The sequence below is a fragment of the Cnephaeus nilssonii genome (genome assembly GCF_951640355.1).
Source record: "Cnephaeus nilssonii genome assembly, chromosome: 20".
Classification (NCBI taxonomy): domain Eukaryota; kingdom Metazoa; phylum Chordata; class Mammalia; order Chiroptera; family Vespertilionidae; genus Cnephaeus; species Cnephaeus nilssonii.
In genome coordinates, this window is record NC_137091.1 from 35,311,592 (window position 1) to 35,453,044 (window position 141,453).

Consider the following 141,453-nt stretch of genomic DNA (forward strand, 5'->3'; position numbering starts at 1 on the left):
TCTGCTAGGGAAGTTGAGTCTAACTTGCACCTTCCCAGTACAGTGGGGAGCATAGTGCAGTGGTGAACACCATGATTCCAGAAAACCTGGGTCTCGTGTTCAGAGTTCAGCTCTTCCATTTACCAGCTGTGTGACTTCAAGCACATTGCTTAACCTCTCTATACCTCAATTTTCTCATCTGTAAAATGGGAATGAGTGTGCCCACCTCACAGAATGCTTTAAGGATTAAATTAGTTCATCTTTGTAAAGCTCTTTAGCATGGTGCCTGAATGGTATCATAGAATGGGCAGTAAATGTTGGCTGTTGAACTGACTTCCTATGTCTGTTATAACAAATTGCCACAAACGTGGTGGCTTAACACAACAGAGATTTATTTTCTCACAGTTCTGAGGCCAGAAGTCTAAACTCAATGTCACGGGGCTAAAATCAAGGTATGGGCAGGACCATGTTCCTTGTGGAGGTTCCTGCCTCTTCCAGTTCCTGATGGCTATTGACATCCTTGGCTTGTGACCACATCACTCCAGTCTCTGCCTTTGTAATCACATTACCTTCTCCTCTTCTGTCTGAAATGTCCCTCTGCCTCCTTCTTATGAAAACACTAGTGATTCGTGCACATTAAAAGGAAATTAATTAGAAGGTGGCTGGCAGGCGGGACTGTGCAAGATGGGTCAGACACACCCTGGAGCCAACATCCCGTGGTCCCTCCTGGCTCGAAGGGTGTCTGTGGTCACTGCAGCTAGGCAGTAAACCAGATTCAGGGCCGAGAGTGCCCCAGCAACAACATAACCCACAGCCGAAGGTGGAATCCCATGGCGCTGTGAGGAATCAGGCTCCCTCCTCTCTGGTTCCGGGGTGCATCACCAGAGAATTGCCGCTGCCAAGTCACTGCAGCTCAGCAGCGTCTGCATTGAGCGTCTGCCCCCTGTTGGTTAGTGTGCATCATACCTACTGCTGGTCGGATGGTTGGACAGTCACTTTATATATATATATATATATACTAGTGGCCCAGTGCATGAAATTCGTGCACAATAAAAGGGGATTAATTAGAGGAAATATTTTAATATTGCTATTTGCCCTTTCTCTATAATAGAAGTGTCAGAGATGAAAGAAAATTAGTAAAATGTGTATGAAAATCTTCCTCCTGTCAGAGTCTGGGGCGCACCACGGGATCCAGGGTCAAGTCCCTGCCCACCCACGTGCGCCTCAAAATCGTGCGAGACCCAGACCCAGCCACCCCTGCACTGGGCTAGATCCAGACCCAGCCGGTCCCTCCCTTGTCAAGCCCTGCCAGGCGGGTGGCACAGCCTCAGGTCCCCTGACCTGGCGCCAGGGTGGGGGGTGCGGCCTGAGGTCCCCCAGCCTGGTGCTGGGGCTGGGGACACGGCCTGAGGTCCCCTGTCAAGCCCCACAGGGAGTGGGCCGGGGGGCGCAGCCTCAGGTCCCTAGTGATTGCTTGTTAAGGGAACTCGGCCTCCACTGTGGGTGCAGCCATCTTGTGTTACGGAAACCCCTCCTCCACTGTGGGCGCCATCATCTTTGTGGCGGACGTGCAGTCAATTTGCATATTCCCTCTTTATTATATAGGCTAGATTTGTGATTACATTTAGGGCCCACCCAGATAAACCCAGATAATCCTCCCATTGTAAAATTCTTAATTACATCTGCAAAGTCCTTTTTTGCCATGTGAAGAAAGTAACATTCACAGATTTCATAGACTAAGACATGGCTACCTTTTGGGGGAACCATTATCCAGCCACCTCAGCTGGTATTATAGGCCAGGAGTGAAGTTGATGAACAGTAGGCAGGTGGACAGAGTGAAGAATGAGAAGTCTTTGTACAGCAGTGGGTGGCAAAAAATCTACAATGCCCACTGCAGAGGCCAATAGAGACAGGGTCTGAAGAGTACTCCCAAGATGCTAGTCCTGAGCTGCTTCTTATCTCTCTCTTCCCATGTAGTGCACCTGTACTGGGGATGGATATGTAAAGGCTGCAGAATTGGAGGATGCCACCACTGGAATGACAAAAGAAAGGCTGAACAAGTGGCAACTAAAAGAAGAGAAGCAAGCAGGAAAGGGCATACACTATCACCGCACACCTTCATAAGGCCACTGCAAGGGCTCAAAAGGGTAATAAAACAAATGGAAGTAGGGTGAACTGTACTGGCACAGGAGAACAGTGGAATCTCAAAGTCTGTTTGGATATATTGATGTAGAATCATCTGCCCACTTACTTCCCAGGAGAGTGCCATTCCTCTGTTATCTTGCAGTTCTTCAGTTATTATTTATTTAAAGATAGGCACCCCCAAATCCCAACTGATCCTCTTTACCCCCATTGCATATTCTCCCAAACCCATGCCATCATCAGTCCTCCCTGAATGGCTATAATGCACTTTTAGTGAATCTCTCAGCTTTCAACTTATTCCCTCTGGAGACCATTCTTCACAAAGTAGCCAGCATGATCTTGTCAAATCAAAAAAAATCTCATCATGTCATTCTCCTCTTACAGCCCTTAAGTGACTTCCCACTGCTTACAAATGGAATTACAGATCTTTAGTGTAATCAATAAGGCCCTGCCATAGTCTCCTACAGTAATTGTCCTCGTTCACCATACTTTAACCACAGTTGCCTTTCTGTCCCCCCAATGCAAGGTGCTTTCTGCTTTGCACTTCCTTGACAGTTCTTCTGCCTAAACCGCTCCTTTGTGGGAACTTTGCACAGCCTCTTCTCAGAATTCAGCTCAACCACTCCAGTGTCTGCTCAACAGTAACCTCAGTGATGGCTTCTCTGAATCCTCCAACTAAAGAAGCTCCTGCCGCTCCCTGACTACTCTCCCTCTCATCATCCTACTTCATTTCCTCCGTAATGTCTCCATAATTACTCCTGTATTTATATTTACTTGTGATTGTCTATATCCCTCCATTAGAATGCAACAACCCTCTATGAGTGTGAGATTATAGCTATATTTTTCACCCTGATATCCCTGGTTCTTGGTGCAGATGCTACCATACCCTATGGAGTAGATACATATTTGTTGAATGAATGAATGAAACAGGAGCTTTTTTTTTTTTTATTAGTGCTGCTACTGGTGAAATCCTGCATCCTTTCACTTTGAATATTTTATATCTATACCTTCCTCATATCTGCCAAACAGTATCTACATAAGAAGGATATGGTAGCCTGAATTATTAATAGTCAGCCTGAGAAAAGATCCCTGCAACTTCCAGCAAAAATACTGGAGTTCCTTTAATCTACAAGAGAGCGCTTAAGTGATTACTGGCTGGGATTTCTTAGGATGGTCCCAGAAGAAAATAAAATGAGGCATCTGAGGACAAATATCTCTGAGCTTTTGAAGACTGACTATTCTCCATTTCAATTCTTCCACTTATCTATCCACACATCACCCAGGAAATAATTATTGAGTGTCTAATATATGCAGGTTCTATGCCAGACCCTGAGGAAACAATGGGGAGCAAAGTAGCCATGTTCCCTGCCCTCATGGATAGTCTTATAAGGGAGATGGGTATTAAGCAGATTCTCACACAAATAACTGTATTATTATAAACTGAGCTATGTGCTATGAAGAAATAGTCAAAGATGCTGTGAGAGCAACAAATAATGAGAAAACAAAAGTTTTAAAACACACAATTAAGTCTACAGTAGCACCAAAAATAATTAAGAATCAATTTAAGAAAAGATGTGAAGCCTTAGCCAGTTTGGCCCAGTGGATAGAGCGTTGGCCTGTGGACCAAAGGGTCCTGGGTTCGATTCTGGCCAAGGGCCATGTACCTTGGTTGCAGGCTTCTCCCCAGTCCAGGCCCTTGTGGGGCTCATGTAGGAGGCAACCAGTTAATGTGTTTCTCTTACATCAATGTTTCTCTCTGCCTTCCCCTCTCTCTTTCACTCTCCCTAAAAAATTAATGGAAAAATATCCTCAGGTGAGGATTAGCCAAAAAATAAAAATGAAAGATGTGGAAACCTCTATGCTGAACATTAGAAAGCACTGCTGAGAGAAATTAACTCTTAAATAGAGAGACATATTCTGTTCATAGATTGAATGGCTCAATATTGTTCCAATATTGATGGTCTCAAATTGATCTATAGATTCAACATGATCCCAATCAAAATTCTAGCAGGCTTTTTTGTAGAAAATAATTTATGTAAAATGCAAATGACCCAGAAAAACTAAAGCAATTTTTAAAAGAAAGAACAAAGTTGGAGAAATTATACTATATGATTTCAAGATATGTTATAAAACTACAGTAATCAGGACTGTCTAGAAATGGTGAAAGGAAAGACATAAAGATCACTAAAGCAGAAAAGAGATCCAAGAAAAGACCCAGTCAAAACCAATTCATTTTCAGTAAAGGTCCCAAGGCAATTTAACAGGGAAGGTCAAATCTGGAATTGGATAGGTAAGTAAATATTTCTTAGGACATAAAAGCACAAACCATGAATTAGACTTCATAAAAATTCAAAACTTTTGTTCTTCAAGAGACAATTAAGAAAATAAAAGGCAGGTCATGGAAAAGGAGAAAATACTTATAATACATCTAGCTAACAAATGACTAGTATTTAGAACATGATAAAGAACAGTAAAACCTCAATATAATGGATTAATTTGGGTGAGGGGGTGTCTGCTAAAGCTAAAAGTCTATCTATACTAATAACAGACAAATATGTAAATTGACCGTCCCTCCCCTATGCCCACAGCCGATCAGGAGTGAGTATGCAAATTAACCCAACAAAGCTGGCAGGCGCCAAGTGGCTGGGGGTAGGGTGGGCATTCCCCCACCCCACCCCGGCCAGTCCGGGCTTACACGTGCAGGCACTGAGCAGCCAGGGGCGGGGTGTGATGCCAGCCCGCCCGCTGCATAGCTGGCGCTGAGCGGCCGGGGTCCTGGGGATGCCACTGGAGTGTCCAATCCTGTCAGCCCGGCCTGGGGGCAGCTGAAGTTCCCAGTCCTTTTGGTTTCTGCAGTCCCTGGACCAGAAGCGGAAACCAAGAGCATTGGGAGTACCAGGAATTCTGGGAATCATAGTTCTGGTGGCAGTCCCTGGACCGGAAGTGGAAGCCCAGAGCACAGGGAGCACCAGGAATGCTGGGAATTATAGTTCTGGTGGCAGACACATTGTGGGATCTCCTAGACACTAGAGCAAAGTGAGCCTGGACCAAGTTACTGTTGCGGGTGGGGGATGGAGGGAAAACAAAGGTGAAAGACATAAGTAAAGTCAGAGTGTCAAGGAAAAATTAAAAGGAAGATATCCTGCAACTTCTAGGAAATCTCCACCAATGGAGCAAAGAAAAAAAAAAAAGACCTCTATTATTCTGTGAGCACCAAACCAAACTGGGTTGGGGTCTCAGACAATTCACTCATGTGATTGCAAAGACAGACAGAAACTCCCGGCTTGGAGAGGGCTCCCCTGAGGGCTCCCAGATTGGAGAGGGTGCAGGTCAGGCTGAGGGACCCACCCCCTGTGCACAAATTCCATGCACCAGACCCCTAGTTATATAATAAAGTAGGTTTTCTGAATGTGTATGTTAAAAAATTGGCAAATTAGTTTACCTGTTTTTACTTATGTAGATATGTTTATGTAATTAAATTAAGTATGTATGAAAAGTTTAATTTCATGGAAAAATTTTCTATATGTATTACAGTAATTTTAAATTTATACTGAATAGATGTAGAAAATGCATGCATTCGCCAGTCTCCATTAGTAAATAAATGCACACAGTTGGGGCATGGCTTAGCGCATGTAGGAACAACTGCCTGCACATGTTAAAACTGCTACAGAGCCCCAGCCAGTGTGACTCAGTGGCTAGAGCATTGGCCAGTGGACTGAAGGATGGCGGGTTCAATTCCAATTCCAGTCAAGGGCAAGTACCTGGGTGGCACACTCCACCTCAGGGCACATGCGGGAGGCAACCAACAGATGTGTGTGTGTGTGTGTGTGTGTGTGTTTGTGTGTGTGTGTGTGTCTGTCTGTCTGTCTCTTCCCTTCCCTTCTCTAAAAATCAATGGAAAAATTCCCTCAGGTGAGGATTAACAACAACAAAAACTGCTGCAGAAAGTCATACCATGGGACAACAGAATCAATTACCGCACATAATGTGGTGTGATCACATACTAATCATTTGCTGAACATTGGTTAGGAGTGGTGACTCTTGGATTTAAGTATGTAGATTATAGTTGTAGGTATGTAAAATTTATTTATATCAGTGAAATTACTAGTGATTTTTTCCAACATATTGCCTATTTGCTAAAATTCGTTTAAAATAACAGTGAAGCCCTGGCCAGTGTTGCTCAGTGGTTGAGTGTCAGCCCAAACACTGAAGGGTTGAGGGTTCGAACCCCAGTCAAGGGCACATACCTGGGTTGCAGGTTCAATCCTTGGCTCTGGTTTGGAGGAGTGTGGGAGGTAACCGATCGATGTGTCTCTCTCACATTGACGTTTCTCTCTCTCTCTTCTACTCTTTCTAAAAATCAATGGAAAATGCCCTTGGGCGAGGATTAACAAAAATAAATAACAGTGAATTGATAACAAAAATAATCTGTTAATTTAATTATAAGCAAATCTTGATTAAAAGCATTTAAAAATTACCTGGCTGGTGTGGCTCAGTGAATGAGCATCAACCTATGAACTAGGAGATCATGGTTCATTTCAATTCCAGTCAGAGCACATGCCCAGGTTTTGAGCTTGGTCCCCAGTGGCGGGGGGGGGGGGGGGAGATGCAAGAGACAGCCAATCAATGATTCTTTGTCATCACTGATGTTTCTATCTCTCCCTCTCCCTTCCTCTCTGAAATCAATAAAAAATATATATCCTATATAATAAAAGGCTAATATGCAAATAGACCAAATGGTGGAACAACCGAACAACTGGTCGCTATGACGTACACTGGCCACCAGGGAGCATGTGCAGAACATGGCAGGCATGAGCAACAGGTGGCAGAACACTGGAACATGGTGGGCGTCAGCTGCGGCAGGATGGTGGAACAGGTGAGCAGGGGCGCCAGACCAAGACGGGGCATCGGTCACTGTCATCAGGGCGAGTATTTGGTGGTTACTAAAAATTCTTTGCTCCCATGTGCCGGCAATCGCTCGGCACCGTCAGCAGGTATGAGCAGTGGCTGCCAGCCCTGATCACCCCGAGGGCTTCTCCACCTCCCCCTGCTCCTGAGGGACAATCAGGGCAGCAGCTACTGCTCGCACCCACTGCTGGCACCGGCCCCAATTGCTCCGCGCTGTCAGCAGTTGCAAGCAGGGCCGGAGTCATCAGCAGTGGTGGGAGTGGAGCTGCTGGAAGACAGGGAACCCGGAGCTGTGGTGGGAAGGGCTGGGCGGAGGCACAGAGGATGGGCTGAGACCCGCCCCTGTGCTTACCGCAGCCTTGTGGCCCACAGTTTCTTTCAAGGTGCATGAATTCATGCACTGGGCCCCTAATATATATATAAATTAACACAGTGCTAATTCTCACATATGACATATGGACCAGAAATTTTGTCCATTAAATCTGAAGTCTGTTCAATTGAGGTCCATAAAATCAAGGGTTTACTGAACTCTCAATATTAATAGCATGAAATAATCCAATAAAAAATGGGCAAAAGACTTGAAAAGACATTTCACAAAAGAAGATACACAAAAGACCAATAAGTACTTGAAAAGATGCTCAATATCAATAGATCTTAGAGAAATGCTAATTAAAACCACAATGAGATGCCATGACACACTAATTAGAATGCCTAAGACTTAAGACTAACAAATGCCAAGTGTTGATGATGATGTGGAGCAATAAGAATGCTCATACATTGCTGGTGGAAATAAAAACAGTACAGCCTCCTTGGGAAACTGGCAGTTTCTTAAAAAGTTAAACTTTAGCATACAACCTAGTCAATGTATTCCTAGGTATTCCCCCAACAGAACTGAAAACACATATTCACACCTAAACAACAATGTATATAGCAGCCTTGTTAACACAGGCTAAAAGCAGAAGGGGAAAAAATGTCTGTCAGCAGGTAAATGGATAAATAAAATATAAAATATCCATAAAACAGGCCTGGCCGGTTGCTCAGTGGTTAGAGCGTCATCTGTGCACCAAAGGCTCATGTGTTCAATTCCCAGCCAGGGCACATACCTAGGTTGTGGGTTCTATCCTCGGTTGGGATGAGTGCATGAGGCAAGTGATCAATGTTTCTCCCTTTCTCTCCCTCTAGAATCAATGAAAAAGCATATCCTAGAGTGAGGATTAAAATAAATTAATTAATAAAATAAAATATCCATAAAACAATACTATTCAGCAATAGAAAAGATGCTACAAGAACATATAAAAGAGAATCTAGCTGAATCTCAGCATAAGCCACCGCCATCTGTTACCAGGATTTCAACCAGGGCCATGACTAGCTCGCTCACAGCTACTCACTCCTAGTTTGGTAGAGAAGATCTAAAGTTGGCTCTGGACACGCTGGATTTGAGATGCTGGGAGACATCCAAATGACAGTGTCTACTAGGCAGGTGGACGCTCACAGAACCTCAGGATGAAGATTCAAAACTGGGTGTTATGAAAATGGTAACGGATGCTCTGGAAATGGATGAGGATAGTAAAGAACTTAGAACCAAGTCATAAGGAGCTCCAACATTTAGAGGATGTAGAGGCAAAGGGATTCAGATGCGATCAAAGAAAAGGCAAGAAAACCAGAGGAACATAACGTATCAGAATTCGTGGAGAGAATTCAAGATGGGTGTGGAAATTGTTGAATGCTAGTAAAATAATAATAAAATATCGACAAAGAGTAGGTCCTATGGAAAAATAGGGATGCTACCCAGATTAGAGTAGACTAAAGAGTGACAAAGAAACGAAGAAGTGGAGAAAGTGATTATACATTTAGGCAATGGGCTCAACTTCCTAGCATAACTAGCTGGGTTATAACGATGAAGAGAGAAAACTGAACTTGAAGAGATTGCGAAAGATACTGCTTTTGTGAAATCTCAGCCCTTAAAATTCAGCTTGAGAGGTTGCATTTCCTTTTCCTGTGACATAGGTGAGCATCATGAATCATGAGTTCAAAAGTTTCCTTTATTGTGTTACCTTCATAACTACCATAAACATGGAGGAGGGGTTTGATGGGGGCCTTCAGCAGAGTTATACACGAGAGTGATATGAGAAAGGCATGAGGTGGGGAAGAACAGAATAAAGAAGCAGTTCTATTCCTCAACATCAATTTTCCAGTAAATTTTTACTTTGCCATTAAATTCAGACCCTCGTGAATATTTATGGAAAATCGTAAAAGCAAAATGACACAAATACAATAAATTTAGTAGCAAGCAATAGAGAATGGTCTCTTCCTTAGTTCCCCTGTTTATCTGGGAAGTGCATGTCTGTGCTGAGGGAAGGAAATTAATGAAAAGACAGAACTCCTGAGTTCTAGAGGAGAGGAGAGCTGAAGAGAAAGAAAAGTTAAATATGAAGATACCTGGGACCCTGGGGTTCGAGGCCACAAAATGAATGAATGAATGAATGAATGGGCAAGCAATAGGAAATAAGTATGCCCTTGAGAAAGAATTAAGATTCTGTGAGTAGGGATCGGGCCACAGATAGCAAAACAGAGACCCATTCCTTAGGTCAAAAAGGAAACATGTTCTGACTCTTTGTTTCCTCAGGCATGTGTTTCAATGGGAGCTATACAGGTGAATACAGTGGGAAAAGAGCAGGGTGGTTCAGAGGTTGGCCCAGTTCACAGGGAGAGAATGTGGGGGGGGAAGGAATGGAGCCTGACTACCATTCCCCTAGAAAGGCCACACAGGCACCTTGGGCCCACTGAATCCCTGACACTTCCCCAAGTCAGATGGCAGGTCTGTGTCCTCAGCCTCTGGATGTTGTATCCAGTGACTCACTCTCTCCAAAGCTGTCCAACAGGCTTCAAAGGAGGGAGCACTTCCACCTAAGAGCATCTACGAAGGCTAAGCACTGGCCCAAATGCTTTACATATGCTACTTCACTGACTCCTCACGGAAATCCTGGGATATAAGTATTCCTGAACTCACTTGACTGAAATGGAAACCAATGTTCAGAAAATTGATCTGCCCCAAAGTCACAATGAAATGTCCCCTCGGGAGTTCGACTGGGAGACCAGGAGTTTGATCACTCGCTATGACGTGCGCTGACCACCAGGGGGCAGCGCGGAATGAAGAAAGACCCTCGCTGGCAGCTGGCAGCAGGGGAAGGGAGGCCCCGGCCAGCAGCCAGAAGGCCCCCAATCGGCCCTGATCACTGGCCAGGCCAAGGGACACTACCCATGTACGAATTTTGTGCACCAGGCCTCTAGTTGCAGAATAAAAGGAAGCAGAAATCCTCTTTCCTGAGAATGAAAAGAATTATAGAAGAAATTGCTTAGAAAAAAGAAGAGACTCTGGTTTGGGAAATGGGAAAAATGCCTAGGATTGAAAAGAAATTCAGGAATTGGGTTTGGAAGTCTGAGTGAGGGTCTCTAGGGTGAGACGAAAGATGCAGGCACCTTTTCCTTCGGGTTGGAGAGGAGACAGTGCTCAATTACTGACCTTCCTCTCTCTGGTCACATGACTTGTGCTGGTATAAAAGCTTTCTAGCAGCCAGGTTCCTTACAATATTTTCCTGTGTGAAATGGGCGGTAGCAGTGGCTGAAGCTCTGTTTCTCCTTCCCAGCAGCTTTCAGACTTTCTTTTCCAAGAAGCCATCTATCCGGAACGAAGACAAGGCAAGGCAGCTAACTTAGTGCTTGAGCTCTGGGAAGAGATGGCAGGATCAGAATTGGGAGGAGACGGTGTTGAGCTGGAGGAAATCTGTCAGAATTGAATATAAGGAGACGGGAGCCAGTGTGGGGGCAAGGAAGCGAGGCCTGGGACATGAAGCCTGGAGGAGGATGGAGGGGCCAGACTGTGTGGGTGGTGAGGGTCATAACCAAAGTGGAAACTGAATTACCCCGTTAAGAAGAGTTCTTCTATTTACAGTCAAAACTCCAGGCTCAGGAGTCAGTGACTGCCTGCGGGTTTTCCTGAATATTCTCTAACTTTCTGGGGGACAAGTCCCCCAAAATAGTGCTGGTTCACTGATCCTCCTACTGCCCCCACCCCCACGCTTAACTAACTTCCTTTTTTAGTACAGTCCCAGAGTCTGGTATTGGACAGAGGAGGAAACGGTGGAGGAGAATCTGTGTTCTGGCAAAAGGAGAGGAAAACGAGGTAGGGAGATGGGTTGGGGACTGGGCACCTGCTTCCTTGGTGTGTGTGAGTGGTTGTGTGGCAAGTCAGCACTGGGTGGGGGCCTGGTTCTCACAGCGTTCTCTGTGTGAGAAGGCTTGCCTTTTCTCTCTGAAGATCTCTGACTGAGGAAGGGACTGAAGGAAAGTTGGAAACTGATATCAGTAACTTCCTGTATCTGTGAGGAGAGCAGGAGAAAGGCTGGGAAACCAGAGGGGAATTCCCTTGGGAAGCCAAGGGTTGGTCTCCCCCAGAGACACATGATGGCAAACGTAATAACTCGCAGTTAATATCCCGCCCCCGGCAAAGTCAATAATTGCTCTGGGCAGTTCTAGCAGGTGTTGTGAGCAAGCAGTGGTGGCAGCAGAAAGCCTGGGCCTGGGAAGGGGAGCTGCCAGAGAGGATGTCCTCATCCTGAACCGGAGGCAGGTCTGCAGGTTGTGAGTGGGGACTCCTGACCCTGCCCTTCCTCATCCTCTTCCAGAATAGTCATGCCAAACTTGAAGAGCTCCGTGATTCTCTCGGCCTACGTCATCATCTTCCTCACTGGTCTTCCTGCAAACCTCCTGGCCCTGCGGGCCTTCGTGGGCCGGGTCCGCCAGCCCCACCCTGCACCTGTCCACATCCTCCTGCTCAGCCTGACGCTGGCGGACCTTCTGCTGCTGCTGCTGCTGCCCTTCAAGATCATTGAGGCTGCCTCTGACTTCCGCTGGTATCTGCCCGAGATTGTCTGTGCCCTCACAGGATTCGGCTTCTACAGCAGCATCTACTGCAGCACGTGGCTCCTGGCAGGCATCAGCATCGAGCGCTACCTGGGAGTGGCTTTCCCCGTGCAGTACAAGCTGTCCCGCCGGCCTATCTATGGGGTGATTGCTGCTCTGGTCGCCTGGATCATGTCCTTTGGTCACTGCACCATCGTGATCATCGTTCAGTACTTGAACTCGACCGAGAGTGCCACAAATACAAATGAAATTACCTGCTATGAGAACTTCACCAAAAAGCAGCTGGAGGTGGTGATTCCTGTGCGGCTGGAGCTGTGCCTGGTCCTCTTCTTCATCCCCATGGGGGTCACCATCTTCTGCTACTGGCGCTTTGTGTGGATCATGCTCACCCAGCCCCACGTCGGGGTCCAGAGGCGGCGCCGGGCTGTGGGGCTGGCTGTCGTGACACTCCTCAATTTCTTGGTGTGCTTCGGGCCTTATAACGTGTCCCACCTGGTGGGGTTTTACACGAAGAAAAGCCCCACGTGGCGAGCAGAAGCTGTGATATTCAGTTCCCTCAACGCCAGTCTGGACCCCCTGCTTTTCTACTTCTCTTCTTCAGATGTGCGCAGAGCCGTCGGAAAAGGGCTTCAGATGCTGCGGCATCAGGGCTCCTCTCTGTTGGGACGCAGACGCAGAGAGATAACAGAGATGACAGGTGGGGACCGGGGTGTGAGTCAAGCAGAAGGAGGACCGAGTTCTGACTTCACCACAGACTAGGGATGTGCCTGGACCTAATATGGGTTGAGCGGGCTGGGAGAGGGAGAAGATGAGGGTTCTGGATTCAGGAATCCTTAGACCAATCTGTTACTGAGACTATAGGAATCTCTCTCACCAGCTGGATATTTCTTCCTGATTGAATTTTCCTTCCCAATGGAACACAGCCCCCTGACCAAAGAAGACATGGTTAGGAATAGAAGCACTATCAGACCATGCTTTGAAAGCAAGGTGGCTATTACGAATTCAGTCCTTGTGAGGTGGTCGGTAGCTGGGGATGATCAGACTGAAGCAGAGAATCCTAAAGCGATCTTGCTATAAGCTTTGACACCACACCTAGACACTGGCCTAGCTGTGGATGCTATAAAGAAGCCAATGGGAAAGAGATGGGAGAGAAATACTAAATGAGGTCAAAGGAGACTCAGGGAAGTTCTGAGCCAAGGGGACTTGAAGGAGGGGCTGAGGGCTTGGTTGGGTCGCTAATGCTTTAGATTTCTAATGTATCGATCAGAACTGCTGCTTTGTAACTATGCTCCCGCTGTCTTCATGTGTGTATCTTGTCTCGCCCATTAAACTGGGAACTTCTTGAGGTCTGGGTCTTGTATTCTCCCTCCCTGGCACCCCACACGGGTCAGGATACAGTTTGGCACCCATCAGACAGAGTTCAGGACTGACTAGCACAGGAATAGACAGCCTGGTCTGGCAGATTGAAAAATCCTATATAATAAAAGGCTAATATGCAAATAGACCGAATGGGGGAACAACTGAACAACTGGTTGCTATGATCACCAGGGGGCGTGTGTAGAACATGGCAGCTTTTGGCAGCAGCAGAATGGCAGAGCAGGTGAGCAGGGGCACCAGACCAAGGTGGGGCACCTGTTGCTGTCATTGGGGCGAGTCTCTGGTGGTTACTGAAAATTATTTGCTCCTTTGTGCCACAGTCCCACCCGGTGCTCACACCGGCTGCCGGTGCCGGAGCTGCTGCTTGCACCCGCTGCTGGCACCCGGCACCAGCCCCGATCACTCAGTGCCGTCAGCGGGTGTAAACGGCAGCTGCTGGCCCTGATGGCCCCTCAGGGCTCCACCTTGCCCTGCTCCTGAGGGGCCATCAGGGCAGCAGCCACTGCTCGCACCTGCTGCTGGCACCGTCAGCATGTGGGAGAGGCGGCAGGAGCGGGGATGCCAGCATCAGATGGGGGTGGGGCTGAGGCAGGAGGGGCCGGGCTGGGGTGTGGAGGATGGGCCGAGACCAACCCCTGTTCCCACCACAGCCTTGTGGCCCACAGTTCCTTTCAAGGTGCACAAATTCGTGAACTGGGCCCCTAGTAAAAACTCTGAAAGTGAGTGTCCACAGTTTTTGTAACATTTCTGCAAGCAGAGGGAGGGCAAAAATGGGATAAAGAACCAGACTCAGCAGCAAAGGGGGAAGGTGATGAATCTGAAACCACAGAAACATTTTGTTGTTGTTGTTGTTAATGCTTACCCAAGGCTATTTTTTCCATTGCTTTTCATAGAGTAAAAGGAGGGGAGGAGGGAAAGAGAGAGAGAGAGAGAGAGAGAGAGAGAGAGAGAGAGAGATTGATTGGTTGCTTCCCACATACACCCCAAACAGTGGCAGGGAGCAAACCTGCAACCAAGGTACATGCCCTTGACCAGGAATCAACCCCATGACCCTTCAGTGCATGAGCTGACGTTGCAACCACTGAGCCACAGGGGCCACAGCCACAGGAACATTTTAAGGTAAAGATGTAATGAGAGTGACATAATCCTGTTTAATCCTGTTTAGACTGATGAATAGAGACTGGATTTAGAAAGGGAATGTGTCCTGACTCAAAGTTATCAGCATCCACGGGGGGCTTAAAACATCCTACTCTCTTGCTTAGAGACCTGCAGGGTTTCCTTATCATCAAAAGTTTCCTCTCAGGAACTCATATAATACCATTACCTGCTTTGTATCCTCTCCTCCATCCCAATTTCATCTACCTAACTCATTTCTCCACAATAAGGACCCCTAAACCACTCTATCTAGTTAACTGACCCTTCAGACCCTATCCTAGTGGTTCACAACAGAGGCTATACATCAGAATTACATGTAGATATATATAAATAACACAAGTGGGCACCTAAAATCTACTGACTCAGAATCTCGGGGGGTTCGGGGGAGGCAACAGGTGAGCTTTAAAAAGTTCCCCAGGTGATTATGTTAGACAGCTCAGTCAGGAATCACTGGCCTAGCTTGGGGACCCAATATGTCAAAAATAATTACTCTTGGGACCTTTCCTGCTTATAAGGCCCCCTTACCTCAACCCCATCTGCTGATTGCTTCTTATAAAACCCCATATTTACTTTCTTCAAAAAAAACTTCCCTTATTACCTCCATCTAATTGAGAGTTCATTTTCTCTCTTTTCCTTCCTCAAAACAACACTGGACTGGTGTCATAAGAGCCCTGACTTCAGTGTTGGTTCTGCTTACTAGCTGCTTGACCTTAAGCAAGGCACACCTCCAGCCTCTATTTCCAAATCATAATAATGAAGGCAATGTATGCCTCCCAGGGTCATTCTGAGGATTTAAATGAGACTGCATATATAAAATTGTTGAGAAATTATAGAGTACTAGAGGCCTGTTGCACGAAGATTCATGCAATAGGCCTTCCTTCCCCTGGCTGCCCGCACCAGTTTTCCTCCAGCACCCAGGACCCAGGCCTTCACTCCAGCTGTAGCAGAGAAGCCAAGCCTCTTTAGTCTTCAGTCTTTTCTCCACACCTGTGTATGCAAATTAACCCACCATATTTGTTGGGTTAATTTGCATACTCACGCCTGATTGGCTGGCGGGTGTTGTGGAGATACGGTCAATTTGCATATTTCTCTTTTATTAGTGTAGATTAGCGGTAGCTCTAATATAGCAGCTGAAGCACAGATAAGAATTTAAACTCAAGTAGAAATATAAAATGATGAAAACAATATATTAGCCAACTATATAGGATAGTTTGATAGTAATATGTGAGGGGGGAAATCTGGGATTTTCAGATGTATACACCTTCCAAAAAAGCAAATTTGATTTGGGGTAATATTAAAACGGCATCTAAACAAGTTGATTACCTCACTCCACTGAGGTCTATTCAGTAGCATGTTCAGTACTGAGCAACACATTTTATAAAGGACACTAGTGGCCCTGTGCACAAAATTTGTGCATGGGGGGGTTCCCTTAGCCCAGCCTGCACCATCTCCAATTGGGGACCCCTTGGGGGACCCACAGGGATCGGGCCTAAACCGGCAGTCGGACATCCCTCTTGCAATCTGGGACCGCTGGCTCCTAACTGCTCACCTGCCTGCCTGCCTGATCACCCCTAACTGCCTCTGCCTGCCAATCTTATCGCCCCTAACTGCCTCTGTCTGCCTGATTGCCCCTAACTTCCCTCCCCTGCCAGCCTGATATCACCCCCAACTGCCCTTTCTGCCTCAGCCTCCACCACCATGGCTTTATCCGGAAGGAAATCAGATGTCCAGAAGAAGGCCGGTTGACCCAGTCTAATTAGCATATTACCTTTTTGGTAATATAGATTAACTCAAGGAATCAAAGGATAATAACTTGATTATCAGAAAAATTAACCAAAATATTTTGGAGACTTAAAATCTAATAAAAATAAAATAACAGCAACACATTAAATGCCAGACACTGTTCTAGAGAAGGAGCCTAAGATGATGAAGGGAACTTTCCAAGATCAATAAGTAAGAGGGAATTTGAATCCTGGTTTTCCTGACACCAAAATGCCTGCTTTCTTCACTGACACATGAGAAGCAAGTAAGAATGCTGGACATGTGGCTGGAACAAGACAAGTTCCACTGTATTGAAGATGCATTCATATGCAGCCCACAAGGACGAACAAGGGTCATGGGCAAAAGAGGCAGGGAGTTACATCTTAGAGAGTCAGAGCTGTTTAAAATGGAATTGATGCCTAGCCAGTTTGGCTCAGTGGTTGGAGTATCAGCCCACGGATGGAAGGCTCCCAGGTTTTATACCGGTCAAGGGCACGTACCGGTTGGCGTGCATGTGGGAGGCAACCAATCCATGTGTCTCTTTCACATCGATGTTTCTCTCTCTGTGTCTCTCCCCCTCTGTTCCATTCTGTCTAAAAACCAATGGAGAAAATATCCTCAGGTGATAATTAACAAAATAAAATAAAATAAAATTGACTCACTCCATAAGTAACTGCTCCCCAGTCTCCAGGAATATCAAAGTAGAACATAGAAAACACCTGTCTTAGGACTTTGAGGAAGCTCACACATCCAATAAGAACTGAACTAGTACTACCAAACCCTTCCAACTTGAGATTTCCCAGAGTTTTAGGGACATGGCTGCTCCTGCTGATTAGAAAAGTGCAAGAAAATCTCTGGACCTAGTCAGAGATTTTCAAGGTGAAACTACCTACTCACTAACAAGTATTTGATCTTCATTAAGTCACTTGATATATATCCCACGTATTCACTGGGAAATTAGTTATTCAGTTGTTCAACAAATATGAATTAATTATCCTACCTAATAAAAGAGTAATATGCAAATTGACACTAACTCCACTACACCCACAAGCCACGCCCACAAGCCACACCCACCAACCAATCAGGAGCATATCTGCAAATAAACCCAACCAAGATGGCTACAGCCACAGAGAGCAAGGTTTCCCAGGCAACGGAGGAAGCAAAACTTTCCGCACACCCTGGCCTGCCCATGCCTCCGCTTAAGGCTACAAAGTTTCAATTATAGAAGGTGAATTAACCCCAACAGAAATGGCTGCCGGCCACGGAGCGAGCAGGAGGCTTGGCTCCGCTTCAGGCTACAAATTTTCAATTGTAGAAGGTAAATAAATTCCAGATACCAGGGCCTCTGCTTGGGTCACCAGGTGGCATGGCTGGCCTGCAAACCACCACAGGCCCCTTGCTCAGGCCGCCCCACACCCCAAGGGAACCCCCATCCTGATCCGGAACACCCTTCAGGGCAAACCATCTGGCCCCCACCCCTGCACCAGGCCTTTATCCTATCTAATAAAAGAGTAATATGCAGATTGACCATCACTCCAACACACAATATGGCTGCCCCCATGTGGTCAAAGATCCTGCCCCCATGTGGACACAAGATGGCCACCACAAGATGGCCAGCAGGGGAGGGCAGTTGGGAGGCACCAGGCCTGCAAGGGAGGACAGTTGGAGGTGATCAACCCTGCAGGGGAGGGCCGTTAGGGGTGACCAGGCCGGCAGAGGAGGGAAGTTGGGGGCAAACAGGCTGGCAGGGGAGCAGTTAGGCATCAATCAGGCTGGCAGCGGAGTGGTTGGGGGGTGATCAGGCTGGCAGGCAGAAGCGGTTAGGGGCAATCAGGAAGGCAGGCAGGCGAGCAGTTGGGAGCCAGCAGCCTGGATTGTGAGAGGGTCTGAAGGAAAACAAGCAGTCGGACATCCCTCGAGGGGTCCCAGATTGGAGAAGTTGCAGGCTGGGCTGAGGGACACCCCCCCCCCCCCCCGTGCGCGAATTCCGTGCACCGGGCCTCTAGTCTACTATAAGCTGGGATATACAGAAGCTGGGGAGGCAGAGTATATGAGAGACAAGCTGTCTAGTCTTGGGCTTCCATTCTAGTAGGAAAAAATAGTTAGTAAACAAGTAAGCTAATGAACCACCAGCGTAATTTCAGATTCGGCAAATGGTTTTCACAAACAGATACTGGATAGAGGAGAAAGTATAAGGAGGGATTTGAGAGGGTTTATAAGATTCTCTTGAGTCAGTGATGGTCAGCTGAGACCTGAATGAGAAGTTGCCCATTGGAAGAGCATTCTATAAACAGGAACTGCTGGTGCAAAGGCCCTGGGGAGGGGGAAAACCTTAGCATATCAAGGCCAAGGGTGCACCTAGAGTAGTGGTTTGCAAACGTAAGCATGTATTAGAAGCATGTGGAGCGTTTGCTGAAGCATGACTTAATCTTCCCTTCCCCACAGGTTCAGAATCCGTAGGTTTGGGATGGGACCCAAAAGTTTGTATTTCTAACAATCCCAGGTGATACCAATGCTGGTGGTTCAGAGACCACACTTGGAGAACCATTGGGCCAGAATATTGTGAACTTGGGAGGATGAGTGATGGAAGATGATGTTAAGGAGGTCAGCAGACACTAGACCATGCCAAGTTTCTTAGGCCACAGATAGGAGTTTGAATTTATTCTAAGAGGTTTTGAAGTCATTAGAGGGTTTTAAGCAAGAGAGTGGAATGCTGTTTCCATTTTAAGGTGATCATTCTGGTGTCTGTGCCTTACCATTGAAGGAAGATGGTTGTTAGGTTAAGGAGATAATGTGCATGACAGCGTTAAGAAACCATAAAGCACTATATCGAACATGCAGGGTTTTCATCAGGCTGGTGGCTCTGTCAAAGCGGAGCTGTTCCCTCTTTCATTAGAATACAAGTTATGCATCTACCTAATAAACAAATGTCCCCATTGGCATGCTAGAAAATGTTTCACAGCCAGCTCTTCAGATGGAAGGGAGTAGGAAGCAGGGGATTAGAAAAGGCCCTGAGTTGTTGCACTTGCCAATTTCTATGGCAGATACATTCCACCAGAGCCAATTTTTACCAGCATGAAGACACTGAATGTGGGTTTGGCAAGAAATGCTAATAATCAGCTCTTGCAAGCCAACTCAAGCCCATCACTAGATACACTCCCAGCACATATGCTCAACTGGCAGACAGATCACGTCCTACTTTGGAAAACTTTCTCTCTGCCTGGCGACATTTAGTACAAGGCTCTGGCACAATAAACACTAGCTACATGTGGCTGGCTGGGCCTGATCCAAGAGAATCCGGGTGGCTGGTTAGATTGCTGGACTCCTCTGAACCCCTTGCAGACGACATATGGGTAAACAGAAATATTAGTGTCTGGTTAATGAATAACACAGACAGCAGCCATAGAGCCACTGCCAGGAAACGGGGGTGGGGTGGGGGGGGAGGGGGAGAGGGATCTGGCTCAGCCTGACCTAGGAAAGGGGAACCTGCATTAACTATCTCACTTCCTCTTTCTGTTGTGCCCCTTCCTCAGAAATTCTCATCTGACCACAGTCAGAGTTCATGTGTGATGTGGTTTTGTGGTGATCACTGTGGTGAGAAGGCGGAGGCGGGAGGGGGGGGGGGGGGGGCGGAGGAAAACACAGAGCCAAGATTCCAAATCCGCTCCCTTAAACCTTCCCGCCCCTTAGCTCCAGGTTTCTGATCTCTCTCTCTCTCTCTCTCTCTCTCTCTCTCTCTCTCTCTCTCTCTCTCCAGCTTTCTCTACTTCCTGTGGTTAGATACTTTGACCCCCCTTTTTTTTTTTTCTTTTCTTTATTTTTCTCTAGTCACAGGAAATGAGGACATTTCTCACCTACCAATTGCACATTCAACCAGGAAATTGGGCCAAAGATCTCTAAGCTCTCAGAAGCAGTAGTCCAGTAACCTACCTGGCCAAGTTTCAAATGTCTGAAAAGGCAGAAGATGAGGATTTAGCTTTCCCCAATACATAAACACATGCACCCTCCCACTCTGTATCTTCCTGATATACTTACATAATAATTGTGTTAGATGTTTACATTATTGTGACTATGTAAACAGGGAGTCTCTATAGTAAACTACAATTACTTTTTCTACCCTGCACAACTTTACCCCCCACCACCCGAAATTAATCATTGTCTTAGTTTTTATTGACTTAGTTTTCTATATACTTACCACTAATTCCTCCCCAAACTCTTTGCCCGTTGTTTTATTTCCTCTCAAGACCTTCAGAGGTATTAATAGGATACGGATTTCATCTTCCTAAAGAAATCTCTCCCAGAACCTTCTGACCTGCTTCTGGCCTGGTGGTAGCTTATGCCAGGTACACAGCTGGCCCCTGGACACTCATGGGAGGCCTTTTGCTTCTCTGTTCTTGTTTCTCTTCCTTGGTTTATGTCCTCTACCAGCTTCTTTAGAAAGCATTTCAAGACTGTGAATGGCAGAAAATGTCTTTATTCTGCCTTCATGTTTAATTCATATTGGGCTATGTATGGAATTTGGGTTAGAAATCATTTTCCTTCAGAATTTTCAAGGCATTGCCTTCTAGCTTCCAGTCTTGCTGAAAGTTTCCAATATATTCTGATTTTTTATTCCTTGTATGAGGCCTATATTTTTCTCATTGAAAGCTCGAATTGTCCTTACTTTTCTCACAAGTATTCTAAAGTCATCCATTGTGCTAGGCACTCGTAATCTGCAGATTAATTAATATCCTTCAATTTGGAGAAATTTTCTTAAAATATTTTGTAATTATTTTCTTTCCCTCATTTTCTCTTCTCTATTTCTAGAACTCCTATTATTTCGGGCTATTGAACCTCCTGGCCCACTAATCTCCCTTCTCTCCCATTTTCTATCTCTCAATCTTTTTGCTCTACTTTCTGTGAGATTTCCTTAAGCTTATATTCCAGCCCTTCTATTTATTTTTTCCTTTTTGCTATCACCTTTCATTTCTAAGCACTTTCTTTTATTATTGATCTTGTCTTATGGTTGTAATATCCATTTGGATCTCTTTGAAGAATGTTCATCTCCCTGCTCTGAGTTGCCTTTTTTTGGTTTCCATCTTCTATGTTACAAGTTGTCATCAGATATCTGGTATTCCTTGACATCTGCTTATCTTGGTGAGAAGGAAGGGGACTGGGACTAATCTTTTATATATATGTGCAGGGTTTGCTTTAAAGGCAGAAAAGAAAAAGGAAAGGAATGGAAATATGGAACATTTCAATAACTATTGAACCATGGTAATGGATGAATTGGGTTCTATTGTACTATTCCCTCTACTTTTGATGTTGTTTGAAAATATTCACAATAAAAATGTGGTTGATGGATGATTCAATTCCTTGAGGCTGTAGGACTGAGGGCCTCAGTTTCTCACAGGCTGAGGGCTGGAGGCTGTCCTCAGTTCCTTACCATGTGAGCTTCCCTAGGACAGCTGGCTGCCACTAGAACAAGAAAACAAGAGAGGACAAGATGAAGGCAGTCTTTTTATAAACCTAATCTTCAACGTGATCTATTGTTTTTGCTCAGCTCATTCTCAAAGGGAGAGTGACTACAAGGAGGTGGGATTGCTGGGGTCATCTTGGAGGCTGCCCTCCATTGGTACTAAATAATGAATGAAAGCTGTGAGCACATGGATTAGGCTTCACTGAAGGGTGATTCAGCAGGGCCGTTTAGTTGGGGGAACCTCCAATGTCAATGCTTAGGGATTTTCTTCTTGGGCTGATCAAATTTCCCAGAAAAAAAAATTTCTGTTCTCCTGTAGGGTGAAAGTTAGACTGCCATGCCTGGCCGGCGTGGCCCAGGGGGTGAGCATCAGCCTTTTAACCAGGAAGTTACCATTCGATTCCCGGTCAGGGCACATGCCTGCTTTTCAGGCTCCGTCTCCAGTGTAGGGCATGCAGGAGACAGCCAATCGATGATTCTCTCTAATCATTGATGTTTATCTCTCTCTCTCCCTCTCCCTTCCTCTCTGAAATCAATAAAAGCATATTTTTTTAAAAGAAATTTGAACTGCCAGAAATTTAAAAGCCAAATGGAAAAGAGAGCTGGGATGGGGTTTGGGGTGTCTCAAGATCTAACATTCCTTTAAACTCTTATTTATATTACTAGAGGCCCAATGCACGAAGATTTGTGCAAGAATGGGCCTTCCTTCCCCTGGCTGCCAGCAACACCTTCACTCTGGCCCGGAGCCACCTTTCTGCCTTCCCACACTGCCCAGAGGCCCGGAGCAGCATGGCAACGATGCAAGCATCCCGCCCCGCCCCCGGCTGCTCGGCGCCTGTATATGCAAATTAACCCGCCATTTTTGTTGAGTTAATTTGCATACTCACTCCCGATTGCTGGTGGGTGTCGTGAAGGACAGTCAATTTGCATCTTACTCTTTTATTAGTGTAGCTGTTGCTACCTCTTCCAACTGTGCCTGGTATCTCACATACCAAAGACCCTGTGTGTTATCCTCTCTAAAGAATAAAACTCCAGTCTTTCCCTGGATGAGGGGCAGTTGCCTCACATCAGGAAATTGGGGAAGAGATCTGGGAATTCTTTTCAAATAAATTTTCAACCAATCTTCCTTATGTTAGCTTGCCCTTCACCTTCATTTTCCAGAAGAGCTTATTGCCTAACAAACTTTATGTGCATCCTGCAGTAAAACTTGGTTGAATCTTGGCTTTTTCCACTACTGGCATAAGATTCAACTTTCATAGGTCTTCCAAGTCAGTTACCAGTTATCATTCTTTCATCTGCTTTCCAACTCCCAAAATATTGGTGTCATTTCATCCTCTTTTGTTCTTCTTCCTATCCTTATGGGTTTAGTGTCTTTTTACTAGTAAATGATCTCTTTACTGTCATTATAGTGATTTCAGGAAGGAGCCAAAGGAGATGAGTGTATTCAATTCATTAGCCTCAAGTATTTCTTTTTTATTATTATTTGTTAATTTATGTGTTTATTGTCTGTCTTCCTCTCTTGAATATGGCTTCCAAGATAACATGTCTATTTTGTTCACCTATATATCCCCAGCACCCAGAATAATTCAACAAATGACTGAATCGATTTTCTGGCAAAGGAAACTTGCCACTCACTATCAACACGTTGGTGGCAGATTCAGGTCTCCCGAGTTTCCATCCAGTGCCTTTCCTTCCACAGCAGGGGTGGATTTTGCTAACTAATGATGCCTAACAAGTTATTAAGTGCTTTACATGTTACAAAGTGGTTTTAGGATCTTATCTCATTTGATCTTGACAACAGCCCATGGGCCAGGTAGAAAGATAATTATTAGTGGCCAACTCTTGCCAAGAACTATCCTGTGCTAAAGGAATCACCAGCCTTGTTCCTGGCCTTGCATGGCAGGGCACTGCCATTTGTTTTGCCCTTCCCATCACTTCCTCTGCAAATGGGACCTTTAAGTCTTGTCGTTTCTCAAAGAAATAGTCCTCAAGAATCCAAGACCAGCTCTCTCATAAAGAGGAAAATAGATACAGACATGGGTAAGTAATACAAGAGCCTTTGAGCAAAGAGAATGTCTAAGTTTTGCATGGTCGGAGAAGAAAAGTGGGATTGTCCAAATCAGTATAACAGAGAGAAGAGGTTGGTATTGGAAGGGGGCTTAGATCCTGGAAGGAGGGGGAATAGTCCCAGAACTGAAGAGTAGTCTGTGTATAGTGGGGAGAGAGGCAGGATGAAAATAAGCATATACCATAATCAGTAGACTTTCAAAACAAGAACAGCGATAATCCTGTATAATAGAAGTCTAATATGCAAATTGTCCCCTCAACCGGAGTTCTGCTGGGAATTCGACTGCTTGACCAGTCGCGATGATGCGCACTGACCACCAGGGGGCAGACACTCCAACTGATAGGTTAGCTTGCTGTGGGTGCTGGTGGGCTGGACTGGAAAGTGAGGTGTGAGGTGAGAGCCATCAGGAAGCTCCCAGGGTTTGGCCAGAGCCCCAGGCAGAGGCCGGTGGGGCTGCTAAGGTGATCTGAGAGCCGTGGGCTGCACAGCCCTCCGCAGCCTGTGCCGTTCTCAGTGGGCAATTTATAATCTTCAGAGCTGCTTCTTTTCATTTGTTAAGTCTCACTAACTACTCCAGGAGAGTGGGCAGCACATTACAGAGGGACGGGCCAGGTGCGCCTGCCTGAGGCCAAGGGGCAGCCTAGGGCTCCTGGGGACGCAGTAGAGAGGCGGGCGGGGCTGAGTCAGAGAAACCGAGTCAAAAACTTGAAAGGAGGTGGGAGGCAGTGAGGAGTGGAGGGTGACAGCTGCTCAGGGGCCTAGAAAAACTGCTGGGTGGGGGCAGCGGAGGAGCCCGGTGCCTCTCCCACAGGACAGGCTCCACGTTTCTCTTTCCTCCTCCCTGTGACCTGTCACCCCAGCTCTCCTCCAAGGCCAGCCTGGGCTCTCCCCCTCCCTCACACAGCCCTGCCCCACCCCACACAGCCTTTGGGGAGCTCCGCCCCAGAGGAGAAAGGGAGAGGCTGCAGACAGGAGGTTGCAGGAGGAGGGGCAGATTAGGGCCCACCAAGTTAGGTGGAGGGGAGGTAGGGAGAGACCCCACAGGACTGGGGACAGGCGGGAAGGAGGGCTGTGCGGAAGCATCGCCCCTGGTTAAAGTAAAAATCCTGACCCCATTTTACAGACCCCAGCAGAGTGTGTGTGGCGGGGGAAGCGGGGGGCAAAGACAAAAGAGGGTGTGGGAATTGGATGGATGAAGAGCAGCAATGTTTGATTCATGGTCTATTTATTTTTATTTTTATTAATATATTTTTATTGATTTCAGAGAGGAAGGCAGAGGGAGAGAGAGATATAAGCATCAATGATGACAGAGAATCGATCTGCTGCCTCCCACACACCCCCTACTGGGGATTGAGCCCACAACCCAGGAATGTGTCCTTGACCAGAATCGAACCCAGGACCCTTCAGTCTGCAGGCCGTGGCTCTATCCACTGAGCCAAACCATTTAGGGTGAACCATGGCCTATTTAAAACCACTGCAATAGGCTGAGCAGTGGTCTTACCATGATGGTGTTACCTGATAATGAGGGTGTCTCTCCTTATGTTGGGGTAATTGGAACTGCAGCGAAGTAAAGACACACCCATGGAGCCTGCAAAGGGTTTCCATGCACATGATGCAATTTACTTGCTGTGGCAGCTGAAGAGGGTGAGCAGAGCCTTGGAAGGACATGAGGTCTCCAAGACCAGGGGCTGGAAGGAAAGTGCGTGCTGAGCATTCTGCGCCGTGAGTTACCATCTATATATATAAAAGCCTAATATGCTAAGTATTTGGCTGAGCGGTCAACCGACTGGTCGCTATGATGGGCACTGACCACCAGGGGGAAGACGCTCTAACTGATAGGTTAGCTTATTGCTCGGGTCCAGCTGATCGGGGACTGTGCGAGACAGGGCCAGACACACCCTGGAGCCCTCCCATGGTCCCTCACATGGTCCCTCCCCGGCTATTGGCCCCGATCGGCCCCTGGGCAAGATGGCCCTGATCAGCCCTGATTGCTGGTCAGGCGGAGGACCCCACCTGTGCACAAATTTCCTGTACTGGGCCTCTAGTATAATCATAAAGCCAGTTACAAAATACTCTAGACAGCAGGTTCTATAAAACAATGATATCAAGATCTTAGGATCTAAGATGAGCTTGGTCTAAATTCTGCCTGAAGTCCCACCAGTGAAAAGTAAAAGCACTGTACCAGGTGTACCAGTTAATAGTGCAAATTTTTTTCAATAGATGGAGTTACACATATGTTGATATATATGCGATTTGATATGTATGCTATTTTGTAGTATTGACAGCAAGCTTCAAAACTTCATATGTCAAATTTGCTGAAGGTGTTAACATCATAGATATTTTTATGCTTAAAAATGTCAAATTTCATGCCAAAAAAAAGAGCATTTGTGGGAAGTTTTAATTCGTTACTTTATTTTGAAGAAAAAGTTATTGTATACTTCAGGAAGCTTATGGTGAACATGTTTCATCTCAAGATACTTGTGGGCACTGGTTTAAATGCTTTAAAAATGATGATTTCTATGTGAAAGGCAAAGAACTTCTAGGTCAACCGAAAAAGTTTGAAGACCAACAATTAAAAGCATTATTGGATGAAGATGCATGTCAAACTCAAAAACAACTTGCAGAAAGATTAAACGTTGCTCAGCAAACAATTTCCGATCGTTTACAAGCAATGGGAAAGATTTTAAAGGAAGGAAGATGGATGCCACATCAACTGAACGGAAGACAAATGGAAAACCGAAAAGTCATCAGTAAAATGTTGCTTCAGCCGCACGAAAGAAAGTCTTTTTTGTGACTGGCGATGAAAAGTGGATTTATTTTGAGAATCCCAAACACACAAAATCATGGGTTGATCCAGGTCAACCATCAACATCGACTGCAAGGCTAAATTGCTTCAGAAAGAAGACAATGTTCTGCGTTAGGTGGGATCAGTAAGGTGTGGTGTATTATGAGCTTCTAAAACCAGGTGAAACCACTAATACTGATCACTACTGACAACAAATAATCAATGTGAACCATACTTTGATCCTGAAATGACCAGAATGTGCCAGAAGACACAGCAAAGTAATTTTGCTTCATGATGACGCACCATCACACACTTCAAAACCAGTTAAAGACACGTTAAAAGATCTTGCCTGGGAAGTATTAACCCACCCGCTGTATTCACCAGACCTTGCTCCTTCAGATTACCGCTTGTTCCGATTGGTAGCACACGCACTTTCTGAGCAGCACTTCATAACATACGAAGAAGTGGAAAATTTGGCCTCTGAACGGTTTGCCTCAAAACAAGAAAAGTTCTATTGGGACGGTATCCACAAATTACCTGAAAGATGGGGGAAATGTGTAGCTAGTGATGGACATTACTTTGAATAAAGCACTTCTGATGTTTCCCTTGATTTATCATGTTTTCTTTGATTACAAAATCCACCATTATTAACCGGTACACCTAGTACATGGTCCCCTTGAGGAAAACAAGATGCGACCTCAGAAATCACACCAAGTCCCAAGAGCACAGGTCACAAAGATAAAAGGCTATAATGTGCCCCCATGTTTTTTCTTGTTACTTGCTGTCCTCTCTTGGAATCTGCCTGCCACCTGGTGGGTAAATGAGGTTATTGCCTGCATCCAAAGCCTGGGAGACCCAGGCACCACAGAGGCTAAGGCTGTAATTCACATGCAGCCAGGAATCTCAAAAGCAGAAACTTAAAGACTAGGAGTTGGCAAGGGGTCCACCTCCTTAAACTTGCATCAAATAAAGATGAATCTTGATGTGGAAAGAGACTCAAGACATCTTACTAAGCTACAAAAACAGCTGCAGAAGAGCATAAGAGAAAACAGTATTGTCCATAATGTTAAAATAAGTATATAATAATCTATAATAATAAAAGTGTAATATGCTAATTAGACCGGATGACCTTCTGGAGGAAGCCAGGGCTGCGAGGGAAGCCTGAGTCCCAGGCGCCGGAGGGAAGCCCAGGTCCCGGGTGCCAGAATGAAGCCTGGGTCCCGGGTGCCAGAATGAAGCCTGGGTCCCAGGTGCCAGAGGGAAGCCGGTGCTGGCAGCCGGGGAAAGGAAGGCCTACTCTTGCATGAATTTCATGTATTGGGCCTCTAGTAATAATAATAGCACTAAGTGTCCTGAGATCTTCGACATGTGGGCACAGTGCCAAGCCCTCTGCATGCACTCTCTTTTTTTTACTTAAAAAAAATCTTTATTGTTGAAAGCATTACTTATGTTCCCCACCCCCGCCCATTGACCTCTTCTAGACCATAGCTGCCCCCACCCCACAGGCCTTCACCACCCTATTGTCTGTGTCCATGGGTTATGCATACAAGTTCTTTAGTTGCTCTCTTCCCACCCTCCCCATCCTCCCCCACCTACCCTCTGAGATTCCACAGTGTTCCATGCTTCTATGTTTCTGGATCTATTCTGTTCATCCATTTATTTTGTTCATTAGATTCCACATATGAGTGAGATCTTGTGATAGTTGTCTTTCTACCAATTAAGCGATCTCTCCCTTAAAGTCCTCTAGAAGTTCTACATATTTAGACGCTCATATATGGGGTGCATATATGTTTACTGATGTTATATCCTCTTGTTGGATTGATCCCTTTAGTACTATATTGTGACCTTTATTGTCTCTTGTGATGGCCTTCATTTTGAAGTCTATTTTGTCAGATATGAGTATTGCTACTCCAGATTTTTTTTTCCCGTTTGCCTGGAAAATTTTTTTCCATCCCTTCATTCTCATCCTGTGTGAATTTGAGGTCGATCTCTTTTAGACAGTTTTTTTATACTATTCATCTACCATATGTCTTTTAATTGGAGCATTTAATCAATTTACATTTAAGGTTATTATTGATAGGTACTTATTTATTGCCATTTTAATTCTTTATGCCTATGTTTCTCTCTCTATTTCTTCTTCTCATTACAACTGTGTCTTTAGCATTTCTTGGTGCTGGTTTGGTGGTGACAAACTCCTTTAGGCACCACCCCCCCTCCTTTATTTTGTCTGGGAAGCTCTTTATTTCACCATCTATTTTAAATGATAGCCTTGCTGGATATAGTAATTTGGTTTCAGATCCTTGCTTTTCATTACCTTGCCATTCCTTTCTGGCCCTTAGAGTTTCTGATGCGAAATCAGCTGACAGCCTCATGGGAGCTCCTTTGTAGGTAACAAATTGTTTTTCTCTTGCTACCTTTAAGGTTCTCTCCTTGTATTTAATTTTTAGAATTTTAATTATGATGTGTCTGGGCATGGGCCTGTTTGGATTCTTCTTGCTTGGGACTTTCTGTTCCTCTTGAACTTGTGTGATTTTTTTCTTTCCCCAGGTTAGGGAAGTTTTCTGCCACTATTTTTTTCAAACACCTTTTCTATCCCTTGTTCACTTTTTTCTCCTTCTGGTATCCCTATTATGTGGATATTGTTATGTTTCATGTTGTCCCACAACTCCCTTAAGCTCTTCTGTTTTTTAATTGTTTTTCTTTTTGGTTCTCTGCTTGAGTGATTTTTCCTACCCTTCTTCTAATTCACTGATCTTATCCTTGGCTTCCCCTAATCTTTTGTGTATTCCTTCCAATGTATTCCTGCCAATGTGCACCAGGGTATTCTTTATTTGTACTATGTCATTCTTTATTTCCAACTGGTCATTTTTCATAGTTACTATATCTTTACTCATGCTGTTGAGCATCCTTGCCAACATTATTCTAAATTCTATATCAGATAAATTTCTGATTTCCATTTCATTTAACTTTTCTTCTGGAGAATTCTCTTCTTCTTTCATTTGGGGCTTGTTTTTTGTTTGTTTGTTTTTGTCTCCCCATTTTGGCTGCCTATTTGTGTTTGTGTCTGTGTATTAGGTAGATCTGCTACGCCTCCCAATCTCTAGCACAGGCCAATGTCAGATGCTGTTTGTGACTGGCCCAAGTACCCTGTTTGGAGCTATCAGCAATCCACAGCTTGTGGCTCCCTCTTCTGGGGCTGGGTGCCTTTGGAAAGGACCCACTAGTAGATGTGCACCAGGGTCTGCTTTTCCTAGCCTAGGCCCAGAGGGAGATCAGGCAAAGACTCTAAGCCTCCAGAGATCTATCTCTGCCTGCAGTCCAATTGACACTCAGTCTTGACTAGCCTCGGACTATCGACCACAGGGTTGGTTGAGAGATCTTCCAACAGAGTGGAGCAACTGCCTTCCCTCCAGGCATAAATCACCTGGATAACAAAAGTCTGCTGGAGAAAGAAGTCCTTCGCATCACGAGGGAATGACTCAGCACAGAAAACTGGGGTGGCTGCCTTCTGAGCTCCAACCCCAGAGCTCCCAATTCTGGACTCTCCTCATACAGCTCCAGTCCACTCTGCCCTCCCTCTGCCAATGCACAAGGTGAGTGGCTGCACACTTTTGTGTGTTGCCCTTTAATAGGGTGCCTGCATTTCCAGCCATCTCTCACTGGCAGACAGCAACCCTGCTGCTTTTCACAGCCAGATGTTATGGTGGCACCTTTCTCAGTTCTGGTGCGCTGAGTGGGAAGCCCAGCTTGGTGTTTAAACCCCAGAGTTCTCAATGGGAACCCCCAACAGCTGAGATATCCCTCCTGAACTTCAGCTGCTGACTGTGGGTGATTTTTTTTTCTACCCTGCTATTCTACCCTAAACTGAGGCTCAACAGTGAGGAATTCACTTATTTTTCCAGGGTCAGCCAGCAGATTTGGGACTGCAGCTCAATCAAATCACCACACATCCACCCAGTTGTTCATACCAAAAATTCAATAGTGAGGCAGTTGCCCCACTCTGTTGGAAGACCTCTCAACCAACCCTGTGGTTGATAGTCTGAGGCTAGTCAAGACTGAGTGTCAATTGGACTGCAGGCAGAGGTGGACTCTGGAGGCTTTGGGTCTTTGCCTGATCTTCTGGGCCTCAGCTAGGAAAAGGAGAACCTGGTTATTTTGGAATCTCTCTCTGCATGCATTCTTAATGACTCTACCACAGCACAGTGTCAGTACTATCATGACTTTTCTTTTAACAAAAAGGGAAAATGAGACTTAGAGTGCTTGTTAAATAACTTGTCCAATATCTCATAGCAAATAAGTGGCAGTGGTAGGACTAGAACATGTACCTGTATGATTCTGTAGTCTGAACTCTCAGCCATTATCTTATACCTCCTCCTTAGAAAAAGCATAACATGAGTGTATGCAGGCATGTCAACAGTGGTTATTTGGGGAGTTAGGTAAAAGAGAGGTAGCTTCTACTTTACATAATTCTGTACTCTTTATATTTTTCCAATGAGCATGTATTATTTCATAATAAAATACACAGACTTATTTTAAGTACCGTATTTTCCGCTGTGTAAGACGACTGGGCGTATAGAAGATTTTCCTGGGTTAAAAAGTCGTCTTATATGCCGGAAAATACGGTAATAATCACGCTTCCCAAACACACACAGAAGAAAACTCAAATTATTTTAGCATTTGGGTCCTGTTTACTGAGCAATCACTATTACTTTGTTTAGTGCTACACACCATATTCAAGACTTCACTGAATCCTCACAACCATGTCTGGAAGGAGGATAGTCCCATTAACTCTTTTTAGAGAAGAGGAACCTGAGGCTCAGAGATATCAATTGATCTCACCAAGGTCACATAACAATACTGGAATTCAACTCAGGACTGACTGGTTTTACCTACCATGATTTTACCTACTTTAGCATGCTGGTCATGCAGGAATGATCACAATGATAATAATAGAATTTAAGTGCTTGCCATGTCCCAGACCTATGCTTTTCATGCATGCTGTCATTAAATCTCTATGGCAATCCCCATATTACAGATGAGGAAACTGAGGCTCAGCAGTGAGTAATTCACTTATTTTTCCAGGGTCAGCAGCAGATTTGGGACTGCAGCTCAATCAAATCACCATATATGACACTGGCATCCACCCAGTTGCTCATACCAAAAATTCAATAGTTATCCTTGACTCCTTCTCTTTCCTTTTCCTCCTCATGCTTACCCATTGGTCCCATTTGGTTCCAGCTTCCAAAATAAACACTCTTTCTCACTATTCAGCTACTGCATCCCCAGTGGAAGCCACCACCATCTCTTATCTGGGCCACTGTGAAGGATACCTCATCTGTTTTCATTCCTGCCTCTTGGCCCTTATTCCATCCATTCTCTGCACTGCAGTGAGCGTGAGCTATTTCAAATCTCTTGTTAGATATCCTCTCATTCAGCCTTTTTCAGAGTCTTAGGAGAGAATTAAGCCCTACAAAGAATGTTATGCCTGACTATTTTCTCCCTTTTCCTGAGGATGATACTAGCTAATACCATTCTCTAAAACAGTAGAGATTACCTAAGTCATTACATGCAATGGATGCCTTATAGTGTTAGGGCTTAATTCTCCTCCAAGAATTGGGTAGAAATGGCTCTAAAAGTTTCCTGTCACACTTCAACTATCAATTACCATAGTTTACTAGGCCCTTGTGACCTGACAGTCACCTCTGCAGGCGCATTGCTAACCTTTTCTGAACACAAGAGCTCTTTTCTTTTTTTCTTTTTTTTAAAATATATTTTTATTGTTGATAATATTACAGATATTTCTCATTCCCCGTCCCCCCTTTACCTTCCTCCTCCCAGTCCCTACACACCCACCCCTAGGTCTTCACTACCCTATTGCCTGTGTCCATGGGCTATTCATATTTATACTAATAAAAGCCTAGGTGGTCCTCACACCCACATGTGACACCCTCACATCATCACAAGATGGCCACCACAAGATGGCTTCCACAAGATGGCCACCACAAGATGGCTGCCACAAGATGGCTGGCAGGGGAGAGCAGTTGGGGGCAAACAGGCCAGCAGGGGAGGGAAGTTGGGGGAAACCAGGCCTGCAGGGGAGAGCAGTTGGGGTCAAGATCAGGCCGGCAGGGGAGGGCAGTTGGGGATGATTGGGTCAGCTGGGGAGCAGTTAGGTGTCAATCAAGCCAGCAGGGGAGCAATTATGGGGCGATCAGGCTGACAGGCAGAAGTGATTAGGGGCAATCAGGCAGGCAGGCAGGTGAGCGGTTAGGAGACAGTGGCCCCCAACACCCCGATCAGGGGCAGGGCCAGACAGCAAACCTCCTGCGGCCAGCTGGGCCTGATGTGCCCCATAAGGGCAGGCTGGCCAGACCCTCCAACCCCTACCCCCGTACATGAATTTGTGCACCGGGCCTCTAGTAAGTATATAAGTTCTTTGTTTATCTCTTCTCATCCCCCACAACTCCCACATTGGGGTATGTCAGTCTGTTCCATGCCTCCATGCTTCGGGTCATATTTTATTGGTCAATTCTATTTTTTCATTAGATTCCACAAATAAGTGAGATTATGTGATATTTGTCTTTCTCGGGTTGGCTTATTTCACTGAACATGATATTCTCCTGGACCATCCAAGCTGTCCCAAAGGGTAAGAGATACCTCTTTATTATAGCTGCAGAGTATTCCATCGCGTAAATGTCCCAGGCTTTTTTTATCCATTCATCTACTGATGGGCACTTGGGCTGTTTACAAATCTTAGTTATTGTGAATAATGCTGCTATAAACATAGGGGTGCATATATTCTTTCTGATTGGTATTTTGGGCTTTTAGGATATATTCCCAGAAGTGGGATCAAGGGGTCAAACAGAAGTTTCATCTTTAATTTTTTGAGAAATCTGCATACTGTTTTTCATAATGGCTGCACCAATCTGCATTCCCACCAGCAGTGAACTAGTGTTCCCTTCTCTACATATTTTCGCCAGCACTTGTTGTTTGTTGATTTTTTATGATAGCCATTCTGACAGATGTGAGGTGATATTTCATGGCGCTTTTAATTTGCATTTCTCTGATGATTAGTGACTTTGGGCATTTTCCCATATGTCTTTTGGCCATCTGTATCTCCTCTTTGGAGAAATGTCTCTTCAGTTCTTCAGCCTGTTTTTTAATTGGATTGTCTTCCTTTTGTTGAGTTGTATGTGTACTTTATATATTTTGGATATTAACTCCTTATCAGATGTATCATTGGCAAATATGTTCTCCCTTTTTCATTTTGATATTGATATCTCCCTTATTCATTTTGCTGTGCAGAAGCTTTTTATTTTGATGAAGTCCCATTTGTTTATTTTCTCCTTAGTTTCCTTTGCCCTGGGAGATGTATCCGTAAACATATTGCTGTGAGAGATGTCTGAAGAGCTCTTTTCTGTTCCTCATTTATAGAAGCATCTTTCCATCGAGGATTCCTTCTGCCTGGAACCCTTGTCCCCAGGCTTTCAAGGACCAGCTCCCTCTGTTAGTCATTAGATCTTAGTACAAATGCTACTCACTCTGAGAGGCCCTCCCAGACACCTTAATTAAAGATACACTGCCAATACCTGCTGTTCCGCTGCCTGTTTTATTTCTTTTACAGCACTTATTTATTATGATCTGAAAATGCCTTCTATTTCACTTACTTGTTGTGTGTCTTCCCACTCACAGCTGAGTGACACAGGGCAGTTCTATTTTATTCACAGCTGAATTCCCAATAACCAGCAGAAAGCTTTTCAGAGGGAAGCCATCTGTAAAAGTGTATTTGCAGAATTTATCAGACATTTATTGTGTGCCAATCACTGGGCTAAAAGCTTTGTAATGTATCTTTCTATCACCCCCAGTGCTGTCCAATGGAAATATAAACCATTTTTAATGTTTTAATAGCCACATTAAAATAAGTAAAAAGAGGTAGATTAAATTCACTTTAGTAATATATTTTATTTATCTCCAACATGTTCAAAGTACTACCTTCTCATTAATTGATTTAAAAAGAGATATTTTTTTAATTTTTATTTACTTATTTACTTATTTATTTGAGAGAGAGAGAGAGAGAGAGAGAGATCAATTTGTTGTTCCATTTATTTATGCATTCATTGTTTCAATTTTTTTTTAAATATGTTTTTATTGATTTTTAGAGAGACAGAGAAAGGGAGAGGGAGAGAGAGAAACATCCATCGGCTGCTTCCTGCACAAACTCAAAATCCGGGCATGTGCCCTGACTGGAATCAACCAGTGACCTTTCTGTGCAGGGGAAGACACTCAACCAACTGAACCATTGGTTGATTCCTGTATGTGCCGTGACCAGGGATTGAACCTTGGCATATCGGTACAATGCTCTAACCAACTGAGCTCCCTGACAGTTTTTTTGTCTGTCTGTCTGCTGTCTGTTTTGGTACTCCTCTTCAATCCCGCCCGTCTGCCTTCTGGGTCCTGAGCTCACTGCTGCCTCCAAGCTTAGGATTTGCAGGCTTTCACTTTAGGCCCAGGCCCCAATGTCCCCCGAACTGAACCTCAGCTTTCCTGCCATTTCTGTATGTTTCTCAGTGTGCATGTGCCTGTCAGGGGCTGCGTCGCAAGAAAACGGGAGGCAGTCCTCCAGTGAGGCCTTAAAAGGCCTTCCGGTGTAGATGCCCAGTGAAAACAGATGTGATAAATGGCCCGTTGCAGGGGTCTTAACCAAAGAGGGTACGAGACAACCAAGAAGGGACTCCAGAGCCGGGGGCATGCACAGGTCAGCGCTGACCGGAAGTGTGTGAGAAAAGGTGCTGAGTGAGATGCGCAGCCTTCGGAGGCAGAGGTGACCCCCCTGAAGAGAAGCCGGTGGAGCCCGATCACGGAGCTCCGCGCTCCACATTCTGCCCTGGCCATCACGTTGAGGGAGCTACCAGAGGAGTTAGCGCTAGTGTTGGCAGCCGCGTTGGAACTGGCAATTGACTTACCCACTGAGGAGATCAGATCTGTACGTTTGGGCTTCTAGGGGCGGAGGATTGATGCCTGGGCCAGGCCTTTGCGGGGAGGGAGCGGGACAGGGCTTCCCTGAGGTCAGGAGAGATCGTGGGAGGCTTCTCTGAAGTATATTGAGGGTGGCCAATGCTAAAATAAAATGTGTTTACAAATATTGTGCCATGTTTTAAAGGTTTCCATTGAATGAACGATACAAAAAAACATACCCAGGGCCTATGGTTTTGCAGACAGTTTGATTCACAAGAAATGACGAGGTGGCCTGGAAATGGGACACGGTTTTTAAGGTGTACAACGAATGAGACCCAGATCTCTCAATCCAGTCAGACTGCCCGTGTAACGCTCTGAAAAATCCCCGTTGGAGCCAAAACCGGTTTGGCTCAGTGGATAGAGCGTCGGTCTGCGGACTGAAAGGTCCCAGGTTCGATTCCGGTCAAGGGCATGTACCTTGGTTGCGGGCACATCCCCAGTAGGGGGTGTGCAGGAGGCAGCTGATTGATGTTTTTCATCGATGTTTCTGGCTCTCTATCCCTCTCCCTTCCTCTCTGTAAAAAATCAATAAAATATATATTTTTTAAAAAATCCCAATTGGAGGTAATTTAAGGAGTTAAACGTTATGTTTCCTGGCTCCTGCTTCCACAGGGAATTAGTGAGGAGGGTCATCTGAGAGCAAGCTGTGCGAAACGGAGGTCTTAGGTCTCTCACCAGGTGGCCAATGCTGGAGGGACATTGCTCCCTGATGCTGCATTGGGAAAGCGTAAAGAAGGGGGCTGTGTAAGAGTGAGGTTTGTCATGGTGGGAGAGGGCTGCTAGCTGAGGCTTACCCAGTGATCCTGGGGCCACACATCATACCAGGCATGCAGAGCATCCGATGGGAGGTCCTGGGAGATTTTTAAGGCAGAGTCCCTTGTCCATTGGAGAATAATATGAAAGGAGGTTCATGCTATGGGCAATGTTGGAGCTGTTGTTGTGGGGCCAGGATGGTGTGGTATGTTGGGTAGGGCGCTCTCTGAAGGGAAGTTACTGTTTGGCAGTATCTGACAGGGGCTTGATTGTGCTTGCCCAGGTGTAAGCTCGGGCGTGGACAAGGGGCCTGGTCCTTCGTTCAGTTCACAACTGTTTATTGAGTGCCTGCTTGTGTCAGGCACTATGTACTAGGGGTATAGTGGGAACCAAAAGAGTTTCCATCTTCATAGGACTCACCATCTAGACTGGCCGTAGCTAATAGAAATAGAAATAGAATGGGAGTCCCATATGTAATTGAAGATTTTTTAAATAGCCAAGTTTTGAAAAAGAAGAAACAGGTGAAATTAACTTAAAATTTTTAAAAATTTATCTTTAGGTTTGAAAGTACTACAGATGTCCTCTTTGTTGTTTTTTCCCCCATTGACCCCCTCCACCCCGCACGCGTCCCTCCCAGGCCTTCACCACACTATTGTCTGTGTCCATGGGCTATGCATATATGTATATATGTTCCCAACCCAACCCATCCCCACCTTCCCTCTGAGACTCGTCAGTCTGTTCCATGCTTCTAAGTCTCTGGATCTATTTTGTTCATTAGTTTCTTTTGTTCATTAGATTCCACATATGAGTGAGATCATGTTTTATTTAACCCAATATATTCAAAGTATTATTTCAACATGTAATGTGAAGATATTAGTGAGATGTTTATATGCTCTTTTGCTTTTATTTCAATGTCTTTAAAAGGTGGTATGCGAGTTTTACACTTGCTCCATATCTCAGTTAGGATTAGTCACATTTCAGGTGCCCAATAGCCACATGTGGCTCCTGGCTACTGTATTGGACAGTGCAGCTCTAGAGTGCAATAAAGAGAACAGATTAATAGAGATGTTTCTGGTAGCGATAAATGCTATGACAAAGCATAAAGCAGGGTTAGAAGACCAAAAGGGCAGGTGATGCTTTAGGTGGGGGGGTCAGACTGGGAAGGCCTCACTGAGGAGGTGTCATTTCAAAAGACCTGGAGGAAGTGAGGGAGCAAGGGAAGGAGGGAAGGCGTCATGCAGGCAAGCTTGCCTGTTCGAGGAGCCCCAAGTTGGCGGGGTGGCTGAACCAAAGTGGGCAAGGTAGTTGAGGGAGGTAGGAGATGAGGCCGATGGTAAAGTCTACAGGGCTTTATTCTGGAAGTAATTGGAAATCACTGAAGGTTCAAGAGTAGAAAGATGGCATGATCTGGCTTAACATAAAAGGGGGCTTTCAGGACTCCTGGGAACTGACGAGGTATCCATGGGTAATGGAAGGTCTGATAGGAACGTAGATGGGAAAGAGGCCAATTGCAGCAGGGTGCACTGAGGAACATTACCTCAAGTCCCAGATGGTGGAGAGACTCAGAGTTTCCGTGAGGAATGCAGGAGCGTGAGGGGCCTCTTCGTGGGAGCGGCCTGGGGGCTTTTTAATGGTGTGGGTTGTCACTGGTTTGGGGAGGAGCACCCAGGAATGCTGTTGTCTAGGTTCATCGGCTGGATGTCCGGAAATGCTGGGGGAGGTTTTAATAGGAGGATAGTCATCCAGGGCAGTATGCTGTGCTCACAGGAGCATCTGGGGATAGTTCATTGCCAAGTTCTTGGGCTGCCTCCGCGGTGCTCGTGTTTGTCCGAAGTGGGCCGGGCCCTCAGGAAGGACCGTGCTGAGGAGGCAGCACGAGGAGGAGCGCCGTGTCAGCAACAGAATTCCCTCACGGCTGAATGGCTTTGGGCTCAAGGCTAAAATTCAGGTGTCTTTGTTATTGTTGCTTTAAAATGTTTTACTATGAAATACTTCAAACACACATGAAAATATGAGAAACCATACTAACACAGCCTAGTGTATACATCTCCCAACTTTATTCATCTTAACACTTTGACCTATTTATTTCAGACTTGATTTGAGAACCAAAAACATTACAGACAGAGCTGAAGCCCTAGTCATCCCTTTCTTGGTCCTATTTCCTTCCCTGTCCAGAGGTAACACAATCCTCACGTTGTGAAGGACTTTTTTCCCATCCATATTTTTACACTTTCACTGCAAATGGATGTACCCACAAACATACATACATTGCTTTGCATGTTTTTAAGCTTTACATAAATGGTTTCACACTATAGGTATCATCTTGTGACTTAGATTTTTTTACTTAACATTGTGTTGTTCAGACTCAGTCCAGTTGATGCATGTAAGTAACTCTATTTCATTTTCACTGCTAGATACCTACTATCCACTGGATGGATATACCATATTTTATTTTCTCATTCTTTGATTGATGGACATTTAGATGGTTTCCATTTTTGAGCCATTGCAAGCACTGCTGCTGTAAAACCATTATATCTACCTCTTTGTGTATGTATGTAAGAATTTCTAGTGTATTCCTAGGACAGTAGCTGCTGGGGTGCACATACCCACAACTTTGCACTTCAGTCCTGGTTTTATCATTCAGGAATCTGATGAGAAATTTAAGTGACAGAAAGTTAAACCCAGCCGTACTTTGTCTCTTTAAGTTTTGTTTTCCTTTCTGTAAAATGAACCTGATACTAGTACCTACTTCATGAAGTTGTACAAGTTAAATAGAGCGTGATTGTAAAGTACTTGCTACAAGGGGCTCAAAGCCTGGGAACTCTTATGCCTTATAGAGATAGGAAAGTAAAATGGTTAGAAGCTCGGGCTTTGGAGCATAACAGAACCTGGTGCAAAGCCTGGCCTGCTACTCCCTCTCCGGGTGCCCTTGGGAAAGCACTTCCCTTGGCTGAGCTGTCTCCTCATCCTACATAATAAAAGGGGACAATATATGCAAATTGTCCCCTTGATCGGGAGTTCGACCAGGAGTCCAATGGGGGCCGGGGGCCTCCCACATCCCCACCCCCCGGCTGGCCGGGCCTGATCGGCCTGACCATGGTGGCCAGCTGGACCCCACCCAGCATGAATTTGTGCACCGGGCCTCTGGTCCATTATAAAAGAGCAAATGAGTGCAATTGTGACTATCTGTTCTCCAAGTAAGAATCTGTCTGGGTCATGATCTGACTGGAGTTATATAGCATAGTCAATAACAGCTCCTGTTTGTGAATATGAATAAAAGTAGGCTAACATTTACTGTTTCCTAACTCCTAGGAAGAATTGATATTATTCTCACTTTACAAATGACGAAACTGAGGCCTTAACAGAGTGGCCATCCAGACGTCACATAGTTAAAAAGCGGTAGGAACAGCCTTTGAAACCAAGTCTGACTGATTTAAAACTTGTGTTCTAACCACCAGGATATACCACCTTAAGTGACTTCAGAGCTGCCCATCATTCTCAACGACGGTTTCCAAACATTTCTTAAGGAATGGAAACATATTGTCCAGCAAAATCTTATATGGAACCCCAGCTTATAAAGCAAATGAAGTTAGAATTACTCCAGTTAAAGCTGGGGTAATGGCATAGGTGCGTGCAAGTTTAATCCTGGCTCTGCCAAGTACTAGCTCTGTGAGCCTAAACAAATTGCTTCATCTCTCTTTGGTTTCTTCATTGGTAAGATGGAGATAATGATTCCAACCTAATAGGATTGTTATGTGGATCAACTGAGATAATATATGCAAAGCGCTTGGCGTAAAGCCTGGCTTGTGATAAGAACCAAACAAGAGTAGCTGTTGTCGCAATTGTGGCTGTGGTTGCTAGCACCTTCAGGACTCTCTTCACTGACCACAGGATGGAGTGGGAATTTCTCCACCTTGTATTCATGGCCCTCCATCATCTGACCAAACCTGCATTTCTGGCCTTCACCACCTACATTGTCGCCAAGCTGAATTAGGTCCCCAATCCAGTATCCTTGCACTACCAGTCCTGCATCTATGCTCTGGCCACTGAGGGGACACCCTTTGTCCTCTCTCTTGCTCCAAAAGTATGAAAATATCTTTTTTTTAAATATTATTTAAAGCTTTCATTATGGAAATTTGCAAAATATACAAAATAAAAAGCTATTATAAAGAACCCTCGTGTATTTCTTACGTAGCTTTAGTAATTACCAACCACTCTGAGGTTCCATGTCAGTGTTTTACCTGACAGTTTTAGTTGTCATTCATGCTAGCCTAGATCCATCATTTTATTAAGTTGTGCAAAATGCTAATGTTATAATTATATTATTCCATCTGCATTTATTAGCTGCAAATCCTTATATAAAGAAAAACTTTTTGTTTGCCCTGACGTACAACTGGGTCATGATCTGACTGGAGTTATATAGCATCATAACAGGAAAGAGAATAAATGCTTGATCCCTTCCATTTATTTATCAATTTTCAAAATAATGAATTGGTTTCCAGCAGCCTCTAAAAGTAACAAATGAGTTTGTTGTTTTGAGTACCATATGATTTCTTCAGTGCCCATGTCAAAAACTACTCCTAGTTTTCTTACCTGACTCAAAAGGAATTTCTCCCTTCTGTTGAATTTAACTTAAACACAGCAATTTCTACCTGTGCACTTCATCTTCAGCTGGGTCATTAGCTCCCAGAAGGCAGTCTGCACAGTACTTAATGTATCAGGCAGTGTTTCTCAAACTTCATTGTGCATATGAACTCTGGCGAGATGTGTGTGTCGGGGGGAGGGGGGAACGGGTTGTCTAATTAAAATGCATATTCTGATTCACTGTCTCTAGGGTAGGCTGAGATTCTGTATTTCTCACAACCCACATGAGGCTGACGCTGCTAGTGCAAGGACCACACTTTAAATATGAGAAATATATTTCTTTCATTCAGTAAGACGTGCCTAATCTCAGCCAGTTCGTGGGTTAGGCCCTGCTACCTTAAAATGCAAAGGGGTGTGTGTGTGTGTGTGTGTGTGTGTGTGTGTGTGTGTGTGATAAGAGTTTTATTGTATTTTATGTTTTTAAAGAATAGTTTATTGATTTTTAGAGAGAGAAGAAGGGAGAGGGAGATAGAGAGAAACATCGATGTGAAAGTGTAACATTGATCGGCTGCCTCCTGCACACACACACACCACCACCACCACCCCCGGGGGAGATTGAACCCGAAACCGGGTGTGTGCCCTTGACCAGGAATTGAACCAGCAACCCTGGGTGCTCAGGACAACACCCAACCAACTGAGCCACACTGGCCAGGGTGAGAGTTCTATTTTTTATTTTTATTCTTTTAAGTATAGTTGGTATACAATATTATATTAGTTTCAGGTGTAGAGTTTTACTTTTTAAATTTATTCTTTTCAATATGTAATAGTATACATGGTAAAAAATATATATATATTTTCCCCCATAAAAATCCAAAAAAAGCACCCAGTGTATATCAGCCCCCAGAGGTGATCACTATTACTTCTTGAGTTTTATTCTAGAGACATTTTATACAGATAAGAGCGTATATTTGTGCCATCTCTCTTCTTTCAACATATTATTCACATTGTTCTGCCGTTTTCTTTTTTTATTTTACTATCTTAGAGATTGTTCTATATCTCATCATACATCTCTACACCTTGCTCAATGGGTGGCACAGTGTCCACACAAGATCTATTGGTTGTTTTAATGAAGTATACAGTGAAGTGTGACTACTTCGTGGGTTCACCCTCATCCTGCACGTTCTCCAGAGAGACCAGGTGTCTTGTCTCCCATTCTTCCAGTTCTCTGAATTACCTGGCTCATGGTGGCGCACTAATCTAGAACACATCTATCACTTATTTATGCAAGCATGTCTACACTTTTTCCCCAGGTTCTAGTCTCTCTAAACTCAAATTGTTTCTTTTACTCAAAGACATTCTCTTGTTTTGTTAATATATTATTGGGAATATACATAAGCGTGTATAACATGTATATTGATGGGGTACAGGACACACTACCCAAAAATATGATGCTTTGGAATATTGAATATTTTAAGCCAAAGGAGTTTGAGAAAATAGATGCAGAAATGACTCTGTGTCCTTCCCCTGAAGCAGGTCCTAAGACCCTCGTGTGAGAGGTGCCCTCTCTACACCCAGAGGAAACAATCATCTTGTCTCCAAGGCCGAGGGCTCCCAAGAGGAATCTGAAAGAACAGGCCTTGCTAAGTTTCTCACCATTTACCACACTGAGCTCCTACCCCTTTGGTCCTATCACATTTTTGCATGACTTCCCACTCTTCATCAAATCCAGCACGGAAGATACAGGTTCAACCTCTTCTTTAGGTCTTCGCTTCCTTATAAGGCTCCCATGTTCCATAAAATTTATATTAAACTAGAGGCCTGGTGTATGAATTTGTGCCTGGGTGGGGTCTGGCCAGTCCACCCCAATTGGGGCTGATTGGGGCCGGGCTGGCTGGGGGGAGGGGCTGTGGGAGGTTGGCTGGCCAGCCCCACCCTTGATTGAGGTCGGAGGTGCCTATTGGGGGCCAGGCCAGCCAGGGGGAGGGGGCACAGGAGATTTGGGGGGCCCAGATCGGGCCGGTTGGCCATCACAGTGCGTGTCATAGCTACCGGTCTTTCCAGTCGTTCTGGTTGTTCCATTGTTCTGGTCGCTGAGCTTTTATATATAGAGATACGTTTGTATGCTTTTTTTCTTGTTAATCTGTCCTTTGTTGCAGAGAACCAGCCAAAAACCTAGAAGCGTAGAAAGAAAAAGATACTCTTTCCTCTCCTACAATATATTTAAGGAAAAAATAAAACCACTAATAGCAGAAGCCTTGTCACCCACTTGCTCCTCCATTTGCCCCAGGAGGGTAACCACCATCCTGAATTTTCCATTAGTCATTCTCTGGCTTTCCTTTTCTCAGTGGTTCTCGGGCTCTCATGCATCAGAATCACCTAGAGAGCTTGTTGAAACACAGATTGTTGGGCCCCCCGCCATTTCTGATTCAGTGTCTTGTAAGTTCCCATGCGATGCTGCTGCTGATCCCGGGACTACACTTGGAGGGCTGCTTTACCTCAGAGATAGTCTTGACTTCTGTATGATGACCCTTGTCCTTCCCTAAAACCTAGACATTGAGTAAATGTGTCTTAAGGACCTGCCCTCAGTTTTCCTCTACTCCATTTTCTATCACCCAATTTATGAGCATTCAATCTTTGCTAAATATTTTTTAAATTTTTTAATATATTTTTATGGTTGATAGTATTACAGATATCTCCCATTCCCCCTCATCCCCCACTCGCATCCCCCACCTACCCCCTAGGACTTCACCACTCTATTGCCTGTATTAAATATTTTAATTGATTGTAGCATTTGACCAGCATCTATTTATAAGTTTCTCGTGTGTGTGTGTGTGTGTGTGTGTGTGTGTGTGTGTGTGTGTGTTATTGTTAGTTAACCAAAAGGAAGGGTATGAGCAACATTTATGTGTCTTTGTCATCTAATCTGTAAGCCATTTGAAAGCCGGAACCAAGTGAAAGGGTTCAGAATAGGCCACCCTCAGGTATGCCACTTTGGCACATTGCTGATTTGGGGCTGACGGCATTGAGACACGGAGGGTGCAGGAAGTGTTCTCTGTTCTTCCCCTTTCTGCCTAAAAGCAGGTCATAACCTTTTCCTCGAGAAAAGTACCTTCCCTGTACCAAGAAGAGAAAAGCAATATTTATCACCAGAGTCTGGGAGTTGACTCCAGTCTGTATAAACAAACCTTCTCAAATCACCCTGATCTTTCATTCGTTTCCCCCATATATTTCTTACTCACTATCCCGCAGTTTAATGTTCCTAATCCAAGCCGCTTTGTGTTGTCACATCCCCATAATTTATTGTTCTTTGTATAAATAGGTATGTAAGCTTTTGAGCCTAACATCTCCTTGGAGATTTTATTTTCCTTCTGAAGATCCCAATGTACACGTAAAAAATATATTAAGTAAGTTTGTAGGCCTTTCTCCTGTTAATCTGTCTTATGTCAGTTTAATTCTTAAGCCAAGCACAGAATTTAAGAGAGTAAGAGAAAGTTTTTCCTGCCTCTGCACAAATTTAATTTCCCTCTGTTTGCAGTCCACTTTACAGTTTGCACACTCAGTTGCTTATAGAGGCCAAAAGGCAAAGTAGATAAATGAAACTTGCCAGGTGGAAATTTACTTACCTGGAAACCATGTTCTGTGCAAGGAGGGCAGCTATTACTTATACTTAAGCCAATCACAGGTTCATTGTCCTCTGATTTTTCCCAGTTTTCAAGAGAAACCAAGAATAACTCCAACATTTTAAGACACAGAGTAGACACACAGAGTACACAGAGATTCCATGCAGAATACATCTGCAGGAACTGGCTCTGAATCCATTTCATGTTTCAAGACCTTTGCAATGGATGAATGGATGGATGGATGGATGGATGGATGGATGGATGGATGGATGCATGGATGCATGGATGCATGGATGCATGGATGGATGGATGGACAATTGAATGCGTGAGTGAGTGAGTGAGTGAGTGAGTGAGAAGTGAGTAAGGTCACTGTGGCAACTCTTTGGGGGAGTGAAGAGAGCAGGCTATTGTGGAGTACCTACTACATACCTGGCCTTATGCAAGGGGCTTCACATACCTTATCTCATTTTGACCTTCATAAAAACGCCACAAGATCATTGTTATAATTCTCATTTATTTCCACAGATAAATAAATGGTTGCTTACAAAGGCCTAGGGTCACACCACTAGTTTTCTTATTTATAACCTACCCAATTTAGAGAAAACCAAAAGGATTTCAGGTGAACTAATGATTTAAGCTGGGTCCTCAGCCTTGGATTCAGATAGCTTTGTTATACCAAATTGCCACCACCAAAGGAGTTAGGTTCTCAAAAAGCAGGAGGGGGGAGGTGTCAGTAGTTTTGAAGCAGGTTTGATTCCTTAGGCATCTTACCATGCAACTCACAGCTTCATGCTCCTCAAGGATGTCAGCCAATACTAAGGAACTAAGATGTAGGTGGTCTCTTCCCATCTTGATATGTCCTCCCCACTTCCCCCTATCTTACTATTAACTACTCAGAATTCAAGATTTTTTCCTACCAGCCTTGGAGCCCACTCCATCTTAATTCCTTTCTAGAGGATAAGGACAGAGCCACAGATACAGGTGCTATTTAGTTGGGAAACATTTTATTGGAGTTATTGAGCCAAGAAAGAGAGATTGCAGGATGGTGACCAGTTCCCACATTAGCCCCCTCTTCCAGCAGGTGTCAGTAGTGCTGGGTCTTGAAGGGAACGGTCACTGGGCATCAGGAGTGGCACTCCTCAATCCCTTCAGCTAGAGGGAGAAAGGGTATGATCAGATTAGGGACCCTCCGGTGCAGGAAGCTGGAGTCCTCCATAATGAAGCCACTGATGGAAAGGAGTCTCTTTCCCAGTCTAAGTTCCCAATCTCTATTGTAGCTGAGATTTCCCTTAACTTTGGTGAAGAGGTTTATTCTCCTTTCACCGCCCCGCTCTCTCTCCCAGATCCTCTACTATCCCCACCCCCAACCTCCTTATCCTCCTAATGCTCGCTTCCTCTTACCTTAGGAAAGGCATCCCAGTTGAGGAAAGGAAGCTTCTTTTTGATCATCTAAAATAGAAAAAGAGAATGAGAGACATGTCACAGGTCAGGTGAGCATGGATCAGTAAGCACCCACTCTACGTAGTGGTGATGGTGTTATTGTTCTATAATTAGTAAAAAATAATATTTTCTGTGCCCTTGCTCTGTATCTGCCTTGTCCTAAATGCAGTACAGCCATGATATCATTTGGTCTTCACAGCAACCTTTTGAGGTAGGTACTGTCAACGTCCTCACATCACAAGTGAGGAAACTGAGGCTCAGAGAACTGAAGACATTTGCATGAGGGCACATAGCAAGTACGTGCAGAGTTGTGCGATGCAAGCTCTAGTTCCAGCGTAGTCACTGATGTGACTATGAAGTTTGGGTAGGCCACCTAACCTAGGACCTTAGTTTCTTCATTGAGGATGAGGGCATTCAAATAAACGCTTGACTGATTCAGTTCTTCCTTTTCTGGAATTGTCTTTGTGGCCTTGTTCTACTGCCATGTTAGAAATATAAGGTATAGCCATGACAGCCTCCTGGGGAAACTTTCTTTGCTAGACAGCATCCAAGCATGGCAGCTACTTCCTCCTAGAACTCAGGAAAGAACCCAGAGGGCTAGAACTAGCACGTGTTGCCACTACCCTGGATAGACTGCAAACAATCTAGGCGAATAAGGAGTACACAGGCACTTACCTCAAAGAGGGCATGCCAGTTCAGGAATTCTTCAGTCTTAAAAGCCTGTGGGGAAAGAGAGACCCAAAGAGGGTTGTTCCAGGGGAGGACAAAGCTTAGCCCCTAGCCCTCCAGAAAAGATGAAGGGACCCTGGCAGCTTGGCAAGCTCACTACCAAGGTGTTGATCCCCTTTCTGATGTGGATATTTGTGGGGGCAGCACTAGAGGTTGTACTTACAGATCGAAACTTTTCGATGTTCAGGAACTGAGGGCTAACGGCCTAGGCAAAGAAGCGGGGTGTCAGGAAAAATGTCCCCATCTATTCATGAAGATGAATAGATGGGGACAAACTCATGGCTGGAGTGTGGGAAAATGGGCGTTTACCTCAGGTCCTGCTGCATAATTACCAATGGTGGTTTCTTCCTGGAAAGTAAAGGGGAGAAAGGAGACAAATGATCATGTGACAGCAAATCCCTTTTCCCAAAAATCTCTCAACCAGCTCTGCCTTCTTCCACAGGCCAGTTCACAAGCAAATAGCCTATTCTCCACCATAGGGCCTCCTTAACCCAGTCTGTTCCAGCAAGACAGATGCCTGACAGACACGGTGAAGAGAAGGGCATGTGTAAGATAGAGAAGTAAAAAACCCAGACCTGCGTCAGGTGGGAAGGGTGGAGAAAGAGGACTCCTCCCAAGAAAAACGAGCTCGTGTTGTTCTGCAGTCCTTGCAGTTCCTGGGACACCCACACTTAGCCCAGCGAGCTGGGTGGGGGAGACTAACATGCCAGTGGAAGCCAAGCTGCCGAAGTGCCCTGTCTGCCTTGAATTTATTGAGGTTGGTTTGCTTTGCGACTTTATTGCTACCCAAGTCCCAGTCTCTATTTCCATCGTCCATTTGGTAAGTCACCTCAGACCTTAGCACAGCCCATCTTGATGCTCTCCCAACTTGCCCGGCTTCATGTTTCTTATTCCTTCCTTCCCACAACAGAGGCTAGACCCAAATGTTTAGATCTCATAGTAGGTTGGCTGTGTTTTATTTTATTTTAAATTAAACATTTTTAATTACTAAAAATTCATAAATCCGATTTCCAGTTTCTCCTGAAAAAAAATTAAAAACTCTGGCCACACTAGGTACATTTCCCTCTTAACAGCAGTCAGAATACAGACCGTCCCTTTCAGATTGGGCAAATTTGCCCCACCTCCCCTGAGGCCCCACCAGCCCTTTGGCTCATCGACATCACTTGCTTGGATCCTTAAGCAATTGAGTTTGTGACCCCTATCTTAGACTTTTCAATCCAGCATACACATTCTCCCCTCACCTTGGAGTAAGGTGGGGATAGAGAGGCCTCAGGTTTCCTCCCGGCTAGAAACTGGCACGTAAGGATTTTTGCTATGGCCTGGGCTCCAGAGGTAGGGAGCGTCCAGGCACCTGGAAGCCATTCCCAGGGATACGAATGAAACAAAGATGAAGCTGAACCCCGACAGCCAGCCTCAGCCCCTGTCTCCTCCCAGGGTTTAGTTGTCCAGCCTCCACCCCATACTTCACCATCCCTTCCAGAAATAGCATCTCCTTTCCTACAGGTCTTCCCCGGAATGCTTTGCTTCCTTCCTCCTTTCCTCCCTTCCTCAGAGCCCAAGCTTCTCGTCCAGCCCCTGATAATACTCAAAAATAAGAACCACTTATCCAGTAATGGACAGAAAGTACAGAAACTGAAGAGTAAGTGAGGGAATAGGCATAAGAAAAAGAGAGCCCAGGTGATGTGCTCACCTCAGACCTACCCAGGGTAGCCCCCTGAGCAGAGTGGAGCGCCAAAATAGAGAGAAGAACCACAGCAGGAAGAACTGGGATCCTCATGGTGTCAAGTTTAGGGTGCTCTGAGGCGGGGCTTCCCTGCTTGCTCTTTATATTCCCAGGGAGGCAGATGTGAGCAGAAATGGGGCCCCCACCCCACTGACTCACCCCCAGATCCTGTCACTCACCCCTGGGGCTCTGGGAGGGAAGGTATGGACTGTCCCCCACTTACCTTGGATTTCTCAATTCACATGCTGCCCTAGGCAATAGGAAGGTGAGATGGCGAGGAGGTTCCTCATGCAAATGGAGCCGGGATGGAGACAAGTTGGACCTGTCCTTCCGAGGGCTTGGCAGTGGCACCCAAGCACCTCTCCTTTTGTCTGTCTCTTTTCCTCACATCCTTCATTCCTCGCATTTCCTTCAGGCTTTTTCCCACCCTGCCCAGTTTGGTCTAAACTCCTTAGACTGGCATTGAAGACCTTCCATGTTCTGGTCTCAATCTGCCTTCCCTCTTTCTTCTTATACTGCCTTTGCATGTTTCTTACATTATGGCCAAACTGGACTCCATACCAAATATACTCTTCTTTTTCCTCCTCCAAGTATCTTCCCATGCTGCTCCTTATTCCTAAAATGCCCTTCTCTCATCTCCAATTCTCAGAATCCAACAGCCATCTTGGATGAAGCTTCCCTGATTACTCCCATCATCCCTCACCTGCCTTCCTCACACATTTTGCCTTTCTCAGAATTGCCATAACAATTCAGTTGTATCTCTCTGACATTGCACCTAGAGTAACGTATGTTCTTCTCTTATTTCCCTCTTAGAATATTAAGTTCCTTGAGGTCAGGAACTATACCTTAATCACCTTTATATCCCTCAAACACGGCACCTTACACAGAGTATAGGTGGAGCCAACATTTGTTAGATTGGATATGTTAGAATTCAAGCATCCTTCCACCAAGTTGTAGACTTTCCTCCTTTGGGGATGGACCCCTCGCATTATCCAACTGCTCATCTTTTACTCTTGGGTCTTCAGAGAGATTACTGTTTTGCCCTAAGACAAGGAATAGAGGAAAAAACGCAAAACAGGTCTTAGAGCTAATCAATTGGAGATGGGATCTAGGTCCTGAACTTTGAGTGCCTACTCCATTCCATTGATTTATCCCACCCCCTACTTCACTCCCCCAGTTTAGGAGTTGATCACCTCAAAGTGACAAAACATCCCAATCAAACAACCTTCTCCACAATGAGGTTCAGGTGGCCCAACCAGTTCCTGGTATAATAGGGAGGTGCTGGAACATGGACTAGTGCTACCAGGAAACAGCAAGACCTTATTTAAGAGTGGGCCTCTTTACCCAACCTGATGCAATGCACACAGGTGGCAGGCCTAGAGTGGGAAGGCTACAGTCATTCATGAACAATGTTTATGAACCCCAGAAGCACTTCAGTTCAATTATCATGCTGCCCCACACTCCAATCCCCGACATCCTATCCCTCTTTAGCCTTAGGAAGCCTCCTCTGTTTTCATAGAGCTACCTGAGTAGACAATCCTTCAGGGACACTCACTAAGCACAGATGACCTGTGACAGTGGATGCCATGTACAGTTGGTGCTACTGGAGGGGACAGGTGAAAAAATTACTGCAGTGGGTGGAGCACCTCCCCAAAATGTTTTCTGGAGGACACAAGTTTTTATGTGTAATGAATTCTTACTAATTAATTAGCAGTGACTGGAGGAGCTCATTAAGCGCCATTCTGTCAGCATAAAGTCAACTCCAGGAGTAAAAGGAATAAAGAATCAACAAAAGAGAACTGCTGTTGTAAAATCAACTCCACTTAGATATGCTAATGTGGGAACACTTTGGCATCTAAAGCAACAGGTGATCCAAACACCTCCAAACGCCATTATCTATTTGGCTCTAGAGTTCTTTAGCAACAAATTGACTTCCCCATTTTCCTCTCCACCTAATACTAGTGCTACTAATAATAATGTTAGCCAATTTATTGATATCTCACTTGAGCCAAGTGCTCTAAATGCCTGATCTCATTGAAATGTCACAGTGATTCGGTGAGGGAGGCACTATAATTATCCAAATTCTTTAGGTAGGGAAACCACAGCATATACAGACTAAGTAATTTACCCAAGGTCACACAGACAGTGTGGCAAGGCCATGTTCAAAACCCAGGATTCCAGAGCCTACACCTGTATTGGCTTTTTGCTATGCTGTGGAGTAGTGTCCTAGAAAGGGCCTTGGCCAGCCCACATACCACCTTGTGTGATTAGACCCATGCCCTGCGAGCTGGGGACAGGCTGCATTTAGTCCGCTCTAGCCCACTCGACCAGGTGTCCTTTGTGGTGTGCAGCCTGCACAGCCATAGGCGGCAGCTCTGAGCACATGTGTATTAATTTCAATAAATACAACTGTAAACTCCTGGCAAAATGAAAACAGAGAACTAAGAGATTAGCCCCAGAATGAACCTGCAATTGCCTCAGTTTCCAGATGCCTCACACAGTGTGAGCATTTTGCCACACCAAGTATGTATTTAATGATATTTCTAGTTTTGTTCTGGTGTTTAAAGTTCTAGTGTTTAAAGATAGGTACTTTTTAATAATGTCTCTAAACACAAGCTAGCTACTTCATTTGCACAACCCAAGAAATTCTGTTCTTGTACTGGAGAAAAAACTGGGTGTGCTAGACTTACAATTTGTTTCAATTTGGTACCTTCCTGATGGAATTTCAAGGACAAGTTTGGCTTACGTGACTTATGCTGTAAGTGCTAACTAATGTCTCTCTGCAAGCTCCTTGCCATTCCTCCATCTATACTGCCTCAGTGAGTTTGTTTCCTGAATGTCCTGTGTCCAGTGATCAAGCAGATGGGGGGATTCTCACTGAGAGAGGGTCCCAGAAGTTCAGCTAATGGCTGTTAGGATAATGGGCCTAGGGTTTACCATTGCTTTGGATACATCACATCGGATTAATGGTCAGGCAGAGCCACAGCTGGCTCTGCACCAACCCATTTCCAAGTCTGGTTTATCTCCTAGCTCCCTCTCTGAGCATACCAGTAAACCTCTGTTTTCCCACACGCCAGCCCCCACCCTACCTCAGATCTGCCAGAACTTGAATGTGGGTAGGAGGTGAGGCCGAGCCCTGATTGCTACATTACAGACACACCTAGGAGCTGGGAGCTGGCCTCCTGGGTTCAGGGAACGAATGGGGGATTTGAAGGGATGCACCCTGGGGCCTCAGGGCCTTGGTGAACACCCAGATGATAAGCCTTGGAGAGAAAGGGGGCCTGGGTAAGGGTATTGGGGTATGTGGTGTATTGGGAGGCATCCCTGTCCCATCCTTTTCTCCCTCTGCCAGTGTTATTATCATGCCCAAGAAAGCAGCCACTTTGCTCAGCAGGTCTAGTTTTTCCCCACCCTCTGCTCCTGTGTATCCTTTGCTTAAACATCTTTCAGAAATACTTCCTGGACTGGTCCAACTTAATTCTGATCCCTCTAGTTCATAAATATTTATTGAGCAGCCACTTGGGCTCTTGGTGCTAGGAATTGAAGATGGACATGATACCTGTCCTGTGGAGCCTATTTCTGGTGGAGGAAACAGATCATAATCTAACAAAAAATTAGGAAACAAGATAATGTCAGAGAATGACAAATTCTGTGAGTAAGTTAAAATGATAGTGATCATATATGTATCCTTGGCTGAGCTGGCTTGGGGAAGGCCATGTGAATTTAGATCTAAAGCTCCAAGCCTCTGAAGATCCCGGGTTCCAGAGCCAGATAACAGCAGTGTTCCCCAAGGGCCTTTCCCAGGAGGTCCGTAAGGACACTGGAGAGGGAGGCCAGAGCCAGGTCACCCCAAGCCTTGCTGAGGAGTTGGGATTTAATTGTAGGGCTAATGAAAAGCTTGCAGAGAATTCTGAGCAGGGGGTCTTTCCTGGCTGTCACGAGAGAATGGGTTATAGGGAAAATCTGAAAGAACATAGGAAAGTTGCTTCAGAGGTCCAGACAGGAGAAAGGGGTGGCCTGCCCTTTTGTTAAAGTCCTTTACACAAGAGGGCCTTTGCCTGCTTCAGATGGTACTTTAAACTTTAAAGGGATGCTTTCAGCCACGTTGACCACCTCAGCTTCTCCCTTGATCCCTCAGGGACTGGCTCCAGCTGTTTCTGAAATCTCACCTACACTCCGGGAAGCTGGCTGTCAGTCAGCAGGAAGGATTGAGTGTTGGCCCTGGGACAGCTGTGTTCTCCCCCCTGTGGCTGCAAGGAGGTACTGCAAGGATATCTCTATAGAGTTAAAACCCAAGACAAATACAAAGCAGTAGCTCCAATTCAGGGACACACGGGAGGAGAGGATGCAGAGCTAAGGAGTAGTCCTCCTCTCCCTTCCAGTCAGGTGGATTTAATCAAGTTGGTTCCCTCAGGTCCATTTTGGGCGTGGTTTCTATCATTTACTCATCAATATTTGAGGCCGACCCTGCCTGTGCCAGTCCCTGTGCTAAGCACTGAGGTTGGCACAGTGACCAAGGAAGACCGCCATGCCCTCAGAAAACTTGCACTCTCAGAGGGAGTCACTTGGGTTAGCAGAGTGTCTCATGTCGTGCTTTTGCTTCCTGGGTTCCTGCAGGGAGGTCGGAGGTGATGATGGGGGCTCCTTAATTTGACACACAGTGTGGCCTTGATGGGACTTTGCCTCAGAGACTCTAACTGGAGACTCTCCAGCCCTGTCTTCAGGGCTCCTGGGCTTATGAGCCTGGGCTCAGCCATGCCCTCTGCCGGTCTCATTGGTACATTGCTGGAGTAGAAGTGTCTGCTGCCCCTCTGTGTTCTGGAGACACAGTGCTGCTGCGTATGAGATGCTGGATATGAGCTGTCCCCACCCCCATCTTCCTAAAATGTCAAGCCAATGGTCCCCTCACTCACCCCTCACTGCATTTAGAGGCCAAGGCATATTCTGTACCTGCCCCTTGCTCTTGTTCCTGCCCTCTCCCTGACCCTCTGGGACTGGTCTTCTCCGAATTGGTTCTTTACTCCCACTTTCTGATTTGAATAGCCCCCTTGTTGCTTTTTCAGGCTAGCGAAACACCCATGGCCACTTCGAGAGCAGTAAGTATTCAGATACAGGTTGGGCAAAGATCATTTTTTTACAGATGGGGAAACTGAGGCCCAGTGAGGTCAGCTAGCTACTTCCTGTCAGGACTCCCCAGGTCTTATCTCCCTCAGCCCACCATTTTATATTATCAGTCTCAGGAGGGAGGCAGATTATCTGCCCCTAATTCAGTCTTCCATCTCCCTGACCCGGGCCCTCAGTATAGTGTTAAAGAATAAAATTCACGGAAGTCTTAGAGAAAAAAAGATTCATGTTTTATTGCCACAGAGAAACTCAAATTGGGAAGCTCCCCCCCCCCCCCCGCCCCCAAAGACGGCCCGTGACTTCAGGTCACACGTGGAGCAGGTAGAGAAAGTGGCTGGTTTATTCGATGAGGCTGGTGGTCAAGGAATCACCACATGGGTGGGAGGAAACAAAGGACAGACAGACCAGGTCCCCAACCTAGAAAGAGCAGGTGTCAACACCCAGACCAGGCCTGGCCCGGAGGGAGAGCTGGGGGAGGGGCGCGGTTGGGCTCCTTGATGACTGATGTTTCTCAGGGTCTCGGGCATAGTTGAGAGTAATTTTCTAGGAGAAAAGAGAAAATGGTAGAATGTGACCACTTCCAATCTGTTGAAACCAGACATCCTTTTCTTCTTGTGTGTGTTTTTCATTATTAAAATATATTTATAGAACAAAATAGAAGTGTCCCTGCCCCTTCATTCCCCTCTCATTCTCCCTGTCTGGGTGGGGGTGGGGTGGGACACCCTTGTGAACAGGTTAGTGGCACCCAGAACTGAATGTCATATTCTTGCAGCAGGAGTGAGACTTCCTCTCTGAGGCTCAGTTTCTTCATCTAAAACAGGTAAACAATTATAGCACCTTTTCCAGGGATTAAGAGTATGACACAAATAAAGGGCCAGTCACAATGCCTGTCACATTTAACTGTTTGCTAAGTGGTTGTTCTTTATATGTGTTTTTTTTTTAATCTTTATTGTTGAAAGTCCCCTCCACTACAGATGCCCCCCTTTTTTCCCACTGACCCGCCCCCCACCACCATCACCACCACCACGCACCCATCCCTCCCAGGTCTTCCCTGCACTAGTGTCTGTGTCCGTGGGCTAGGCATACATGTAGTAAATTCCCCAGTTAATCTCGCCCTACCCTCCATCCCCGCCTTCCCTCTGAGATTCCATGTTTCTATGTCTCTGGGTCTATTTTGTCCATCAGTTTATTTTGTTCATTAGATTCCACATATGAGTGAGGTCATGTGATATTTATCTTTCTCTGACTGGCTTATGAAACCAGGCATCCCTTCATCGAGCTTCTGCACTCCCACAGTTCCTTAGTGTCTTACCTAGTTCACCTGCCATCCCCTCACTTTTGCTGTCCCCTAAAACAGGTTATGTGGTTCTGCCAAGTTAATCTATCACCTCTCCCCCACTGGGGACTCACTTCTTCCTCCTGCCTCTGACCCTTTACACCTGAAAGGCTCACCTCTCTACAGCTGCCCTGAACAATTCCTATCCCAGGCCCTCTCCTTAACCTAGTCTGCCATTCTTCTTCTCATATCTGTTCCTGCATGGTCCCACCTCCAACAGGCCTTCACTCAGCACTCAGAGGTGCCTTCTGAGTAGATCATATCTTGCAAGTTTTTCTTCACACCCTCACATTGGACTCACCTTCTCAGTACCTTTAGAGTACCCACCCAGAGCAAAGCAAGGGCCATGATCCCAGCCCTGCCCCTGGGCAATGGTGCCCCAGCTCCTGGATGAAGCCGAGCATGGCTCACTCTAATACTCACCTACCAGAACTTCACCCACTGCAGCAGGCCAGGTCGTGCCCGGGAAGCCTGTGGGACAGGAAGAATGTCTGAGTGGACATCGCACTTTCCCCTGCACAACCTCTGCCCTCAGACCCCTTCTCTCACACGCCAATTTTCTTTGCCCCAGTACTTACCGAGGAAGAAAGCGTGGCTCCCCCCTGTAAAGAGAAGATCAGAGTAGGTGATATGGGGGCTACAGTGACCTCTCTGGACTCTGCCATGACCTTGGTGCTCAGAAAGGGCTCAGTGGAAGGGGCAAGATCAAACCAGTTTATCTCAAAGCTCCTTTGGTCTGACTGTAGACATTCAGCCCATGGAAGTTTTTTCACAGCGGAATTTATCATCCAAAGTACACGTTACCCAAGATGATACTGAATGGGCTCCCTTAGCACACTCTGCCCACAGGAAGTGGATGAGAATAGGTAGGTCTCCCTCTGCCTGCAAGGCGGATGGAAATTGGCCACGAATAATTGGCGAAGTGGACACCCAGAGGCAGTATGGACTGCCGCTTCACCTGTCAGCAGAGAGTTTCTGATCTCTCTTCTCCTTGAGGACAGGGCTTTACTGTTCTGAGAGGGGGAGGGAAATACCACCTGTTTTTGCTTCACCAGCCCAATTAGTATTTAGCACATTCATTTACTGACTTTATAAGACTGCTTTCTTTGCAACTGAATGCAACAAAATTCTCAAATGTTCTTCATTTTAGTTCTTTTGTGGAATGAAACATTTATTCCCACCAACCAAGAGTTCCTGGGCAAACCCTGCTTCGCCTATCCTCCTCCCCCTCTACCCCCACCATGCCCATAAGGTCAGCAGTTAAAGAGGTAGAGAGTGGATACTACAAAGGAAGGCGGCTTGTGCTGCCATGTTTCGTGTGATTTTTCTAAGGAGCATATACTGGTATTTCTCTTGGAGAGGATAGTGGTTCCCAGTTTTCTCCAGGATGTAGCCGCTGCTCCCTTGTAACCTTCTCTGAATGTGGCTGTAAAGAGCCTTGAACCTGCTTCCTTTCTCTAAGAGCAGTTTGGAAGTGCAGGATAGAAGGGGTGGAAAGAGATGACTTTCAGAGTGAACAGGATTTGGCCTCAGCTAACCCCCATAGAAGACCCTGGCAGCGAAAGCCTCCCTCCCTCACCTCCACGCAGAGACCCCAATGGGAAAACAGGGCAGTTGTAAGTCTTACCTTAGCGGGGACCTTGGCGGAGTACTGCCCACTAGAGACAGTAGGATATGCCTGCTGGTTATAATTGTAGTTCTGCGGAAGAAAGCAAGGGCGGTGGGTAGTGGGGGGTTGGGGGGCAGCGCAGAAAGGATGAAACCATTTTTTCCTCCGGAATAAACTTGGTTTTTTATTCCCTGCCCTGGCTGGACCTGTCTCAAAGCCCCTGCCTTCTCCCCCTGCTGGTGTCAGGTGTTTTCTTTCCCAGAATCCCCTTCAGCCATCCACAGCCCACACGCTCACCGCCTTATGGTCCCAGCCCAAATGACCCTGCCTTCTTCCCTCTCCTAATCCAAGTGTTACTCGGGAGGTGAGGAGAGGAGACCAAGAACAGAAGTGAGGTCTAACTCAGATGGTCCTGTGGCAGATGTCTTACCTTAGAAGTCACAGCTGCTACCTCTGGCCATCCTGCACCAGGCTGAGAAATGTACAGAGCAGAGGAGTGAAGGAGGAGGATATGAGGTTGGCCAGACTGAGGAACAAGACTGAGAGAGACCGAGGGCCTCCAAGGTCAGTCTGAGGGCAGAGGCTTACCTGACCAGCATTGCCTGCCCTCTTCTGAAGTGATGATGAGGAATAGTCATCCTGCAAGAAAGGGGGCCGCAGTTAGAGTGTCTCCACGGTCCTCAGGCCTTGCCAGACTTGTGGGACTCCAACATCCTGCTGCCTGGGCGCTGCCCTCCTTTCGGAGCACCAGCATCCCACCTACCCCGCCCCGCCCCTCTCAGGAACCCGTGAGTGCTGTCCACAGAGAGGGCAGTGAGCCTGGAGGACACTGATGGTCCAGATAGATACAGGGAGATAGATTGCCACACTCAGAGTTGAGAAGTGAGGGTAGCGAACTGGGTTTAGCAACACCATCCCCACCCAGGCACCTGGAATGTTGGCAGGCTGGCCTGAGACTGAGCTAGAAGGACAAACGTGAGGTGCCCACACAGGCTCCCATGGGGGCAGGCCCAGGCCCCTAAGCCCCAGCCCACCTTTCGCTGATGCCAAACCCTGCTCCCCACATAGGCCCTTTTATCCCTGTTCGCAATGTTGTTTGTGAGGCAAAGTGGAGTATATAACGTTAGCTCTGGGTCAAAGAGAAAGGGGAGAAACACAAGGACATAGATGAAGACACTGCAGATGCACTACCCTCTCCCTCCCCCAGGGGAGGCAGGGGAAGTTCCTAAGCAGTGGGAGAGAAGTTCAGTTCCTTCCATCATCACTTTTCTACTCACACACACACACACACACACACACAGCCACCTCACACACACACAGGGTTAGGATGTTCTTCTTAACTCTGGCTGACGTTGAGTTTCAGCCCTAACACTGAGGTCACAAACTGGCTACCACAGGCCTCCAGACATTTTTTGCTTGGCTTGCATTTTTAAAATTGATTTCGTTGTAAGCAATTCCATGTCGGATTTCTAACTTTCCTTGAAGAATCAGGAGGTGTGGTCACACTGGGACGGCCTGGGTACATGACAACACTCAGCTGGAAGGCCCTGGCCCCTCCTTTGCACGGCCCCACCTGTCCGACTTCCGGTTCCTGGCCCACGTCGATGAGTGAACAGGCAGCCCTTGCCTTAGTGCCTAAGAGATCTGATTCCTGAAGGCCTCTGGCCATGCAGAATCGAGGTGTGGCTTTCTGGAAGACCCAGGGGTCCTGCCCACCCTCCTCAGAATGCAGAAATTCAGACCCTGTGCACCTGCCTGCGGTTAACAATGACTTGATCCCTCCCCCCACCCCCACCCCCACCGCCAACACCTGCTGTTTCCCTTCAGCTTTCCTCCTAGTTCCCCCTCTTTCCAGTTCTGAGGTCCTTCCCTCTTCCCACCCTCCTAGTCCCCGTCACCTGTTCACCCTGAAGTACCCACCCAGCTGTGGCTTCGCCCCCCCCACACATACACCCCCACGCCAGGCCAGGCTCAGCAGGAGCAGCAGCAGAGCAGAGACAGTGGCCAACTTCATATCCCCGTGCCTGTGAGGGCCCCCACCCTGGGCCTTGGGCTTTAATCCTCAGGAGGACCTGCCACCCTGCTCTTTCTTCAGTGACTCACAGCTTCTCTCTCCCACCCCACCCCCACTCAGCGTTGCATAAAGGAAAGTGGGAAGGGAGGGAGGCACCCGCCCTCAGCAGAGAGGGTAAGGAACCGGCACAGAATCTGCAAGCTATTGCCAAGGACCCAGCACCCCACATCCCCAGAGATGAGCTTCCTGACCCCAAAACAAGAGGTTCTGCTGCCCTTACCTCAATAATGGCTTTCCAGTTCAAAAAAGGAGTATTGTGTTTGAAATCCTGGAGGAAGAAGGAGAGATTGAGTGGACCACAGGGAGATAGAGGGTGGACTGTGGCAGCTCATTGGGCAAGTTTCAGGACCACGCACAAGAATGGGTTTTGGAGCCCGGGTGTGGTTGGGGTTAGATGAAGATACGCTTATTAAGGGTGTTTTAGAATTTCTGATGGTATTCGTGATAAGATTTGGATGAGATTGCCCATCTCCAAAATAAACAGAGGGGGGATTTTTGTGACAGGAGCTGGGGTTTGGCTGCCTTGAGGGAGATAGAGAGAGGGATAGGATGACCAGGGTCCTAGTTCTTCAAAAAGTGAGAATTGTCCTACCTCCCAGAGTCGACTGAAGTAGAGGAGGGCTCGAGTGCTGGGGGATGGGACTTGGCCCTGTGGATGAAAGGTGGGGAGCAGGTTAGCAGAGAGCTTGACCCCCCTGATCATCTAAGCCCCTACTCTTGCTCCCACCATTTCTCGGTCTTCATAATTGCACCATGACCAAGATTTAGGGGGAAGCTGGGTGTCTTTAGGGGCCAGGAAACTATTTTTGCAAGCAGAGAGAGAGAGAAGCTAGATCTCTGGAGCCATTAACTGTCCTTCCCGCCCCTTGCACACAGAGTGTTCTTCTCTATCCCATTGTCCCCTTCCCTGGCTGAACATAACTGTAGCAAAACCTCAGGACTAAGACCTGCCCACAGAGCTTCCTGCCTTTTCCCCTGCCATGCCTCCTCCAGCCCATTTCCCAAAGCTGTGGGGCTTAAGTTACCCCTTCCACGCCCGCCCTGGGGTAACAGTTGAGACGTAAGAAAGGAGCAGACACCAGGAGTGTGGGGCAGCTAAGGTTTATTTCAAGGGCAAAGGTTGAGATTAGTGGTGAATAGTGTTTTTTTAAGAAGGGGTGGGGGGGCTCCCATCCATCTGGTAGCTCCTTGTCTGGAGGTCACGGGGTGTGAAAGCTCCTGTCGTCCTGGGCAAAGAAATGGGTTCTAAGAGGGAGCTTGAGGAATAGGACTTCAGGGAGTAATGGAAAGTCAAGGTTATATTAGTCCCCTGCTCCAGAAATCTGCAGGGACCTTTTTGAACCACGGCTGTCATCCAGTCAACCCCAGATATTCCAGCTTGGGCTTGAAAACTCTCATACCTTGCCAGGAATGTTATGTACAGCCCCCCTGTCTTCACTCCTCACTCTGTAGGAAGTCCTCAGCACCTCACCGATGCACTGTGAAGGAGCCAGGGCTCGCCCTTCTCTGCCCAACTCTGTCCTGTCCCTCTTCTGAGACCTGTGTCTCTGGGACGTCATCCCAGATGAATCCTGCCTGACTGCAGGCACTCACTGTACTGCCCCCTCTGGATGTGCAAAAACGCTTGGCTATCTGTCCTGGCCCTCTGGGAGGTCGTCTGTGTGTGCCCGAAGGTCCCCATGCTCAGGGGTCTGGCTTCCCCAGTAAGGAGTTCACAGTAAGGGGTCTTGCCCCACCAGAGACTGTGCTTCTAAACCAGAAACAGTCTATTTTGTTCATTTAGTTCATGCAAACCAGACTGTGCTGCATCTGGGAACATCTGTATCTTCTGTCTTCCACTTCCCCCTATCCCAAAGGGCAGGCTTTGACTTTCCTGGGGTTTGGGCTGCCTCTTGGCCTCCCCCTATGAGGATCCCTTTTCCCCCACAAGTGTTGGAGGACAGGATCCTAGTCTTCATTTTTTTTTAAGTGAAGGCTTAGAAACTCAACTGAACACGGCCAGTCAGGTGGCTAGAATGGCTGTGATGGGCAGGGGGAGTCTGACTTCTAGAGAGCAAAGTCCCCATGGTGAGAAGCAGCAGCTACTCAGCTTTAGTTTATTGTAGCTCATGGAACGGGGGCCCTGTGTTGACAAATTTTTCAATAGAAGTCAGAAATCCAAGTCATTTTGTGAAGTCCATCCATTTTTAAATTTTGGTCACTGATTCATATTGTGTGTGTTTTTTAATGTATCCCAAAAAAAATTCACATAATTGGGCTGCCAGTTACAGCTTTTGCTTTTGGTATTTGTTTGGGTCGTTTGTCTGCTCTCAATCCTCTCCTTCCAGTCCACTCTCTCTACTATTCTGGTGTCACGTCGGCTTGGCCAGGGGTTTCCCTACAAGAGGAGGGGGTGGGCAGGGAGGAAGAAGGAAGGGCTCCTGGGCCCATGTGTCCCCTAATATTATGTAAGTACAGGGCACCCACGAGGCACTCAATACATGTTGGCTTTCTCCTTCCCTTCTCTCTCTGTGTCAGTCCTCATGTGGCCTTTTAGCTCCACCTGACTATTCCGTCCACTCTCCCACCCTGGCCTCTGCTGCCTCTCTGATTTCCTGAGTATTACACCTACTTACTCTCCCATTAACCTTCAGGTCTCGGAGGGGAAACTGAGGTGTAGAACTGTGCACGTCTGCATGTTAGGATATGAAAGAGGCCCGTTCATTTCTCATCCTCAATACCCAACTGTTTGCAAAGTCTCCCTCTCTCCATATCTCAGCTGTTCTTCCTCCTTGTTTTTTTTTTGTTTGTTTGTTTGTTTGGGGTGGGTTTTTTTTTTTTTTTTTTAGCACTATCCAAAATGCTCTTCATGGCCATCATCATTATTTCACCTGGCTCAGAGGTTTAGCTTTCTTCTCTCTATATATTCCTCTCCCACAAAGATCATATGACATGGCCTTCCAGCCCTTACCTTGTTTATGGCATCCCAGTTAATGAAGCCCAGCTTGGATTTAAAGTTCTGCAAAGAAGAGGGGGGGGGAGAAAAAGGAGACTGGCCAAATTGGATCATAATAATGAAATTGGCTCGGGGCCTCGGGACAAGAGAGGTCAAGGACCACCACTGTCAGAAGTTCTAGAAAGAGGACTTCATCCTGTGAGGTCAAGGGGCCAGGGTTTTGGTTTTCCAAAAGAGAATGAATGAGCGGAGCAATCTTGCTGAACTCACCTTCCAGAAGGTGTCGAAGTTGAAGAGCCCAGGAGATGTCTGAGAGTTCTAAGGAACCAATGAGAAATGGGATGCGAGTAAGAACACGCGTTGTGAGCAAGAGGCAGGGGCAGGCGCTATGGATGTCTGGAGGGTCCTGGCTTAAGGTGGGGTGATGCCTCCACTCACCAAATTATCGATTCCACCGACAGCTTCACCTCCCCCACCGGACCCTTGCCCCTGGGTGGGGAAAGGGGACTGCTGTTCAAGGCCCATGCATCTTGTTATGCATACCACCCATCAGCCTGCTCCTGGCCCACGCATCTTTGCCTTTGCTCAAGCACCATGTGCCCTCTGTAAAGCCACCTCTCTTCTTTACACAGCACCTAAGAACCCCACCTCCAGAAAGCCTTCCTGGAATGACTCATTATTTGCTGCCTAGAATAACCCTACCCACTCCCTAATATATAGCCTCTCTGTGCGCCAAGCACTGTGCCTCATCCGGCCACGTCCTTTGTGGCGATGTCTCCGTTTGACAGATGAGGAAACTGACACTCAGCGCTGTCCAGCAGCTTGCCTCAGACCTGTCTCCATGCCAGACCTCAGTGTCTGGACCCTGAGCCCCCTTGGTCGGGTTATGATGCAGAAAGCTCTGCAGTAGCTGTGGGGGTGAGAAAGTTGGGCTTCACGGTGCCCGTTTTACCCGAGAGGAAGGCCAGACTCACAGAGGTCAACTGACTTGCCTGAAGATCCACAGGTGACAAGTGATCTCCCATTTGTAACTCAAAGTTCACTGCCTTTATGCTTCTCAACACTGCCTTCTGAAGTATGATGTTTAAAATCCCCCTTAGCTAGCCATCCTTCTGTTATTTTCATCTATTTTTCTCTTGAAGAGGTAATAGGACTGATTGCAGTTGGAAGGAGGGAGAGAATGGATGAATCAAGGAGAATGACAGGGATCCTGGACCCCTGGTGGTCTCCTGGTGGTCACCTGGCAGATTCAGAGAAGCTGGCAAGAAGAAACTGATATTTCTCTTTCTTTTCCCAAGCCCTTGGCATTCTATCCCCACACTCCACCATCCCTTCTCCTAAAGACATCCCTGCTCACCTGATAATTGCCTTGGGAGTTTCCAACGAGGCGACTACCTTCCCTGCTTATTTCCTGAGGAGAGAGAAAATAGAGAAGAGTTGGTGGGGAGGCAGGCAAGATGGGAGGTGAGATGTAGGTGGAGGATTCCTGAATCAGGGGACTGAGGCAGTAACACAGCCGAGTCCTTCCCAGAACCCCAAGAGAAGCCCTTCTCTCGGGGTAGCTCTATCTTTCCTGGCAAATCTTGTTTCACCCCCTTGTGGATGGGGCTGCTTCTCACGTAGGATGCTCATGGGTACCATCCCCATCTGTTTCTATTCAGTCTGCAAGCCGTCCACAATTCAGTAGGAAGGGCCTTTGCCACCAAGTAGGCACCAGCCAGGCTGCTGTACTGAATTCATTCAAACATGCAGGCTGGGCTGATGGTTTGCTGTAGTCAGGAAGGTGATGCCAGCTGGAGAGTCCCTGGGATATGAGGCGGCACAGAAGTCAACTGCTAGCCTCCTCCGATAGCAGAGGTCAGCTCCTTTGGAGATCTGCTTTTACTGTTTGGTATGGATCCCAGACCCATCGGCACCTCTTCATTCCCAGAGCGAAAATCTAGACAGGCTGGGAATTGGGACTGTCTGCCCTGTTGGTATTGCTGCTGCCACCATCCCTACTCTCCTCGCCCTGATGTCGCCAGAGCCGCCAGGGCCTCTGAAGCCCTGCGGGACAAGACAGTGAAACACAGCTCATTGTTTTACTAGGTCCATCCCTGCAGATTCATGTGCGACTTAACAGGATTCCTCTTAAAATCCTAATGGGAATCTCTTTGGAACCTGTCAAAATCATCTTGACGTTCATTTGGAAGAATAAATGCCTACAAATCAGTCAGAAAACACTGGAAAAGATGAGCAGCTAAGGGACTTGTACTAGCAGATAGGAATGTACTATAAAGCGACCATAAACAAAACGGTGGTTCCTGTCCCAGAACAGATCCATCAATTTAACAAAATAGAACTCCCAGAAGCTCTCCCCAAATATTAAGGTACATATACACATGATGTTCTAATTCAGTGGTAGAAATGATTCAATACACAGGGCTGGGAATACCAGTTACGTTTTTTTTTTTTTTTTTTTTTTGGGGGGGGGGGACTTATTTATACCTCACACTTTCCTCCCTCCTATTTTTCTCTGATTGTCACTTCCTACGGCAGCACACAGATCTGATCCAAAGGGTAGGGGCCTGCCTAGTTGGATCCAGGAGTGGACTAGACAATATATACCAAAATACCGCCCAGGCGGATTAAAGAGTTAAATTTAACAATGAAATGACGGAAGTATTAGTATTGCTAGTAGAAAAGAAAGACCTTTGTTTTCAAGAGCAGACAGCATAGAAAAGCAGACTTTGGTAAGTAAAAAAAAACTACAAGCCGAGTAACAAACTAGAAGTTTTCTTGAAACCTGTCTCCCCACAAAAGGTTAGCCTGCCCCATATTTTAGGAGCTCTTCAGAGAGCCTTGCCAATGTAGCATCACAGGGCTGTGCTCCTCGCCCTGCAGGCGACACTCACACCGGGTGCTGCTGCTCTGCACCAGCCTCCCCCAGAGCCTGTTAGAAGCCAGGATCTGGGCAACACCCCAGCGCTGATTCAGAACCCGCATTTGCCCAAGACCTCCGGGCCCTTCGTGGGCCCCTTAGTGTAGCACTTCCTCTGTCGGCGCTGCAGGTTCTGACAGAAAGCCCAAATTTCCAGAATAACTAGGCGGGGGACGCATGCTTCCAAAAACGCCATTTCAAACCAACGTCAAAGGGCCTGCCAAACTGTTCTCACTAGCCAGGCACAGGGCGCTGGAAGCAATTACATTTCTAAAAGGACTGGCCTTCAGGTGATTGTCACAGCCCCGTCGGTGGGGGCATGTCACATAAGGATTTGCAATTAATTATTCCTTTGGAGATGGTTAGTAACTCTATGTGCTTGGTCTCTGCCCCTAAATTGTAATTCCCCACAGACGGGGCTGAGGTGAAGATTAGCCTCAGGAGCGGAGAGCAGAGCTGGGTTACAAGGCGTGGGCACAGGGGCAGTGACGAACGGTGGTCACCACAAGTCTGGCTCTCACCTGAGCCCCAGATCCAGCCACTCGGACATCATTTCCTGGGTTGTCACACTGTGGGCGAGAGAAAGAGAGAAGACTTGCGCTCAGTTCCTACCCGGACGCCGGACGCCCGTTCCAGCCCTCGAGTTGCAGCCTGTTAGCCCCGAGGTTCACGCACATCGGCCCCACCCGAGCAGCGGCCCACCCCATTCTCAGCGCCAACCGTCACTCTCCCCCATCCACGGGGCTTCGGTTTCGGGGAGATCCGCGCATGGGGCACACCGGAGACACTCACCCCGGGTTTGTTTCCACCACCACTCCCTCCACTGCTTCCTGAGGAAGAGCTGCCACTGTGTTCCTACAAGGGACGGCAAGGGTCCACCTGTTGTCTGCCAGGGACTTGGCAGGGACCCAACGATTCCTGGCCAAGTTATCCCCCTCTGCCCGCCCGCCGTTCACTGCGGGAAGTTGTGGGGGCACGGGGCAGGACGAGGTGTGGCCGAGCTCATTTGGGAATGTGGGGTAATGGGGGGGGGGGGGTTCCGAGCTGCTGCTCTCACTTCCCACCACGTGCCAGGGGTGGAAGGCCTCGGAGCCTGGCTGCACCCAAATCCCCTGAGGCCGGCCTCGTTCAGCCCTGCCCCTGTGTCTCCTCTCCCCTGGCCCTCTCCTGGAACCCAGGGAGGGGAGAGCGCCCCTGGCAGGGAGCCTGGTCAACACGCCTAGAATTTTCCAAGGGGAAATGAGATGGGGTAAAAGCCAGCGGTACAGGGAGCAGTAATTACAGCAGCTTGTGCTATCGGGCTTGTTCTAGTTGCCTCCCTCCTCTTGCCCCGACACCTTTCCCGGACTCCAAAGGAAGCCGCAGGGTTCTGGCTCTCCAGGCCCCCCCTCCTGGAGACCCCGCCTAACCCAGCTGACAGGCTGTGGTCCCTCCCTGGTCCTCTCACCATCGGGAGGGGCCGCCGGGGCGTGCAGCATATGTACTAGTTCGCCTGTACCCCCGCCCCGTCATGCCTGAAGTCTCCATGTGTGCAGGCTCGCCCCCATTCCCCCGGGAGCATGCCTAACCAGTGTCATGTTGTTCTGGGCCCACCTCTCTTCTCCCATCCACGCCCCCCCCCCCCCCCCCCGCAGCGGTAGTCCGATTTCCAAGTGGCCACCACTGCAGGGATAGGGGTCAGACAGGAGAGAGAAGATCCCCAGCGTCAGGGAGCAGAGATAAGGGAGAGAGGGAGCAGAGGGAGGGAGGGCACCTCTCCTGGAAGCCTGCGTGGTGGGGCTGGGGAGGTGGGAGGCAACGTGAAGGAGCCCCAGGGTGACCTCTGCCAGGGATGCCGCCCACCCCAGGGCTGGCAGCGTTCGGGAAGGCCTTGGAGCGCCTCTCCTCGGCCGGGACCTCCACGGGCCTCCGCCTCCTCTCTGCCTTCAACACAGGAGCAGAGCTCACCCAGTTGCCCCCAGAACCGCTGCCGCCGCTGCTGCCGCTGCTGCCGCCACTGCCGCCACCGCTGCTGCCGCTGCTGCTGCCGCCACCGCTGCTGCCACTGCTGCTGCCGCCACTGCCACTGCTGTCACTGCCTCTGCCGCCACCGCTGCCGCCGCCACCGTTGCTGCCGCCACTGCCTCCACCGCTGCTGCCGCTGCTGCCGCTGCTGCCGCCACTGTTGCTGCCACCGCCACTGCCACCGCTGCTGCCGCTGCCGCCACCGCTGCTGTCGCTGCTGCCGCCACTGCTTCCCTGAGGGACCAGAGCGAGGACTAACGGTGAGAACCCGGTTGCTTCCCCCACCCCCATGCTCTCCGGCTCAGGCATCTTCCTGCTGGGTCCGAGGAAAGAGAGCTCTGTTTCCTCCCTGTGCCGCCCGCTTCAGGCGCCCCCTCCTCTTACCCAAGAGTTGCTGGAGCTCCCCCCTGAGCCGGAGGGCGGAGGGTTGGTGCACTGCGGGAGAAAGCGGACCGGTGAGTGGTGAGATTTCAGTGCGGGCCGCCGCCACAGGCCCGGCCCTCCTTCCTCACCTGGCTCGGCTTTCTCTCCCCTCGTGTTCCTCCCCCCACCCCCCCCCCCCCCGCCCCAACCCCATCCCACTGACATCCCTCTCTCCCTTGCCTCCTGCCGCGTTCCTCTCTCCCTGGCCAATCTGCCTTCCCCATCCCTTTTGCCTCTGGGTCTCTCCTGCTTTCCGTCACATGCACCCGGACACCCTCTTCCTCCCCCCCCCCCCCCCCCCCCCCCGACTTCTTCCTCTTACCTCCGTATTGCTGTTGCCCCTCACGGAGCCATATCCAGGTTGGGCCACAGCTCCCTGCAGGGAGGGTGAGACTGAGTATGGGATCTGCAGGCTGAGGGAGGCCTGAGAGTGTGGGCTTGAAGGGGTGAAGGTACGGGACCAGGGCGGGGCGCTTACTTTACCTGAGCGTTGGTCCCCACATTGTATGGCCCTCCGTTGCCTCCTTGGCCCCAGGAGCTTCCTTGAGAGTTGGTTCCAAAGCTGCCCCCTGAGCCTCCAGAGACTCCATGGATCCAGGGATTCCCTGGACCTTCAGGATTGCCCTGGCTTTGGGCTCTGAGGCCACCCTGAGAACCAAAGGTGCCGTGGCCCCCCGATGGAGGCTGGCCATTGGTTCCCTGCAAGGACAACATGCATGCACTTAGTGTGTGGGACCTGATCACTCGTGACGGGGCAGGGCAGGCAGGGCAGCTGAGCTAGAGAGGAGCTGGAGCAGGGCACAAAGAGAGGCAGGGAGAGACCCCCGGGTGGCAGAGAAAGGATGCACAACCTGGACGGGAACTGCCCCCAGACAGCCGCAAATAAGACTCCTTCATCGTCCCATTGATTCCCAAGATGCTCAACCCAGCTTCCTACAGTCCCCCGTTTCCACACCCAGCTTCCTCCCAGCCACTCACCCAAGCACTGTTGCGGCCAGGCACCCCCTGCCAGGAGCCGTGGGCAGCATCTATTCCGTGTCGAATAATGTTCTCAGTCTGTGTGCCGGCCTCGCTCCCAGTGTTCCCAAGAGCGTGGGCTGCCTCTCCAGCCCCTTGGCCAATGGCCTCCCTGATCCCATGACTAATGGCATCTCCCACCGCCTGTCCAGCAGCTTCCCCAACACCTGTCCCAGCGCTTGCCCCTCCACTTAGCAACGGGCCAGCCTCCCCACTGCCCAGGTACAGGGCCAGCAGGAGGCAGGCCAGGGACCCCTGGAACTTCATCTCTGCCTCACTCCTTCTCCCTCCTAAGTGTCTTTCCCCACCCAAGTTTCCTTCTGATGGCCCTTTCTCCTCTCTGTGTCTGTGTGCCCTCCTCCGTTCTCTTCTTCCTTCCGACTTCTGGTTCTCACTCCTTCTAGGTCTGCAGCCGCCTCTCTCCTTTCCCAGACTCCCCTGCCTTCCCAGAGGCCTCCTCCCTGCCCCTACTCCTTATACTGCAGCTTGGGAGAAGGCGACGGGGCTGGGCAGCCCGGAGTTCCTCCTCCCAATGACTCAAGGCCAGCACTGATAGGGTAATGAGCTGTAATTGTGAGTCTGAAAGTCTGTGTTGAAACAGAGAGGGAGCCCATGCATCAGGGAGGGAGAAATGGAATGAGATGGATGCAAAGTGTTCCAGTTTCCCAACACGAGGAATTTGGGGCGCGGGGTGGGGATGGGGGCATCTGAGGAGATCGTCTGTTCGTGTAGGCAGAGGGAAACCACAGGCTGGGCCCCACCAGTGGGGCAAGGACACGAAACTCAGTGGGAAAGGGGGCAGGTGAGTTAGGTGTAAGCTAGCCTCGGTCGGGGGCATCGGAATGGCGACAGGTGACCTTTCTCTCAATTTAAGTTAGCCTTTGCCTCTCCCATTTCTCTTCTCCCCCAGGCTGCCATCTAGAGGTGCCTGCCCTCACCCTCTCCACAACTCCAGAGCGCCTGGGAGCTGAGACTGGCCTCAGGTTTCAGTAGGGACGCCAGGCCTCCAGGAAGGAAGTGGCCACGACCCTGAGAGTGGTCATCAGGGTGTCTCGGTTAACATCCTGGTGGCTCTTGGCTAAGAAAGCTGGGTGTGGAGCAGGGGAGCTGGGCGGGCCAGCCACCCCCAGGGAATGAGTGGGAGGGAAAGACCTTGGGAGGGAGCGGCTGACCCAAGCACCCATCCTGTTTACCTGTTACGGAAGGGACACGTGTGTGAGTTCATGCCCTCCTGGAAGGGCTAGGACTGCACCAGCTCACCCCACCCACCCCCAGGCTCCCCCCCAGGGGCTAGGATGACCCTGGCAAGGGAGGAGGGGTCAGCACAAGAGCAGGAGCCCTAAGTCAGCAGCATGATGCTCTGCGGGTCCCAGCTCAGGATGTGGAACTTGGTCAGATCTCATCCCTGCTTAGCAAGCATGGCTGCCTCTGTACTCCCAGGAGCCCAGGCCCTCCCACTTGCCACTGCCTTGTTTCACCACGACTCATCCCCCAGTTAGGAGGGGTCAGTTTCCATCTGCCTTTCTCAATGTCTCCCAGTCAGTCTCTCTCTCCACCCCAGCACCCACACCCCAACTTGTAACATTCAACACCTCTCACCATGTGAAAACAATCCCTGTCTGTCCTCAGCAGCTCCTACCTCCTTGTTATTCATCTCTGACTCTTCAGTGATGATAATAAATGTGGTGGTGATAATAAATAATAATAATCATTGCAGCTCCAATCTATCAAGGGCTTTCTATGTGTCCGGCACTGGACTTATACACTTTAAGGCTCAGACAGCCCTGGAGATCCGTCTTATTATTATTACCCCATTTAGAGTTGGAGAAGTTGGGGTTCAGAGAGAACATGTGAATGTGTGGTAGAGCAAAACCCAAGCCCAGCCTGCCCCACTCCTAAGCCCTGACCCCCAGCATTTTCTGTCACCTCAGTATTTCAGACCTCCCCCTGCTTTTCAAAACCCTCATTCTTCCCTGGATAGAATTGGTTTGGGTTTTGTCCTGGCATCTTGTCGGGGGAGGGGAGCAGGAGTAAATCTGAGGCCTCCAGGATTGGCGATGGAGACCCCAGCCCTGAGCCTGCTGCTTCCCATTGGCCAAGGACAGGACCTTGGCAGGCAGCAGAGTGACCACTGACTCAGACTCCTTGCCACACTTCCCTCGTGGGACACACCTGCACAATGGCATACATCTGCCCTCTCCCTTCTTTACTGCTAAGACTTTTCTTTAAGCTAGCTTACTTTCTTAATACATTTTAAGAGAATATTTTATATTGCTGCTGGAAGTAGAAAGCCAGAATCACTTGCCCATAAATAGAAAGTACCAGAAAAACATAGAGAGAAGCAAACAATGGTGTTACATTGCAGATGGCTGCGGTTTCTGTATCCTCTTTATTAGCAAGTATGAGAGAGATGTTTAAGGCACGCCAGCACAGAATTGAGTGTTCCTCTCTAACAAAATCAGAAAGCGTCAAAGGAAATTGAGAAAAGAGTTTCTCACTGGGTGGTTCAGAGTGATCTAAAGCCGTGATCACAGAACACCTAAATTTTCCTCTGCCAGCAGCAGGTTCATGTTCTACATTCTGAGAAAAACTACCTCAGACATCTCTCTACCTGAGCAGTCACCTCAAATCAGTCTTAAGGCATAGTTATTATATACCCAGTCCAATAGATGATGTGGTGCCTTCACATGCATGATCTCATTTAATCCTCACTATAACCTCAGGAAGGAGGTTATGCCCATTTTACAGATGAGGTAACAGGTCTAGAGTTTTAAACACATACACAGGATCATATGTGAAAAGATTATGGTAAAATGGAGTTGTCAGAATTTTACCCAAGTCTGTCTGACTCCAAACAGCTTTTACCAGCACCCCCCCCCAACCTCACCATGCCTCCCTTGTTTTGTATATGATAGCATCCACAAATCCGGCATGCCCACATCATGTCCACAACCTTCTGATTTCATCTTTTCTCTCTCATGCACCACTTTATTCATTCAACAAATATTTATTGAGTACCTACCCTGTGCCACGCCTGTTCTAGGCACTGGGGATACCACATGGAACAAGATCATCAAAAATCTCTTTCCTTAGGGAGCTCACATTCATTGTGGGGGAATTTGGACAATAAACACATCAGGCGGTGATGAGCACTATGAAGGAAAACACAGTGGAGTGAGGGAATAGAGAAGACAGAGTGGGTATTTTAAATAGGGTGGTCAGGAAAGGGCTCTTTGAGATGTCACCTATGAACTGAAACCCAAAGGAAGTGGGAAACTGAGCCATGAGGGTATCTAGGGATAGTGTATCCCGAGCAAGGGAATGGTAGTGCAGAGGCTTTGAGGCTGGAGCAGGGGGAAATGGGAGGAGTTTATATCAAAGAGGTAACCATTTTTAAAATTACATTTATTGGGGTGGCATTGATTAATAAGATCATATAGGTTTCAAGTGTACATTTCTATGGTACATGATCTATATAATGCATTGTGTGCCCAACACCCAAAGTCAAAGCATCTTCTGCCACCATATATTTGGCCCCCTTTACCTTTTACTACCCCCACCCCTTCCCTCTGGTAACCACCATACTGTTGTCTGTGTCTATGAGTTTCAGTTTTATATCCCATATATGAGTGAAATCATATGGTTCTTAGCTTTTTGTGACTGACTTATTTTGCTTAGTATAATATTCTCAAGGTCCATCCATGTTGTCACCAATGTTAGTATTTCATCTTTTTTATGGCTGAATACTACCACATCTTCTTTATACAGCCCCTTATTAAAGAACACTTGGCTTGTCTCCATGTCTTGGTCACCATGAATAATGCTGCAATGAACATAGGGGTGCATATGTCTTTGCAAATAAATGTTGTCAAGTTTTTTGGGTAGATACCCAAGAAGAGGGATTGTTGGGTCATGTGGTAACTCTGTTATTGATTTTTTTTTTTTTTGAGGAACCACCAGACTGCTTTCCATAGTGGTTGTACCAGTTTACATTCCCACCAGCAGTGAATGAGGGTTCCCTTTTCTCCGCAACCTCTCCCACACTCACTATTAGCTATCTTGATGATAATAGCCATTCTAACAGGCACAAGGTGGTATCTCATTGTAGTTTTGATTTGCATCTTCCTAATAGCTACTGACGTTGAGCATCTTTTTGTATATCTGTGGGGCATTTGTATGTCTTCTTGGGAGAGGTGTCTGTTCAAGTCCACAACCCATTTTTTAATTGGATTGCTTGTTTGTTTGGTGTTTTCTGTGTTCTTACATATTTTGTGAAGAAGTAACCATTGTGAAGACTTTGACTTTTATCTGATTGAGATGGAACCAGCTGAGGGCTTGGACCTGAGGAAGGCTGTGATCTGACTTGGGTGTGAACAGGGCTCCTCTGGGGAACAGACTGTTGTGGGGAGAGGGGAGTACAGAGATCAGGGAAGGGGCTTGAGGATGGCGAGTTTGGAGGTTGGACTCAAGTATAGAGAGGAGACGAGGCCTTGGGTCTGGGCAGTGTTTCTGCTCCCTCCTATGGGGTCCTAGGCCTCAAACTAGCACCTACTGGCTCATCTCTTCCACAGTGTCTGTCCTGGAGTCTAGGTTGAAATTCTAGCTCCACCACTTACTAGCCATAATTTAAATCCACCTGTATAACAATTTCCCTATCTGTAAGAGAGGTGAATGTGAGGGTTAAATGGGGTAATAATGCAAAGAGCTTAGAGCAGTGCCCGGCACACATATATGTTGGGCGTGTTAACGTTGTTGTTGTAATGCTTTCTCAGCAGTTGTTTAATTTTGAGACATACACATGCCCTTCCTGAAAGAGCCAAATATAGACACTTATTTTCAAAGAGAACTTACTTTGAAGCAGCAGGGTCCCAGGGAAGCGTGCCACCTCACTAGCAGAGATCACCAGCAGGGAAGTGCTCTTGAAGAGAGCCCACCATCCCCACTTACTAGCTGGGTGGCCTCAGGCAACTCTCTCCCTTCCCTGAACCTCAACTGTATCATCTGTAAGGGGGGATAATCATGGTACCTGCCTCAAGGAGAGGTTGTGAGGATGGAATGAATCATGTCTGTAAGTGCTTAGCACAGACATAGTAAGCACCCAATGGAGATGGCTGTCCGGTCCCGCCCAAACTCCTCTCCTCGTTCTTCCACATCTGCAGAAACTGGCACCTCCCGTCTTTGTTAGGCCCCATCCTGGCTCCGCCTCCCTGTGTCAGGTGCCTCATTCTTGCTCACACTTATTCCAAGGCCTTTCCCAAGTCTGCTCAAGCCTTCCCTCTACCAGTTGTCAGCCATTCGTGCCTAGCCTGGACCTTTCCTTTTAAACCTCTTAGCCTAGAGGGAAAATGGATATGAAATAAGTAAATACAGGCTGTCTCCCAAAAAAATACATATGTATTGTAACAGCTGATTGCTCAATTTTGAAAATGAAATGTATTTTAATAAACACTGCCTTTATAGTTATTCGAAGTTTGTGTACACATTTTTGGGGGGACACCCTCTCTATAACTACAAATTGTCACATGTGCTATGAAGGAAAAAAGCAGTGGGCCGTGAGAAAGAATAACAAAAGTGATCCTTTGTTCAGATTGTGTGGTCAAGGTAGCTGAGACCTAAAGGGTGAGGAGGAACTAACATAGGGGACAAAAGGGACATGGAGGTTTGTACCTCTAATTCCCCTTCACCTTTTTCACCTATGCCCCCACCCCTCTCTCCTCTGGCAGCTAGCTATTTGTCCTTTGTACCTATGTGTGTTTCTGTTTTGTTTGTTAATTTGTTTTGCTTTTTGGATTCCACATGTACTGAAATCTTACCGTATTTGTTCTTCTCTAACTGACTTATTTCACTTAGCATAATGCCCTCTAGGTCCATCCATGTTGTTGCAAACGGTCAACTATACTTTAACTTCAAAGGGGAGAGCGTATAGAGAATATTCCCAGCAGAGTGAACAGCATGCAAGGCCTCGAGGCAAGAATGTGCCGTGCTTCTTTTACTCTTCGAACCAGCTACGACCTTCTTTCCCAGAAGCCTCTCAGGGTTGACTCCCAGTACATAATGATTTATCCCATACCTCTTTGGCAAATAAATCCAGCAAAAAAAAAAAATGTGCATACAAGTAATTAGTGAAAATTTTTACTTTATGAAAGGATAATTCCCTTGAGTATTCCCTTTTTGGAAGGGAGTCCTCCAATGTCCAGCACAGAGTAGACTTCCAGTAATGTGTGCTATGAATGAATGCTTCTCTTTTAAAAAATGCAGGAAATGGATGTCTGAAATTTACTTTGAAATGCATAAAAAAATGTATTGATAGATGGCTAGATGGAGAGATGTGTGTGATGGATGGATGTGTGATAAAGCAAGCATAGCAAAATGTTAGTGGTAAAATTTAAATAGGGGTATACAAGTGTCCACTCTAAAGTTCTTCATCTTTGTGCTAAATTTGAAATATTTTCAATATAAAGAGTCAGGAACATCACCTTTATCGTGCACACCCTCCCTGGTGTGTCATTTGTTCTTACTGCTGCATTGCCTTGCATTTGTTTTCATATTCTGTTTCTATGCCTTGTCTCCTCAGGAAGCCTGTAAATTACAGGGCAGAACACTGTCTCTCTTCCTTTTTTTTCTTTTGGTCCCACCATTGATGGAATTTTGACGCTGGAAGCCATGTTTATAGTCCTCTTCTGCAGGCAAGCATCCCTTCTTTATATAGGAGGAAATTAATGGCCCCTGTGGAGGCACAGGATCCTGATTGGAATGCCCGTCTCCCAGCAGGGTATGGCAATAGGGAGGCGTGCTGCTTTCTCATGGGTTACCTGGGGCAAGTGCTCTGCCCCCTCTGAGCCTCAGCTTCCTCATCCATACAATGGGGATCATAAGAGGACTTACGCCTTTGGGTTGGGAGAGGTTTAAATGGTGACAGAGCATGAACACTCTTCACAGTAAGTGCTCAGTAGATAGTAGTTGCTCTGATGATGCCAGAGGCGTTGAGTCATCCCAGATCTGAAAGCTGGGCCTCCTCGGTCACCATTCCTGCCTTTGTAAAGAAGCTCTCCCTCCTGTCATCGGTGTGCCTTTCCCCCTGAACCTTTGGCCTTCCTCCCGGAGAGGGGATCTCCAAATGTATGTCTTTCCTCTCTCCTTATTCACCGGTTCCCATAGCTACTGATGCCGAACAAGGAAAGGCCTCTTTGTTTTAGAACATCCCTTGTAGCTGTTAGGCTGTTTCTCCCTCCAAATACTAGTCATGTTTCTTAACCTGTGCAAGCCTCCACATGCTTCTCAGTAAAATGGGGCAATAACAGTACCTCTTACCTAACTGGGCGGTTGGGAGACTTCAGTGATGTCATGCATGTAAAGCACCCGTCCGGGAGCCTAGCAGGCCTAAATTGCATAATAAACCCAGGTAATCGTTGTTATTCCTTTGGCGCAACATCCCCTGAATGAAGATGCTGAGGTGGTTCCTGCCATCTCTTCCCTGGGGTTCCTGCCCCCACTCCTGGCCTGAAGTGGCTTTCTTTCATGACGCTCCTCCCAGTGCTGACCACGAACCTTGCACGCTAATGGAGCTCAGTTTGTCTCTCTAACTGCCTTCTTAGGTCTGATCAGCCTGAAATCTCTAGCTCAACCTGTCCTGTGCAGCAGACCCCCAGCTCTCAGCAAAGAAGCCAGAAGAGAAAAGACAAGCCTCCCCTCACATTCCTCCTTAGGAAGCATGTGGACCATCATGAGAGCATGTTGTGTCGTATTTATTCACAAATCTCAGTACAGTTCCCTCAAGGGACTCCCGAAATCTACCCGCCTCCCATCCCTAGCTCCTCCAAGTCATTTCCGCTGATACGCCAACAGGAAAGCCAGTCTGCTCAGCAAGGCCAGTGCATCAGTTTAGGGAATGATGTTGGCGACGCTCTGGAAGAGAGAGGGAGATAGGGAGTGAATGCAGGGTATACAGTCATAAGGGCATTGAGACCTTTGCCCTCACATCCTTCCCTAGAGAAATGAGAGGGAGACTGGCTACTTTGGCCCAGTAATTGCCTATATTCTAGAGAATATCTTAAGGAAGGTAGCACCTAGATTGAGAAAGAACAGGGAGCCAGTACTCCAGGGCAGAGACGCCAAGAGGGGGACTCTGTAAGGAGTGAGAAGCCTTGTCTGCTTTGCCTCAGAGAATCCCCTGCCATCCCATAGCCCGGGAATAAGCAAGGTGTGCCTTTGGGTTTCAGGAGGAGTCTAAAGAGCTGTTACACACCCTTACCCTTCCGCCCAGCCTCAGGCAGCTGAGGTACACAGCCAGGACTTTACTTGGGACCAGGATCCCACAGGAGTCTTTATTCAGGGAAAGGACAGAGCTACAGGTTCCCACCACCCAGCATATTGCTGCATGACAGCAGGGATGCGTAGCAGAGGTGTTTACAGCGGGTTGAGGTAGGGAGGGAGTCGCAGAGGAAATGATGAGGAAAGATGGTGGGCACATGGAGGGGATGGTTTCAGGGACCCCTCTCTCCCTGGCTCTCAGATGTATATGCGCCCCTGGAGGTCTTTTCTGCCAGCTTGTGTTTGCTTCAGTGGGAATGAAAAACACCCAAGAGATAAAAGCAGGATGCAAAGGGCAAGAAGCAGGTGAAGAAGGGGACAAGCAGGGCTGGGAAATGGATTGCATTGTCTCTGAAAGGCTGAGAGTCTGGCCACAGTGACGTTGTCTACGAGCAGGCAATGGGAAGGGCAATGTGCAGGCATCTCCCAAGACAGAGAGCGGAACTCTAAAACCATGTGGGCACTTACCCTCCATAGAGCTGAAAAGCTGATGAAGGGCTTGTTGACCGAAGCCTGGAATTCAAGGACAAGAGGGTCAGTGCCCATCACCCACCCCAGCACCATCTCAGGAGGGCCTCCATCCCCCACTTCCAAGTCTATGCTCTACTTGTGAGACTTACTCCAGATGTTAATGTTGTGGTTGCGCCCCCTCCGTGATGGCCGGTGGATCCGCCTGGGTGACCGCCCTGTTGACAAAGCCCAGACCATCATTACAACCCCTCAGTCCTTGAGGGTCTCCCAAGTTCCTTTTCCCCAGTTACCTGCTGCCCTCTATGGTGACTAACCCACTATCCCCTCACTGTCCAGAAAGAAACCCAAAGGCCTGGTTCCTGTGGTAATTCTGTAGGACATGGGAAGAAACGCAGTAAGGGTGTCTGCCCCTACTGACTGCTCTTCCCCCATTCCCTTTTATTCTAGTTAATGAGATGCTTTCAGTCATGGAAAAGGGGCCTGACTAGAAAGGGAACCCAGAGGACCCACACAAATACCAAGACCATAGTTAACCTCAGCCCTGACCTCAACTCCACCCCCTTTATACGCACTTGAGCCTGATCCCTAACTCAGGTTGATTCCTATCTTCAATCCTATCCCCAGATACTCTCTGCTGCTGCTGCCAAGCCTGGAGCCTTATCACAAACCTCCCTCTCCTGGTCTCTACATGGTGAATCCTGCTGTCTGTCTCAGCCCTTTCCCCTACCGTGCATGCTTTCTACATAGACCCTTCCTTCCCACCCACATACCTGGCTCCCTGCCCACATGGGAGCCAATGTGGTTATAGGCTTTGAGGCTGAGACCAGTCCCGCAAGACAGTATCCCAAAGACTCCTCATGGAGATTACAGAGTGGAGAATTGAGGCAGGCAGGAGTCTGCCTTCTATTGCCAAGCTCCCTCCTTGGTGCCTGTTCAGCTACGCATAGTGCTACTTGCCTCTCCTGTCCTCCAGTATTTGTTCCCTCTCCCTAAATGGGGCTCAGACACCCTCCAGGAGACCTACTCCGATGAGGCAGTGTGGAGGAGAGGAAGAGCCGGGCCTGTGATTTGCTGAAGATGTGTGCTAGCCACAGGACCTTGGCAAATCCCCTTAAGCCTCACAGGACCTTGGCAAATCCCCTTAAATCCTCCAGTTTTCTCATCTGAGAATCAGGGAGTCAAGACAGCCTCCTCACCCTGACAACCTCAAAGGCTCATCATGAAAATTAAACAAAAAAGGGCTTATCTCCCAAGCTATTATTCCTCATGCTCACACTCAGGTGTTCTGCCTTCTCTCAATGCTCATCTGCTCCCACAGTCACAGGCACTGGCTCAGTAATTGATTCCTGTTCCCCGGGAGAGGCTTCAAGTCCCTCCCTCCAGACCTCCTCAACCAGGAGGGCAGCTCCCAGAGGTGGGGCTGGGTCACATTCACACTATCTGGTTTAAAGCTTTGCCAATAAGATGGATGGATCCATCTGACCAGCTCACCAGCAGCCCCTTTGTAAAGGAGGAGAGGGAGGAGGGCATGGTTATACAGCTGCCTAAGCTTTCACCACATGCAGGCTACCTGGGCTCCCCGAATGTCTTAAAGGTTTAACCTTTCCCTCCCCCAGCCCCCTTCTCCCCATTTCCCCACCCCTGTTCACCTACATTCAGCAGCTGGTTGGCCTCCTTGCCGTCTTGGTTGACCCCATAATGAACATTCTGCTGCAACCTGTCCACCTCCTTCCCGGCCTGGCCAGCAGCATGGTGGACACCTTGGCCAAGTTTCTCCGCTTCCTTTCCAGCCTGGCCAGCAGCGTGGTTGACCCCTTGGCCAAATTTCTCTGCCTCCTTCCCGGCCTGGTTGACCCCATCGTAGACCCCGTGGACTACTTTGTCTGCCTCCTTTCCAGCCTGTTCAACGGCATGGTGAACTCCCTGGCCAAACTGCTCCATCTCCTTCCCAGCCTGGTTGACTCCATTGTGGACCCCTTGGACCACTTTGTCCCCCTCTTTCCCAGCCTGACCTGCTGCATGGTGGACCCCCTGACCAAACTTCTCTGCCTCCTTCCAGGCCTCATTAACCTCATGGTGGACCCCATGGCCAAACTGCTCTACCTCCTTCCCGGCCTGATTGACCCCAGGACGGACACCTTGGACTATTTTGTCTCCCTCCTTTTCACTCTGTCCTGCGGCATAATGAGCATCCTGCCCAAACCACTCCACCTCCTTCCCAGCCTGGTTAACCCCATGATGGACTCCTTGGACTATTTTGTCCCCTCCATGCCCAGCAGCATGGTGGACCCCCTGACCAAACTTCTCAGCCTCCTTCCAGGCCTGATCAATCCCATGGTGGACCCCCTGGCCAAACCTCCCTGCCTCGTTCCCAGCCTGCCCAGCGGCATGGTGGACCCCCTGGCCAAACCTCCCTGCCTCATTCCCAGCCTGCCCAGCAGCATGGTGGACCCCCTGACCAAACTTCTCAGCCTCCTTCCAGGCCTGATCAATCCCATGGTGGACCCCCTGGCCAAACTTTTCTGCCTCGTTCCCAGCCTGCCCAGCGGCATGGTGGACCCCCTGACCAAACCTCCCCGCTTCGTTCCCAGCCTGCCCAGCGGCATGGTGGACCCCCTGGCCAAACCTCCCTGCCTCGTTCCCAGCCTGCCCAGCGGCATGGTGGACCCCCTGGCCAAACCTCCCTGCCTCATTCCCAGCCTGCCCAGCAGCATGGTGGACCCCCTGACCAAACTTCTCAGTCTCCTTCCAGGCCTGATCAATCCCATGGTGAACCCCATGGCCAAACTTTTCTGCCTCGTTCCCAGCCTGCCCAGCGGCATGGTGGACCCCCTGGCCAAACCTCCCCGCCTCGTTCCCAGCCTGCCCAGCGGCATGGTGGACCCCCTGGCCAAACCTCCCTGCCTCGTTCCCAGCCTGCCCAGCAGCATGGTGGACCCCCTGGCCAAACCTCCCTGCCTCGTTCCCAGCCTGCCCAGCGGCATGGTGGACCCCCTGACCAAACTTCTCAGTCTCCTTCCAGGCCTGATCAATCCCATGGTGAACCCCATGGCCAAACTTTTCTGCCTCGTTCCCAGCCTGCCCAGCAGCATGGTGGACCCCCTGGCCAAACCTCCCCGCCTCGTTCCCAGCCTGCCCAGCGGCATGGTGGACCCCCTGGCCAAACCTCCCTGCCTCGTTCCCAGCCTGCCCAGCGGCATGGTGGACCCCCTGACCAAACTTCTCAGTCTCCTTCCAGGCCTGATCAATCCCATGGTGAACCCCCTGGCCAAACCTCCCCACCTCGTTCCCAGCCTGCCCAGCGGCATGGTGGACCCCCTGACCAAACCTCCCTGCCTCGTTCCCAGCCTGCCCAGCGGCATGGTGGACCCCCTGACCAAACCTCCCTGCCTCACTTCCCGCCTGGTTGACCCCATGGTGGACCCCCTGAATCACTTTGTCTGCCTCCTTCCCAACCTGTCCAGCAGCGTTGTTGACCCCATGGATAAACTTCTCTGCTTCCTTTCCTGCTTGTCCGACGCCATTGTTGATACCATGGGCTACCTTGTCCAAGCCGTGGTTGAGCCCCTGGACGCCTTTGTCCAGCTCCTTGCCGGCCTGGCTCCCCATGTTGCTAAGTCCATTAAAAACTTTCTCCACTTCCCTTCCAGCTTGAGTGATGCCATTATTGATGCCTTCCAGGGCCTTGCCCACCTCTCTCTCTGCATTGCTCAGCCCTTGGTTGATCCCTTCAATGACCTTCTCAATGGGGTCATCACTGGCTGCCCATCCAGGCAGGGCCCCCAAGAGCAGTAGGAGGGAGCAAGAACTGACCAGACTGGCAAGATGCATATTGTTGGGAGGATGGGGAGGATGCAGAGAGGAACCAGCGAAGCCAAGCTGCTATTTATCTTCTGCCTCCCTCCCTCTTCTCCACCCCTCATGACTCAGTTACCCCCGTGAGGCACTGACTTGGTCCCCAGTCAAGGAGGTATTTCCCAGGGAGATTTGAGGTTGAGCAATGAAGAGGAGGAGGAAGAGAGGGTGAGTCATGAAGAACACTCACATGGCATTTTTGCTCCTGCCCATTTGGGCCCTCCACCCCAGGGCCTAGATGTCTGCCCTTCCAACTACCTCCTCTTTTCATTCCTCACCCACTACCGAGGTCTCCTCTCTCCCAACCCCACCTTCAATCACCCCCCATCTCTGGTTCCTCAGCTTCTTCACTCCTCTCAGGGGATCAAGGATCCAGCTTCCCAGCATTGAGATTCTAGAAAGATGAGAAATACAGTCAGGGGGAGGTGAGCACTTTCAGGGAGATGAGGAAATCATCGGACCTTGTTCTATTGTTCTTGTGAACCCCCTTCTCTCTCTCTCTCTCTCTCTCTCTCTCTCTCTCTCTCTCTCTCTCTCACACACACACACACACACACACACACACACACAATTTACTATGCTTCAGCCACACAGGACGTCTCCCTGGCCCTCAAAAACACCAAGTTCATTCCTGCCATATGGCCTTTGCCCTTGTTGTTCTCCCTAGTCCTGAAACACACCAAGCTCATTCCTGCTTTATGGCCTTTCCCCCTTGCTATTCTGTGTTGGGATGCAGTACTCAGGTCTTCACATGGCAGGTTCCTCCTCATTCTGTTTTTGGCGTAAATATCACCTTCTCAAAAAACTTCCCTGGCCGTCCCCCAGTTATACTCTGTAATATCATCCTTTGGTTTTTATATCACTTAATGGATCCACAATTACCTTTTTTTATTGTCTGTCTCTCCTATCAGATTAGAAACATTCAGAGGACAGGGCCTTTGTCTGTGTTCGTTACTGCCATATCCCCAACTTCTAGAACATTGCCTGGAGTTCAGTAGGTATGTATAGATTGGACAAATGGATGGATTAGAAGAAGCCAAGGAAAGGATAGGCCTAGGCCTGAGTCTCAGAGGGTGCGGGGGGGAAGGGTGCCTGGGGCCCCAGAGGGTGCCTTGGGAGGGTTGCAGATTTTGGAGCCAGGATCACATTCTCATCACACAACCCTAGCCTCCTACCTCCCAGCCCTTGAGCAAGGGCAGGGGGCTGATTACCATGAGCTGGGACAGGACGCAGTGCCTCCTGAAAAGCCGGTTGAGGCAGCCATGGGGAGGGGCTGGAGACCCAGAGCAGCAGGAGACTGTCAGCCAGAACCTGGGCTGGGGGCCAGGAGCTCATTCTTCCTGACCTCCTCCCCTGGAGACTCCTAAGTCCCAACCTGAAGCCCCAGGTGTTGACATGGCAGCATGGGTTGAAGGAGGAAATAGCTGAGAGTTTGGCCTATGTGTGAAGAGGGGCATCGGGAGGTAAGGGCAGGTAGTAGTTTGTAGATCTGTGGCAGAGTATCTATCTGGAGGTAGCTTAGAGGCAGGCAGAGACCGAGAGGACAAGAGCCAGTAGGACAAGACCAGTAGGACAGTTGGGTGAAGGGGTGTAAGATATTTGGGTTTTTGTGCCAAGGGAGAGACTGAGAGAGGGGGTGGAGGTGGGATTGCAAGTGGGAAGGCCAGGCAGGAAGGAATGTGCAGGGTGTGAGCAAGTGGGGGTGGCAAAATTATGTGTGTGGGTGCCCAGGTGTGGTGAGAATCTGTACGTGTTTTGGGGCTTTGCTCAAACAAGGACAACAAGGCCCACTTCCCTTGGCAGACCCAGGGCTCCACCCCAGATGCTGGACACTTGGCTCTATGCGGAACCAGGCATTCGAGACCCAGAGGCCCAGGAGCTTCTGCCTTCTCTGTGCTCTGCCCATAGAGGGTGACTAGGTGTACCACCTCTCCACGCTTGAGCTCATCATATGTTTCCAAGTTTCACGCTCCAGGAACAACGCCAAATCCCTGGGCAACCTCAGGTGTGGCTTTTCTGCCCTGTCTAGTGCCTAAATGAGGGAGTTTCCCATGCCAGGAGATTGCTGGGTGGGGAGCTCCAGAATCCTAATCCTCCCTGAGATTGACAGGTGGGGTTTCTCCATTTCTCTTTCCACCCCTCTCTCTGCCCTACCCTACCATCTTCTGTCAGCCTCAGGCCCCCTCCTCAGGGCTCCATTCCCATTGGCCACTATTTGGTTTGGATTTTGGCACCTATCTCTGTGAGACTGGCCTGCCATCCTCTGCTGATTTTGGCTACATGGCTGTGTTGCTTTCCTAGAGCGAGTGGCGGAGCTTTCCGTCACGGAGCCATCACAGCCCCCCCAAAGAACTCCCAGAGTTTGCCATGGAAGTGCACAGTGTGCATGCCAGTCCGCAGGGCCTCTGAGCGTTTGTTGCCCGGAGCCTCTCGGCACAGGAGCCGCCGCAGGCTTTCCAGCTCTGGTTAGGATCTGCAGCATTTCCTACCGTCTGGCAAATCCTTGTTCCTGATGCTTTGGCAGATCTTGCCATAAAATCAGGATCCGAATCAGCCTTTGGGATCTTAACTCTTTGTCTCGTTATTGGCCTACTCAGATCTGCCATTTCTTTTTGTACCAATTTTGATCCTTCATATTCTCTAAGAAATATTTTGATTTCATCAAGCGTTTCATATTTATTATTGTAAAGTTATACAAAATCAGTCCCTTCTCAGTCCTGGTTTTATTTGTATGGTCTTTCCACCACTCTTGATCATACATGTAAAGTTTGTCCCCGCTTTGTTTAATCACTCTCTTTTTGTGGTCTTGAAATCTCCTTATCTGTATGTGTACCCAATTTAGTAGTTTCATTTCCACCTCTCCCAGGCCATCCAAGCAGGAAGGCCTCACCCTCACCCTAACCCACGGCAGTTGCTTTAGTAAACTGAGTTCCCATGGAGGTTTGGGGAAGAGGTTATATCATTGTGCCCCTTCTTGTTTCCACACCTCTTCTTGGGATGGTGACTCCTTCCTGGCTCAAACCCCCACACCCCTCAATCTTGGTCACAGCTGTGTGTCAACTGGCCCTGCAGGTGCCTGCCTGTGAGTCACAGATGTGCAAGCAAGCTCCCCCCGCGGTGCTTTTGGGGAAGGGGACCATCTGTCCATTTGTTCTCCCCCAAACGTTTGTGGAAGCTTGCTTTGTGCCAGGCACAGTTCTAGGTGCTGGAGGCCCAGGGGTGAACAAAATAGATAAGAACGCGTGCCTTGTGGGAGACTATGAACAAGGACATCATAACTAGGTCGTGACAAACTTCATGGAAAGCCACAAGGAAAAGAATGGGGTTTAGAGACATTTGCTGTGAGGAAAATAAAAAGAATAGCATCACTCTGGAGTAGTTTTAGACTTGGAACATCCAACTTAGGATGGGAAGTCAGACAGGCTTCCTGAAAGTTGGGTACATTGAAGGGGTGATGCTGGTGGCAGGTAGTGACTGAGAAAGGGGAGAACTTTAGATGGGGAGTCAGGAGGGTCTCTTTCGAAGGGTAACACCTGCCCTGACCCCTGGCCAGTGTGGTTCAATTGGTTGAGCATCATCCAAAAGGTCACTGGTTTTATTCCCTGTCAGGGCACATGCCCAGGTTGTGGGCTTGATCCCTGTAGGGATGTGTGCAAGACAACCTATTGATATTTCTCTCTCTCTCCCTCTCCTTTCCTTTCTCTCTAAAATCAATAAAAGCATGTTGTTGTTTTTTTAAATAAAGGGCAACACCTGAGGGAAACTAAGAGGCAGCCAGCTGAGGGGAGGCCTCCGGTGGGCTTTCAGGCTTAAAGGAGCAGCGGGAGTAACTGTGGGGACGGGGATGTGTGTCCAGGAACAGCACGGAGCCCGTGTGCTTAGGGGGAGAGAGAAGGGCTTTGAGGACCCGTGTAAAAATTTGGATTCCATTCTAGACGCCAGCGGTGGCATTGGAATGGTGGTGCACAATGTGCAGACAGCTCACCTCCGCTGGGATGGGGTGGGCCCTTTGCGCCACGGCCTCTGTGACGTCACTGGATTGTGACGTCACGGCAGAAAGCTCGTGCCCCGCTGGCCCCGCGCCCCGCGTCGCAGTAACATCGCGGCGAGTCCCTGGGCAGCCAGGCCATGAAATTTTAGGAGGCCATGCCGAAGCGCGACATCGTCCTCACCAATGTCACCGTGGTCCAGCTGCTGCGACAGCCATGCCCCGGTGAGGGAGGAGGCGGGGGAGCCCGCTAGGAGCGGGGAGGGCGGGGGCGAGGGAGGAGGGGGAACGGCGCTCGCTGGGTCGGAGCCCCCTTCCGAGAGCGTCCGCAAAAGAGGGGCAGGAGGCGCGCTCTGGCCCACCGGCTCTCCCATCCGGGCCGCTCTCCTCCCACCCTCCAGCCACCCCTCCCCAGTCGACCACCAGAGTTTGCTAGCCAAGTGGTTTCCATGGCGATGGTGGAAGCGAGGATGGGCTGGGCGCCTCTCGCGCTCGCGGTGGAAGGCTGGAAGCAGGGGCTGGGACGGAAGCGGGAGCCGAGTTTCTGAGGGGGCAGCTCCGAGGACAGCCTCTGGGGGTTGAGAAGCTCGGGGAGAGAGGTTTCGCCTGAAATGGACGCTCCCGTCGACCAGGGCGGAAGGGCCGCTTGGGAGCTGGCGGGCTTTGTCCCTCCCTGTATTGCACCGAGCGAGGACACTTGCAACTTCCCAGGGCTGTGCCCAGCGCTTCGCTAGCGTGCACTTACTGAAGCCTCACCGCCACATAGTGAGGTCAGCGTGCTCACTGTTCCCTTTTCCAAGAGCGCAGACACTTCCCTTAGGTCTCGCCCACTGGAATCGGCGAGTTGGGACTCGAGTCCCGCTCGCAACCTCTAGGCAGCCCTACTTCACCCAGTCGGAAGTGCGCGTGTACACACACACACACCACACACACACACACACACACACACACACACACACACACACACACCAAGGAGCCCAGGTCTTCGGGAGGCAACCGCATTCCCTCCCGGCCTCCTCACTGCCAGTGGGGGCGTGGGGGTGAGAAACAGCCAGGAAGCTCCTCCCCAAGGGGCTGGGCGTGGCCCGGGCTTAGCTGCAGTTCTGGGGCCTTGAACCCGCTCGCTGCTGGTCACGGCTCGGGGCCCTCGGGCCTCGGTTTCCCTTTGTAAAGTGGATTTGTAGCATAAGTCTCCCAGGACTCTGTGAGCCGATGCGCGTGGAGCTCAGCACAGCACCTAGCGTCACTGTCATTGGGAGAGCGCACCTGCGACAGCGCTTCACCCACGGAAGAAGCTCCGCTGGGCTCCACCCGCTCAGGGCAGCAACTTTTCTCCAGCCCCGGGACCCCACCGCTAGAGTGGAGGGGAAGAGGGGGGAAGGCTGAGGGAAGTGGGAGAGTTTTAGGTAGAGGAGTGGACTCATCCCTACTCCTAATCCAGATGGACACATCTCCTTTGTTATAGCAGAAACAGAACCCCAGGGAATGCAAACATCCTAAGGTCACCAATAATCACAGGGCCTCTGCCACCAATGAAGACTAATACGTTTATGAACTTGTACTGCTACTGCAAACACCCACAGCCCAGCCTCAGGCCACAAGGTCTGTGGCAGCCCAGAGCCGTCAGGGAGACAACAGGCCAGCTGGCCCTGGCTCCTGGCCACTCCACTTCCCAGGTGCTTTAGATTCTAGTCGTGCCAAAGCCAACTCCCACCTTCATCCTCGGGCCTCTCTCTATCCCCTTCTCTCTCCCTTTCCTCATGAATACTCAGTATCAGACTTCCTCCCCTGTATTAAAACCAGCACTTGAGATCTCACTGAGTCCTCCCAGAAGCCCCCAAGGAGAGGGTCAGATGTGACAAGTCAGAGAGGTTCATTAACTTGCACAAGGCCAGATGCCAAGTAGCTGAGCCAGGGATGACAACCGGACCTGATCTCCAGTGTGAAACCCTCTGCCAGGCAGACCGCTGACTGCTGTCTCCACGTCTCCCCTCCTCTCAAGCCTTCACCTGGAGCTCAGATAGCACGCCTCCAACCACAGGTGTTTGAATATGCAGTGAGGGAGTGGGGGTGTGTGTTTAGAGAGCCAGAAGCTGATAGCGAACTCCATTTGTTTCATGTTCTGGTACATCTGTATTCCCTAACCTTCTCTGAGGATAAGAATCACCTTAAGTGCTCCTTAAAAACACTTGAGCTCAAAACAGACCTCCTGAGTCAGATTCCCCTAGGAGGCACGGACCACTGGGCTACATGAATTATCAGGCCATTTGGGGAAAGGTCTTTGAAATACTAAGGTATGCGGAATGTTCCCAGACTATTGTCATAAGCGCTACATATATTATTACCTCATTTAATCCTCACAGTGACCCTCTGAGAGTACTATTGTCTCCATTTTAGAAAGGAGAAAACTGAGTCACAGAGTGTCACCCCAAGCAACTGTTACAGATACATAGAACCCACTGAATTAGAATCACCAGGGAAGGGGCCCTGGCACTGATATTTGAAAGCAAGCCCATCCTCTATTCCTTTTGTGGATCAGGTAGGTTTGGGAAATACGGCTCCTTTTCTCTCACTGTGATGGTGCAGCTCATTGCCACCCCCCACTCCTTCCCACAGTGAGCAGACCACCACCACCACCACCACCACCACCCAAAGTTGAGGCAGAGCCAGAGCCAGAGCCAGAGCCAGAGCCAGAACCAGAGCCAGAACCAGAGCCAGAGCCTATCAAGGAGGAAGCCCCACCTCCTCCACCTCCTCCACCTCCTCCTCCTCCAACTAAGAAGGCTTCTTTGATTCGGGAACTGACTGTTGGCATCAATGGGTGAGTCAGCCCTGGCCTCCGAGCCTTCCTGAAGCTGTAGGGCCCAGGCATTCCCCCAGTTACTGAAAAGGACATCTCCACATTTCTCACCATCAATGCTTTCATTCTGTCCGCCTTGGAGAAAGGGGGGGGGGGGGCAAGTAGACAGGGCTTTGCCCCCTAAGAGAGCTCATATTCTGGTGGGAAAACAACAATCAAATAAGGAACATTTGGTTTGGTGATGTGTGAATGAACAGTATGGAATATAGTTAAGACTGGAGAGGCCAGTGTTCGCTGGGGTGTCAGGAAAGACCTCTGGGAGGTGACACTGGAGTGAGGCCTGAGTGGCAGCTGTGCAGCAAGCAATGGCTCGGGGGTAGAGGTGGCAGCGCAGTGTGCAAAGGACAGGCAGGAATTCAGTGCTGGTGTGCAGCAAACAAGGCAGAAGAGGAAGGAGTGTGGTGGAAAGCGGACGGGCCTGGTAAGCCATGGTAAGGAGTTTGGATCTGGTTTTACTGATAGAGTTGTGGAGATTTTCAGGCCAAGAGACATAATCGGACCTGAAGTGGTGAAAAATCCATCCAGCTACACGATTAGGAATGGGGTAAAGGGTGGATGGGTGAGGAACCAGGCAAATCGGTTAAGCTGGTGAGATCATGAGCAAGGTGATAGCTGCCTGCAAGGGGTTGGTTGCCTTCTTCCCCCAGACCGAGGAGTCCCACCCAGTTCCCTTGAGGAGCCTCCTGTTACCCCCTTCTTTCCTGTCCCCTCCTCTGCCTGCTGGCTGAGGATTCTGAAGACAACCCCACAACCCCTGTCCTGGACAGATTTGGACGCATCGGTCGCCTGGTGCTGCGAGCCTGCATGCAGAAAGGTGTTAAGGTGGTGGCAGTGAATGATCCATTCATTGACCCGGAATACATGGTGAGTAGCAGGTAAAGGGTAGGATCGGGGGTTCAGGGGTGCTCTCTGGAAGGTTCTCAGCTGCAATATGAAACCTTCACCAAGGCAGGGATTCCTTAGGGATGCTTGCTCCCCTACCCCTGCCTCCCCCAAGATCAGGAGCCATTCTGTCTCCCACAGGTGTACATGTTTAAGTATGACTCCACCCATGGCCGATACAAGGGAACTGTGGAATACAAGAATGGACGGCTGGTTGTGGATAACCAGGAGATCAGCGTCTTCCAGTGGTAAGGGCAGCTGTCTGATGCATGCCTGCAACACATTAATGGCGGGGGTGTAAAGATGACAAGAATGGGATCCCAGCCTCTCACTTGGGATTCATAACCCCTCAGCATGTATGTGTCTTGGTACTGGTTTGAAGAGGGAGGTCTCAGAGAAGTCTGTGACTGCTAAAATGGTTAGGAAGCACTAACTTAGAAAGATGCCCCCCTATTCTCAATAATACTTTTGATTTAACGCACGTTTGCAAGTTTTCACACAGGCATATCAATTCAACATGTCTAAAACTCACCTCTTGATTCTCCATCAACCCCCAAACCTATTCATCTCCCTTCCCAGGAAGCGACATGGCCATCTGGCAGTGCTTCTACTCGGTTCTTACACAGCATCCACAGAGGCCTTTTTAAAACATCAACTGGGCCGTTACTGCCCTACTTAAACCCTCCTATCACCCCACAAGTAAAACCCCACCTCCTGATAGGGCCCCACAGGCACTATGAGCCCTGTGCCTGAGCCTTCTAATGAAATCTCAGCCACACTGGCCATCCACCTCTTGGCCCATTATTAGATGTTTAATATGCTCCAAAGACATCAAGAAAACTAAAAATTTGTAAAATGGAAAAAAATAGCCTACTTCATAATTCTAATGTAAATTACTGGCCACTGCTAGCCCTGATTTGACATATGCTTGTGCTTGCATGCTCACAGCCTTCCCAGCGCTGCTCCCAGCAGGTCCACTCCCAGCCCCTCTCATTTATTGGGGTGTAGGGGGATGTGAATAAAAGAGGGACAAGGAAGGCTTGTGGTTAGGTGGTCAGGGCTGGGTGCAGGGGAGGGGTGGAGGTGGGGACTGGAACATCGGTGAGAGAGAAGCCTCTTGACCCAAGTTTGAAATCATAACCAAAAACAATTCTGGCACAGAGGTCATTCCTCAGACATACCATGTCCTTTCCTTCAACCTGGGCACCATTGTTCCTGCCACTTGTACCACTCTCCCTCTCATTGTGCACCCCTACTCAGGTTCTGCCTTGTCAGGTCACTGCAGTGGTTATTCCCCCCGCCTCCCCACTGTCACTGCACTGTGGGTGTTCCCAGGCACAAAAGTGATGTTGCTTTTGGGTGTACTTTACCCTGCTCCACCCTTTCTAGACAGGCGACCTTGGGCTAGGGGAGTGAATTTCCTTGAGCCTGTTTCTTCATGTAACTCCTGGGGATGGGGATCAGATCCATAGCAGGTAGCACAGCCAAAGTTAAACAGGCATGTGGGGAGCACTGGGAGGGGCATTTTCCCACAAGGCCGCAGCCTCCTTGCAGGAAGAATCCTATCCTGTCAGTTTGTGTCACCACTGTTGCTTTGGCACCTATAGTGCAGATCCTGGCTCTGGGTAAACTCAGTACTTCCTTGAACGAATGAATGAATGGAATCCTCAAAGCAAGACCCTGGGCAGGAAGGCAGGGCCCAACAGTCTAGGGGAAAGGGTTGGGGTCTCCTGAGGTGGCAACTTAACAACTGTTGCAGAGGAGTTTGTTGAGTAGCCTTCCTCCCTAACTCAGAAGGCAGGACATGGGGGCGCCTCAGAGAAAAGGTAATTGAGCCAAATGATGAAAAGTATGACCTGACAGAGCAGATGACCAAGAAAAGAGAACCATGTGTGGTGGCCCAGGGAGAAGAGAGGAACCAACTCATTCATTCCTTTAATCTGGTATGCAGCCAGTACAGATCCTAGGACCAGCCTGCCTGTACTTCCAGCCAGCTCTGTCTCCTACCCCTTCACCTCTGCCCTGGCTTCTCTAGAGAATGCCAATAAGGGTGTGAGGGTTAAATGATTCCGTGAAGGCGAAGCACATAGAACATGGGCACATGGCAGGTGTTCAGTAAACATGTGTAGGCTGGCTAATAAAAAATAACACTACAAACACTGAATCTCTTTGGAGGGAGCAGGCTCAATGACAAAGGAAATAGGCATAACCCTTTTGCCACAGAGCAGTCTAAAAGAGGAGATAGATGCTAACAAAAAATCACAAAAGCAAATACTGCAGTTGTGATAAGTCCTGTGAAGAAGAAGACTCATACACAAACCAAGTAGAAAACAGCAATAATATTTAATGTTCCAAATGCAAACTTGAGATAAATTACCAAGTAAAAATATCTATATATATATAAAAGCCTAAGCGACTGTTACAACCGAACAACATGAATGACCAACCAGTTGCTATGATGCACACTGACCACTAGGAGGGCAGACACTCAACACAGGAGCTGCCCCCTGATGGTCAGTGTGCTCCCACAGCCAACCTCCTGCGGCCCCTCCTCCCAGCTGGCCAGCCCCCCAATAGGCCTCAATTGCCGGCCAGGCAGAAGGACCCCACCCGTGCACAAATTCGTGCACTGGGCCTCTAGTAAATTTATAAAAGTGGAAACCAAAAAGGCCTTGACCTTTCTGATGTAAAACACTAACCACTGCTGACCCCAGGGTAGCCTGAGGCTACAGTTCCACCCCCCTCCCCCATTGCTCCCAGGATGTAGTGCCCGTCTTCAGGGACTTGCTCAGCCTCTGGCAGTAGGCTCCCTGTTGCAGAAGCTGAGTGACAGAGACAAGAGGCAAGGAGGGCCACGGTCAGGTTGTGAGGGCAGGGAATCAGAAGCAGTGCAGCAGGCCTCGCCCTTCTGGAGTCTACATTCTAGGCAGCATATGGAGAAAGGGCCTGACCTGGTTGGCAGTAATCAGGGGTGGTCCCCTGGAGACAGAGGGTGAAAGAGCCTGAGTAGGGGAGGTGGCAACTTGTATAAACCAGGGCATAGCAGGGGAAGGGCAGTCATGGTAGTAGCCCACAAGAGCTGCTCACAGTGTATCAAGATAGGAACTGCAGGGCTGGGAAAGTCAGATCTCCTGCCTCCGAATCTTTGCACTTGCTGCTCCTTTGGTCTGGAAAGCTTTCAGCCTCCCTCCTCAGCAAGCTGCCAAGAGGCAAGGCTAGCAGGATCAAATCTACCTGGGATAGCTAAGTATGTGTGGGGTGGGGAGAAGAGATGGTTACAGGCCAGGTGGGAAGGTGTCTAGTCAGCCTTTCAAACAGTAAAGGCCAGGGACTATGAAGGCAAGGCCATGCAAGGGAGACTGATACACAGCCCTGCCACCTCTCCACAGCAAGCAGCCCAAAGAGATCCCTTGGAAATCTGTCGGGAGCCCCTATGTGGTAGAGTCCACAGGAGTGTACCTGTCCCAAGAGGAAGCTTCCGTAAGTGGGGGAGAAGTGGGCAGGGCTGGCCAGGGGGTGTGACACTCAAAGCATCTCATCAATTCATGACACCAGTGTTCCTTCCTCCTTCCCTAGACCCACATCCAGGCAGGTGCCTTTCGTGTGGTCATCAGCGCACCCTCACCAGATGCACCCATGTTTGTCATGGGGGTGAATGAAAAGGACTATAATCCTGGTTCCATGAAAGTTGTCAGGTAACGGGCAGCAACATCCAGAAGTGGGTGGGTGAGGTCCAGAGAACATGCCAGCCTGTGATGGAAAGGGATCAGACTCAGCCTCCCGCCCCCCACCTCCACCCCCATTGGTGCTTCTTTCACATCTCCATCTGCTTCTCCCTCCCAAAGTCTTAACAGCCACCATGTTAACATCCTCCTAAAACTGTTAGAAATGCACAACTTCTGGAGAATATGCTTGGGGGGCTTCCCCCAGCTGCACCGCCGGTGCCTTCTTTTCCCATCCCCATCCTGACTGTTCACAAATCCAAGCCTCTGAGCATATCCCCCAGATGAGGTAAGGGTGGAAGCGTGGCTCTGACACTCACCTCACAGTTCCCTTGCATACCGGGCTGTTTCAGCAATGCATCCTGCACCACCAACTGCCTGGCCCCCCTTGCCAAGGTCATTCATGAGCGATTCGGGATTGTGGAAGGACTGATGGTGAGTTGGGGAGAGGGCTGGGCAGGATGGATGGCAGGGAAACGGTACCTCTTCCTCTCAGGATTTGCTTAGTGTGTGACTTTAATAGAAAGAGACTAGTTTCAAGAGGAACGGCCCACCAGGGGTGGAGTCTTCTAAAATTCTGTGTAACTCTCGGCAAGGCTGAACCCTGGCATGCAGGTGCCCCTCCAGGGGTCTGTGGTGGCCCCACAACCTCCACACCTGGCTCATCACTTCAGACCTAAAATAAAGAGGCATGGGAACTTAGGAGCAGGAAGGCCTCACCTCAGCCCTCTTCTTCCCCAAGACCACAGTCCATTCCTACACGGCCACTCAGAAGACAGTGGACGGGCCATCAAAGAAGGCCTGGCGAGACGGACGAGGAGCCCACCAGAACATCATCCCAGCCTCTACAGGGGCTGCCAAGGCCGTGGGCAAAGTCATCCCAGACCTCAAAGGGTATGAGTGCGGGAAGCTGCAACCAGGGTGGGAGGCACACCCTGGGAAGAGCAGACGGGCCCCAATCCTTGAGGTATCTAATGAGAGGAAGGTGGAGGTGAGGGGGACAGATGGAGAAGTTCGTGGGTTCTGACTTCCACCTCGATGTGGAACTGTCCAGGAAGCTGACAGGAATGGCGTTCCGGGTGCCAACCCCAGACGTGTCTGTTGTGGACCTGACCTGCCGCCTAGCCCGGCCTACCGCATACTCGGCCATCAAGGATGCCATAAAAGCAGCAGCCAAGGGGCCAATGTCTGGCATACTTGCCTACACCGAGGATGAGGTAGGGACTGAGAAGAGACCCTGGGAGGAACCCTCTGGGGAGAGACCGTGACTTCCCACTTGCCAAGGAGCTGCTCGCAATGTATCAAGATAGGAACTGCAGGGCTGGGAGAGTCAGATCTCCTGCCTCAGCATCTTTGCACTTGCTGCTCCTTTGGTCTGGAAAGCTTTTCCCCCAAGTGGCCATATATCTGCCCTCACCTCCTCCAATTCTTCACTTCAGCCTCCCTCCTCAGCAAGATGTTCTTTTTGTGGCCCCTTTCTTCACCTGAAATTCCATTTCAGTCACGATGGGTCCTGCTAGCACGTGCACTCCAATAAGGCAAGAATGTGGGGACTATCTTTTCACTTCCATAGCTCCAGCCATCTTCCCAGGGCCTGGCACGCAGCAGATGCTCAATACATGCTTCCTGAACAAGACAAAATACACCATTTTTCAACACTTGCTCAGGGCAGGCCATGGGCAGGCACCTTCCCGGTGAAAAACAGATGTCATTGTCCCTTTGCTCCCAGTAGTACCATCTCTGGTGCTGCCTCCCTGGTTTAGCTCCTTGCAAGTCCACCCTCACACAGCCACCAGGACCTCTTTTTTAAATGAAATCAGATCACATCCCCCCTCCCCCCACTGCAGAAAACCTTCCTGTGGCCTTCCACCACACCAGGGCCAACACCCTCTGAGCCTCTGTGCTGCAGCTCCTTTTACCTCAGGTCTGCTGAGGGCCTGAGTCAGCCAGACCCAGCCTTGCTGCCTCCACTTGGGGCCTCTGTGCCAGCCCATTCCAAGTGCCTGAATTATTCCCAGGAAATGATACTTATTGGTGCAGCATCAGGGTGTTTGTGGTCTGTGTCCTTTGGCCAGTCCCCCACCAGCAAAGCCCCCATGTGCCTTCTTCATATCCCATCCCCACAGCCTGGACACGGTAGGACTCCACCAAATATTGTAGACTGAACGCACAGCCAATATGCCTGAGTCAGCACCTGGACTCCGGGAGGTCTTTGCGCTGCGACCCAAACTTAACCTCAGAAATTCTGACACCCAGGTTGTCTCCACGGACTTTATCGGCGATACCCACTCGTCCGTCTTCGATGCTAAAGCGGGCATCGCGCTCAACGACAACTTCGTGAAGCTCATTTCCTGGTAAGGAGGGGGGGCGGGTCAGAGAACGCGGGGAGCTCCGGGTCATGGGGAGGGACCCCCTGACCCTCTACCGCCCTCCCCAGGTACGACAATGAATTCGGCTACAGTCACCGGGTGGTGGACCTCATCCGTTACATGTTTAGCCGAGACAAGTGAAGTGCGACAGCCCCTCCACTCCCCTGTGCTCCCAGTCCAGAACCTCCACCTCGTAGAGGGCAAGGAGAGCGCCCAGCGCACGGGCCCGCCCGTGGACCGCCAGCGAAATAAAAACAACGTGCTCACAGCTGCGCCCGTGTCTCTGCGCCGTTCCCGGGGGCGGGGGGGGGGGGAGGGGACAGTCCCCACTTCCTCCCGCGGCAGGTGCACAAGGGCCGGGCGCCTCCATTCGGCGCCGATCCCCCCAGGGGAGACGGGCCGGCCGGCGCAGACTCCAGCGGCCGCGCTCAGCGCCCCGGCGCAGCTCGTGACGTCAGCGCCGCGCGCCCTGGACTCCGCTCCCAGAAGGCCGCGCGGGCCGCGGCGGAGGCCGGGGCGCCCCAGCGCGGGCTGGACGAGGTGGAGACCGGCGCTGCGGCGGGCGGGCGGGGGCGGCGCCATGACCTTGTTTCACTTCGGGAACTGCTTCGCGCTGGCCTACTTCCCCTACTTCATCACCTACAAGTGCAGCGGCCTGTGAGTGCGGGGCGGCCGCGGGGCGGGGGGGCGCGGGTCCGGGCGAGCCCTCACCGCCGGCTCCTGCAGGTCCGAGTACAATGCCTTCTGGAAGTGCGTCCAGGCTGGGGTCACCTACCTCTTCGTGCAGCTGTGCAAGGTGAGGGCGCCCAGAGCCGCTCGTCTGGCCCCGGGCTCGCCAGACCCAAGCGCGCCACCCTGCCCAGATCGCGCTGTGTGGTCCTCAGCTCTACCCAGAGAAGATGGGCTCTGGAAGGGTGGAACCTGAGGAGACGCCTGCAGGCAGCTTTTGCATGGCTGTTTTTGTAAGACTGAGAAAACTCGGTTGTATCGTTTGAAGGGGTTTTGTATGGTGAAGAACCACTCACCACCACCGGGTGCTGCAAATGCTGCTGGTCGCGGCCAGCCCACACACCTCCAGGTCTGACCCTGTAACCACCACAGAAAAGCTTCCAGGCCTCTTCCTTGCATCTCCACCGGTCCTGTAACCTTGCCCCCTCATCTGGTGGTCCCTCCCCATATGAGAACCCCAGGACCGTACACACTAACTTCCCCTACCTTGAGGTGACCTCTGTTTTCTGTTCTCAGATGTTGTTCCTGGCTACTTTCTTCCCCACCTGGGAAGGCGGCATCTATGACTTCATTGGGGTGAGTGGGGCAAGGAAGGGGGGAGGGAGTGCACAAGTAAGGCCTCCTGACATCTGTACTTACTCAAGCCTTAACCTGACCCACAGGAGTTCATGAAGGCCAGCGTGGATGTGGCAGACCTAGTAGGCCTAAACCTTGTCATGTCTCGGAATGCCGGCAAAGGAGAGTACAAGATTATGGTTGCTGCCCTGGGCTGGGCCACTGCAGAGCTCATTATGTCCCGGTGTGTGCAGGTTCCTGAGAAAGAACAACTGGGTTTCAGAGAGATTCTGGAGGGTGGGGGCTCAGATTCTGGGTGCTGAGGGTTTCTGGGTACTGGAGAATCCTTCCCTTTGCCTTTTTCAGTTGCATCCCCCTCTGGGTTGGAGCCCGGGGCATTGAATTTGACTGGAAATACATCCAGATGAGCATTGATTCCAACATCAGTCTGGTAGGCAGTGCTACCGTCCCATACACACCTTTTTGCTGGTGGCAGTACTTCTCCGCAATACTTGGCCCTGACTTCCCGCCTCCCTTCAGGTCCATTACATCGTTGCGTCTGCCCAGGTGTGGATGATAACACGCTACGACCTGTACCACACTTTCCGGCCAGCTGTCCTCCTGCTGATGTTCCTCAGCGTCTATAAGGCCTTTGTCATGGAGTGAGTTGGGTGGGATTCAAGGATGGGTCCAAAAGGGGGTGGATTATCTGTTTTCCTTCTTTCATTGCGATGTTTCCTCACAGGACCTTCGTCCACCTTTGTTCCTTGGGCAGCTGGACAGCACTTCTGGCCCGAGCAGTAGTGACAGGGCTGCTGGCCCTCAGCACCCTGGCCTTGTATGTCGCTGTTGTCAACGTGCACTCCTAGGCTTGAGTCCCAGGCATTCACATACTTTTTCCTTGTCTCCGGGTTTTAGTGAATTAAACCGTATTTGGGAAGTTGTTTCCGCCTACATTTCTCTCTGGAGCTGTCTACCAAGACCACTCTCACCTGTGTCCCCGAGGCCCTTGTTCTGGCTTTGGAGCCGGGTAGACAACCTGGCTCTGATGTGTCCTATGTTCCTGTAGCCGTTCCTCAGCTCTTTGTTTTCCCAGGGTAGACGGAAGGGCTTAAAGTATATAATATTTGAGCAGTGGCAAATTAGAGAACAGGTGGTAGAGGGGAGCTAGAATCCAAAGTTCTTGGGGACTTCTCACTGGTTACCTCCGAGACCCCTGTTCCTAATCTCCTTTGATCCACCCTTTATATGGCAGCCAAGGGGATCTATCCGAAACCCAGTCTTACTAATTCATCCTCCTCTCAACCATCTAGAGCTCCCCTTTGCACACTGAACTGTTGGGGCAGACTTCTGTGATTCTGAGTTCCTCAGTTCTATGCTCCTCAGATAAAATCCTGGTCTGAGTCTTCTTAGGGTGGAGTTCAGAGACAGCTGCAGCCAAGCAGAGCATTTGAGCCCCTAAATTTGGATGTTGTCCTGGATGCCACCCTCCCCATACCAACCTTTCCTTGATCCAGTGGGGTCAGCTCCCTGCCCTATTTCTGACCCCTCCCTGAGGGATGTCAGAAGCAGAGCTTTGAATTTCATGTTTTAGCTCCACCTTGATGCAAATCCTGCCACCCAGGAGAGTGCTCCCCAGCCCTGGTTTTCCCAGTGGAATCCCCCAGGATGTGAGACCGGGCAGTTGCCCCCTCTCTCACTCTACCAGGGGAGGTCCTGCCATAATGTTATTTAACTCTGGGCCTAGGAAAGCATCATGCACAGCTGCTCAGCTCTGCTATGGCAGTCTTGATGTTTTCAGAGGGAACATACAACCACTATCTAGCCCTTGTCCCTAGTCAAGACAGGGTCGACAGGTATCTTGGGAGAGGAATGGGAAAGTGACTTTGACTTGAAAAGGGATTAAAGCAGGTACTCTCCCAGTCCAGGTAGGTGGATGTGTAATGGAGTCACTTTCTCATATACCTTTATCCCATGCACCACCTAGCTCTTGACATGTTGGGACAAATGAAGTTTGCGGAAATTATTCAACAATTATTTGCTAAGCAGGGACTCCCAGGCCCCGCTTCTGGTGGCTAACTGTCTATGAACTAATCCCAGCTTCCATGGGATACAGACAGACCAGAGTGGTTGCGGGGGAGGGGGTAGCACAGGCCAAGAGGAATCAGGGCTGTGATGGGTGAAGCCTGGTCAGAGTGGTAGGACTGATGAGCTAAACTAGTGATCAGAGCTGTGATGGTAAAACAGTGGTGGTCCAGAGGAGCCAGCTGACTCAGACAGGTGGGGAGAGGGGTGAGGGGGAGGGCAGGCTGGGCTCCCTGGAAGAGAGATGTATGAGCTGAGACCTGAAAGATGAGTTAGTGAGACTAAGAGAACAAAACAGGTGTCCAGGCCTGTATAAAGGCCTTGAAGTCAAGGCCTTCCCTTTTCATCAAACAACTGGTTGGAACAAGTTCAAGGGGGCTTGTGAGACAGAAGTCAGGGTCTGGATCCCAGAAGGCTCTGAGGGTTGGGCTGAGGGCTTGACCAGGGACAGTGGGGAACCAGGGAGAGTTCTGTGGGGGGGAGGGGGGGGACGGCAGGGTCAGATTTGGCTTTGGGGAGAATGTGGCTAGAAAATCAGGACTGGACCAGGACAGGGATGGCAGAAGTAGGAGAGTGGCTATAAGCAGAGTAGAGGTGGTGACCATCAGCCTGTTTTTTTCTGTGTGGTAGGGGGATTGTGGAAATGACAGGTGAGAAAGGAGTACAGAGCCCTTCCCAAGGTCTCATCACATTTTCCTGGGAGGAGGAACCTACTGATGCGACAGTGGATGGGAGCAGGTTTGGAGGATGATACAGAGACCAGCTTGGGTCCTCTCAGACATGCCTGGGGAAGCTAGAAACAGATGCGGGTAACACTGCAGAGACAGAACTGAGATGTGGGCAGGGGCACTGATGAAGAGGAGGGAGAAGCCAGGGGCCTCGCCAGAGAGACTCATTAAAGAAAGGGAAAAAGAGACAAGAAAGGGTGGGGCCAGAGGGAGGTGGAGGGCCTGGGACGGGTATTTCTGGCAGTTGGAAGCTTAACTTTTCAGGTGAGGGTGTAAAGAGGAGCCTGTGAGTTTAATCCCAGGAGTAAGTTGGGATGCCCATTGCTTTGCAAAGGAATGAACAAGTGGAATCAGAGTGGAGACACCTGTGAAGGCTGGAGGGCGGGGACAGCCTGAGGTGGAAAAGATTTTGACACCCTGTGTCAAGGAGCCTCCCCAGAGGGAGAAGGGGTGCTGAGAGAGCCCAGAGGCAGTGTTTAGGTTAGTGGAATGGTAAAGAGTGCTCTGGAGGGTGGGTGCCTGTGGTCACATCCATCTCACCTTTAAATGCTGTAACCCTAGGCAAAGAAATGGGACTTTATTTTCCCAAGGAAGGATTATTGAGTACCTACTGTGTGCCAGGCTGTGTTTTAGGAACTGGAGATAACAGCCCTGAACAAACAGCCCCTAAGTTGTAGGATTGTGGGACCAAAGGGGCTCATGGAAACCACTTAAGATGGTGCCACACCAAATGAAAGAGCAGTCACTGTGAGCTGGTTTATTACTATTACGCAGACACAAGTGTGTTTTAACGAAGAGCCCCCAAGTACCCCACCTCACAGGAGCTACTAGCTCCTCCCCATCAAACCTGCCCCCTCAGATGGGGGCTTCCCCAGGCCAGCGCCGAGGACCCTTTTAGATGGGGAAGGGCAGTAGGGAGGGTCTCTTCAAGGTTGGGGTGCCATGGGCTACAGGAACAGACACAGGTCAGGCTAGGATTCTTGATTGCTCGGGTGTTTGAGTGACTGCCAGACAGTCCCATGAATCTTGCCCCAACCTGGCTGTGGTAGAGGCAGGGATGGCTTGAAGGCAGCGGTCCTTCTAATAGTAGAGTTCCTGGTCCCACCAGCCTGGGAGAGAAAACAAAGACTCAGTGCTGAGGGGAGAGGGGTCAGGAGGTGGGGCCAGGGTCTCAGCGGTTGTGGCAGTTTGATTTGGAGGTCAAATGTGAGGGTCAAAGGTCAGACAGGTGCTCTGAGAACAGTTCAGCCCTCAACCCCCAGGCCTCCAGTCTCCACACTCACTCCCTGGGCAACAGCGAACTCCAAGTTTTCGGATCTCATCATAGACGAAGATGAGGAGGCCAAAGGGCATGGGGACCAGCCACCACTGGAACCTGAAGGCACAGGGGAGATGACAAGGTGAGGGCCATCCCCAGTCTGTGTCCCACATGCCCATCCCTCTGCTCACACCTCATGACCCCTCACCGAATGGGCATGAAGTTGAAGATGTTGGGCATTCCCGGGCAGTAGCACAGGAAGCAGCCGATGCAGACCTGGAACACGATGGCAAGCACCAGGATCTTGTTCCTGCAGGTGGCACAGGGTGGAACAGGCTCAGACTGCCGGACTCAGGACAAAGCTTTTAGGAAATGGGGGCCAGATAGAAATAAGGTCCTGGGTCAGAAGAGGTCAGATGCCATTAGCAGCAGGGAGATGTTCTAAACATTTAACACAGGAGTGGCCTGCCCCTCCGCAACAGTGCTGGCCTATCAGCATCATCCTTTTAGTTGATGAAACATGGAGGGGCCAGTTGAAAGGCACATGGTGGGAGCTACTGACCAGCTATCGATAAGGAATATTAGCACCTGGCACTGGCACATCTGCACATTCAGTGCCGGTGTTCGCTGACTGCAGTAAGCCCTGGTCAGGACCTGATGGAAGTTGGGACTAGGGCTTGAGGACAGGGCTGGGGACACCTGAAGAAGCCCTGCTGGAAGGTAGAGAGGCGGCGTGTCTTTCGAATGAGAACGTCAGCGATCTGGCACATCTCGATGCTGATGAAGAACACGGTGTAGCAAGTGTACTGCTGGTACAGGCGCTGCCCAAATGTCTGTGGAACCGGGAACAAAAGCAGCCTGAGCCCAAAGGGAGAGCCTCTGCAGCCAGCCTGGCCCTCGGGCTGGGGCCAGGGGACCCTTAACTGCTCTTTCCCCTGCATCAGAGCCTAGGATGGGGGGAAAAGAGGCACAGGGTCTGCTAGGTTTGTAGGACCCCTCAGTGTGAGGCACAGAAGCCATCTAGTGGTGCTTGGATGTCAGTGCGTGGGTAAGTGACAGGTCATCCAATTGCTTTCATAATGAAAGAAGGGAGGTAGAATAAAACTATTTTTAATACCAACTCATTGTGTGGAGAACACTTACTATGCTGCAGGTACCAAGTGTTTCACATGTTTTATCTCATTTAATCCAATATTCCCATGAGATAGATTGGTGGTACTCAAACTTCCGTGTGCACCAGAACCCCAGAAGGGCTGGTTAAAAGATCCCAGGCCTGCCCCCAAAGTTTCTGACCCCAGAGGTCTGGGGGAGGAGCTGATAGTTTGCATTTCAAATAAGTTCCTATGTTATGCTGATGATGCTGGTCTAGGGGCCACACTGAATATCACTGAAGTAGGCATCAGTGTTCTCTCCACTTTAGAGGTGAGAAAATGGGCACAGTGAGTCAAAGCAACGTGCCCAGGGTTACACCACAGTGAGGAACATGGCATACTATATGAATCCAAGGCAGTCTGGCTGTAAGGTCGACATTCTTAACCATGGCAGTAAATGTTTAAGGGAAATAACCTGATCTGAGCTCTATAGGACAAGCTAAACACACCTGCCAATCAGGTCTGACCTCTGTGCTCCAAACCTTCATTAAAGTCAGCCACAAATGCATATACACTGTGTTAGTGATACAGGGGGAAATAACAGAATAGGGGCCTGGTTCCACACCTGAGATGATATGTTACTGTCAGGGCAGGGAGAGGACCATCTGCAGCTGGGATCTTCAGGAGAGTTTGGAGCAAGATACAGTAAAGAAAGGCCCTCTGCCCCAGAACTGGCAGGGAGCCCGGGTGTCTGGGATGCTCTGGCTGAGCTCAGTTTGCATGTGTACAACACACCAGATTGCTGGCATCGGAAATAAGGGAGTCATGGGACTCACCCACTCCTGGCCATAGCTGTCCTGCAGATCTTGTAGGTGGTGGTTCTCCCATTGTGGCCGCAGCCCCACGCACAGCAGTGGGAACCAGCCCTCCTGGGCCATGGCTGTGAAGTAGTCAGTGAAGCCAGCAAATGACTGGATGGCACCTGAGAGGGGCAGGGACACAGACAGAAACACAGAGACAGATACACAAAGTCAGGGACTTAGAAATGATGACATGGGAATGACAGGAGCAGACTTGGAGAGACAGATACAGAAAGACAAGGCCCCAGGAGATTGATAAGGACACTAAAGATGGCAGAGTGACAGAGACACTCAGAGAACTCAAAACTGCCAGAAGAAGGCAACAACCCAGAGACAGGATCATAGAGAACAGAGGCAGAGAAGGGATATAAAGGATCATAGAAACCATTATGTACAGATAGGACTCAGAATGGCAGAGGCCCAGGATCAAATGCAGACACCCAGAACAAGCCAGAGCCTCAGAGACCTCAAGGCAGGTAAGCGGCCCTGCAGGGGAGCCCCAGGCTTCCCAGCCCCGTGAGAACTCACCGATCTGGAAGTAGGAGTAGGCAGCCAGGGGCTCGTTGACTAATCGGTCACGCTTCGGGTTCCGTGGCCGCAGATGCATGATGTCACTCTCAGCCTTCTCATATGCCAGGGACACTGATGGGAACTGTCCAGAAGGAGAAGCAACCTGGGTTAAGGGTTCTCCTGGACCCCGGTCCCCTACTCTCTGGAGCTCTCTTCCCCATTGCCAGTGGGCAGGGATAGGACTGAGGTTAGGAGGTAAGATCTGCAGTGACCACACAGCCACACCTGCCTGAACAGCCTAGGTCCAGCTGGTCCCTGTCAAGCGTGTTGGCATATCTACTCCACATCTGTGTTCACATATGTCCTGCTATCTGTCTCTATCAGAACATCTGCATTTGTCTACACTATTACATATTCTCTCCCCATCTCTGTCTCTGTCTCCTCCCTTGCTGCTGCCACCTTCTCTTTTCTTCTCTGTCTCTGTTTTTTCTCTAGGGTACTCTAGTCTTGGGCCCCTCTATTTCCCTCCCTTACTTTGTTTCTCTGTCCCTGTCTCTGGTATCTTTCTCTGTGACTCTGTCTCTGCTTTTGTGACTGTGTCCCTGTTTCTGTCTGTCACTATCTTTGTTTCTCTGTATCCAGGGGTGGGGAACGTCCGGACTGTGGCCGTATGAGGCACACAAAATAATTTGGTCTGTCCCTGCCAAGGCAACCTTATGCAGGACTCAAAATCCAATAAATCTAGGAGCTTTTCTCATAGCAACATAATTTATATTAAGTGAATTATATTAAGCAAATGATGTTATAAATATCCAAATGGATCTCGGCAGAAAAAAACATGCTCCACCCCATATGTGTGTGACTACAGAGTGGCAGCAAGGTGTACTGATCAAGAGCACAGGCTCTGGGGGCATCTGACTGCCTGGCCTCATATCCCAGCTGTGCCACTTATTAGCTGTGTGACCTGGGGCAAGTTACTCAACCTACCTATGCCCAGTGAGCTCATCAGTAAAACAAGGGTGATAAATAAAGCCCAGGTCATAGAGTGGCTATGAGGACAAAATTAAGTAAATTAATGAGTGCCTGGTCCAGACTAGGCACTATGTAAGTTGTTGAATAAACATGTCAACATGGCCAGCCTCTGGCTACATTTGTGGCTCTTTCATATCTGTCTGCCTTGAGTCTATCTGATGGTATTTATTTGCCCATACCTAATGAGAGACGTCAGTCTATGATCCAAGTTTAGCCAGACATCTGTATCTGTCAATACTTTTGTTTATCTGAGTATCTGTATCTGAATCCATGTGTGTCCATGGGTTGTGTCCATGCCTACCTGAGCATCTACCCGTGTGTAGTTCTGTCTGTGTCTATCTTCCTGCCTGCCTGTGGTGGTCTCTACCCATCATATCTGTCTATGGACATACGTCTATGGCCACGTGTGGGAGAAGGCATGGAGCTGTAGACTCACAATGTCAGTGCAGAGTTCTATGAAGAGGATAGTGATGCACCCGAGGGGCAAGGGCACACTGACAGTGATGTAAATGAGGTATGGCGTCAGTTCCGGGATGTTCTTGGTCAATGTGTAAGCGATGGACTTCTTCAGATTGTCGAAGATCAGTCGGCCTATGGGAGTACAGTAGGCACCTCAGCCTCCTCACAGAACACTTCCTCCTGTGCCCACACTGCCTGCCCCTATCTCTGACCCAGCCCGGACCCTGCTCCACGCCTGTCACAATGGAGGCAAAGTTGTCATCCAGCAGGATCATGTCGGCTGCATTTTTGGCAGCATCTGAGCCAGCAATGCCCATGGCCACACCAATATCTGCCTTCTTCAGGGCTGGGGAGTCATTGACACCATCCCCTGTCACAGCCACGATTGCACCCTGCAGAGAGTGGGTGGAGGTGGGCAGGTGGTCAGTGAAAGGCTAGTCCAGGGCGAGCCCAGCCCTTCTGCCCACCTCCATCAGCAGGGTCGCACCAGTCGCTGGCAGCTCTCCACAATCACTAGCTTCTGCTGGGGACTGGTACGAGCAAACACCATCTCAGGGTGGGTGCGCAGCACCTCAACCAGCTCTGACGGGTCCATGTCCTTCAGCTGCATGCCATTGATCACACAGGCACGGGCATCCCTGGGGAGGAAGGTAGGAGGGCATCATCACTGGGGCCTCAGTCTGGGTAGGGCATGGGAAGATCCATGGGGAGAGCCGAAGGGGGCTTACTTCCGATTAACCTGGTCTACAGGCACACGGAGACGAGCAGCGATGTCCTCCACTGTCTCACTGCCTTCAGAGATGATGCCCACGCTGGCCGCAATAGCCTTGGCTGTGATGGGGTGGTCACCTGTCACCATAATCACCTGTGGGAAGGACCAGCAGACGCTTGACTCCTTCAGATCAGCCCATTCTTGCTGCCTTCCCTGGTGATACACTCATTCTTTATTCAACCAATTGTGACCATCTGCTATGTGCCTTGGAAGTAGCAGAGACAAAATAGACAAAAATCCCTGCCTTCATGGAGTTGACATTCTGATGTGAGAGACAGAATATTTTTAAATTAGAAATGAATTATATAGCATGTTAGAAGGAGGGGAAAATTAAACTGGGCAAAGGGGATGGCAAGTGTTGGGTTAAAAAAAGGGATGGTTCAATTTTAAGTGTGTCCAGAGAAAGCCTCATCAAGAAGGTGACATTTGAGCAGACACCTGAAAGAGGTGAGAGTTGGACACATAGAAATCTGGGGCGGGGTGGAGTGTTCCTGACAAAGGAAACAGCCAATGCAAAATGAGAGAGGTGAGAACATGCCTGAACTATTGAAGGAACAATAGGCAGGCCAAGATGACTGGAGAGGAGTGAACAAGAGGTCGAGGGCTAATGAATAAGCTTCAAAAAGTAACTGTACTCAGATCTTATAGGGTCTTCCAGACCATAGGAAAGACTTGGGGGCGGGTGATACTTGCTCAGCACTGGCTCTCCCACCCTTGATTTGTCTTTGGGGAACCACTCCTCCCCTCAGCTTCTAGTTGAGGTCTCTGGCCAAGATTGGGCAAGTAAGCCCAGACCTGGCCAAACAAGGTCTCTATTCCCCCAGCCACAGTGACTGTTTCAGAGAGGAACACGTGACCCAGTCTAGTGCAACTGCAAAAGGGGCACAGAAAGAGTGGGCGGCTAACCAGGTAAATTGGAGCTGCTGGGGGGTGGTCATGTTTGTCTATTAAAATGGAGGGACTGCTTGAGAATAAAGCCAGCAGAGAGAAAAGCCGAGCTGGCACATGAAGGGAAATTCCTGATGACACTGAATGTTTGGACCCAGCTATATCTGAAACTTCATTCCCCAGAACTTTTCGTTTCATGAACCAAACTAATCCCTTTTTGGTTCAAGCTATTTTCAGATAACACAGGGTTCCTCATCCCCAAATGCTGCCATCCTCTGTTCTTGCCCCTGCTGGTCCTTTCTCAAGTGGTATACCCGGATGCCTGCTGTGCGGCACTTGAGCACAGCATCAGGGACAGTGGCCCGGGGCGGGTCTATCATGGATACAAGTCCCGCGAAGCACAGGCCACTGGTTGGAAAGTTCATGGCCTCCACGTCGAAGGCATAGCCAGGCGGGTAGTCCTTCTCACTCAGGTAGAGCTGGCAGAAGCCTGATCAGAAGAGAGGAAAAGTCAGGAAAGTCCTGGGTGGACCCTTTGCTAGCAAGGCCAGGCCCCTTGCACCAGGCCCTGTGCTGAACCCTCCATTCACATTATCTGAATCCATCCTCACACTCACCCTATGAGCCTACTAGGATCCTCCTCTTGCAATTGAAAAAAACTGGCTTAGATAGGGGACAATTCTTGCTCCCATCCAAGTCATTGCACAGCAAGTGAAATGAAAACTCCAGAATTCGACCACAGGTCTGCGCCTTCCAAGTCCGAGGAAGGGGTTAGGAAAGTTTAAGGAGTCAGGACAAAATTGGGGGAGGTTAGAGGTCAGGACAAGGATTGGGGAAAGTCTTGAGTTGAGGCAGGGATTGGGGAAGGTCAAAGGGTCAAGAAGAAGACTGAAAAGTGGAGGTGAAAGCAAAGGCAGGTCATCAATTGGGGCAAGAGCTAGGAAAACCAATGGGTCAAAGGTCGGGTCAGGCTAGGGAAGGTCCAAGTGAGGACAGGTCCGGAGAGGCTGAGTGAAGGTAGGAATGGGGCATAGACAGAGATCGGGAGTGAAATGGGGGAAACAAAGATGAGTGTGTAGACTGAGGCAGATCAGCAGTCAGCCAGGAAAGGGCAGGGAGGACTGGCCTCGGTCTGTGCTACTGTGCTAGCTTCTCGCACACCGGTTACCCCCTCCCCACCCCGCACCGGCCGGCGTCTCACCCAGCACGCGTTCGCCCAGGCCTCCCAGGCTGAGGTAGGCAGTCTGGAAGGCCTCACGCCATTGCTCGTCCAGGGGCAGCTCCTGGCCCTTGATGAGGATGGAGCTACAGCGCTCCAGCACGCGCTCGGGGGCGCCCTTCATCACCAACACGTGCCGCGGGTCCCGGGGGTCCTCCAGTGTGTGGATGGACAGCTGCGGGGGGCAGGGGGGTGGTGATGGGGGGTTAAGGGGACGGCGCAGTGGGCCGGGTCAAGAGGGGAGGGGGCGGGGCTGACGGCGGGGGGCGCTGACCAAAGAGCCTTAGGATGACCGGGTTGGGGCTGGGCAGGTCCTCTCTGGAGGCCGAGGATGGGGGGGGGGGGGGGCGGGGGCGGAGGGGGGGCTGTAGTGAAGGGCCTGGGTGCCGGGAATGGACTGATTTGGCGCCGGAGCCGGTCCGGCGGGATTTGAATTGAGAGCTGCCACCTGTCAGAGTCCTGACAGCAGAGAGCAGGCAAGAGCCGGCGGCTAAGGGCTGGGCGCGGCCCGGCAGTACACGTTCTGGCGGGTGCAGTTGCAGACGGAGCTGGGCTTCGGAGGGGGCGAGAAGGGAGCCGGAGAGGGAGGCGGCGGCGAGGCCCGGCCGCAGGGCAGCCCCGGAGGTGGTGGAGACGCCCGTGGGCGGGGCTGGCGGTGGGCGGCCGGGGCGGGCTCCCACCTGGAACTTGTTGGTGGAGTTGAAGGGGATCTCGCAGACTTTGGGGAAGCGTTCTCGGTAGCCCATGGCGTTGCCCAGCGTCAGCTCGGAGAACTTGAGCAGCGCGGTCTCCGATGCGTCCCCGATCACGATGCGCTGGGAGCGGAGGGCGTCAGGTGGCGCCGGGTGGTACCAGGCTCCCGCTATCTCCCAAGTCCCCCGGCGCTCACCTTTGGCACGGGCACCGCGTCCTGGCCCGACTTGAAGGCAGCTCGGTTGCACAGGGTGAGCACGCGGCACAGCGCCCGCCATGTCTCCGAGGACTGGTCAAACGTCTGCCCTGGAGGACAGACGTCCAGGCTGGGGCCGCGAGGCCACTACACCAGATTGCAACAGACACAGAGCGGCGGCTCTCCCACATCACAACCGACCCCCCCCCCACCACCACCACCACCACCCCAATTTAGGACAGGATTCCCCTCCCAGACCTGTGTGGGACCCAAGCCCTCCCTTCATACCCCAGGACGGAGCCTTCTCTTCAGACCCAGTGTGGAGTCCCCTATGAGAGTCCCGTGAGACCCCATACCAAGCCCGCCCTGGACTCTGGGCCCATCTGGATGGAGTTCCTCTCCATTAATGCAAAGCCCTCCCAGGTTCTCTTCAGTAACCTCCGGGCTCCCATCCAAGCCTCCATCCTGCTCCAGGCCCTGTCTCTTCCCACTCCCAGACCTGACTGATCTTCCGTAGTGTCCGCTGAGTGGATGTGGTTGTCAAACCACAGATGGGACACAGTCATGCGGTTCTGAGTGAGGGTCCCCGTCTTGTCAGAGCAGATCACTGACGTGGAGCCCAGTGTCTCCACTGCTTCCAGGTTCTTGACTACACAGTTCTTGCTGGCCAGCCTCTTGGCTGTCAGAGACAGGCAGACCTGGGCGAAGGCGAGAAAAGCCAGCCTGGAGGTCAGTCTTAGCTTCCAGGCCCACTTCCCTCCTCTTGGCATTGGGAATCCTTTACCCCAGCCACAGTACTGATGATGCAGCATTTCCCCCACAAAACCCAGGCTTTTTCTTGCCCACACCCTTTTGTTCAACCTGTGCTTCCTATTTGGGATGCCTCCCCAATTCACCCCGATAAACATAGCCAGGCCCCTCTGTAAGCTGAGGTGCTGTAAGTTCACTTATCAACACAATTAAAGTGAGAAAATGTGGCCAGTGTGGTTCAGAGCATTGGCCTGTGCACTGGAGGGTCCCAGGTTCGATTCACAGTCAAGAGCATGCACCTGGGATGCAGGTTCGATCCCCAGCAGCAGTCAGTGCGGGAGGCAACCAATCGATACATCAATGTTTCTCTCTCTCTCTTTCTCTCCCCCCCCCTCTCTGCCCCCCATCTCTCGCTCCCCTTCCTTTCACTCTCTCTAAATCAATGGAAAAAATATATCCTCCAGGGAGGATTAACAAATAAATAAAATAAGAAAGTGAGCCTTCCCTCAGCCATCTCTGAACTGACTGTTGAAGGTTGCCCACACCCTCAAGCCTCAGCCTCCTTCGGTCAAGGACCCTGCCTTTCATCTCTGAGTCCTTAGCGCGTGGCACAGGACATGGTCCACAGAAGCCTCAGGAATGTTTGCTGACTGGATGGATAGGTGGAGGGATGGGGGTGGGAGGGAAAGAGGGATGATGAGAAGGTGGGTGGGAGGATGGGAGGTGAATAAATAGACAGGAAGTTGGGAGATGGTGGAGGGAAGCCGGGATGACTGGACAGATGGACCCCCTTCTGCCTCCCCAACTCACCGTGACAGTGGCCAGCAGCCCCTCAGGGACATAGGCTACCACAATGGCCATGAAAAAGACCATAGCCCGCAGGAAGGTGTAGCCAATGCACATGGCCACCACAAAAAACGTGGCACCGAAGAGGATGGCTAAGCCCGCAATGATGTCCACAAAATGTTCAATCTCGATAGCGATGGGTGTTTTCTCGTTTTCTACTCCAGAGGCCAGGGATGCAATGCGCCCGATGATGGTACGGTCACCCGTGTTCACCACCAGGCCCTGTGCTGTGCCTGCCGTGGGGCCAAGAGGGTGACTGAGGGCTGGGAGGGCAGCAGTGGGGCATGCACAGCAGTGTGGACTGAAGGAGGGGGCAGCAATGCAAGGCAGTGGAGGCAGTGTGGCCTGGGAGGAGCGGGGCAATAACAGGAGCTAGAGAGGTAGCATGACTTAAAGCGGTGGCAGTCGTGCGAAATGGGAGGCAGTGTGTCTCAGAAAGCAGCAGGAGAAGGGCAATGGGGGTGGGCTAGGGAGACCTGAGGCAGCGTGGTCAGCTGGGTGAGCAGGCAAGTCCTCACATACCCTCAAGGCACATGGTGGAGAAGAAGGCGATGTTGCGGGTCTCCAGGGGGCTCTCGTGTGTACACTCAGGGGAGCGGGTCTGTGGCTCCGACTCTCCCGTCAGCGAGGAGTTGTCCACCTTGCAGCCCTGGGCTTGGAGGATGCGGATATCGGCGGGCACTCGGTCCCCGCCTTTCATCTCCACCAGATCACCCACCACAAGCTGGTCGGCATTGATCTGGAACTTGTCCCCGTCTCGGATTACAGTTGCTTGCTGTGGGGCAGGGGCACCAGAGTTGTGGATAAGGGGTGGGGGTGGAAGTTGCTGAGTTCAGTGGGGTTGTGGGGAGATGAACAAGGGGGTGAGCTGAGGACCTATAGGGACAGAGGGAGGCCGAGTGCAAAAGGCAGGCCGGGCCTCATGGGAGGGGCCACACCAGATGCCAGGAGCCTGCCTGCGCCGGTGTGGAGTCTCTGGATCCTGAAGTGGTGACGGGCTGTGGGACCCACCTGGGGCACAAGGTTCTTGAAGCTGGCGATGATGTTGGTGCTCTTAAATTCCTGATAGTAGCCGAAGCAGCCGGTGACCACAACCACAGCAATGAGAGCCACTGCCAAGTACAGCTGGGGGAGGAGGGGAGGGAGTCAGCTTGTGAGCAGACGCTGGAAGCTCCCTGTACAAGGCCCCCGATCTGCACCCTGGTCCCCTGGGGTTCTTAGGGTCACTTCCACCATGATTTTCCCCACCCTACTAGGAATCCTTAGGCACTATTCCCTGTGGCTTTTGTCTCCTATTCTTCATATCCCACATTAAATGGCCCTGAATTCTCATTGTCTTGGGTATCCCATATTCGCTGGCCCCTGAATCCTAGGTCTCCCATGTCCCCACATCATAAGGCTTGTGCTCCATGTCACCAAGAACCTTGGTCCTATGTGTCCCCTTTTCCTGTGTTCTCCAAGTCTTGCATTCCACCCGTCCACTGCCATGGGTCTCCTCATACTCCCACATCTTATATTTCCTGGGCTCCAAGCTTCATATTCTATTTTCATAACCTGCCTGACATCATCTGTATCCTCTGGGCACAATAGTTCCTGTGCCCCCGTGTCCCCGTTTCCATGTGTCTGTAGTGCTGTCAATCTTATGCCTCATATTCTGTGAACTCCACAATCAGTGTCTCGGGTTCCAAATTCCAAGTTCCTATGTCCAGTGTCTCCCATGTCTGTATAATTCTGAGTCCCCATCCCAAGCCAAATGCAATGTTACATGTCCCTAAACCTCCATGTCTCTTGTTCTGACCCCTGTCATATATCTAATGTCCTCTTCTCCTCCATCTCGATATTCTCTGTGTCTCTGTGTTTCCCTGTCTGATGCCTGATGTCTCTCCATGTACTGTGTCCTGAGTCTTTTGTCCCTTATTCCCAATGTCCCCCGTGCCCTCTGTCCTTGATCTGTCCCATGTCCTCCATTCCCAAGCCCCAGCCCTTACGTATTGCATCTCTTTGTATCCCCCCTATGTCCTCCACACCCGGACATAATCTCTGTGTCTCCTGTCATCTTGGATCTGTCCCTCCCCACCTCCATGACCATGTCTTGGAGCTGCATTTCTGTGTCTCTGTATCTCCACCCTATGTCCCGGTGTCCCGAGTCTCACGCTTAATGTTCTCTCTCCTCCAGGGCCCTGTGTCCAGTGTCTGTCCTCCCCCCGCCCCCCACCCCCCGTACCCAGCACTCACATTGTCGTCAGTGGTGAGGTCACCCTCACTGGCTTGGATGCCAAAGGCAATGAGGCAGATGGCAGCAGCCACCCACATGAGGCACTGCAGACCACCTGCCAACTGCCGTGCGAACTTGACGTACTCGGGGGTGCCCTTTGGTGGCCGCAGTGCGTTGGGCCCATCCCGCAGCAGCAGCTCCGCAGCCAAGCTGGCAGACAGGCCCTGGGGACAGGGTGGGGCAGCAGTGGCTGCTAAGGGCTTTCCGCTCCCCATACACCCTTCTGTCTCTCCTTCCCGTGTCCCTCCCTCTGCTCCCCCATCTGTCTTGTGCCTCTTTCTTTCTTTCTCCATCTTTGTCTCTGTTCCTGTCCCTTTCCCCTTCCACCCTTCAGGCCCCCCCCTCTCTCTCTCTCAACTTTCTATCTCTGTATTCCTGATGTCTCTGCCCTGTTTCTCTTTCTTGCCATCTCTCTGCCTCTCTCTTTGTCTTTCTTTATCTGCTTCTCTCCTTTTCCCCTCTCGCTCGCGCTCTCTCTCTCTCTCTCTCTCTCCCCCTCCCTCCCTCCCTATCTACCTCTCTCTGTCATGCATTTTCCCTTTTTCTCCCTCTTCACCATTACCCATCTCTTCACCCACTCCTCCCTCTGCCCCCAACTCACCTTGGTCGCACTGGTCTGGTATTTCTGTTCCAGCTCTGCTACTGACAGCTGGTGGTCATTCTGTGTGGTGGGGGCAGGACATTCACTGTCCAGCTCTCACTGGCCCTCACCCCAGCCCCCTACCCAGCCCTTCAGCCCCATGCTCACAATCTCCATCTCCTTCTTCATGTTCTCCAGCTTCTCCTTTCTCTTGCCCCCTCCACTGCCTGCCTTCTTCTTGCTCAGCTTGGCTGCCATGTCCCCACCAGGGCCAGGACCCAGCTCTACTGAGTACAGCTCGTATTTCTCCTGGGGACAGGGGGAGAGGGGAGGCATCAGATCCCACCAGAACCCCTGCCTCCAACCTCCAACCCTCCACACCCCGGACCCCTGGCCCCAGGCCCCACTCACTGCCTTTCCCATGGTTCCCAGAGCGGCTGCCCTCCTTTGCCAATACAGAGCCTGGATGTGGACCAGCCCAGATATACCCAGGGAAGGAGGAGGTGGGGCAGGGCTGCCCGATTACAGCTGATTACAGGCCTCCTTGGGGTGACCTCTCAGGCATTCCTTCCTGGGCTGCCCAACCTGCCCAGACCCCATCGCAACCTGCCACCGAGATCAGGGAATCAGTAGGAATATCCATAGTGACAAGAAAATAGCAAACATCTATGCCAGGCCAAAACCGGTTTGGCTCAGTGGATAGAGCGTCGGCCTGCGGACTCAAGGGTCCCGGGTTCGATTCTGGTCAAGGGCATGTACCTTGGTTGCGGGCACTTCCCCAGTGGGGGGTGTGCAGGAGGCAGCTGATCGATGTTTCTCTCTCATCGATGTTTCTAACTCTCTATCCCTCTCTCTTCCTCTCTGTAAAAAATCAATAAAATATATTTAAAAAAAAAAAAAAACATCTATGCCAGGCACTGCGCCTGAGTGCTTTCATGTGCCAACTTAACCTCACAACAACCCTTTGAAGTGAGAACTATTTTTACCCTGCCTTATACATGGGGAAACTGAGGCACAAAGGGGTGAAGTCACATACTCATGGTCCCCAAGATAGGGTGTGAAAGAGTCAGAACTCAGAATCAAATAGGTTGGTTGCAGAGGGTCCATTTTTAGAACATATTGCTGTGCCACACTTGGAGGGGGAGGGTGCGCCCCACAGTCACGATCCTGGCTGTCCTGTAGGGAGCACTCACTGGGTGTGGGGCTTCCCGCAGGTGCTTTGTGAAAATGCTTCATTAGCTCCTCATAACAGCCCTATAAAGTTATGTTCCATTGTACACACGAGGAAACTGAGGCACAGAGAGGTTAAGAACTTTGGCCTAAGGTTGTAACAAGTATCAGGAACAGGATTCCAGCCCACGTGGGACCCTGGAGCCTGGTCCTCATAAGGGATCACCAATGAAAAACCCAAAACTTCACAACTGCAGTGCAAAGTATGCCCAGGTACTACACACATGTAATCTCACGGATCCTCACAACAAACCCCTGTGAAGATGCCACTATTCTTCCCATTGTGCAGAGAGGGAAACTGAGGCTCAGAGAGGTTCAAGGAGGATTCCTAGGGGTACTCCACACATCCAGCTATAGCCATCACAGCTTTCAATCATCCCCTTGTCTCCACCCCAACCGGCCCAGGTGGGAAACCAAGGTGCAAACTGGGGAAAAGGTGTGTCCAAGGGTCCTGGCTTGGTGCTGTACTTGGTGCTTAGGGCCAGGTTTAGTCTGGGGACTTCCAATCCCCCAGGCAGGGGCCTCTGTGGGCACCGATGAGAGGCTGGACTGGTTGCACGGTGGGTCCTTGATATCTCAAGCTTGGGCCTCAGGGGTGAACTTGTCTCCAGGGGCCAGTGTGCCTTTATCTGATAAGATAATTGCCGTGGTGACGTCCTTCTCCTCTGGGGCAGGTCACATAAGAAAGTCAAAGCTGCCGAAACCGGTTTGGCTCACTGGATAGAGCACCGGCCTTCGGACTCAAGGGTCCCGGGTTCGATTCCGGTCAAGGGCATGTACATTGGTTGCGGGCACATCCCCAGTGGGGGGTGTGCAAGAGGCAGCTGATCGATGTTTCTGATTCTCTATCCCTCTCTCTTCCTCTCTGTGAAAAATCAATAAAATATATTTTTTAAAAAAAAAGTCAAAGCTGTTAAGCAATCCCAGCTCCTTCCCTTACTCTCGCCGCCCCTCCCCCCCGCCCCCGCTCCAAGCTGGTGATCCCTAGTCTGCTACAGGAAACCCCAAAAGAGAGGCAGACCACAGTCACATTGACTACCCCTTACGACGTGTCCACTTGCCCACTGGCATTCATCTCTCTGAGCCACGCATGTAAAATAGTGTGTGGCATTCTCCTGCCTCCAGCCCTCCAGGGGCTTTGCTTTTCTCTCAGAATAAACACCACAGTCATTCCTATGAGATCTGGCTCCAGCTCCCCTCTCCTGGCTCAGTGGCCTCCTTATGAGAGACCATGGTCATTCCTGCCCCAGGGCCTTTGCCCCTGCAGCTTTTTCTGCCTGCTACACACAGATATTTCTGAACGTTGAGCAGGAGGCATCGCACCCGGGGGTTGGGAATGGTCGTAAACAAACCTGGTGTACGGGAAAGGCCCTTGGAATCTTCTCAGGTGCCCCTCCTGTCTCCAGCCCTGCCACCCTGGCCCACCAGCTCACTCCCCCCAAAGTGTCCAGGGCCTGAGGCAGATATGGGGTTGTGTCTGCGCAGATTAGGGAACCCCACGACCTGTGTCACAGATGCAGAGACTGAGGCACTATTGAGAGAAGTTAGCTTGAAACCCCTGCAGGCAGACAGGGCAGGGGTCCAGGGGAAACAAAGGCAGGTGGAACACAGGCAGGGGCAGACACGGCCGTGTGAGCAGCCTAACCACAGGAACCAACCAAGCAGAAGTAATTAAATGTTTCCGGGCTCAAAGCGGGAGGCATGGGAAAGCAAGGGAGGGCCTGCAGTAAACAAGGTGTACGAACACATAGAAACAGGGAAAGTTCAGCATAGGAACAGAGAAAGCACACACAGAAACAGGGAAAGTGCAGGTCCGTTGCTGGGCAAGAACAACTGAGGGAGTCAATCAGGTGCCATAGAGCAGGCTTGTGGCAAATATGTACCCCGGGACTACAAGGCTTTAACGGGCAGCCCATTCATTACTGGGTCCCCTCCCCTTGCGGGGAGTCTGAATCTGCTTGTAATAAATTTCCCACACTTTTGCTTAAATCTTCTGGTCCATGGAGCTCATTCTTCGGTGTCATAAGACACGACCCTGGGAAAGCACCTGGGCTCACCATTCGGGTCCTCACTACCACTGGCAGCAGATGGCTGACCTGTGATATTGTGCAAACCTTTGTCAAAACTCAAAGAGCATCCTTCTCTTGTTTCTGCCTCATTTTTTTTTATTTCTCATTAGTTTTATTATTTTATGCTAATTTTGAATATTTTTATTTCAAACCTATAAGTTACAGGAATAGTAACCTTCACCTAAATTTAATGATGTTACCACATTTGTACTATAAGATAGATAGATAAGTAGAAAGATAGATAGATAGATAGATAGATAGATAGATAGATATAGATATAGATACAGATATAGATATTTTTTTAAGTTTGGCTGAATCATTTGAGAGTGAGTTGGAGACAGGATGGTTATCCATAATACTCAGGCATGTATCTCCTGTGAATAAGGACACTCTCTTGCATAACCACAGTTCAATGACTAAATTCAGAAATTAACACTGATGTGACATTATTAACTAATTTAGAGAATTTATTTGAATTTCCCATTTTCCCACTCATGTCCTTTTCTTGGTCCAGGATCTAACCCAGGACCATACTTCGCATTTAGTTGTCACGCCTCTGAGTCTCCTTCAATCTGTGACATTTTCTCAGGCTTCCCTGTCTTTTATGACCTTGACATTTTGAAAGAGTGGCTGTTATTATGTAGAATTCCCTCAGCTGGGTTTTGCCGATGGTTCTTCGTGATGAGATTCAGGTTGTGCCCTTTTGGTCAGAACATACTGTGATGTGTGCCCTTCACAGAGCATCTTGTCAGGACAAACCTCATTTTTGATTCTGGAAGAAGGTGGACATTTGGGGATATCAAGAGGCTTTAGGGGATGACCACAGGGCTATTTTATGATGTCTTTATTTTCTATTGAGATAGAAATTTCCTATTGTCACAGCCACGCTGGCACTCCGCTGTACTGATGATTAAAGTAATGAAACAGCCACTGCCTGAGCCCCCAGGCCTCCCACACCCAACCACCTCCAGGGGCAGCCCAACCTTGTCCACTCTGACCGGTCAATGCCCACCCTGTTGATGGGTAAATATTTTTCCTGGCCCCTTTGGCTGCACAGCCTTCCAATGCTATCAAGTTCTGTGTCTTTGGGAGGGGGTGGGGGTTCTTTACTTGTGCATTTATCCTTTCATTGTGTGTCCAAGCAATTCAAGCTGTGTCTGGGGATGGACACAGGCTGTTACCCACAGACAGGAGCTGGGTAAAGCGAGGGGTGTGCCAACATCTTGGGCACCCTGCGGCAGACCCCAGGTGGGCCGTGCCATGCATCTCAGGCTGATGGGCAACTCCCAGCATGACCTGGGGTCATTCTCACAAGAACGTCACAAGTGTGCCATGGCCCATTTAGCACAGTGCTGCAAGATTTCTCTGAGCCTGGGCACATGGGTCGTTAAAGACTTTTGAGAACAACCAACAGCCAGAAATTTCAAAACATTTTCTTCCCCTGAGAAAGACAGGGCAGAGTACATACTATTAAGTGGTGACTTATTGAGTGGGTTTCAAGGGGGATTTGAACGAGTCTCCTGGAACCCTAGTCAAACACACTTTAGGGATTCAGCCCGACGAGGCCCGATGCCATGTTGTCCTTTAGCGCTTTAGGACTCAGCGCTCACCCTCCTCCCAGCCCCACCCTCCAACCCCCGCCTTCTGTTTATCAAAAGTAGCTTGTCAAGACCTTGGCCAATGTTCCTCTCTCTGCAGCATTGCCCTGCACCCTCCCCACGTCCCGCTGTTCCTCCTCTTCCCTGTTCAAGTGCAGGTGCTTCTTCCTCCAGGAAACCTGGGACCACCCCCGCCTGGCTGGGCAAGTACCCCCCTGGGCTGTCACAGACCCCAGGTTTCTCCATCCATCCCAGCTCTGGCCACTCCCTGGCCACTCTGGCTGTCACTACTGGGTGACATTTCGTCTTCTGGGACTCATGAGGACGGGATCCAGAATGTCTAGGTCCCAACCTTGCCCTGCATTGCCCAGCCCAGGCTGCCTCAGGGAGTATTTGCTGAGTGAAAGGACTCATTGTGACGTGACTTTTAGTACGTGTTTGGCCTCTCTGATAAGATAGTGCAATTAGCCTTGCCCTTCACCTCCTGGTCAGGTCGCTCAGACCCTAGGAAGCTAGGGCTGGGCAGGCAGGGACTGTCTCCCTCATCTTTAAGCAAGCACAGAAGCAGGCAGAAGGCCAACACGTGGGGGGTCAAGGTCTGGCCCCCGCCTGGCTAAGCTGGCAGCCAGATCTCCTGTGTCCTGCTCCTCTCCCACTCTTGTCCAGATGTGGAAAGGTCAACCAGCCTCAGGAGATTGCCAGGCTGTCCTTATCCAGGATCTTATCACATCCAGAATGCAACCATCTCTCCCTTTCCTCTGTCCCTACTCTGGTACAACCTCCATCCTCTCCTCACGGAGAGCATAGCGGCCTCCTCCCCGGTCTCCCGCTCTCGTCCCCATCCCCACAATTTGCTCCACACACACAGGGAGCTTGTGAACCCCAAGATCAGGTCAGGGCCTTCGGGGCTCAAAGCCTTCCCAGATGCACCTCACTCCTGGTAAAAGCCAGGGCCCCACATTATCGCCTAAGCCCTTAGTGATCTGCCCTGTTGCCTCCCTGACCTCACTTCCCAATCTCCGCGTGACCTGTTCTTTACTTGTGCATTTATCCTTTCATTGTGTGTCCAAGCAATTCAAGCTGTGTCTGGGGATGGACACAGGCTGTTACCCACAGACAGAAGCTGGGTATGAAATCAGCCACAGTGATTTCCGGGCATGCCCCAGACACAGCAAACAGCCTCCTGCCTCCTGGCCTTTGCATTTGCTCTTTCCTCTCCTTGGAATGTTCTTCCCCCAGATACCCTTTTGTTTGTTTGTTTGTTTGTTTGTTTGTTTGTTTGTTTGTTTGTTTGTGGTTATTTTGTTGTTGATGTTAATCCTCACCTGAGGATATTTTTCCATGGATTTTTTTTAGAGAGAGTGAAAGGGAGGAAGGGAGAGGGGTGACAGAGAGAGAGAGACATTGATTGGTTGCCTCCCACATGCAAGATTGAACCTGCAACCCAGGTATGTGCCCTTGACTGGGAATCGAACCTATGACCCTTTGGTGTGTGGGCCAACGCTGAGATACACCAGCCAAGCGCTTCCCCCAGATATCTTCATGGCTCCCTCTGACCCTTCATCAGGTCTTTACACAAAGGCTGCCTTCCCAGTGAGACTTCCTTGCCGAGTTAAAATTGTAGGCTGCAGTCTCCCCGCAGCCCTCTCCATCTCCATTACCTTCTCCACTTTCCTCCCCACCCCACCCCTCCCCCGCAGTACTTACCACCCTCTGACATACTATGTATTTTTTCCTATTGGGTTGCTTGTGTATTTTCTGAATCCCCAATAGAGTATGAACTCCATGAGGGCAGGGATTTTGTGTGATTTTTTTGGAGGGTTTTGTTTTTTGGTCTGACATGTTTGTAGTACCTAAAATGGCAAATAGTAGCTAGGCACTTAATGGACTTCCGTTGACTGGATAAGTCTCAAGGTCCCTGGGACAGTTAGCACATAGAGCAGTTGTCATGGCCACAGATACTAAGATGGACCAGGGTTCTGCCTTGGAATGATGTTCTTTGTCCAACACGGCCCCAACACAAATAGAGGGACAGGCACAATGACAGGAAGCCGGTAGTAACAGCTGCTCCTCATTAGGACTCCCTGGGCTCAGCCGTGTTCCATACTCTATATGTATGAGCATGTTTTATCCTCACGATAACTTCATTAAAAAGGTACTGTTTTGTTGTTGCTGTTGTCTTTTAATTGATTTCAGAGAGGAAGAGAGAGAGAGAGAGACATCGTGATGCGAATCATTGATCAGCTGCCTCCTGCATGCCCCCCACTGGGGATCAAGCCTGCAATCCAGGAATGTGCCCTTGACTGGAATTGAACCCGGAACCCTTCAGTCCGCAGGCCAACACTCTATTCACTGAGCCAAACCAGCCAGGGCAGTACTGTTTTTATTCCTATTTGACTATGAAGAAACTGAGGTGCAGCCTGGCCAGCGTGGTTCAGTAGTTGAGCATCAACCTATGAACCAGGAGGTCACGGTTCGATTCCTGGTCAGAGCACATGCTCAGGCTGTGAGCTCAATCCCCGGGGGGGCGTGTAGGAGATAGCCAGCCGATCAAGGATTCTCTCTCAGCACTGATATTTCTATTTCTCTCTCCCTCTCCCTTACTCTCTGAAATCAATGAAAATATACTTAAAACAGGTGCAGAGAAATTAAATGACTTGCCCAAGGTCACACAGCTAATAAGTGGCAGAGCCAGGATTGGAACCAAGGCAGCCTGCTGGCGAGTCCTCACAGACCTTTGAATACACTGAATCACACTAGACTCCATTTGACGGACAGGCTTCTCATTAAAATTACCCTTCATTTAATTATTGACTGAATGTTTATTGAGCATACATTATGTGCCAAGCTTTTTGTTGAGCACTGGGATTTGCAGTGAGCAAAACAGTCACGGTCCTATCCATAGTGCTTGCATGCTAAGGTGAGAGGCGAGCAGGACTAAGTGATCAGAGATCCTGAATGCAGCTGTGGGCCACAAAAAAACAATAGCTTCAATTTTCATAGAAACGTAGGTTTATTTCTTTTTTTTTTTTCCGTAGGTTTATTTCAATAGAGACATGCTGAATACAAAGGGCTGAAATAAATAATTAACATAAAATAATAGAACATTTTAATAAAAATAATATTTTTTCTTGAACATTAACTTACCAGACACTGAATAACTGCACAAATTAATAAGCATAACGCAAATAAACATATTCTTCTTGTTCTCTGAAAGCGAAATATGTCCTGTTGCGCACAACAAATAAGTCAGTCCAAGAATAATGACATGGCAATCGGCTGCTAAAATATTTGCTGCTAGTATTAGTGGAGAGAAATGGTGTGCTGCGAGTTTGACATGCTTGCCCTACAGACTCCATCAAAAAAACTACAAGAATTAATAAATGAATTTGACAAAGTAGCAGGATACAAAATTAATATTCAGAAGTTGGTGGCATTTCTATACACCAATAATGAACTATCAGAAAGAGGAATTAAGAAAACAAGCTCATTTACTATTTCAACAAAAAGAATAAGGTACCTAGTAATAAACTTAACCAAGGAGGTAAAAAACCTGTACTCAGAAAAATATAGGACATTGAAGAAAGAAATTAAGGAAGATACAAATAAGTGGAAGCTGTGTTCGTGGATTGGAAGAAACAACATCATTATAATGTCTATACTATCCAAAACAATCTATAGATTCAATGCAATTCCTATTAAAATACCAATGGCATATTTCACAGATCTAGAACAAATATTTCAAAAATTTATATGGAACAAAGAAAGACCTCGAATAGCCTTAGCAATCTTGAGAAAGAAGAACAAAGTTGGAGATATCACAATACCTGATATCAAACTAGACTACAAGGCCATTGTAATCAAAACAGCCTGGCCCAGCTGGCATGGCTCAGTGGTTGAGCACCAACCTATGAACCAGAAGGTCACGGTTGGATTCTGGTCAGGGTACATGCCCAGGTTGTGGGCTCGATCCTCAGTGTGGGGCATGCAGGAGGCAGCAGGATCAATGATTCTCTCTCATCATTGATGTTTCTATGCCTCTCTCCCTCTCCCTTCCTCTCTGAAATCAATAAAAAACACAGCCTGGTACTGGCATAACTGGCATAAGAAGCAGGAAGAGATTCCAATATGGTGGCCAGCAGTACCCAAATGAGGGAGAGTGTGAGTGAGTGAGGAAGTGAGAGACTGAGTGTATGGGTGTATGGGTGTGTGTGTGTGTGTGTGTGTGTGTGTGTGTGTGTTACAGTCCAATCATGAGGAAATCTTGGGGATGCAGGGAGTTTCAGGCTCTCCTGGCCAAAGAGCCACTGCTGCCACCACAGCCACTCCTTGTGCTCAGCTCTGGTTCAGAGTCCACGCCATCTTGAAAGATTAACAAGGTCCTCCTTGGGAGGAGGCTACAGGGAGGGCAGCCAAGCCTCTCCCGAACTCACAGGCCTGGGACTCTACACACCCACAGAGGTCACAACCCAGACCCTGTGCCTGCAACGGACACCAGCAAGACCTTTGCACGCCAGGCAGGCACACAGCCTGACCCCTCGCCAGATGGGGACTTAGCCTGGGCTCTGTGCCACCGTCGTGCAACCACCACTGACCCAGCAGGACTCTAGCTCCTGTTGTGTACTCACCCACATTAACTTAGCGGGGGTGCCACCGCTACTATGCTGCAACCACCACCCTAGAGCCCAGCTGCTCAGCTCCACCACCAGGTCTAGGGGACAGGAAAGGTGCTGAAGGCCAGGAGGTGGATGTAGCCCTCCCATGACCTGGACAATTAGAACTAAGGACCTGAGGAGGCTAAAGAGGCTGTAGATCTGTAGGTGAGACAGGAGGGCCTAAGACTGAGAGAGGAGGCCCCGGAGAGCACTGGCTATGGAGACTGCAGAGTGGGTGTAGCAAGGGAAGCCTGGGGCTGAAGTCCTTGGATAGAATGGTGCTAGCACCCTGTCATTCTGCAGCCTGGAAAGCTCCTTCTGATCAGTGGGAAGGGCCACACAGTGGAGCTCAGGACCAGCCTTATAGGAAAGAGGCCTCTGTGATCCATCTCCAGCATAGCCGACTTTTAATGGAAATGGTTACTGAATTTTCCCAGGGCAAATAGGATGTAAGGAGGAAGGAAAAGGATATAGGAACAAGGAACTGTGGGAGTGAGCTAGCATCATGGGGAAACCCAGACACATACAGGGAGGGGCTGGATTGTAAGGCATTGGGACAAGAACTCGAGGGCAGCTTTCTCCCAGATGGGGGTGCTTACAAGGGTCATTGTTCCTGTGCTGGGACCTCCCCTGGCAGCCAAATATGAGTCTCCATAACCTAGAACATACCTTTCTCTCTGTCCTGTGGATTCCCTGAGACCCTGCCCCAACCAAGCTCTTTGCAGTGTCTTTTCCATATGAATGGCCTGTCCTGGCTCAGGCTTCACACTTTGCTAAAATCTCTCAAAAAAGCTGCAGCTGGTGACAGCATTCGCCAAACCTATCAATCAAAGGCCTAAACTCGGCACTAGCACCAGCCTGCCTTGCTTCAGAGCTGGGCTTTTCTGGGGACCTCCAAGCCCAAAACAAATAGTGAATAGCAGCCATCTGCAGATCTCTCTGTACCTCCTGCTGGGTAGTCCCATGCAGTGGCTGACTTTTCACCTCCCTGGAAGCCCCAGAGGCAGTGCACCTGATGGACAGCTTCAGATCATAGAGGATTACATCTCTACACATCCACAAGTCACACACTCAAGAGGCAGACTCAGTGAGCACCAAAGCCTCACTGAAGCAAGTCCTGCTCCATAGGAATGTTTCCTGCACAGCAACTTTCCCACTGTAGTCACAGCTGGTCCTCACAGCCAATTGGCCTGGAGGTCAGTTCCTCCTACTGATGCCAACAGCAATCAAGGCTCAACTACAAGACTGTGCAAACAATCCACACAGGGGCACACCTTGAGTGCCCAGCTCAGGAGACTGGGGAGGCTGAGCCATTGAGCCTTACAGGACACCTACTACACAAGGCCACTCTACCAATTCCAAGAGACATAGCATCTCTACATAATACAGAGAAACAAAAACAGGGAAGCAGCCAAAATGTGGAGATAAAGAAACATGTCACAAATGAAAAAAAAAAATGTAATCAAGCAAATTACTGGATACAGAGTTCAAAACCATGGTTATTAGGTTACTCAAGGATTTTCATGAGACCTTCAAGGAACTTACTGAGAATGCCAAAGACCTGAAAAAGAACCAGTCAGAAATTAAGCACACACTAACTGAAATTAAGAATAATTTTCAGAGATTCAACAGTAGGATAGAGGGTTCCAAGAATCAAATCAATGATTTAGAATATGAGGAAGCAAAAAACACCCAAGCAGAAGAGCAAAAAATAAAAAGAACCCAAAAATATGAAGACAGTGTAAGGAGGCTCTGGGACAACTTCAAGTGTACCAATGTTCACATTATGGGGGTGCCAGAAGAAGAGAGAGAGCAAGATATTAAAAACCTATTTGAAGAAATAATGACAAAAAATTTCCCCTACCTGGTGAAAGAAATAGACTTACAAGACCAGGAAGCACAGAGAATCCCAAACAAGAGGAACCCAAAGAGGACCACACCAAGACACATCATAATTAAAATGCCAAGGGTTAAAGACAGAGAGACTCTTAAAAGCAGCAAGAGAAAAACAGTTAGTTACCTATAAGGGAGTATCCATATGACTGTCAGCTGTTTTCTCAACAGAAACTATGAATGCCAGGGGGAGTGGCAAGAAATATTCAAATTGATGAATAGTAAGGACCTACAACCCAGATTACTGTACCCAGCAAAGCTCTCATTTAGAATTGAGGGTCAGATAAAGAGCTTCACAAACAAGAACATGCTAAAAGAGTTCATCACCACCAAGCCAGTATTACATGAAATGTTGAAGGGTATTCTTTAAGAAGAGGAAGAGGAAGAAGAAGAGATAGAAAATATGAACAATAAAATGGCAAAAAAAATCTATCAGCAATTGAATCTAAAAATCAAAATAAACTAACAAGAAATCGAATGAACAAAATAAACTGGTGAATAAAATAGAATCAGAGGCATGGAAGCATGAAACAGACTGATGAATCTCAGGCAAGGGGGAAGGTAGGGCAGGAAGAGAATAATCATATATCTTACCTATGGAAACAGACAGTAGGGTGGTGAAGGCCTGGGGTGGAGTGGGAACCAGGTGGAGGGGGACAAAGGGGAGGAAAAAAGTATTATATCTGTAATACTCTCAACAATAAAGATTTTTTGACATAGTAAAAAAAAATGCTAAAGGGACTGTTATGAAAAAGAAGAAAAGGAGAGCGGATCATAGGCATAAAGAAAACAAAAATAGAAATAAATAAATACCTATCCTATCTAATAAAGAGGGAATATGCTAATTGACCCTCATGCCATCACAAAGATGGCGGCACCCACAGCCAATAAGGAGGGAATATGCTAATTGACTGCCCTGCCCTCAAAGATGGCAGCACCCACAGCCAATAATATTTGACAAAGGAGGCATGAACATACAATGGAGTCAAGACAGTCTCTTCAATAAATGGTGTTGGGAAAATTGGACAGATATATGCAAAGAAATGAAACTAGACCACCAACTTACACCATAGACAAAAATAAACTCAAAATGGATACAGGACTTAAACATAAGACGGGAAACCATAAAAATACTAGAGGAATCCACAGGCAGTGAAATCTCAGACATATGAGGAAGCAATTTCTTCACTGATACTGGTAGCTCCTAGGGCAATGGAAACTAAAGAGAAAATAAACAAATGGGACTACATCAAAATAAAAAGCTTTTCCACAGCAAAGGAAACCATCAACAAAACAACAAGAAAGCCCACAGCATGGGAGAACATATTTGCCAATGTTATCACCAATAAGGGTTTAATCTCCAACATTCACAGGGAACTCATACAACTTAACAAAAAGAAGATAAACAATCCAATAAAAAAAATGGGCAACAGCCCTAACTGGTTTGGCTCAGTGGATAGAGCGTCGGCCTGCAGACTCAAGGGTCCCAGGTTCAATTCTGGTCAAGGGCATGTACCTTGGTTGTGGGCACACCCCCAGTGGAGGGTGTGCAGGAGGCAGCTGATTGATGTTTCTCTCTCATCAATGTTTCTAACTCTCCCTCTCCCTTCCTCTCTATAAAAAATCAATAAAATATATATATAAAAAAAGGGAAAAAAATGGGCAACAGACCTAAATAGAAGGAAGGCCAAGAGACATATGAAAACCTGCTCAAAGACACTAATCATCCGAGAGATGCAAATCAAAACAACAATGAGATACCATCTCACACCTGTCAGAATGGCTATCATCAACAAATCAACAAATGACAAGTGCTGGCGAGGATGCAGAGAAAAAGGAACCCTCGTGCACTGCTGGTGGGAATGCAGACTGGTGCAGCCACTATGGAGAACAGTATGGAGTTTCCTAAAAAAACTAAAAATGGAACTCCCATTTGACCCAGTGATCCCACTTCTAGGAATATAGCCCAAGAAACTAGAAACACGAATCAGAAAGGATATATGCACCCCTATGTTCATAGCCGCACAATTCACCATAGCTAAGGTTTGGAAACAGCCTAAGTGCCCATCAGGAGATTAGTGGATTAAAAAACTGTGGTACATCTACACAATGGAATACTACGCTGCAGTAAAAAAGGAGTTCTTTTTTGCAACAACATGGATGGAGACGGAGAGCATTATGCTAAGTGAAATAAGCCAGTGAGAGAAAGATAAATACCACATGATCTCACTCATTTGTGGAATATAGTGAACAACATAAACTGATGAACAAAAATAGATCCAGAGACATAGTAGCATCAAACAGATCGTCAAACCTCAGAGGGAAGGCAGGGGAAGGTGGGAGGAGTGGGTAAGAGATCAACCAAAGGACTTGTATGCATGCATATAAGCCTAACCAATGGACACAGACAACAGGTGGGTAAGGGCATGAATGGGGGAGGGGGGGAGGGTTGGGAGGGTAATGGGGGAATAAGGACACATGTAATACTTTAATTAATAAAGAAATTAAAGAAAAAAATGATGGCAGCGCCCACAGCCAATAAGGAGAGAATATGCTAATTGATTGCCCTGCCCTCAAAGATGGTGGCGCCCACAGCCAATAAGGAGGGAATATACTAATTGACTGCCCCGCCCTCAAAGATGGCAGCGCCCACAGCCAATAAGGAGGGAATATGCTAATTGACTGTCACGCCCTCAATGATGGTGGCACCCACAGCCACAAGATGGTGGCGCCCAGTTCCCTCAGCCCCCCAGCCACCCAGGGCTGGCCTGAGGCACAGGCAAGCCTCGGATGGCAGCTGCCCAGCCGCCCAGGGCCACCCGAGGCTCAGGTAACCAGGGCCAGCCAAAGCTTGTGCTGCCAGCAGTGGCAACAGCAGAGGTGTGATGGGACATCTCCTTCCCCTGATCGCCAGGTTTCCTCCCACCCCTGAGAGCTCCTGGATTGTGAGAGGGTGCAGGCCGGGCTGAGGAACACCCCCTCCAGTGCATGAATCTTCATGCACCGGGCCTCTAGTCATAATAATAAAAGGCTAATATGCAAATGGTTGTCATGCCATGATGCCATAATGACTGATCAACAGGGACCTGAGACTGTGTGGCACCAGGCCAGGTCTGGGGAACCTGAGGTCACACCCCCTGAGGCCGCACCCCCCACCCCGGTGCCAGGACATGAGGCTGTGTCCCCTGCCTGGCAGGGCTTGACAGGGGTGGGGCCGGCTGGGTCTTGGTGTCACCCAATGGGGGTGGGCCCAGCCAGACACTTCTATTATAGAGAAAGGGCAAATAGTAATATTAAAATACTAGAGGCCCAGTGCATGATTTAATCATGTACCTGGTGCACCAGCGGGCTGGCTGTCCGCCGGTGCCCCAGGCCTTCTGAAAGCCTCCGGCGCTGCGGAGGCTTTCGAAAGGCCTTGCGCCGGAGCAGACAGCCGGCCAGGTCCCCCGCTTTGGCCTTTGATCGCGGGGGACCTGGCCAGCTGTCCGCCACTGGCGCCGCGAGCTCAGCGTCTGTGCCATGGCTGCGCCGGAGGCTTTCGGAAGGCCTGGGGCACAGCGTCCTGCTGGCCCAATCAGCTATCCCGGCCACCCTGAGTCCCGCCCCCTGCGCCTCCTGCTGGCCCACTCGTGGGCGTAGCGGAGTGATGGTAATTTACATATTACCATTTTATTATGTAGGATTTCCTCTAATTAATTCCCCTTAATGTGCATGAATTTCATGCACCAGGCCACAAGTCAATAATAACCTTAAATGTAAATGGATTTACATCAAAAGACATAGGGTGGGCTTTTTTACGAAGATGGCGCCGAAAGCTAAGAAGGAAGCCCCTGCCCCTCCCAAAGCTGAAGCCGAAGCAAAGACTTCGAAGGCAAAGAAAGCAGTGTTGAAAAAGCATCCACAGCCACACAAAAAAGAAGATCCACACATCACCTACCTTCCAACACCCGAAGACACTAAGGCTCCGAGGGCAGCCTAAATATCCTCGGAAGAGCACACCCAGGATAAACAAGCTTGACCACTATGCCGTCATCACATTCCCCCTGACTGCCGAGTCAGCCATGGAGAAGATAGGAGACAGCAATACCCTTGTGTTCATTGTGGATGTCAAGGCCAACAAGCCCCAGATCAAACTGGCTGTGAAGAAGCTCTATGACATTGATGTGGTCAAGATCACAATGAGGTATCACTTCATGTGTGTCAAAATGGCTATTATCAATAAATCAACAAACAAGTGTTCCTGAGAATATGGAGTAAAGGAAGCCCTCATGCACTGTTGATGGGGATGCACATTGGTGAAAAGTAGTGTGGAGTTACCTCAAAAAATTCAAAATGAATTGCCAAATGGCCCAACGGTTCAGCTTCTGGGAATTTACCTGAAGAAACCCGAAACACTAATTTGAAAGAATATACACTAAGTGGCCAGATTATTATGATCTCTGAACACATAATAATCTGGCCACTCAGTGTATATCCTATATAATAAAAGGCTAATATGCAAATTGTCCCCTCGACCAGGAGTTCGACCAGCAGGCAGGCGGGCCAACTGCCCATGTCCCCTCCCCCTGGCCAGGCTGGCCGGACCCCACCCATGCACAAATTCATGCACCAGGCCATACACACACACACACACACACACACACACACACACACACCACTCACACACTGAGTGGCCAGATTATTATGCATTCAGAGATCATAATAATCTGGCCACTCAGTGTATGCATCCCTATGTTCATTGCAGGATTATTTACAATAGCCAAGATTTGAAAGCAGTCCAAGTGCCCATCAGTAAATGAGTGGGTTAAAAGGCTGTGGAACATTTATACAATAAAATACTAAGCCAAAAAGAAAAAAAAGAAGAAGGATATCTTACCCTTTGTGACAGCATGGATGGACCTGGAGATTATAATGCTAAGTGAAATAAGCCAGTCAGAGAAAGACAAATACCATATGATTTCACTCATATGTGGCATGTAATGAACAAAATAAACTAACAAGCAAAATAATACAGACTCATAGATACAGAGAACAGACTGATAGCTGTCAAAGGGGAGGGGTTGGGGAGCTGGGTGTAAAAGGTCTTTGTGCTTAATATAGTTGTATCTTTGACAAACCATGTCATAGTGTACATTTGTCAACTTATTTATGTCACCTCCTACCCACCTAAAACTTCCTTCAAATTTGGCCCTCACACCTTCCATTCCTATAAAATCTCCAGTTTAGGAACCTGTCAACTAAAACCCAGAGGTATCAGCATCCATTGATGATTTTTACCCGAGTCAATAATTACTACGGTGTTTGAAAGGTTTGTTAGCTTTCTAATGATGCATAACAAATGTCAACAAACTTAGTTATTAACTCACAGTTCTGTAGGTCAGAATGACTGGGTTATCTGTTCAAGATCTCACAAAGCTAAAATCAAAGGGTTGGCCAGCATGCATTCTCATTTGGAGTTAGGATAACCTTCCAAACAAATCCGGTTATGGCAAGATTCAGATCTTTATTGTTGTAGAATTAACATCCTCATTGCCCTGCTGTCAGCTGGGAGCCACTCTCAACTAGAGGCTGCCTGCATTCCTTGCCACACGGTCCCATTCATCTTCAAGGTAGTGATGGAAAATCTCCTTTGCCTGCAATCTGTCTCATGCTTTAAATCTTTTTTGCCAATGAGACCAAGTCCCTTTTAAGAACACCCCTGATTAGGTTAGACCCAATAGCTTAAAGGGATATTCTCCCATTCTTAAAATTAACTGATTGAGAACCTATTAGAAATAAGGCGAGCTCCCAATCCAGGGTTCCTGGTAGAACATAAAGGACACTCAGGAGCCAGACAGCGAGGTAAACATCTTTACTCCTGCAGGAGGGTGTGCAGCCAACACAAGGTCTGGCAGCACAGACCCAACAGTCTGCTGGGGGGGGGGGGGTGTTATCCCTAACGAACACCATCTGTCCCTCACTCTTGATTGGTCAAAGCTTAGGCTCACATTCTTGCATGATTGGCTAATTCAAGGACAGGGAGGGGTTGACCTTTGCTGTTTCAAAATGGCAGCTGCCAAGTCATGTGAGTAAACGTGGCAGCTGCTTAAAACTCCCTTTTTTTTGACAGATTAGTTGTTTATTCTCATAATTCTCACAAACCTTACCTATGAAACCGGACAAACAAGGGGTCCAGGCTGCCTGTCACTACTTGAGCCAATTAAGCAGAGACAGGGTCGAATCCTACATGAGCATTTATTCCAATACTGCCGCAGTATGGGAGAGCAGATCATCCACAAAAATCTGCTCTGCAGCCCGAATAAGCCAGTTGCTTATACTGGGTAGAACAAAGATTACATGGAGAAGCAGGAATCACAGGCCTGGGGAAGTAGGCAAGGTGGGCTCTGGGGTGGGGGGGAGTGCCATTGTTTGGACAACAAGGTTGTTCATCTTTCCATGATATGAGGATGGAGCACATTCCAAGGTGGGCTCCCAGGTCCAAGGTTGACTTCCAGGTCCTGGGGACGTACAACTCCCAGAAAGGTTAGAATGGGAGGCTTTCCTTAATCAGTACAAAACAATCACAGTTAACAGAGCATGATTAATATTCCTTATTTTATTTCTTATAGCTAATAAGTGCTTTCCAATATTCTATTTCTGCCCCTAACACAAAATCCCTTCACAGCAACACATAACTTAGTACTTAAATTAGAATAACTGGGATAAGGTGTGTATACCAGGGAGCAGAAATCTTAGGGCTATCTTAGAATTCTGCCTACCACATGCGGCGCCCATAGGCACCATTCCATCCACATTTCATTAGATGACATTCTACTTTAAGAAAGACCTTCCCCTTTTTTACCTTTCTCTGTTCTTTCTGGCAGTACAGACTAAAGAATACTTTTAATGTAGTATTTCGTAACCTACTGGCAAAATTCATGTTCCTGCTCTCTGTTTGTAAACCTAGTTTTCTTACTGGGCTTGTTTACTGCCTCTCTCCTGCTGCTCTGGGAGCTAGCTTCCAGCCCTCGCTGCAGATAGGGGTCTCAAGGCGAAGAAGGAGACAGGACCCAACCTATGACTTCCAACCAGTTCCTACGGGTGGAGTCAATGTTCGGCTAGATTAGAAGGTGGAGCCTGGCTTTATCCTCTGAGTCTGGGAGGAGCTTAGAACCCCAAAACCACACCCCCATATAGGGACAGCCAATCAGGATTTTAGGTGCTGGTTTCTCCCATTGTGAAGAACTGGATTGTGACGGTTTGGGTCTGGGGATTCTGGCTAGAGCAGGGGGAGGCCTAGGGGGTGTGGCTCTCTGATTTCAAGACATTTGGGGTCTGTCTTTGTCTGGGTAGAAAGATCATGCCCCCTAAGAAACCAGGAGAGGCCCCAGATGCCCCAGCCGCCCCAGCCGCCCCAGCCGCCCCAGATGCCCCAGCCGCCGCAGGCGCCCCAGCCGCCCCAGGTGCCCCAGCCGCTGCAGGCGCCCCAGGCGCCCCAGGTGCCCCAGGTGCTGCAGGCGCGCCAGGCGCCCCAGGCGCCGCAAATGTCCCACCTGGGGAGGATCAAAAGCTTCCAGAGCCTACACAAACAGCTGAAGAAGTAGCTTTTTATGCCCCGAATTACCTATGTCTGACCATCCTGGCCATAATTTGTTTCTTTCCCCTGGGATTTCTAGCTATATACTTCAGTTACAAGGTAAAATAATGCCTAAGCTATGACCCATCCTGTCCTCTTAACTGCCCCTTGCATATGCTTCCTTCCTGGGACCTGGGTTGGGGTTTTCCCTCAATGGCAGCAGGTCTCCAGCCATTTCCCAATGGAACCCACATCTCAAGCTCCCATCCCTACAGACCACGAAGGCTAACCAGGAAAGCAATTGGGAAGAAGCTTACATCAACTCAGGCCGAACTGGTTGGCTGGATGTATTTGCCATACTCATCGGTTTAGGCCTCCTTTATTACTATACTCTGTTTGTATGAAGACCAGACCCAGTGTCCTCCGGGTCCACCCCCAACAGGACCTGCCACCAAGACACTAACAAGCCAAATCAGCCACCATGCAAGAAACCAACAACTGAGACATCCCTAACCTGGAACGCCACCCGCCAAGGAACTCACCATCCAAGCGATCCACTAGCTCAGGAAAACCATACTACTACGTCCCCGCGGCCTCCAGAGCTGACGTCATTCATGCTGGGGGTCCTCATTTTCATGCCCTTTATGCTCTTAGCTCCTTGATACTGGGCTGCTCTTTCAGAAGAAAAAAAAAAATTATTTAAACCAATAAAATTGAAGGGAATGTCCCAGCTTTTCATGTGTATGTGTTTCTGAGTCAGTGTCTGTGTTTCGCCGGAGCTGCCTGTTTACCAGACCATGTGATAATCAGAATGTCCTAATGGTGAAGCTCGGGGCTATAGAAGTGTGGACGAAAGGGGCCACATGCTGACCTGACAAGCTCAGGGGAGGTCTGCATGGCGGTCTTGCAGACTCAGAGACCTAAAGCCGTGGTCGGCAAACTGCGGCTCGCAAGCCACATGCGGCTCTTTGGCCCCTTGAGTGTGGCTCTTCCACAACATACCACGGCCTGGGCGAGTCTATTTTGAAGAAGTGGCGTTAGAAGAAGTTTAAGTTTAAAAAATTTGGCTCTCCAAAGAAATTTCAATCGTTGTACTGTTGATATTTGGCTCTGTTGACTAATGAGTTTGCCGACCACTGACCTAAAGCAATACACAAATTTAATGCAATCGCTATCAAAATCCCAGTGGAATTGTTCACACAAAAAATAGAACAAAAAATCATCACATTTGTATGGAACTACACACACAGAAAAACAAATAGCCAAAGCAACCCTGAGAAAAAGGAACAAAGCTGGAAGTATCACACTCCCAACTTCAAATTATACTACAAACGTACAATAATCAGCCCAGCGGACATGGCTCAGGGATTGAGTGTCAACCTATGAACCAGGAGGTTACGGTTCAATTCCTGGTCAGGGCACATGCCCAGCTTGTGGGCTCAATCCCCAGTGTGGGGTGTGCAGGAGCTAATCACTGATTCTCATCATTGATGTTTCTATTATTCTCCCTCTCCCTTCCTCTCTGAAATCATTAAAAACATATTAAACAAAAACAAAAGTACAATAATCAAAGCAGTATAATATTGGCAGATAACAAGCCACACAGACCAATGGGACAAAACTGAGTCCCCAGCCCAGCAGGCATGGCTCAGTGGTTGAGCATCGACCTACGAACCAGGAGTTCATAGTTCGATTCCCGGTCAGGGTACATGCTCAGGCTATGGGGTGGATCCCCAATGTGGGGTGTGCAGGAGGCAGCAGATCAATTATTCTCTCTGATCATTGATGTTTCTATCTCTCTCCCTCTCCCTTTATCTCTAAAAGCAATTTAAAAAAATTTTTGAGTCCCCAGAAATAAACCCACATATATGAGCAACTAATTTTCAACAATGAAGCTAAGAACATACAATGGAGAAATGAAAGCCCCTTCAATAATGGTGTTGGGAAATTGGATAGTCACATGCAAAAGAATGAAACTTTTGACATAATACTCAAAAATTAATTCAAAATGGATTAAAAACTTAAATATGAGATCTGAAACAAAATACATAGAAGAAAACATAGGCACTAAACTTGTGGACCTTGGTCTTAGAGAAAATTTGACCCCAAAGTCAAGGGAAATAAAAGTAAAAATAAATAAATGGGACTAGCCCTAGCTTGTTTGGGTCAGTGGACCCTGCAGACTGAAGGGTCCTGTGTTCGATTCCAGTCAAGGGCACATGCCTGGGTTGCGAGCTTGATCCCCAGTAAGAGGCATGCAGGAGGCAGCCAATCAATGATTCTCATCATTGATGTTTCCATATTTCTCTCCCTCTCCCTTCCTCTCTGAAATCAATAAAAATATATTAAATACATAAATAAATAAATGGGACTATCTATATCAGTAGTTCTCAACCGTTCTAATGCCGTGACCCTTTAATACAGCTCCTCATGTTGTGGTGACCCCCAACCATAAAATTATTTTTGTTGCTACTTCATAACTGTAATTTTGCTACTGTTATGAATCGTAATGTAAATATCTGTGTTTTCCGATGGTCTTAGGCTCTACAGCAGCGGTTCTCAACCTGTGGGTCTCCACTAGCTCAATCCCCAGTGTGGGGTGTGCAGGAGGCAGCCATTCAATGATTCTCTCTCATCATTGATGTTCTATCTCTTTCTCCCTCTCCCTTTCTCTCTGTAATCAATAAAATATTTTAAAAATAAATAAAAAGATCCTGCACAGCAAAAGAAACAATCAACAAAACAAAAAGGCAGTTAACCAAATGGGAGAAGATATTTGTAAACAACACATTCAATAAGGGGCTGATATTCTAAACATGTAAAGAACTCATACAACTCAACAACAAAACAAACATTCTAATAAAGAAATGGACAGAGGACCCGAACAGACACTTCTCCCAAAAAGACATAAAAATGGCCAACAGATATATGAAAAGAAGTTCAACTTCCCTAGCTCAGTGGTCGGCAAACTCATTAGTCAACAGAGCCAAATATCAAACGTACAACGATTGAAATTTCTTTTGAGAGCCAAATTTTTTAAACTTAAACTTCTTCTAACACCACTTCTTCAAAATAGACTCGCCCAGGCCGTGGTATGTTGTGGAAGAGCCACACTCAAGGGGCCAAAGAGCCGCATGTGGCTCGAGAGCTGCAGTTTGCCAACCACAGCCCTAGCTATTAGAAAAATGCAAATCAAAACCACAATGAGATACCAACTTACACCTGTTAGAATGGCTATTATCAACAAGACAAGAAGTAACAAGTGTTGGAGAGGATGTGGATAAAAAGGAACCCTCACACACTGCTGGTGGGAATGTAAACTGGTACAGCCACTACGGAAAACAGTATGGAATTTCCTCAAAAAATTAAGAATAAAGCCACATAGCCGAAACCGGTTTGGCTCAATGGATAGAGCGTCGGTCTGCGGACTGAAAGGTCCCAGGTTCGATTCCGGTCAAGGGCATGTACATTGGCTGCGGGCACATCCCTGGTAGGGAGTGTGCAGGAGGCAGCTGGTCGATGATTCTCTCTCATCGATGTTTCTAGCTCTCTATCCCTCTCCCTTCCTCTCTGTAAAAAATCAATAAAATATATTTTTAAAAAAAAAAGAATAAAGCCACATTATGATCCAGCCATCCCTCTTCTTGGTATCTATCCAAAAAATTAAAAAAATGTGTATTTATAAAGATATATGTACCCCTATGTCCATTGCAGCATTGCTCATGGTAGCCAAGACAAGGAAACAGCTGAAGTGTCTGTGTCTGTCCTTCAATGACCATGGAATATCACTCAGTCATAAGAAAGGGGGAAATACTGCCATTTGCAGCAACAAGTGTGGATCTTGAGAGTATCATGCTAAGTAAAATAAGTCAGATGGAAAAGAACAAGAACCATATCATTTCACTCATAGGTGTGAAATAAAACAGAAAGAAACCACAAATAAGCAAAACAAACTCAAAGACATAGATAACAGTATGGTGATTATCAGAATGAAAGACAGGTGGTGGAGGATGAAGGGAGCAAAGGGGGTCAAATATATTGTGATGGAAGGAGAGTAGATTTTTGACTGGTGAGCACAAAATGCAATATACAAATAATGTATTATATAATTGTATACTTGAAACTCATACAGTTTTTAACAAATGTCACCCCAATAAATTTTATTTAGAAAAAGAAATGTCTCCAATTAGCAACCTAAGCTTGTAACTTACGAAACTAGTAACATAAGAGCAAAACAAAGAGAATAAATAAGAGATAAAATTGGAAAGCAATAAAATTGAAAGGGGAAAAACAATAAAGAAAATTAATGAAACTAAAAGTTGTTTTTTTAAAAGACCAATTAAATTAATAAACCTCTCATAAGACTGAACAAAACAAGAGGGAAGACACATATGATCAATATTTAAAATTGAGAGACTATCACTACAGAACCCTGAGACATTAAAGGAAGAACAAAGGACCATGACAAACAACTTTTCACACATAAATTTTACAACTTAGATAAAAATTGAACCTTTTTTTAAGTCCAAAAACTGATGAACAATGAAGAGATTATCTGAATAATAATTTTATATCTATTAAAGAAATTGATTCTGTAACTAAAAGCTTTCCAGACCCAGATGATTTTATTGGTAAATTATACCAAACAAATACCATCATCCCCACATAATCTTTTCCAGAAAATAAAAGAGGAGGAAATATTTCCCAACTCATCGCAGGCCATCATTACCTTAATACTAAAACTAGATAGAGATTCTGTACAGAACACTACAGACCAACATTTCCCATGAATATAGACAGAAAATTTCTTAATGAAATATTAGAAAATAAAAAAACAGAATTATATAAATAGAATTCACTATAATCAACTGGGTTTTCTACCAAGAAAAAGGGGAAGGGTTCTCCCTAAAATTTGTAACAAGACAAGGATGTCCACTCTCATCACTCCAATTCCACATCATACTGGAAGTCCTAATCAGCAAAAGAAGTCAGAAAAAGAAAGAACATACAAAGTATAAAGGAAGAAATAAAATTAACCTTAATTGCATATGACATGATTGTCTATGTAGAAAATCACAAGAAATCTACCCCAAAAAAAACCTCCTAGAATTAATAAAATGACTTTAGCAAAATCTCAGGTTGAATATCAACACACACACACACACACACACACACACACACACAACTACTACATTTTTATATACTAGCAATGAACGATCAGGAACCAAAAATTTTTTGAAATACCATTTCAATAGCTCCAAAAAAATCAAGTAGGCGGGTATAAATTTAAAATATCTTGTGTATGAGCTATTATGTTTAAACTACAGCTGCTGATTATAGAAATAAAAGAAGCCCTAAAGAAATGGAGAACCTTCCAACCGTCATGAATTGGAACATCTCTCCTAAATTGATATGTAATTCTAACACAACTCCTATTAAAAGACCAACAAGGCCCTAGCTGCTTTGGTTCAGTGAATAGTGTTGGCCCATGGACTGAAGGGTCCTGGGTTCGATTCCGGTCAAGGGCATGTACCTTGGTTCCAGCCAGGGAGTGAGGAGAGCAACCAATCGAGGTGTCTCTCTCACATCAATGTTTCTCTCTCTAAGTCTCTTCCCCTCCCTTCCATTCTCTCTAAAAAACCAATGGAAAAATATCCTTGGGTAAGGATTAACAACAACAATAAAAAAGAGCAACAAGATTTGTTGATTTAGATAAGCATAATCAAAACACTGTTTAAAAATAAAATTAGAGTACTCACACTACCCAATTTTAAGAATCACTGTAAAGCTACACTAATAAGACAGTGTGTTATTGTCAAACAGATATGCACCTATATCAACAGAACAGAAGAATAAGAACTACAGAAAGAAACGCACACAAATATATGGCCAATTTATTTTAAAAAGAAGTCCAAAGGCAATTTATTGGAGAAAAAATTTTTTCTGTTATGGTTTAAATTCAGTGAAAAGCCATATGAAAAAAATTAATCTCCACTAAAACCTCACATCTTATACAAATAGTAACTCAATGTGAATCATAGATCTAAATATATAAACCAGTGATGGGCAACCTTTTGAGCTTGGTGTGTCAAACTTCGCCAAAAAACTGAGCATAACTCAGGTAGTGTGTCACTTTGAGGAAAAAACATTATTTCGCAAATGTTTCATCCTCAGGAGCAGCAAATGTTTCATCCTCGGCATGCGGCCGCCTCAGCGGCCGCGTGTCATCAGAAATGGCTACGCGTGTCAGTGCTGACACGCGTGTCATAGGTTCGCCATCACTGATATAAACTATCAAAAATTAGGGGGGGAAAACATAGAAGAAAATCTTCCTGACCCTGGGTTAAGCAAAGAGTTCTTAGACATGACACCAAAAACACATTCCTAAAGGGGAAAAAAAATTAATTTAGATTCCATAAATATTAAAACTTGTGCTCTGCAAATAACACTGTTAGGAAATGAAAAGCTACAGACCAAGAAAATAATATCTGACAAAAGGATTATCCAAAATATATGACTTTCGAAAACTAAACTGTTAATAAAAAACAACTCCCTGGATTGATCAATCACACAAGAAAGTAGGAAGGACCAGCACTCCATCAGACCAATCAGCAGCCAGGCCAGTACTACCGTCTTCCCCAATTACAGACAACCTCCAATCAGCCAATAGAAATAGAAAGCCAGGATAGGAGGAGGGGCTTGCGTGGTCTCCATGGCAATCCCAGCGGGTTGGCGTGAGGAAGAGGCTGCGTGCAGCCAGATCCAGATGCCCAAATGGGGGTGTTTGAGGGGGGGTGGGAGGGAATTTATGGGGGGATAGGTGGGAAGGAGTTAGAGGAGGAATAAGGGGGCAAGGAGAGCTTCATAAGCGGGCAAAGAGGGTGTTAAAAGTAGGTAAGTGTAGAGGGAGCTTAGCTTTAGGAGAACAGGGAAGCTGTAATAAGTGGACACAGAAGGAGCTCAAAGGTCAGAAAGCTAGGTGGAGAGATAGAAGGTCTTAGAGGGAGAAAGGCCAGGCCTTAATAAAGGGACAGAGAAAAGGCTATGAGTGTCATGAGAAGGATGTTTAAAGAAGGCCCTAGAGGAGTCTAGTGAGAGTTTATGGATCACAGCTGGACCAAACAGACTCATAGGGACTAAGTGAGGGATATTATAAATGGGACAAATAGAGAGCTATTATTGTCATTAAAAGTTTTATAGGATGAGATTTTTTTTTTAATCCTCACCCAAGGATATTTTTCTATTGATTTTTAGAAAGAGTGGAAGAAAGAGGGAAAGACAGAGAGAAATATCAACGTGAGAGAAACACATCGATTGGTTGCCTCTTGCACGAGCCCCGACCAGGGCCCCGGCTAGTGAGGAACCTGCAACTGAGGTACATGCCCTGGCCTGGAATTGAACCCAGGACCCTTCAGTTGGCAGGCCAACACTCTATCCATTGAGCCAAACCGGCTAGGGCTAGGGTGAGAATTTTTATAAGGGATAATGAAGGTTTTATAGATAAACTGAGATTGTTAAAGTGTTGAGTGAGGGCCTTCTTTGTTTTATAGAGGCGAAGACATGGTTGCTTGTGTGACAATGAGGCAATTGTAGGACAAAGTGTGATAGTGGATGCGTTGAGGTTTCAGGGAGGACAAGTGAGAGTCATCAGAGTCAGAGAGATTTGGGTGGACAGGATGGGGCCAAGAAGGACATGCTGTAGGGATCTGCCAGGCAGTTACAGAAAACAAGGAGGAGGTTATGGGAGACATGAAAAGGGTTTCAAGGAACCGAGAGGAATTAGGGCATGGGGGAATGTTGGGGCTGGGAATTCTAGGGGACAGGGAGATATTAAAGGGGATAGGAAGAGGTTAGAGAGGATGTGATGGGAGTTAGACAGAGTCAGTGAGTTTTAAATGAAGAATTTACAGGAGCAAAGGAGAGATATTAGTGTGAAAAAGGATGAGATCATAGGGGATGGTAGATTCCAGAAACCATATTAAGCCGTAACCTACTCTCTTCCCCCAGACATTTGAAATTTTGCCTGAGAAGCCCCCCGAAGATTACATGTGCCTGTCGATTTTGGCCTGCTTATTGTGTTTTCCCATAGGCATGATAGCCTTGATCTTCTCTATCCAGGTGGGAATCTGAGTCATGCCCTCCCTCCCTGAATCTTCCCCTCCCTCTTCCTCCTGGTCAGAACCCTGACTTGAATTCTTCCCTGTTTCTCTCTGGGGGTTCAGGTCCCCACCCTATGTCCATACAGTTCCATGGTTTACCCTTATACAATAATCTTCTTAAGCCCATCTATTCCTATTCTACCTCTCCCCTCAAATCAGACAAGGCACAGCAACAAATGGCATGAACGAGCCTTGGCGGCTGAGACCTCCCACCAAGTCTTCTACATTGCAGTCTTGGGGATTTTTATGGGAAGCCTCATCATACTCATCATCTTGATTTTCTACATGACGGACTTATTTTCTCGGTAACTTCCTCTTCAATTCATGAACAAACCAACAAATATATACTACTGTGTTACTGACCTTGACTCTTAAGTATCCAGTTGTGCCAAATGAGATTCCTACTCTTCCATATCTGGAGAGCCAAATGCTGTCAATCTGAGCCTGCAATGTATGGTGCCCGATAGGGAAGGAAGTGGTAGTGATGACCGGAACGGTGAGCCCAGGTGTTTTCCCGGGGCCGTGTCTTATGACGCTGAAGAATGAGCTCCGCGGACCGGAAGATTTAAGCAAAAGTGTGGGAAATTTATTATAAGCAGATTCAGACGCCCCGCAAGGGGAGGGGACCCAGTAATGGGTTGCCCGTTAAAGCCTTGTAGTCCAGGGGTACATATTTGCCACAAGCCTGCTCTATGTCTACCTGTGTTGTCACCTGATTGACTCCCTCAGTTGTTCTTGCCCAGCAACGGACCTGAACTTTCCCTGTTTCTATGTGTTCGTACACCTTGTTTACTGCAGGCCCTCCCTTGCTTTCCCATGCCTCCCGCTTTGAGCCCGGAAACATTTTATTATTTCTGCTTGGTTGGTTCCTGTGGTTAGGCTGGCTCACACGGCCCCCCTGCCTGTGTTCCACCTGCCTTTGTTTCCCACTGGACCCCTGCCCTGTCTGCCTGCAGGGGTTTCAAGTTAACCCTCTCAGTAGTTCAGGCAGCCCAGTGGACCAGAGCTCAAAACCAACCCTGGGACCCTACCAAGGGGTGGGGGCCCTGGGAGACAGGGTAGGGAATTGTTTCCCCAGGGCAGCCTCCCCTCCTGCCGACATTCATGCGTTCATGCCACAAATTTATTCATGTTGACCAAGGGCCTTGACTGTGCTGCCTGACTCTGGGGACACAGCAGTCACTACTTACGTTCCAACCTCACCCCCACAGCACTTATAAGCTAGGGTGGAAGAGAGACTTATCACCAGATAGTGACAGTTCCCAGCAGTCTAATCGCTAATGGGGGAAACCAAGGGAGGTGGGTTGTAAGAACCGGACCTAATCTGATCTGCAAAGCAGCAAACCAGGAAGTCAAGCAGCTGTCAGTGAACTGGTTAAAATGGGGTTCCCATTCTGATTGTGGACAGCTCCTATAACAGGGAGGGACTGCCTTCTCCCCAGGCCTCTCCGAAACCATGAAATTCGTGATTTATTCATCATCCAACAAATACTTCTGAGCACCTACGATGTACCAGGCATGACACTAGGAACTAGAACCACAACAGAGAAAAGAAAATAAGACACCTTTCTGAAGGAGCCTACATTTTAGTGGGGAAGAAAACCATAAATAACTAGACCTCTAAATAAGTGAGAGGATTACAGAGCATGGAAAATGCTATAGAGAAAAAATAAGGCCATAAACTAAAGCAGTGCCGGTACTGTCCACCACTCTTAATGGTCTGCAACACGATAAGTGCGGAAATTGCCAATAAGCGCTTTAAAACTTACAGCAATTTGACATTGTCATTACATCCAAGTATATGGTCAAGAGACTTGTCTTGTCAAATAGGGTATAGACCAAAGGATCAGTTCCTGAAACGTTGGAGATATAAAAAAATAAATAAATGAAACACAAATGAGTCCTACACCATAACCACAAACAGTTTGAGATGACTGGGAGGGAGCAATGAAACCTATCGGGTTTATTGTCTGGAGTCCTACTAGCAGCTATCACAAACTTGAAATCAGCCCTAGTCAGTTTGGCTCAGTGGATAGAGCGACAGCCTGCAGACTGAAGGGTCCCGGGTTCGATTCTAGTCAAAGGCATATGCCCGGGTTGCAGGCTTGATCCCTAGTAGGGGGCTTGCAGGAGGTAGCCATCAATGATTCTCTCTCATCATTGATGCTCCCATCTCTCTCTCTCTCTCTCTCTCTTCCTCTCTGAAATCAATAAAAATGAAAAAATATTTTTAAAAACTTCAAATCAGTAGCTCTCGAAATAGTTTATTTCTCACAGAACCTACCAATGTGGATATTTCTGGTGATCCACATATAAAAGCAGGGATCCAGACTCCTTCCACTTAGTTAGTAATTACCCCATCTCCTAAGGGCTCAGAGCCCAAGCAGAGAGTGAAGAAAGCACACTTGCTTCTTAAAAAGACTGGCCCAAAAGTGAACCCTTATGCACT

The 141,453-nt window shown here is 48.6% G+C and overlaps 7 protein-coding genes and 1 long non-coding RNA gene across 15 annotated transcripts; 3 read left to right on the top strand and 5 right to left on the bottom strand.

The window, feature by feature from the left end:
* Nucleotides 1-11,155: 11,155 nt before the first annotated feature.
* On the top strand, nt 11,156-12,711 carry FFAR2 (free fatty acid receptor 2; the record flags this gene model as incomplete). The annotated part of the gene is made up of 2 exons (XM_079759847.1): nt 11,156-11,212; nt 11,715-12,711. Exon 2 carries the CDS (start codon nt 11,722-11,724, stop codon nt 12,709-12,711), a length of 990 nt encoding a protein of 329 aa, XP_079615973.1. The 5' UTR covers nt 11,156-11,212; nt 11,715-11,721.
* Nucleotides 12,712-45,608: 32,897 nt separating this feature from the next.
* Nucleotides 45,609-48,474, bottom strand: KRTDAP (keratinocyte differentiation associated protein; the record flags this gene model as incomplete). Of its 2 annotated transcripts, XM_079760018.1 has the most annotated exons (6): nt 45,609-45,680; nt 45,930-45,977; nt 46,644-46,688; nt 46,861-46,902; nt 47,007-47,045; nt 48,388-48,474. In XM_079760018.1, the coding sequence occupies 6 exons, from the start codon at nt 48,472-48,474 to the stop codon at nt 45,642-45,644; spliced, it is 300 nt and encodes a 99-aa protein (XP_079616144.1). In that variant the 3' UTR covers nt 45,609-45,641. The 2 variants fall into 2 exon arrangements, with proteins under 2 accessions (XP_079616144.1, XP_079616145.1); XM_079760019.1 differs by lacking the exon at nt 46,861-46,902.
* Nucleotides 48,475-55,303: 6,829 nt separating this feature from the next.
* DMKN (dermokine) lies at nt 55,304-68,129 on the bottom strand (the record flags this gene model as incomplete). Its single annotated transcript, XM_079760031.1, has 18 exons — nt 55,304-55,351; nt 55,459-55,482; nt 56,508-56,579; nt 56,920-56,961; nt 57,078-57,128; nt 58,784-58,831; nt 59,156-59,212; nt 61,514-61,561; nt 61,769-61,816; nt 61,937-61,987; nt 62,856-62,909; nt 64,940-64,987; nt 65,211-65,273; nt 66,366-66,656; nt 66,807-66,857; nt 67,168-67,221; nt 67,329-67,544; nt 67,824-68,129. The coding sequence occupies 18 exons, from the start codon at nt 68,127-68,129 to the stop codon at nt 55,304-55,306; spliced, it is 1,572 nt and encodes a 523-aa protein (XP_079616157.1).
* A 7,544-nt stretch (nt 68,130-75,673) lies between these two features.
* On the bottom strand, nt 75,674-80,474 carry SBSN (suprabasin; the record flags this gene model as incomplete). Of its 2 annotated transcripts, XM_079799326.1 has the most annotated exons (5): nt 75,674-75,767; nt 76,641-76,685; nt 76,793-76,858; nt 78,297-78,542; nt 80,100-80,474. In XM_079799326.1, 5 exons carry the CDS (start codon nt 80,472-80,474, stop codon nt 75,744-75,746), a joined length of 756 nt encoding a protein of 251 aa, XP_079655452.1. In that variant the 3' UTR covers nt 75,674-75,743. The 2 variants fall into 2 exon arrangements, with proteins under 2 accessions (XP_079655452.1, XP_079655453.1); XM_079799327.1 differs by lacking the exon at nt 78,297-78,542.
* Nucleotides 80,475-84,644: 4,170 nt separating this feature from the next.
* Nucleotides 84,645-94,580, top strand: GAPDHS (glyceraldehyde-3-phosphate dehydrogenase, spermatogenic; the record flags this gene model as incomplete). The annotated part of the gene is made up of 11 exons (XM_079800743.1): nt 84,645-84,711; nt 87,103-87,307; nt 88,114-88,210; nt 88,370-88,476; nt 91,618-91,708; nt 91,805-91,923; nt 92,304-92,385; nt 92,693-92,844; nt 93,005-93,167; nt 94,207-94,304; nt 94,388-94,580. 11 exons carry the CDS (start codon nt 84,645-84,647, stop codon nt 94,458-94,460), a joined length of 1,254 nt encoding a protein of 417 aa, XP_079656869.1. The 3' UTR covers nt 94,461-94,580.
* Nucleotides 90,587-94,753, bottom strand: LOC307116621. Of its 3 annotated transcripts, none has more exons than XR_013815229.1 (5): nt 94,587-94,753; nt 94,145-94,301; nt 93,435-93,576; nt 92,271-92,626; nt 90,587-91,978 (listed from the first exon to the last, which is right to left on the bottom strand). It is a non-coding gene; the product is annotated as an uncharacterized lncRNA (long non-coding RNA). The 3 variants fall into 3 exon arrangements; XR_013815230.1 differs by having other exon boundaries at nt 93,368-93,576; XR_013815231.1 differs by having other exon boundaries at nt 94,122-94,301.
* Nucleotides 94,754-94,808: 55 nt separating this feature from the next.
* Nucleotides 94,809-96,543, top strand: TMEM147 (transmembrane protein 147). 3 transcript variants are annotated; one of them, XM_079759551.1, is made up of 8 exons: nt 94,809-94,976; nt 95,046-95,115; nt 95,317-95,397; nt 95,565-95,624; nt 95,711-95,847; nt 95,970-96,054; nt 96,144-96,265; nt 96,349-96,543. In XM_079759551.1, the coding sequence occupies exons 1-8, from the start codon at nt 94,900-94,902 to the stop codon at nt 96,470-96,472; spliced, it is 756 nt and encodes a 251-aa protein (XP_079615677.1). In that variant the 5' UTR covers nt 94,809-94,899; the 3' UTR covers nt 96,473-96,543. The 3 variants fall into 3 exon arrangements, with proteins under 3 accessions (XP_079615677.1, XP_079615678.1, XP_079615679.1); XM_079759552.1 differs by lacking the exon at nt 95,317-95,397; XM_079759553.1 differs by lacking the exons at nt 95,046-95,115; nt 95,317-95,397 and having other exon boundaries at nt 94,839-94,976.
* Nucleotides 96,544-99,496: 2,953 nt separating this feature from the next.
* On the bottom strand, nt 99,497-112,268 carry ATP4A (ATPase H+/K+ transporting subunit alpha; the record flags this gene model as incomplete). Of its 2 annotated transcripts, none has more annotated exons than XM_079759511.1 (22): nt 99,497-99,525; nt 99,700-99,791; nt 99,883-99,984; nt 100,374-100,507; nt 101,602-101,747; nt 102,154-102,277; nt 103,604-103,758; nt 103,850-104,018; nt 104,141-104,264; nt 104,355-104,491; nt 105,601-105,776; nt 106,488-106,680; nt 107,186-107,320; nt 107,395-107,504; nt 107,894-108,092; nt 108,955-109,223; nt 109,513-109,765; nt 110,002-110,115; nt 111,226-111,429; nt 111,867-111,926; nt 112,014-112,154; nt 112,257-112,268. In XM_079759511.1, the coding sequence occupies 22 exons, from the start codon at nt 112,266-112,268 to the stop codon at nt 99,497-99,499; spliced, it is 3,078 nt and encodes a 1,025-aa protein (XP_079615637.1). The 2 variants fall into 2 exon arrangements, with proteins under 2 accessions (XP_079615637.1, XP_079615636.1); XM_079759510.1 differs by having other exon boundaries at nt 104,114-104,264.
* Nucleotides 112,269-141,453: the final 29,185 nt, after the last annotated feature.

Coding starts and splice junctions, on each gene's coding strand:
- TMEM147 (XM_079759551.1), top strand. CDS start 94,900: ATGACCTTGTTTCACTTCGGGAACTGCTTCGCGCTGGCCTACTTCCCC. Junction 94,977..95,045: donor ACCTACAAGTGCAGCGGCCT/GTGAGTGCGGGG, acceptor CGGCTCCTGCAG/GTCCGAGTACAATGCCTTCT. Junction 95,116..95,316: donor TCTTCGTGCAGCTGTGCAAG/GTGAGGGCGCCC, acceptor TATCGTTTGAAG/GGGTTTTGTATGGTGAAGAA.